This window comes from Microtus oregoni, unplaced genomic scaffold, assembly GCF_018167655.1.
Source record: "Microtus oregoni isolate MIOR12 unplaced genomic scaffold, Mior012 000024F_ref0000369, whole genome shotgun sequence".
NCBI classification, from domain to species: Eukaryota; Metazoa; Chordata; class Mammalia; order Rodentia; family Cricetidae; genus Microtus; species Microtus oregoni.
The window spans coordinates 30,688,566-30,810,461 of NW_024543083.1; the positions used below are offsets into that span (position 1 = coordinate 30,688,566).

Genomic DNA, 121,896 nt, shown 5'->3' on the forward strand with positions numbered 1-121,896 from the left:
TGTGTGTGTGTTTGTATTAACCTGACATGACCTGGGTAATCAATATGGACCTGATACCATCTGCTGAAAGGCTCAAGACTGGAACTGACTCTTCTTTGAGAAAGCAACAACTACAGCTTTAGCTCCTGCCTCAGAGACCATAGTATAAGCCATTCCAGCAGAGTTCTGACTTGCTTAGTCAGCCCCCACAGACATGTAATTATTTGCGATTTATATCTCCTAGAGGCTCTAAGAGATTAAACCAGGACCAAGATCTATACAATGCCAGGCGCAGGATATAAAAACAAAGCTGGACTGGAGTGATAAAATGTGAGTCAGGGAAAGATGTTGCTATTTTGTATTGGGTGGCCAGGAAAAGCTCACTGATAAGATGCTGTGGTTGACTGATTGTCTCCCTGGTGTAATTCTTCATCCCTCCATTATCCCAGCCTTTTACCATGTGACATTGTAAAACCTTTTACTAAACAGCAAGATAAATTTTCCCAGCCATTGACGAGGAGGAGAAAGATCTGTTTTCCCAGTCATCCCTACCTGACTTTGTTGTGAGTTTTTTTTTTCTTGATTATTGTTGTTTTTGCCAATAAGAAATTAAAAGATGAGCAGAAACTTGAGAAGGACCAGTCATACATCACATGCTGCTTGTTCTTTGGTCACAAAGATACAGCAGAGCTTACAAAAGCTTCAGAGCTATTAGCACTAATTATCCTAAGCATGGTCATAGATTAACCAAAAGGCACATGACTTTAGGACTCATGAGTCTGACCATCCCAGATAAACATGAAGAGCCCAGTTGAAAAGGAGACATTTAAGGAGCGAAGTGTGAACCACAAGCAAGTCTGGTTCAGATTGGGTGATGCTCATACATTACATGCATCGTTGTTGCTGGAATGCCCTGGTGTTTGCTATCTCTTGAAATTCAGTGTTACAGAAGCCATTCGTAACTGTGTGGTTTAAATTTTGAATAGACTTGATAGAGGCATAAAATAAGACTGGTAAAGCAACAGCATTCCAAACAACAAAAACAGCCCAGAGTAAATGCGCTAATGCAAGAGTCTGTTTGGAATGAGATGGATCAGTATATATACCTGTGTGACAGGATTACCAAGAGAAACATATCAGGAGAAAAGGCATGTCAAGTAGCAAATAGCCAAAATTATAAAGCTTTATAATATAAGGTAAGGCTTAGTGAGACAGGAAATTGATAGATGATTCTAAGCAAGTTTTTTTTCAGACCTGACTTCTAGTTTTAATTATAACACTCAGCTGTGGAATGGAGAATGGAAATATTGTGGTAGGGGTGTGAAATACCCTCTGCCTTTGGCTCATATGTTCAAATGTTTAGTCCCCACCCAGGTTGAAATAACTTTTGGGAAGATGGGACCATTAGAAGATGAGATATTATTGAAGGAGGAAACAAAAGCTAAAATGTGCAACCGAGAGCACTCTTTAAATATTTGTCCACTGAAGACAAACTCTAAAGATTCCTCTAGCAACAAATACTAACTGTTTGTGCTGCTGGCATTACAGACTGCCCTCAAAGAGACATTCACTCTTTGCCTGAAAACTTCCAAAGCTGAAAATGATGTTAGCTCTTTCAAAGACCCTCCGGACTGTACTCTGGGGGTGGCTATCAGAAGCATCCACCAAATCTGCTTCTTTGTTTGCCTGATGATTACTCATGATGAATATGTTAGTTCATTTGCTTTGCCAGTCAATGGGAAAATGTCTTATGTGGCCTCAGAGCTCTCTTTTAGAAGAAATACAAGGCAAGGCCTAAAGGCACAGGTGACCAGTATCATTATTGTCAAGTAGTGTGCTACACCAGCGATTCCAACTTATTGTGTGTGGGGGTGGGGGTGCGTGTGTGTGAACGCACGTGTGTTGCTGTTTATTATTATTTTGTATTGATTGTTTCTGTATTTGACAATTTCACACATCTATACGATGTATTCTGATTACTTCTTTCTATCTATCTATCATCTATCATCTATCTATCTATCATCTATCATCTATCTATCATCTATCTATCATCTATGTATCTCTATCTATCATCTATCTATCTCTATCTATCTATATATCATCTATCATCTATCTCTCTATCATCTATCTATCTCTATCTATCTATCATCTATCATCTATCTCTCTATCATCTATCTATCTCTATCTATCATCTACCATCTATCTATCATCTATCTATCTATCTATCATCTATCTATCATCTATCTATCTATCATCTATCTATCATCTATCTACCTATCATCTATCATCTATCTATCTATCATCTATCTATCTATCTATCATCTATCTATATATCATCTATCTATCATCTATCATCTATCTATCATCTATCTATCATCTATCTATCATCTATCTATCATCTATCTATCATCTATCTATCATCTATCTATCTATCTATCTATCATCTATCATCTATCTATCATCTATCTATCTATCATCTATCTATCATCTATCATCTATCTATCATCTATCTATTATCTATCTATCATCTATTTATCTATCATCTATCTATCATCTATCTATCTCTATCTCATTCTCATTGCTTTCACACTCTTATCAACCACTTTCTCCCTTCCAGTCCCTTTCCCAGATCCATACTTTTTCTTGAAATGGAGAATTCATTCCAGAATCCAAAATATGGGAACAGCTCAGTTTTGAATTTGGTGTGTCAACTTAATTTTACTACAAACCAAACGTTTTAAATATCTTAAAAATGGGCTTTCACCTTAGCGAACCATTTCTCAAATGAAGACATGATAAAGATTGTATGTGGCCAGGCTTTGTTTTGTTCTTGGTTTGGGCCTTTATATCTTAGACAGGATCCCTCACTAAGCCTGGTGCTCTCTCTGCTGGCAAGGCTGACTGGCAATAAGTTTTAAGAATATGCTGGTCTTACAATCCTCACACCCAGAACTGCCATGGTTTAGTCAGAGCATGTGGGTGAGAGGAACCCAAACTCAGGTCTTAAAACCCCATGGCGGGTACCTTTCCAGCTGAGATATCCTCTTAGTTACTTTTCTCTAACTATGATAAAACACCATAGCCAAGACAACTTATAAAAAGGTTTACGGCTTCTGAGAGTTAAAGTCTAACACCGTGGAGCAAAGGTAAGGGTGGCAGAAAAAAACAAACGATCACATTTAAAATCACAAGAAGGTAGCAGAAAGAACATCATGGCTGGAAGAAGGCTTTTGGAACCTCAAATACTTCCCCCAGTGACACCTTCTCCCAAAATATCACACCTCCAAATCCCTCTCAAACAGTCCCACCAACTGAGAGCCGAGTATGAAAGCAATGTGAGCCGCTGGAGGCCATTCTCATTCAAACCACCACAGCCATCTCTCTAGCCCACAAATCTTAAAAGTCCAATAGAAATAATTTCAACGTAAGGAAGTTTCCTCAAGGATCTTTTTCTTTGTTCTTAAATACTATGGTATACTAGTGTCCTGATACCAAAACTCAAGGAAAAACACCTCTCGGGTTTTAAATCATTCAATAGATCCAAAGTTATTGCAAAATGTTCTTAGGAGAAAACATTGCATAATTTCAGGGAAATCAAACTAACAAGGTCATCCAGACTGTGTGACTGAAGAATTCTTAGGGACATAAAATGTGAGTGAGTGAGTGAAAGTGTACCCAGGACTTACTTAGCAACATGGTGGCCACACAATACTAACTGGCATTAACTGAGAATAGGGAATCCATTGTGAAGTAAATGGGAAACATAATCACACAAGTTGTTGCTTTAATTATGCTTAATACTTGTACAAATAACAACCAAAAAGTTGATTTGTCTTTCAAAAAATGAAGCCCTATTGTGTTATATTGTGAAGGCTACTTGACATGGTTTCATCAAATATATTAGAGCTGCCACTCTGGCAGCAATTACTAACTTTTTTCCTCATGCTTAAAATCGCCAAACACTTCAATATTTGTTTACCAGTTCTCTAAAAATACCATTTATATTTAATTCTAGTAATAGGCCAACAGGCAACCTCATGGGACATCACTGTATTTTCTTACTTCAGTCTGTTACTTAGATATTTAAGAATACTTTACTCAAAGGCAAAACTTATTAGAATCACACTAATGTTACAATGCACATAGTAATAAGAAATTAGGAGGAATAAATTTATGTCAGACACTATCTTTGAATAGGTAGTGGATATAGTTATTTGCCTTAGTCATTTCAATTAGCTATTAGTTTAATAGAGTGCCCAGAAAGAATATTATTTTTAAAAGTAAATGTAGACTATCATCCTTTTATGAAGCATTAGGATAAATAACTTCTAAAAAGTATCACAGAAACAAGTATTTTCTAAAAATATCAGCTCAATCTCTTCTTTTCCCCTTCATAGCTTTTTTTTTTTTTTTGTATGGTTTTTCGAGACAGGGTTTCTCTGTGGTTTTGGAGCCTGTCCTGGAACTAGCTCTTGTAGACCAGGCTGGCCTCGAACTCACAGAGATCCGCCTGCCTCTGCCTCCCGAGTGCTGGGATTAAAGGCGTGCGCCACCACCGCCCGGCATTTCCCTTCATAGCTTTGAAGTTAAAGAATGACTTCATTGTTTCCTTTGCCACTACCCAGCTGTGATAGTAGTGATGTCCAAAGTGGATGATACAGAGGAAGCATAGCAGTGTTCAAATAACAATCTGTGGACAGTGAAATTCAGATTTTGAAAGTATTTTTATACATTATGAAACATTTTTATTCTTTTTTAATGTCTTCAATTATAAAAATTATCCATACCAATTGATAATACATAAATATGGTGGAAGTCTGTTTTCATTATAGAACATTGTGTAACCAAGTCCACCAGCCTAGCCTGTTGGAGACTGCTCCTTCAGGCTTCATATTTCTTTTTTCTATTGTTTTTATTGAGTTATACATTTTTTCTGCTCCCTCCCTTCCTCACCCTCTCCTTCTAACTTCTCCCATGACCCCCCAAATTTCTTAGCTATAGAATGAGGATATATAAACGCCTCTATCCATTTTTGTATCTGGTGATTTTTTTCCTGCAATTACCATAAAAATAGTTGATGTGTTAATAACTTACATTTTTAAGATATGGAATGATGTTTTCTTTGCAAAACTCTTTTACATCGAACCATTTAATCTTCCCCCTTTTCTATGAACTGATGAGACTTTTTCAACTTTTTGGAAAAGAACAGGAAGAACCTGCAGTTTTAGGAAGGGTTCCAAAGGTCATTCAACAAACAAAAGCATACTCTGTTCTGGAATGCAGATCATCGGACCAAATCAAGTTCACTGAAAATTTGTAAGACATCGAAAAAATATCATGGGAAAAAAAGTGTTTAAAATATTCAATATTCGTGTTCTCAATATTTTGATCTCCCTGGGAAATGAGTAGGAAAGCTTTCAAATGAAATTGCACTTGTCTCATCCTTCCTGAGATGCAGGCTATAATTCTGAGAAGAAGCTAATGATGGCTGAGAAAAGAAAGGGGAAATTAAGTGGAATAGGTAATAGAACATCTGTGTCTTGTCTACATATCTTGTAAAATTGAGAAACTAGTAGCTGACACTTACATTTCAAGGTAATGAGCATCGCATTGAATTTTACATCCTCATAAATGCCTTGCCTGTTTCCAACTTGTCTACCCGCATAATAGGCTATATTCTTTATGTAAAGACAGCATTACCACTAAACTGAAATATCCCAGCTCACAGAGTCTCTTTAGTGACTCAACGAAACAATATCCTGACTTTCGGCCTTTTCTTCTTCATCTCTGATCAATTCCTTGACCTTCAAAACATTAGTAATTGTTTGTCAGATTTTTTTTAACCACTAAATCCTAAAACTGAATTTATTAAGTATTTTAGTTAGCTGGAGTGATAATCTGTATGAAATGTAAGCAAAACAAACCAATTATACTTTAATTTTTTTGACAGTTTCACACATGAGTACTGTTTACATCATTCCCATATCTCCCTCTCCTCTTTGTATGGCTCCCACTGAATCTCAAACTCATAACCTCTTCTCATTGTCAACACACATACATATTAGTGTAGCGTCTATAATGCATCTATATAGTACACACATATACCTATATATGTGTAATATATGTAAGAACTTTGGGAGGGTCATGGGAGAAGTTAGAAGGAGAGGGTGAGGAAGGGAGGGAGCAGGAAAAAATGCCTAGCTCAATAAAAATATGTATGTAAAACCTGCTGAGTTAATTTAGTTTTACTTGCATGCATATGTGCTTAGCTTCCAAAGCTAAATACTTTGGAACTGATAACCTGTGGGGGAAAACAAATTATCTTAATGTCCTCATGTTATGACAAGTGGGTCATGCCACTTCTATAAGACTACGAACATTCATCCTAAAACTGTTAGGGTTAACTAATGCCTTGCAGTTTTATAGGCTCTATGCATATGACAGTGATTGAAGAACAACTTCTTATTCCCTAGAGCTTGCATTTTGCTGGGAAAGACAGATGTATAAATAAATCCATAGTTTCTCAAGTGTTAATAAGTGATATAATGTCTTAGTTAGGGTTTCTATTGTTGCAAGAAAACACCATGACCAAACAGCAAGTTGATATTATTTGGCTTACACTTCGACATCATAGTTTATCATCAAAGTCAGGACAGGAACTGACACAGAACAGGAACCTGGAGGTCAGAGGCTGATGCAGAGGTTATGGATGGGTGTTGCATATTAGTTTGCTTCCCATGGCTTGTTCAGCCTGCTTTCTTATAGAACCTAGGACCACTAGCCCAGGGATGGCACCACCAGCAATGGGCTGAGTCGTCCTACATCAATCACTAGTTAAGAAAATGTTACAGCTGGATCTTATGGAGACATTTTTTTTTTTTCAGTTTAGGTTCTCTCCTTTAAGATGAGTCTATCTTGAGTAAAACTGACATAAAACTAGGCAGGACAAATGTGAGGAAAAGCAAAATGAAATGAGAAACACGTTCAGTTGAAGAAGTTCTGGTCAATGACATTAGGCAAAATTATACGCAAAGGCCATGAGGTACATTGTTTAGCAGCCCCAAAGCATAGTACCAGGGCCCAAATAGGTGAAGATGTAGAGCAAAAAGGTGGATTAGCAAGGACCTGAGGCCAAACAGTATTCATCCTGCTGAGATAGAGCCTCGAAATGGAAATCTTCTTTGCAATGTAAAGCCATCATCTGACTTAACTCATAATAGGACTGTTCAGATTATGTGTGAATAACACAGAATGAAAAAGCAAGGTCAGAGGCAATGATTTTTTTTTTAAAAAGCAATTGCAAATGTCCCGGTGAGAATTCATGGTGAGCTGGCAAAGAGATACGGTGGTGGAAGTAATAAATGGTAGTCAGACTCTTTAAGGCATATGTCAAAGGAACAACTGCCAGAATTTCCTGGTAGTTTGGCAATGGGAAGTGAAGGGAGTCAAAAATAACTCAGAATGTTGGTGTGATGAACTAGAAGATGAATATGCCTTCAATAAGATGAAGGGAGAAAAGGTGTACCAGATTGGTGAAGTGGGTGAATGTGTAAATCAAGAGTCTCCTTCTGGATATGTTAAAGTTAGGAATCCTATTAACTATCAAGGTGATTGTCATGCAGAATGTTGGATGTGTGACACGTAAGTTCAGCAGAGAATGGAGCAGCAACATTGACTTTTGAAGAATGAGTTCACCCAAGAAGTGAAAATGGCTGGAGAAAATAATATGACAGTTAACTCCCAGTGAGTCCACAAATGTTGAGAAGGTTAAAAGAACTGGAAAGACATACAGAAAATGGTTAGTGAGGAAGATGGAAGACTGGGAGAAAGAATGTTCTAGCGACCAACCAAAAGAATAAATTGAGAAACTGCCTAAGATATGTAAAATGAAGTTTGAAGGTTAAGGTGAGGGAAACGGTAGGAAGTAAGAAGTAACAAAATGAGAAAACAAAAGCATCGACCACGGAAGTAGCAGTGCTCAAGTCTGACTATCTTACTGTGTTCCCTTGAGTGATGGAGGTGACAAGACCCTTGTTGAAGTCGGAGTTAATTCAAAGGAAAAGAAGAAAGAAAATTGAACACTTTAGTATATGAACACTTGCAAAAAGTTTTCATGCTAAAGGAGCTGAGAACTGGGGTAGTGATGGAATCATGGTATAATAAAATTACAGTAAAGGAAAGTGATTCATAGAGGAACAAGAAGAATCTGTTTCAGTGACATGATCCTGGAACAGACAGTAGCAGCTAGGGAACAATGCACGACAAAGGGCTGCCGTTGCTAAGATAACAGTCCAGTCATGGTGATAAGGAAGATAAAGTATGACAGGCAGGCATATGAAATGATAAGATCATGTGGACAGTCTCTTCTGATTGCATCAGGAAAGTGAGGAGCAAGATCATCAACTGAAACTCACTAAAGAGTCAGAGAGTTTGGAGAAAACAGTGCAATAATGGCTTAATATAATGGGGGGGGGGGATTAAGGACAATACACTTCCTGGAAACTCTGAGTACACTTGGGATTACTTGTCATTAATATTTTAAAATTTAGTTATGATCATATACTTACTTTCTCTGAGCATGGTCACCTCTTAAAGTATATAATAGTGTTCAGAGAACTTTGTGAGGTGACACACGCCTACAATTCAAGTACTAGAGGGTTGAGGCAGGAGGATTAAAAATTTAGTGCTAGCTTGAACTATTCAGCAAGACCACATTTCAAAAAGGGGCAATCAGAGAATAAAGTTTAGAAAGGGCTGAGTGGTTTTTAGGGGTTCATTCTGGACATAATAGGCTCAAATTACTCTAAGGACAAAAGTAGCTGGTGTCTTTGACATATAGCAAAATGAAAGGGGTGAGCAAAACAAGATGTGGAATTCAGAGAATGAGATAGTTGAAGTTAGGTGACAAGGGTGATGCAGATACCGATAATAAATCCTCAGCCAGGATCTTATTGGGTGTGGGTGATTGAGGAAGGGTGGAGAAACAGTTTTGGAGATCAAGACACTGAAAGTCCATTTCCCTTCTGTGGTCTAGGCCTGGCAGAGATGGGATGTCATCAGGAAAAGAAGTAATCAGTGGAATTCTTTTATTGTCCTACAAAATTCAATGCAAACCAGCTGAGAAACTGGTTTGTTGAGCTCTTCTCCTGTCATCTATTAGCAGATTCAAACACATGGAACCCTCTGGACATCTGGTATCTGTGACAATGGAAAAGAACTTATAATAAAATTAGAAAAATATACTATTTCTCAAGATATGTGAAAATTTCAATTTTTTTAAGATGGACAGTCAACTATAATCTTGGATTCATTCGATCCTCTTCATGTGTGCACAGTTGTCATAAAAAATGTTGGAAAAAATGTCAATTTCCCTCTATTTCCAAGTCATTTACTTACCTTAATTCTTTCAGAAAAAAAAAATGAAATGAAACTAAGTATTGCTTCTTCTCTTGAAGCTTTCATTCATGAAATCCCAAGAAGGGCAGGAAATAGAATGGGTGTCAAAATTTCATTCTACACTTTAGGTAATGAGCAAAAAGTTACTCCTGCACAACCCACTTCTCAGGGAACATAACCTAATAAAAGTCAAAACTAGGAGCACTTTGAGGGTCCTTCATTTCCTGCTATTGAGGCAAAATAACATTAACATATAATTTTAGCTATAATAGTATATCATTAACTCAGACACACTAAGAGATACAAATGAAATATTTCTCACAAATTTATTATTATAAATATCATAGAAAGATAAAATACATCTTGTCTCTGTCTTAGTTGCTTTAGATAAATTTTTCAAGTGAAATATATTAGCCATTTTAATTGAAGCTCCTTCTCTGTCAGATAGACACATACATAGTTAGATACATATAGACAGATCCATAGATAGATACATAAAGATAAATGGATAGAGAGATAAATATATAGCAGTATGTAAGTAGATAGATAGATACATACATACATATATACATACATACAGATGGATAGATAGATGATAGATAGATAGATAGATAGATACATACATACATACATACATACATACATGAAGGTGGATAGATAGATAGATAGATAGATAGATAGATAGATAGATAGATAGATGAGAGAGAGTAGTGTATGTATGACCAAATTGGATTTCCAGTCAGATTGGAGAATCAATCCTCTCTCATCAGCAATGTACCTTTACTGTGCTTATATAATCTTACCACAGTAAAATATATCTCATGGTTTTAATAGTACAGAACTTCACAAAGGAAGAAGAAGAGGAGAGCTAAGAGAAGAAAGCTAAGGAGAAACCAGATACACTGGGTGGGAAGTTATCAAACATTTGTCCGAGAGTGAAAGTGAAGTGTCTCCTGAAAGATCATGTTTGAACACTGAGTCCTCAGATGGTAACTGTGTTTGGGAACGTTGTAGAATTGTGGCTTAGCCAAAAGCAGTAGATTGCTAGGGTATGCGTTGAAAGTGAGTGGTATCTGCTGCTGAGTCACCCTGTAGCTTTTCTGTTTCCTGATCCCAAGATGGGAAGAGGGTCATGCCGCCAGCCATGTCTTCTAGCCACAGGATGGACTCTGTCTGAAACTGTGGGGCAAACTAAACTCTCTTCCTTCCAACTTTTTTTTTTTTGGTCAGGTATTTTGTTACAGCAATGAACAACAGTAACTAATTATTACAGATTCATTAGAATCATTAGAATATAGTGAGCATCATGGGAGAAAGCAAATACATCTGTTCATTTGAATAAGTCCAAAAGAAAGAAGGAGACAGTTAAGTTGAATACAGAACCAGTAAGAAGCAATGATCAGAAGTTGCATCCCTGCCCAAAACCTGACCCAGAGTCATTAACTCAAAGTGGAACATCTGTCAAGGTTTGACCTTGCTGGTATTTACATGGAGTTGAAGTTAGATACACCGAGATGTCACACTTGAATTAATTCCAGCCAAAGGAAGAAATACATTTGCAAAGGAAAAATTATGGGGATAAGATACTTAAGGACTTCTTTTGTATAACTCTTGGAAGATAATTGCAGAAACAAGTAGAGAATTTGATTCTGCAGCCTGGATTTCTCGTAAGAAAGACAAAGTAAGAGAATTTGAAAGCCCTAAAAATGTAATTATCTAGGCAATAACTAATTGTTCCAATGAGGCAGAAAAATGAGGGTAAACGAAGAAATAAATGAGTTCTATAAAGTGTTCTGAGTGAATTAAGATGGTAATAGATGAGCATAACAGCAGGGAGAATGAGCGCACCGCCAAGGACAGATGTGAAGGTGCTGGCACGGAGAAATCAGAAGCGCAGCATCCTTAAGTCAAGAAAATGGGAAAAGATGGCACTGTGTACGACAGATCATTTGAATGTTAACAGAAAATGGAAGGAAAAGAACTACCTATTGGGTTTCTATTTTTATTCATGTGCTGATTCAGACTCTAAAAAGTAATATAAATACATTGTTCAGTAATGACTATCAAAAATATAGTGAGAAAGGTGTTGAATAAGTGGATAATTTTTAATTGCCACTCTCAGGTCACTTACTATATGGAAAGAGGAACTATGCTTTTATATTAAGGAGTGGTCATGCCTTAACAAAAAGGTCAGCTCTGCATTGTTGCAGGTGAGGGAGGACAACTGGTATTATATAACTAATTATAAAGTAATATAACACTTTTCTACCAAAAATGTTTACTGTAAATTTACATAAGGCTTTAAATGTAAGCATCAATTAGCAGAAAGTGCTAGAGCTAGTGAAGTAATCTAACTCCAAATTTGGAATATTTTAAGTTAAATAAATTAACCATTTTTTCAGGAGTGGATGGGAGGGTGAGCTGGAGGGGGAGGTGTGGTGGAGGGGGAGGAGAACCTGTGGTTTGTATGTAAAATGAATTAAAAACTTAAAATAAAAGAAACTCTTTACCTTCCTCCAAAATCACTGTAATAAATTAATATTAAAGCATGGAGAAAATGTTCTAGATACAAAATAGAATAGCAATCAAAGCAACACAAGAGTTTAAATTGGATGCTGGTTCTGAAAGCCAATCTTAGATGCAAGGTGGCATTGTAAGAAGAGGTCATCCTGTCTAGAGAAGCAGCCAATCATCTGGAAAAAGCAGTCGAAAGTATTATTTGGCCATTTTTGCATCCTTATAGGACACACAATAACTAGGGGAGTTCTTGATGATGAGAGAAGCACCTGGCTTTGTTAAATGAGCCACATGTGCAACCCAGTTGCAATCCCCATTCTTTAGCTACCCTACAACTGAGGATGCAGCAGCTCCATGTCCCTCAAACAGGATGGGTGCTGAGAGCTTTGTTCTCCGAAAGTGTTGGATAATGTGAAACCTGCATGGCTGCTTGCCTTCATTTCAGCTCTACCAACAGTAGTGACACTAGAGGATTTAAAGACACAAAACTCCATTGCTCCCGTTTTAGAGCCAGTCCTTTCAGGAAATCTTTGTCAGATCTCTGACACTTGCATCTCACTGCTGGCTTGGGAGATGGAGCTGTGGAAGATGAGTTTGCACAGACAGCCAACACCCAGTCTACAAGAACATTACATGACACTGGTAAATTGGGTTTTATGCAGAGCTACTCAAGGAGCAAAGGGTCATGATGACACTGTCTCTCTCAATGCTTTCTAAAAGGTGGCAATGTGTATGATGTTGTGACGTGGACTTGAACCTGGAGAAACACCAGCTGATGTGCCATTTTCTGCCCTTTCTTCTCATGTGAGCTCAGCCAAGCTACTTACCCATGAAGAACCACATTCTTTGTCTTACTGTAGGTAATACTGTTACTTAAGGAGGTTCAAATCTATAGCTTCTCTTCAGTGTTATCTGGTTCACTAATGTGAGGTCTCATGTCAGGGAAAGATAGTATGTTCAGAGGTTTTCCAGCAAGGTTAGTCCTCTATGAGGACCCTTGTTACCATGACAATATTGGTCCAATCACTCATTGACCCCTTAAGACTGGTTCTTGGCTCATTTACCAATCCAGAGAAAAATGACTGCAGCTCTCAATAAAAATCAGCTGAATTCTTTCTTCAGCCACTTCGCTCCATTTTTAGCTATATCTTCTCTGCCTTACTATATTATCAAAAAATAATTCAGTTTTAAATATTTTCTTTATTAAAGCATGTACCCAGCATTGCTGTGGGATAATGATCTTGTAAAGATTTGTCGCTCCTATTGGTTTAGCAAAATGTTATTTGGCCAGTAGCCACGTAGGCGGAGTGACCAGACTACGAGAATTCTAGGAAAAGCCAAGGCTCTGTCTGCAGTCTCCACCCAGATGCAGAGGAAGAAAGCTAAAAATGCCGCATTGAAAAAATGTAACAAGGATGTTGAGCATTTCCTTAAGTGTCTTTCAGCCATTTTAGATTCCTCTGTTGAGAGTTCTCTGTTTATGTCTGTACTCCAATTTTTTATTGGATTATTTGTTCTTTTGATGACCAGTTTTTTGAGTTCTTTGTATATTTTGGAGATCATGCAAATCAAAACAACTCTGAGATTCCATCTTACAGCCATAAGAATGGCCAAGATCAAAAGCACTGATGACAACTTATGTTAGAAAGGTTGTGGGGTAAAGGGAACACTTCTGCTTTGCTGGTGAGAATGAAAGCTGGTACAGCCCATTTGGATGTCAGTATGGCGATTTCTCAGAGGAAACAACCTTCCTCAAGACCCAGTAATACCACTTTTGGGTATATACCTAAAGGATGTTCAATCGTGCCACAAGGACATGTGCTCAACTATGTTCATAGCAGCATTGTTTGTCATAGTCAGAAACTGGAAACAACCTAAAGGCCCCTTGATTGAAGAATGGATAAGGAAAATGTAGTACATTTACATAATGTAGTACTACGCAGCAGAAAAAAATAATGACATCTTGAATTTTGCAAGAAAATGGATGGAGCTAGACAACATCATTTTGAGTGAGGTAACCCAGACACTGAAAGACAACTATAACATGTACTCACTCATAAGTGGTTTTTAAACATAAAAATCAGCCTATAAATCACAATCCCAGGAAACTTACACAAGAATGAGGACACTAAGAGAGACATACATAGAGCTAAGCAACATGGGAAGTAGAAAAAGACAAGATCTCCTGAGTAAATTGGGAGCATGGGACCTTAGGGGAGAGTTAAAGGGGAGGGGAGAGGCAGGGAGGGGAGCAGAAAAAATGCAGAGCTCAATAAAAATTATTTTTTTTAAAAAAGGAACTAATAAAAGCTACCAAGCCACATTACTAAACATAGACCAGAATTATAGGTTAATTTAAGCTGTAAGAACTAGTTAATAATAAACTGTAGCTAATTGGCCAAACAGTTCATAATTAATGTAAGCTTCTGTGTGTTTCTTTGGGACTGGATGGCTGTGGGACCAGGCAAAATGAAACTCTGTCTATACAGCATCAACTCAGTTAATCAGAAACTGGATTTTCCAGCTGATTCTAGTATCCTTTCCACACATTCTCAGAGAGAAATCATAAAATTACCAACATCCGCAAAATCTCGGTGTTCTTTCTTACATTCCAGGTAAGTTTCATGAATACCTTAATTTTGGGATCTCAGAGCTCCTTAATTGAAATTCTATTGCCTGTGAGCTGTGACTTCTGGTTCAATATTCTTATCTTTCATGTGGTAAAGATCTTAGTGGTACGATTTACACGCACACAGATGATTCATCCACCTCCTGGGCACACTTCTTACTTTATTTTTTTTTTCCTGTGTCGCAATGTTCTTCACTGCCAGTATTGTATCATGCCATCTTCTGTGGAGCCTCCATCCATAATGCCATATCCTCAAATTATCCTACTCAAAAATAACCTCCTCTTTTAAATTATTATACAAACTTCATTCCCACAAAATTACTCTTAACTCTTCAATGACTTGAGTTTTCTTTTATTCAAGAGAGCAGTTACTGGTCTTCACTTTATTCTTTCCTCGATGTATAACCCATGGTTCTTTGTACACATAACCTTTAAATGAGCCAAAATCTTTGTATGTGGTCTAATAAGTACTTACTTATATTTTTCACCTAAATAAAGTATGTTTCTTTACTTACCAAACAACATTTACATTAAATTTAACAGACTCAAAAAAAAAAAACGGTCATTTGACTATAAGAACAAAGTTTTCTAAAGCTTAGTTACAACAAAACTTGGACTAGTGCATAGAAAATATAAGAATATTTAATTAAAAATAATTTTAACTATGCTTCTTTTTAACTTTAAAAGTTAGTGATAATTAGTATGTTTAACTATATATATAATCTAATACTTTCTGCTCTTGTAAATGAATAAAGAGCTTATCAGTTCTAAAAATGATGATATATACTTGGAGTCTTCAGTTTTAAGAACCTTTTTAGAAAAACTGAGTTCAAGGCCTGCCTAAGATCCATAGTAAAATACTGTCAATAAACAAATAATAAATTCAGACAAAAAACTAAAGAATTGGTCAGAATAATTACAAAACTAAAGCCAAAGTTGTTTTTAAGACATTATAGCGGATCTCTGTGAGTTCGAGACCAGCCTGGTCTACAGAGCTAGTTCCAGGAGAGGCTCCAAAGCCACAGAGAAACCCTGTCTCGAAAAAAAAAAAGACATTATAATAATATATCTTGATATTTGGATTACTAACAAGAGATTTTATAACAAAAATGTCAGACATGAAGTTCAATGCTTATCATGTATAAGAGTCACAATTTCACCCACCCCCCAAAATTACACAAAGTCCAGATGAACTACAATTTTGAAGCAAAAAAATGACAGCTTTTATCAATGTTTATTGAGCATTCCTCAGTATGAGTACAGAAAAATTATTAATGTTGGCATATTTGTACATAACATATATTATTTGTGTAAATTTATGGCATTAAGTGCTTTGTATGTGTATGTATGTGTGTCAGTAAAGAAAATATGTATGAAAAAAAAAACATTTTCCAAGGTAGGTTAACACCACTAGAAATTTAAATAAAGGACCAGAGCTCCCTTTTGAATAAAAGTTTCAGCAAATTAGATCATATGAATAAGCCTAATTTAAAGATTAGCAAAGATTAATAAGGCTCTGTTTTTGTTAAGTGCATAGAAACACTGGAGCCTATTAATATAAAAGGATTTGATAAATTATTTGAAACAGATTTCAGGATTAAAAGTCCTCAAGACTGCTAAATTTCACAAATGACTTAAAACAACATAGAATTTAACCTTTAAAGCTGAAATCACACCAGTTTTCAGCCCTGTTTTGATCGAGTATTTTACTTCTTAAATTAAATAACCAAACCTGAGAAGTGACTCCCTGTAGTTTCTGCTGCTGTTCATGTATGCTTAATGTAACCTGTTTTTGTGCTTCGGGGTTGACATAGGCTTACAACATCAGGAGGTGTAGACTGGGTATGTTTTAGCTATCCATAAACAATGTGAAATTACATATCTAGAGTCATTATTGATGGATTTGCTTTCATAGTGTTTATAAAGAAGTGACCGTGAGGGAAGATGGCATGTGGGCATCTTTCAGGATAACTCAGTGGACATCAGATTAGTCAATAAATAGCTCTGGCCTGTTTTCTCACATGTAAAAGTCACCCCCAATTTACACAGATTTAATGAGTTGTTACACTGTCAAGCATTGTGTGACATGTCTGTAATCTAAGAGAGATGACTGAGTGAGGCATGAGGAAGTCAAGTTCAGAGCCAGCTACATAGTGAGACCTTGTCTTTAAAATTGAAGACGTAAATGCTCGGCACATAGAAAGAGCTTTGATGACATAGACACAGTACACCAGAGTCACACACATGAGATTCTTGATTTATGTGCAGGGAAAAGTTCAGCTTAAAATGTCGTTTTGGCTATTAACTACTTGTGTGAATATGACGGTTAATCTTTGAGTCTCGTCTTCTCATTTACAAAATGAGACTGATCATACTGACCTATATTTCCCTTATGTTCTAATATGAGTCACTTGCCTAGAGTTACTTAAGAGTAACTGAAAACACTGAAAAAATTCTCATTTTGCAAAAAAAGTAAAATGATATTATTAAGATGATAATTAAGAAATTGCCTCAACTAGTTTTTTGTCACAGTTGTGACACAGTGTAACAAAGAAAAAAAATGCATCATGAGAACAGTATTCAACCCAACACTAGAATAAATTAACTGAGTTAATATGGTTGAGTTTACTTACTACATAATGCTGTCATGTATCATGTACTGTCTGTGTCATATATGTTTAATAGCATGTGTATATGGGTTACATACACAGATGTGCACATGTGTTTGAAGGCTAAAGGTTAACTTTGGGTGACTTTTTTGGACAGTCTTCCACCATAATTTTTGAGACAACGTCTCACAGACTCAGTTAAGCTACCTAGCCAATTCACTTCAGGGATCCTTATATCTTACTCTTCCTCCTTACAGGGCTTGTGTTTTGACATGCACAGCCATGGCCAGCTATGCATATGAGTGCTAAGAATGGCATCCAGGTGCTAATGCTGAAGAAGAAGAACCCTTACCAAGTGAGCCATCTCCTTGACCCCAGAGGACTCGATTTGATCCATTTCAGTAGTAAACCCCCATTGGTGTAAAAAAAAAAAAGTTAAAAATTATTCTATGACATGTCAAGATTTTTAAACCTCAGCATCCTTTGAATCAAAGCACGGTGTTTAAAAAAGAGTAGCATTGCACCAATCCTGCTGAAAAGTTCACGCTGTAAACATACCTTCGGGGAAATAGTTGGATCAGCTTCACATAGTTATACTAATCTGCAGAATCCCAGGCACAATTGTTGAATAAACAATTTAACGTTACATTAGACATAAGAGACAGGGGAGGTAATAGATACTTGGAAAGACTGTGAAGTTATTTTCACAATTACAACAACAAGAAGGAGTCTGAGATATGCAGAAAATGCAGATTCTGTATATAAGACCCAACTAAATTTAAAAATTTTTCCTAGTTGTGTGAGATGGTTAATTAATTTGGCCTTTTATCCTTACGTCTTTTGCTTGTCATGATACTTGTACTTATTCTCCAAAATGTACACATATTCTCCAAAATGTTTCAGGATGTGGACCTCAAGAATCCCAGTCTTATGCACTTTGAGCAAATCTACATAAAGAATGATGTGTAATTTTTATTACACTTTACAAATGTATATATTTGCCTGTGTACACTTGTTATGGCATGGGCACATGCATGTGGAGCTCAGAGGATTTGTGTGTCCCAGAAATGCCACCCAGATTGCCCGGCTTGGTGACAAGTATGTTTACGTGCTGAGCCAACTTACCAGCTAAATGTACTTCAGTACTGGAAAACAAAAATCCAACCAGTCACAAACATGGAGTTCACCCCCAAGACACAATAAGAATTTGAGCTTTCCAATAAAAGGAATCTGTGTATTAAAGAAAATAAATCAAAGACTAGAGAAACACAACATTCTCTGTAGCTACTAGATCAAAACAAATCCAAACTGGATTTCTCTTTTTATACAGTATACAGAGGTATGCCAAAAGTTGAGAAAATCATACAGATAGGTTTGACATTTGGGACAGAATATTGGTATTTCTAAATAACCAAGGTATAATGCAAATTTTAGCAGTATCCATACCTTATAAATTTTGCTTTCTTTACAATTAAGCATTCTTACCTTCTCCAAATGCATAATTTTATGTAATCTATGTAACTATACCTTATAACCTTATATATTACTATCATTGGTAATGAAGATTCTATTCTATACCCTGTGTTTCTCCAGCTTCATATTCACAAGAATTAAAAAATGGCAGCCCCTTCCCACTGTTTCTGCTTTCCAGATACATTAGATTGATGCCCATGCTCTAAAGGACCAAGTCTCCTGGATGTGTCCAGATGTTTCTCTCATGATGACTAATGTGCTACTAGCATCTACACCCAAAGTCCTAGGAGGCAGTCAAGAGGTAGTTGTTTCTTGGGTGGAGCACATATGGATGGAGCAAGTTAGAATACATTTACCATGGAGCATCCATACTTGCAATAAGGGCACTGTGATAAGGAAACAGTCAAGGGTTGGAAGGAAGAAAAGAACAAAGCTAGAAGCCAGCCCTTTCTTGTATTTTCACCCCCACCATTCCAAGCTCTCCCAACCTGTTGTGATTTCCTTTTTATAACTTATCAAGTCCAATTTGTGCTGCCCATACACCCATAGGTATAATGTCATTCAATGAAACATTATCCATCAACCAGAGGAGACAAAATAATGACCTCTCCTCCCCCAGAAGCCATCAACTGGAAACTGTTCCGCAGCCAGGGCTGTGGGCTTGTGAATCCCTCTTGACCTCATACCAGAATGTGGACTGGCTTGAACTGGTGTGGATCATATGAAGGCCTCAGTGGCGGTTTGACTCCTTGAATGTAGCAGTCCTATCATGTCCAGAAGCCATATTTTCACTCTGGCCCTCCCTGACCACTGCCTCACAATGTTTCTGCCTCTTTTCTGAGATGGTCCCGAGTCTTGGGAAACAGATGTGATACAGTGCTCCCATTTGTGACTGATCCCTCCAACTGGCATTTATTCTCTACATTTTGACCAATGTAAATGTCTGCATTCCTTGTTGTATACTGCACAAAGTAATGTTTTCTGATGATGTCTGAGAGCTGCACTCAACTATGGATCTAGAGATATGAACATATCTGGAGATATGATAGTTTAGAAAAATAAGATTAGTAGGTTCACTCCTGGGACCGATGAGCCCCCAACCATGGGTTCTTTGCCAGATTTACAATATCGAGCAGGCATTTCTCCTATAGAGTTGGTTTTAAATTGTTCAGAAAGAGATTGGTGGCCACCCACAACACTCATGGCCACTATTGTACCCATGGATCCTGCTATTCAGTCATTATTATAGTCATAAGGTTTGCAGTTGAGTAAGGCTATTGACTTACTTTCTCCCAACAACCTGCACAGCACTTTTCAGTATATGAAAGTTTGCCAGCAGGGGAAAAGCTTCCTGATCAATACAAACTTGACCTCTTCATGTCCTGTGATCAAAGTGTGTGGTATACTCAGCAATAGGGTCTTACCAAGTTGCCAATAGTCCGGTGGTATTAAACACAAATATGCAGCTCTAAGTCATAATGGACATAATCTGTTGCAAGGAAAATGGAACATTTCACTTAATTTGCTATTAGCTTGAGTTGCCATTAAGTATTTGGATATTTAGCCAATGTATTCTGGATCCTTCACATAGAGCTAATATCAAAGGCAAGCTCTCAAGAAATGCTTTACTCGCAGCTAAAGGAGAAGTTGCTGTCCCTTTGTCCTTAAAGGAACTGAGAAGGTAAATACTAAAGCAGTGATATAAGTGAGAATATGGTTGGGTACATTCTTTATGATGAATTTAACCATATAGTATATATAAATAAATGGCTTTGTTTTAGATATTTGTAACCCCTGACTAACATGAGATTGTTTCAAACTCTATTCTGCAGCACCACAATTCATATTTTGTAAGGTTTCTTTTAATTTTTTATTATATTTATTTAGTTAGTGTGTGCGTTGTGTGTGTGTGCACGCACTTACATGCGCACGTGCACATGTGACAGACAGAAACGTGTATACCACAGTGTGCCACAGTGTGGCTGTGGAGGTCAAAGGACAAATTTTAGAGTTAGTTCCTTGCGTAGATCATGTGGGTTCTGCGGAATTGAAATCAGGACATCAGACTTGTCAGCAACACCTTTACAAACTGAACTATCTTGCCAGCACAGTTTTCACACTGATTAGAAAAGAAAACTCTGCTATGCTGTGCCTTGTCCTAACAAGATCCACATGCAGAAATGAGAGAAGGTTAACAACAGCAAAACAGAAATGTTTGTGAAGGTCCAGGTTCCCAAGAAGAAAGGCTGCTTTGGTTTTATAGTACAGGGAACTTTTCATTTTATAATCAGTAGAAATGCTCGTTTGCCAGATCACAGTCTCAGAAATTTGATGTTAAACCCAGTAAACAGAGGGCCTGGCTATGTTTCCACACCAATAAGGAAAAGCCATTTGCCAGTGTAAACTTGGGCAGCATTGTTTTAAGGCAGCAGCTGCCTCTCTTATCAGAAATATGCAGGTCAAAGAAGAAAGTGGGGAGGTCTCAAGAACCCACCTCTGCTCAGCAAGCAAACATTCTCTCAGATTGGTTCCCGTGCTGAGGATGGACATTACGACTGCTAATAAATCTGAAGGGGTACTTCTGCTCTTTAAAGGGAGGAAAAGGAACTGTGTGGCTTTGTAAGAAAGGAAACTGCCAGTGAATCCAATCTACAGAGAAATCAATTTCACACGGCCATAATTCAAGGAAATGAGGCTGCATGTAATGACATGGAAATTCATTTTGCTCCTTAAAAATTTCAACTTTCTTCTTGGCTACGATTATTTTTGAAAACAGCTTGGATTTTTTTTCCTCATCACCCTCTGAGCGTTCTTGCTAAGCATGGGAACCTCTGAGACACAGGCTCAACCGTGACTCATTACTATTGTTTCCTTTAGCTTTTCTCATAGCCCATCCTGCATCGTTTCCCTTTTCTCAAGAACTAAAAAGAGCACAGAGGAAAAAAACCAATGTTTTAAAACACACTAAACATGTAGTGAGAAATAGTCTAGGTTCGCTAAATTTGCCTTTGCTTTCCCCCAGGAGTACATTTAAGAGTTTGCTCGGAAATCATTTTCAAATGCAAATTTCTCATGAAGCAGCATAGTTGGTAAATTTCTGCTTCTTCTATTTCTGAACAAGGGAAAGAGGGAAATTTTTTGTCATTTCTACTTTTGCTGAAAATAATGACTAAACAGTGGAAATGATAACAACTATATATTTTTAGAAATTCCCAGAACCTGAAAAATAGAAAACTCCATGTAACTTGGCTCTAGAAATTAAAACAGCTATGGCTTTAAGAGTGATCATTTTAAATGAACAAGCATGCTTAGAGTAAAGTTTCGAGTCAAGAAACATTTTCATAAACCTATTTAAGGAAGTTGAGAGTACAATGTGTTACTTGATGCAGTCAAACGGTACTGCATTCCAGTTCCCAGACCGAAGTCTCCAACAGAAGGACAGCATTGTGGATGGAGAACTATAGAGTGATATTGTGGAAGGAAGACTGAGGACTTTTTCAATATATAAACCTTACTGCGGACAATAAAAGCTGCAGAAAAGTCTCAGGCTTGGAAAGAAATCAATCATCTAATCTTATCTGTCAAGAGAGGAAGCCAAGTCTATGAGTACAGTAGTGTATCCAGGATCATGTCGAATGGCGTGATCTGGATGAACTGCCCAAGTTTTGGATTCCAAACCTGTAACTTGGTGTCATTGTCTTTAACATTACTTGCATCTCCATTAAGTAAAGTTTATTGCATAGCAAAGCCTTAGAATTAGCACCTTTGAAAAGATTAGTAATTGCACTTTTGCTTAAGGTGGAGAATATATAAAAAAAATGTATGTTTGATTGTTTTTGTTTGAGACAGGGTTTCTCTCTGCAGCCCTGTCTGACTCTAACTCAATTTGTAGACCAAGCTGGCCTTGAACTCACAGAAATATATCTACTTCTGCCTCCCAAGTGCCGGGATTAAAGGTGTGCATGGCCATAAATGTATATTTGTGTTACTCCTCCATTATTCTGTCACTGTTGTCATTTAGTGTAATATTGAAGATGCTGGAGATAGAAAAACTCACAATGATAAACTCATTAATCTTTTATGCATTTGTCAAAATTAATCAAACCTTCTGAAACTAGGTTGGTGTGGGAATTCCTTCTGTTTGTGTGTTGCTTTCATTGGTTAATGAATAAAGAAACTGCATTGGCCTTTGGATAGGGCAGAAGTTAGGTAGGTAGGAAAATAGAATTGAATGCTGAGAGAAAGAAAGCAGAGTCAGAGGAGAAGCCATGGATCCTCCACCTAAGACGGATGCCAGTTAGAGTTTTTCCTGGTAAGCCACTGCCACATGGCGATACGTAGATTAATAAAAATGGGTTAAATTAAGATAGCCGGGCAGTGGTGGCGCACGCCTTTAATCCCAGCACTCGGGAGGCAGAGGCAGGCGGATCTCTGTGAGTTCGAGACCAGCCTGGTCTACAGAGCTAGTTCCAGGACAGGCTCCAAAACCACAGAGAAACCCTGTCTCAAAAAACAACAAAATAATAATAATAATAATAATAATAATAATGGGTTAAATTAAGATGTAAGAATTAGCCAATAAGAAACTAGAGCTAATGGGACAAGCAATGATTTAATTAATACAGTTTCCATGTGGTTATTTCGGGGCTAAGCTAGCTGAGTGGCTTGGATGAACAAGCAGCCTCTCCTTGCAACATTAGGTTCGATTTTCTCTTATGTAAAATCATTATAAACTTCACATGAGTTGTAAGCTTGTGAAAATCAAGTTAGATGGTATAAATGAAAATTCCCAGCATGTCGTCTGCCACTAGGGAAATACAAACACACCACCTTAGATGAGAGCATGCTATCTAAAGTTCAGATGATGATATGACATTACAAAAACACCCAGACAAGTTGCTGCTAAACAAGCGTTTGTGTTGTGATAATGCGGAGAACAGTAAGGCAAGGACACTCAGGATAAGCCACAAAACAATGAATTCATAGGAAAACATGGGGTTTGAATTTGAAAAGAAATACAATTGGTTGAGTGGTTGATGGACTATGCAAGCCAAGATGGTCAAAGTGTGATTGAAAGGCAAAGGCTGGGAGGGAAGCCATGAATAAAACATCTTAGACCGAAGAGAAGCAGAGGAGACTTTCTGAAAGTATTAAAACATGGAACTGGACAAATAGAAGCCTCTCAGAGCCTTGAATGCCGGTGGGAGGGAGGTGCCTTTGTTATCGTAATGATATGCTCTAGATTTCAACGTAAGGAAATGGGGTAAAAGTGGGGATTTATAAACTAATAACATAGTAATAAAGGATATGATATATTATATTAGGGGGAAATATCTAAGAAGATAGAGAGAATAAGTAAAGGCAATTCTATTCATCTAAAAACAAGGAAAGAGAGGCCTGGAGTAAAGATTCTAAGATGGCTAACATGCATTTGTAAGTAGACAATTGCCAATGGCTGGGACTGTCATTGGCAGGCCTCCTAGGCCAAAGCAAATCTCCTGACACTCAGGCAAAGTACAAATCCAGGATTCTGCCCTTTCTGTGGACAGTTATAGACAAGGACCTAGGTCCCTCACTCAGCCCCAGCAACGTGCTCTGTGTGTCTAGCCTAGTGATCTCCCTTCTTAGAACTGTTCATCCAATTTTTGCTACCGAGGCCTTCCTACTTGAACAAAACCTTTAATACCTGCTTTTCCACGGACTAACAATGTAAACTTTTTACTCCTACCCTCCCCCTCTGGTTGATCCTCGCCTCCAGCCCTGGTTCCTTAACCTGAAAAAGCCTTGTCTTAGGGTTTTGATAACAGTGACGGAGATCCTGTGTATGTGTTAATACATGACCCTCACTCTGTGCCCTTTGGCAAGGAAATGCAGTGTTAGGGAGGTGGTGATTGCTCTATGTGTGTGTGTGCTAACTTAGCAAGCCATTCAAGGCCTGACCTCCATATCCAGTTAATGTGCTGTCCAAACTGACTGCTCAGACCACGGGCCCTTCAGGTCTCTCCTTCTCAGCTTGACTCTAGACAAGAGGCAGGGGAAACTTTAAAACACTGAACACAAAAGAGGCCAGGGTCCTGATCTTGTTTGAAATGAGCCTATCCTCTCAGTCCTCAGAAATATAAACTGTCTGTACAGAATGTTTGGAGGAAGAAACTTCTTAATATTTTAAAAACATGCTTCAAATTCTTTAAACAAAGATTATAACAGTGTTTCCATTTGAAATTCATATTCAACATGTTAAAAACCCATATTTCATATTGCAGCCTAACTTAGAGAAACTTTCATAGTATGAGAATTTGTCATGTTGATCCCTAAATTATTTTATATCAAATGCTGCTGAAAATTAATAATCTATGGGGATCTCAAAGCTCACCCAACCAGAAAATGACAGAATGCCTGTCAACTCCTTCAAAGTGAGGAGGTGGAACAATAAGAAAAGGGGCCTATGTTTTAACTTGCATTGTGTTCAACTTTAGCATATTCAAATTCATGCCAAAAGCAGTGCGTTTGTTTTGTCTTGCTTCGGTGCCCCATCACAGTTCTGACTTCTTATGGGAGTATCACTGCCTAGCAAGAGCCAACGAAGCTCATCAATCAGTGTGTTCAAATGCTGGCCGCTCATTAATGCTGATTCCACCCAGGGAACGTACACAGTCTCCTTCTCTGCTTTGCCCTTCCAGCAGGTCTCCTTGGACTATCATCACAGCTTAGACAGTGCCATGCCTCATCCATTGTGTTGCTCTCCGCCAAGGTTCCCACATACCCTAAAGACCTGGTAGCCATGCTCTAGGTCCCTTAGATTATGTGGTATACTGACACTTCTAAAGAAAACAAAGAGCCGAGCGGTGGTGGCGCACGCGTTTAATCCCAGCACTCGGGAGGCAGAGGCAGGCGGATCTCTGTGAGTTCTAGACCAGCCTGGTCTACAAGAGCTAGTTTTAGGACAGGAACCAAAAGCTACAGAGAAACCCTGTCTTGAAAATCCGAAAATAAGGTGAACCTAAAGAAGCTAAGTAAGAAGGTGAACCCAAGGAAAAACATATAGTTATCCTCTTGGCTAAGGGAAGTAGACCAAATTGCCGGGGAGAAAATGGGGATCTTGGGGGTGGGGTGGGATGGGAGTAAGGGGAGATGGGGAGAGAAAAGGTAGAAGGGAAGGAGGGGGGAATTGGGGAAACAGGAGGATTGGGATAAAGGAAGGTTGGACAGGGGAGCACGGAACCACAATTCTTAGTTAAGGGAGCCACTTTAGGGTGGGCAAGAGACTTGACCCTAGAGGGGCTCCCAAGTGCCCAAGATGAGGTTCCCAGTTAGTTCCTTGGGCAGCTGAGGATGGGGAACCTGAAATGACCCTATCCTAGAGCAATACTGACGAATATCTTGCATATCATCATAGAACCTTCATCTGGTGATGGATGGAGATAGAGACAGAGACCCACACTGGAGCACTGGACTGAGCTCCCAAGGTCCCAATGAGGAGCAGAAGGGGGGAGAACATGAGCAAAGAAGTCGGGACCACGAGGGGTGCACCCACCCACTGAGACAGTGGAGCTGAACTACTGGGAGCTCACCAAGGCCAGCTGGACTGTGACCGAAAAACCATGGGACAAAACCAGACTCTCTGAACATGGCGAACAATGAGGGCTGATGAGACACCAAGGACAATGGCAGGGGGTTTTGATCCTACTTAATGTGCTGGCTTTGTGGGAGCCTAGCAAGTTTGGATGTTCACCTTCCTAGATATGGACAGAGGGGGGAGGACCTAGGAATTACCACAGGGCAGGGAACCCAGACTGCTCTGTGGACTGGAGAGGGAGTGGGAGAGGAGTGGGGGGAGGGGGAGAAAGGTGGGAGGAGGGGGAGGGAAATGGGAGGCTGGGAGGAGGTGGAAACTTGTTTTTTGTTTATGTTTTTTTTCTCCTTTTCTCAATAAAAAAAAAAGAAAATCCAAAAATAAAAATAAAAAAAGTAAAGAAAACAAAGAGATGGGTGAGAGAACTGTTTTCATCTTTCATTCATAAATCCTGATGTACACATCAATAATACAACATTTGAGGTACTACCAATTCTGTGAGGAGGAGTTCTGGTATAAAGCAGTATTTAAACTCTCTTCTAAACTTTCCCATCATGTTAACTTTACTTGTGAGATTTTTCATAAAGTTACTAATAGCTCCCTGCTACATGGCTGTTTCTTCCCTAATTTTTCCTAGTTTTACATAATTTGCTTCTCATCATTTGAGTTTCCTGGTGAGTAACTACTGCTTGGTATAGAATCCTTCGATATGTAAAACGTAGGCAGATTCATCAAACATATCTCAATAGACTGAAGAGAAACATAGTTTTTATTTCATGTGCTTGCAAATGACCTGTAGCCAAGGAAGATCCTTGGAGGAATCTAGGAAGAGCCCTCTGAGAAGCAGTGCCAATGTGAATCCATCAGGCAGGGTCACTAGATAATAAGCAAGTCCTCTGCAGAAATGTTTCCTTTAATCAGGCAGGTTCTATAAACGTATCTGAAATGCAAGACTCGCGTAAAATCACAGAGAAATCATCTCCCCACAACAGTTCCGAAGTTTTAAGGGAATATTGGCAAAATTGTTTCTTTTTCATGAGCATAGGCAGAGAACATGGAAGGTAAACCCCTAATTGTTATTAAAGAGAGAAAGTGGGATTAAAATATATTTTGAGAAATATATAAGATTACATTGTCTTTTGCATTAGATACTAGATAGATAGATAGATAGATAGATAGATAGATAGATAGATTTATATGCACTAGTGGAACTAGAGAGATCGCTCAACCTTTAGGCTACGATTTATAACCAAAGAGAATAAAAGGCCATTTCCCATGGCTAGATATTACCCAAACTTACCTCCTAAATGTGAGGCTTGCTTTGCTCTAATATTTGGAAGTCCATTCTCATCTAGCACACTCTGTGACAGGGCCAAATGAAGGGAGGTGATGGGTATTTGCCATTGTGTTACCAGAACAATGGCAATATACCACAAGCCAGGTGATTTACTTTTTATTAACCTGTACAGTGAAATCATAACCTCACATTGACATCAAAGCTTTGTCTTCATGTTTTTAATGTAGAAACCAATTATTTTACCACAAATATAAATTTAAATTCCGTTTTCTAGTTTATTTCCTGGTTCTAAGGTTCAGAAAATGAGATGGAGATTAGCAGAAACTAACTGAGAAAATAAAAAATAAAAATCCATCATTGTTTGGATGTGAAATACCTTAAGTTCCTTGATAGGTTAATGGGAGACATTGTTGTTGTGACAGATTATTGTCATTTATTATAACTAAAGGTGATTTCTCCTCTGCTGGTCATAGGCAGGCAGAAATATATGTTCATGAGCTAAATTTTGGATTCTAAAGGGAATGGCTGCCATCTGCTGGACAGCGTGAGAAATGACAAGAAAGCAATTGAAGTAAAAAACGTGCACAACTTCAGAATACATCAGTGCTTACAACCTAAAACGTGACATTACCATCATTCCCCTGGGATTGAAAAGTAATGTCACGAAGTGAAGGAGCACAATGTGTAACTTTGCGTGGGGACATCATGTTCAATCCCATCACGAAAACTGGGCCAGGAGCAGTAACGCAGCCTCTATAAATAGTGCATGCCTGCTGCTCATGGCTTCTCCATGTCTCGCTGCTGACTTGTACCGTCTCAGGGTTCCTATCAGCTTGAGTCTTGCCAGGTCTCTGCAATCAATCAAATAGACTTTGCCAATCTACAGTCAAAGAGTTGGCCATTAGCAGGGTCAAAACCCAACCTATCCTCCACATGAAAAACAGTCCTACCACCAAGCATTGCATTTCCCTGTCATACGTTGAGCTTGTAAAGACATATTACATTTTAAAGTGACTTCCTAATGAGATAAGGAAATGGTTGCTCACTGAGAACCTACTGTCATTTTATTTGGATTACCGTCTAATTCCATAAAGTAGGCATTTAATTCCATCGTATAACGTGTTTCTCTCTTGTGATTTCGTTTTCCATTCAACAATGCAGCCGCTTGTTTATTAATTTGTTTCACATGAGAACTTTCTGTATTTCTCACACTTCTTTATCTGAAGTGATTGTCTCATATCACACCCAAGTCACTGTGACTACCAACATGTGCCCTGCTCTGACTAAACTCCATTTTCTTTGTGGGAAGCCCGAGTGTCAGATAAACATAGAGATCTGCCCGCATTCACAGAGTGTAAGCAGAACTCCCAATTCATTGTTCAGTTTGACTTGACTCCGTGGTCTGTGCTTTCTGTCACAAAAGCTACTGCAAGGGACACAGTCTTTTTTCCCTGTCACGTTAAAGGTATTTTATTAACACTTTTCACGATCACTTACTGAAAATCTTCCTCCTCACTCACAATCTCGCCCTGCTCTTGTTTTCCCTTTTAAAGTGGCAGTTAGGTTAAAGACCCCAGACGCTGAGAGAGAAGCCACAGAGATGCCAGTGACTCTGCCCTTTCTCAGTCTCTTCATTTGGATAGCAAAAGAAAATGGCCTCGGCTGTTTGGCCATGGCTGTTCTGCCATAACCTATTCAACAGCTGGGCATTCACCATTCATCATCATTGAAAGAAACTCTATTCACAAGGCAGTCAACTGGAAAGTCTGAACTCGATGATAGTCTGTTTTAGATCCACATCCATTCGCGTTCTCTTTCTTGATGAAACATGAGAAATGCTTTAGCTTTGGGCCACTTTATCTTCTCTTTTATAGTCTGAAAATGAAATCTGTGTTCTATCCAAAAGGTAAAATATCCATATTCTGAATTAAAAGCCCATTGTAAGTGCTAAAGAAAACCTATGAATTTAGAAAAAGTCATTTATATGCTCTTCAAAGAAAAAAGAAATCACCAACATAATACCCTTAAAATGCTAACAATGTTTAAATTTCAAACATTGTGAGTTTTGGTTACTATGTCTCTAAAATGGATAAAATGTATCCCAGGCATAGATTTGAGTATTAATCCAGGAGGAGAAAAAAGAACAGTTCTATGTTTTCTGTGATCAAATTTCTGTATTTAAAATATGGAGCAGAATGAATTTTGGGCTCAATGTCACCACCTAGTGGAAATAAGCCAGAAATGCTGTAGCTTCTCATTAAGTACATGGTCTGTGGAATTGCAGCTTTTCCCTGTGTCTTTCAGTAAGTAATACTGTGATTGAAGAGAAGAGAATGGTGAGAACACACTCAAAACAAGTGTTAACTTTCCACAATACTGATTTTTGTTAAATATAACTGATAATACTTACCCCAGATTTCAATCTGATTATAAAAAAAAAAAATGTAAAGTATCTAACCCTGATCTGTTGCTATCCAAATCCTTATAAGCCATTGACAAATGTTCTTTACTGGGTGTCTTAGTGAGGGTTTCTATTGCTGTGAAGAGACACCATGGTCACATAAACTATCATAAAGAAAAACATTTAACTGAGGTGAAAGGTTACAGTTCCAGAGACTTAGTCCATTATCATCACAGCGGGGAGCATAGAAGCCTGCAGGCAGACATGCTGCTGAAGAAAAGGGGTATCATGTTGATATGTAAGCAACAGGAAGTAAACTGCGTCCTGGGTGTGGCTTGAACATATATGAACCCTCAAAAGTTAAAACCTGCCTCCACAGTGACATACTTCCTTCAACAAGAGCACATCCCTCCAACAAAGCTACAGCTCCTAATGCTGCCACTCACTTTGGGGGACCTTTTTCTTTCAGAACATCCCACTAGAGTTGAAGTGAGCTGAATGGAATGTTACCATTCATTGAAAAAAAAACAGAAAAAGAAACTGAGCTGCAGAGTCAAACTGGCCTGGCACAGCCCCTTCATCTACTTTCACTTTTGGGGGAGATAGTGGGTTTCATCTCACTCATCAGAAACATAAAACATTACTTCATCTGTGGGACGTTTTGAGGGGCTAGATTTATCCATATGGATTACCCTTCCACTCAACGTTGAATTAGTGCTTTTGTATTCTTAGTCTACAGCACTTTGGCTTCTATTCTGCCCCTGTGCTTATTTTTAGTGTTCTCAATCAAAGGCCTATCATCTTCTTAACCTTCTGCCTCCATCCTTTCTTCTTCCAAATCTTTCTTTCGTTCCTTTTTCCTTCCTCTCTTTTATTTTTTAACTTATTTGCTGTATCTTAATGCAAATGGATTTTTGGTTTACATGTATATATATGCACCGCTTGTACACATGGTGCTTATGGAGGTCGAAAGAGGGTGTCATATTCCCTGCAACTGGAGTTACAGTTGTGAGTTATTACGTGGGTGTTAAGTCCTTGTAAAGCAATAAGTGCTCCTAACTGAGCCATCTTTCCATTGCTGTCCCTCTGTTTCTATTACTTCTGTTTCCTAAACTGCCCTGGAAACCCAATTGGTGTTGTGTTCACTTCTATACAAATCCAATATCCCTATTATACTATGCAAATGCCACTCATTGTACAGGAACTATCCTGAAAATTAATTCTGGGTGGTGGTAAAACCAAAATACAGTAGGGAGACTGCTAACTTTTTGATAACATGGCCCTAGGAAGAAACCCTTTTTGGAAACAGATGTTATTTATCCCTGATAAGCAACTGAAGTCAAGAAAAGAAGAAAGGAAGGAAGGAAGGAAGGAAGGAAGGAAGAAGAGGTTCCAAAAATGATTGAAAACATATAACTATGTACTGTTCATATTCTGTAGACAGTAAATATAATCCACCTGCTCAAAGATGACCTGAAAAACTCCACTACTTCATTTAACATACATCCTCTTCTCCCTCCTCTTTTCCTCCTCCTTCCCCCCTCCTCCTCCTCCTCTTCTTTTTCCCCCTCCTCCTCTTCTCCCTCCTGGTGTGGGAAGTCCTTCTGCCTATGTGTTGCTTTTATTGGTTAATAAAGAAACTGCTTTCAGCTAATGGCTTAACAGAAAAAGCTAGGTTGAAGGAGTAGGCAGAGTCAGAGCGAAGCCATGTAGCCATGACCTGGGACAGATGCATTGGAACTTTGCCGGTAAGCCACAGCCACATGGCAATACACAGATTAATAGAAATGGGTTAGTTTAGGATATAAGAGCTATCCAATAAGAAGCTAGAGATAATAGGCCAAGCAGGAATTTAATTAACACAGTTTCTGTGTGGTTGTTTAGAGTCTGAGTAGCGAAAAACAAACAAACAACTTCCCTCAACACCCTCCTCCTCTTCTTCCTTCTCTTCCTCCTCATCCTCTTCTTTCCCCTGATCCTCTTCTTCCTCCTCTGCTCTCTACTCCTCTTCCTCCTCCTCTCTCTCCTCTTCTTCCCAATCCTATTTTTCCCCTCCTCTTCTTCTTTTTCCTCTTCCTCCTCCTCCTTTTCTTTCTCCTGCTCTTCTCTCTCCTCTTCTTCCCCCTCCTCTTCCTCTTCATCTTACCTCCAGCAATTCCTCCTCCTGGATCAAATCCCTGGATGTTTGGACACAGATTGTCCAGGACAGAGGCTGAATTACAAAGATCAGTGCCTGGCTAAAATCTCTACTATGTATTGTGATTAAAAAGTAAATATTCTAGTAAGCTACTGAAATTTGGTGGTTATTTATATTTTCAAAATAACACAAACAATCCTGATAGGATGAAATAAATTTAAAATATATGGCAAAATTCATAGATACATTAATGCAATAAACAGAAACCATTTTTAGTATATTGAAAGCAAAGAAGTGGGAGTATTACTTAGTCCTCAGGGCTGTACAATTCCCATGGCCCCTGAGAGTGATTCATATTTTATGTGACAAGAGACTTTCTGACACACTGACTAAACAAAGGTCTGAGAATATTTAACTTCCCTTACATCAGCTTCTACATCTATAAAATCATGTAAATAATATCTCCACGAACCTAAAATTATTTTTTGTTTATTGATCAATGAAGCTTTTCTGATCATAAAATCTATGTCTACAGATAGAGTGGCAGAAAATAATCCCAATGTGAATGACTTGCAATGTATGAAATTATCTCTCTAGGGTAAAAGGAATATAAAGTGGGGGTAGAAATAAAAGGCAGCCTTCTCGGGAATTAATATGCAAAGGAATAGGATGCATTTAGTACATGTGCAAATAACCACACAGTGGACCTGCGAGATCTAGGCTCCATTGCGTTTAATACTTGACCAATTTAAGTCTGTTTCTTTTTCTCCTGGGATTGGGAAAATTGCTACCATTTGCAATGCCATCAAGGATCTGAAGCACGTGGAGATGGTGAAACTTATGATATAGTTTATACTATCACACTAATTAAATATTTGTATACCGGAGATATAGAACATTGAGTGTTGCTGTCAAAAATGAGTAATGGAATGACAATTTATCTCCCCCCAGCTTATAAACGTGATGTGTATTTTCCCCTTTGGATTTATCTAAATCATCAGTTACTTGAATTAACATCACAATCATCATTTTAGTGGGATGCTGTTGGATTATTCCACACTATAGGTTTTAGAGAAAGTTTTAGATTTCTATGGAATCAGTGAGTGACTTTCTCCTTCTTTCTCTTCTTTCTTGTCTTACCAATTACCACCTTTACAGGACCCCAAATCTTCATGATAACTCACCAGAAAGTTCCCCAAATGTTTAGCTCTGATCATGAAATAAATGGAGGTGAGCAAAAAGTAAAAAATAGAACAACACTTGATTACCTACTACATAACGGACCTTGTCGTAGAAAAATATCTGTGTCTCCAGAGCGCATCATGGTGGGAATTATTGTTGAACTATTAACATTGAAACTAAGAATAATTAATGCAGACTTAATAGATGCCAGCACAGTATTATCCACTGTCTTGAAGTAGTAAAGATTGATAAAAGGTTCATCACAAAGATATGGTAGAAGAACTAAAGAAACAATGTTTGGTTAAATTTGATATATGTGCATAACATTAATTTAGTATTAACCAAATAAATTATATGTGCTGAATCTTTCTGTGTCCCACCAGCCAGCTCCTAAACAATGCACAGAGATTTATTATTATAAAAGCTTGACCTTATCTTGTCCCATTAGATCTTATAACTTAAATTAACCTACTTATATTAACCTACATTTTGCCTTGTGGCTTTTTTTTTTACCTTACTTTCATCTTATACCTCCTATTTCGTCTCCATCTGCCTGGCGACTTCATCCCTTTTACTTCCAGAGTTCTCCTCCTCTTTCTTCCTCTCCTTGGAAATGCCACCTATACCCCCTGTCTAGCTATTGGCAGCTTTTTATTATACCAATCAGAACAGCTACTGTAGCACGAATCTAATTGGTCTTAATAATAAAAACCTGAAGTCAGATATAAGGGTAAATACTGAAAGATCAGAGAAGCAGAGCAGTCAGTCACTAGTTCTTATCTCTACTGAATCTTCAGACAGAATAGGCAATCCTTTCTCTAGGAATCCTCAGACTGAATGCTGTCTCTAACGAAACCTCTGGCTAAATGCTGAGCTCCTGTCTCCTCTTGCTTTATGTTACTCTCTCTGCCCAGTCATATCACTTCCCATCTCCACTTCTTTAGTGCTAGCATTAAAGGTGTGAATAAGAATCACTTGGACCTTTCTCTCTTTAAAATAATTCAGTCTTATGTAGCCAGGGAGGCCTTGAACTCAGAGATACATCTAGCTCTGTCTTCTGAGTGCTGGGATTAAAGATGGTGACACCACTGCTTGGCCTCTACGGCAAACTAGTATGGCTATCTCCACACTATGAACATCAGGCAAACTTCATTTGTTTAAGCACAAACAAAATATCACCACAAACTACATCTTCACACAGTTTACAAATATCCCACGACAATTATGCTAGTTTTTCATTGAAAAATCAGCAATTAAAAATATTTTCTTAGAAAAAAATCCTGTTCTGGCAACATTCTAAACAAATGATGTTTTGTTACTGTTGTGGTGACAAAACATCCCAACAAATAACCAGCTTACAGCCACCACTATACCAGCATAGTCCCTAAGCAGAGTAAAAGTATGTGGCCTTTACCCACAGATAAGTATGGTCCACACCTTCTAAAAAAAAATTCTTTTTGAAACAAATAGACCATTGCAGAGAACCACAATCACTAAAAATGCAGAATTGTAGAGCCCAGACCCAACTGATACATCTACAACTACAACAAAACTCCTGCACGTGCTGTGGAATAATCCTTCTGTATGCTGTGAATATGTATCACTCTCATTGGTAAATAAAAAAAAACTGGCCTATAGCAAGGCAAAATAAGGCTAGGAAAGAAAGCCAAACTAAAAATGTTGGGGGGAAGAAGAGCAGAGGCATAGAGTGGTGAACCAGCTGCCCAGGAAGCAAGACATGTTAGAGGACAGGTAAAGCCATGTGCCACAAGGTAATACATAGATTCATAAAAATGAGTTAACTCAAATGTAAGAGCTAGTTAGTAATAAGCCTGAGATATTGGCTGAGCATTCGCAATTAATATAACACTCTGAGTGTTTATTTAGAACCAGGCATTCAGGACAGGAAAACTCTGCCTGCATGCACTTAAGGCTCCAGAGCCATTGCTGAAGAAAAGGTGGAAAGGCTGTAAGAACCAGAGGAATAAGAAGTGTTCCTGTGAGAATGTTTTTCCTAGAAATGTCAAAGCACCTATTCCAATGAAGTCTCACCAACACGGCTGTCTAGATATGTCTTTAAAAAGGTTGACACAATAGACATGCTAACATGGACAGGCTGGGAGGGGAACAGGGCAGAGGGAGTGTTGCTTAGGAGGTTTCAATCCTAGAAAAAATTACAGTCAACTAAGAAAAAATGAGCAATAGTCCCCCTCAGGGAAAAGCTTGCAAATTGGTTAACCAATACCAAATGAATAATCTGAGCAGGTTGTATTTATATATCTCGGGAACTCACAAACACACACACACACACACACACACACACACACACACACACACACTACCATCACCACCATCATTACCACCACCAAAAAGAACAACAACAAAAACAAAAAGAGACTATGAAAACAAGGGCCAGGATGCATAGGAATTTGGAGGGAGGAAGGGAAAGGTGGAAATGATATAACTATATTGTAATCTCAAAAAAATTTTTTTCATTAAGAAAAATAAACCTAGAAGGGAAAGAGTTTTAGTTCTGCACACGGTTGCAGAGTACACAACCAAACGAAAGCCAGAGTGACAGAAACTTGCAACCACAAAGTCACACCACAGTCAGGAACAGAGAGAGACTGGGCATGCTTGTGTCTTTGCTTGGCTGATTGTGCTCGGCTCGTGTTCTCCACTCATACTTTTCAGGAGGCCTGCCTAGGCAATGGTACTACCTACAGTGGGATGAATCTACCCACATTTAAGACAATCCTCTGCTGATAGGCCCACAGCCCAACCCAATGTAGGCAAGCCCTCATTGAGACTCATTCAAAGCAATATTAGGTTTTGTCATAATCATCATAAGTGGGAACTCATAAATATCACTGACTTAAAATTCCTACAACTTCTCTGCAAGTTCTTTATTATTATATCATATATTGATCATAAATAAATTTCATGAAGTACATTTATAAATATTATTAATAATGTATTGATAATAATAATTTATTATTGATTTGTTAACAATAAAAATTTATTTCTATTACTATATAAACATTTTAATATATGATGTTATATATTATTATATATAATATAAAAGTAACCACAAATATTTTTAACTCCAAATTCAAAAGTCTCTATTTAGGGACTTATCCTAGAAAAATTATCATCATCATCACACACATACACAAATATTTATAAACTCATACCCACACTAATGTATTTTTAATATAATTTTTTTATCTCAAATTTAAATAATTGAATTATATCATATTGATTATCTATAAAATTTGACAGTATCTAAGGTCAAGAGGGTGCCAGTGGTCTGGGTTGCATTCAAGTGCCATACCGTCACTGGGGTCATGCTGATCTTGGTGTCCTGCGATGCCAGCTATGGCCCTGATGACATCTGGCCCCAGACCGCTATGAGGGATCATGTCTGGGTCGGTAGTCTGGGTCTACATTGATGTCTATGGCCTGTATTTCCACCAAAGACCACACGGATGCCCAGGATCTGTGCCACCACCTGTGTTCATGTTTGTGCCCGAGGGCCATGCTGCTTACCGAGGCCATACAGACCTGAGTGGCATGTGCTGCCAACAAGCACCACTGTGTTGTATGGGCAGAGTCACAGCCAGAGCCATGTCTAGGTCTGTGGCCCAGCTGCAACCAAGGTCTGCATTGATGTCTAGGTACCTGTGGCCATAGAGGGCTGTGCGGATGCCCAGGGTCTCGTCCACCACCTAGAGCCATATAAAGGGCCATGTGCACTGCCAGGGCCATAAATATCTAGGCAGCCTGCACTGCCATCTGACGCCATGATGTCGTCCAGGCCTGAGTTGCTTCCAAAGGCGGTGCCTGGGTCCGTGTCCCTACCATATCCCCAGTCTGTGTTAATGTCTGTGACTCTAGTTACCACAGCAGACAATGAGGATAGGGCTGCGGGGAGTTGATCCCGCCCCTTACTGGCTACAGCCCTAGGGAAGATTGGCCCTGACCCTCACCAACTGCAGCACTCGAGAGAGGGTTCTCTGAACCTTGCCTGGACAGCACAGTATAGCTAAACCCATTGGCGCGGGTGCAGGTTAGCCCTGAAGGCAGGAGAGTGGGAGAGCTAGCCCCGCTATCTATCTGTCAAGAGGTGGCATGGGCAAGGGAGAGATGCTCCCCTTGCCCATCACCCTCGCCCCTCACTCCATGCCACCTACTGCAGGTGGGAAATCTCGTCGTGAGTCACACGAGTGGGAGAGATGACCCTGACCTTCACTGGCTGCAGCACTCGGGAGAGTGGGCCCTTCACCTCTCTTGGGCAGCACACTAGAGCTGACCCTGTTGGCGAGGGCACAGGTGTGCAGGCCCTGAGGGCATGAGAGGAGAGCTGACTCAGCCCTATCCGTCTGCCCTGTGGTGGCATGGTGAGGAAAAGATGTTCACCCACACACACACCTTGCCACCTGCGGCAGTCAAGAGAGATGGTACTGCACCTTGCCTAGGCAAAACAGTAGAGTTGGCCCTGGTGCTGTGTACCCAAGGACGTGAGAACTGGACCAGGAGAACCGGCCCTGCTCCTTACCGCATGCTTCATTGGGTAAGCTAGCTGGGCCATCCCAGCTGCCTCCCAGGCCCAGAACCTGGTCAATGAGTTGGTGAACCCCAACATCCACCTGGTCTATGAACTACTCTATAATGTGAAGGGGGCTGACCTACAAATCCAAAGCTACGGGACTTCCGTGACACAAGGCAACAACTGGATATCCAAGAGGAGTTCCAGTGAGGGCAGACTATCAAGCGTGTAACAGAAGTCAGAGACATCAAACCAGACCAAGTAACGAGGCAGGGACTAAAGGATGTACACCATGTGACCCACTGTGTCACGCTACAGTTTCCATGCTGAGACTTTTTTCTTTTTTGTTTGTCTGTTTTTATTTTTTGTTTTTCTATTAAATTTTTTGCAAAGAGGGTAATGTTGCAAGAGCAGAGGGTGATGAATGGAATCAGGATACATGATGTGAAAATCACAAAGAATCAATTTTTAAAAATTAATGATACTGAAGATTATTTAACAGCATAGGAAAATGTTCAACATATAATAATTAAAACATATTATTATAATATACAATATGAATATCAGTGTTGTATGTATACATAATAAGATGCTATAGATTACAAACACATGTGATAATCTTGAGAGAGTTTTACTCAAGGTCAGTCCTTTGACTCCTAATTCCCAGAGTGCAGGGATGTTTAGCATGCTCTTATTTGTTTATTAGTTGTAGACTAGAGCTCATAAATTACAGGCATAGCTAAAAGAACTTCTTAATGATAGGAAATAGGTTGCATTTACTTTCAGAGCTCCATCCCATCCTCACCCTGATATATTGGCTGGAGTACTGCCAAACCACAGGTATAGCCATCTACCCAATAATGGCCCGTGCTTTTCATTTCAAGTTATTTATTATACTAAGTTTAGGCAAAACAAATGATGACTGAAGGGATACCTAGACAGCTTGTAGTTCTGGAGGAAGGGATAAAGAACAATATGCTTTTTCTTTAGACTGCAGAAAAAATTTCCAAATGTCACTATAAAACTGAATTGAGAATGATATTGATGTTTCTGCCATGGTTAGGATGCCACTACACTATGGTTATTTTGGAAACTCATCCCCATTTGTGCCACTCCTCTGTGACTGAGGTCTGAATCAGCTGCACACAAGCACTTTGGCTTCTTAGAATATATATCATTGCCCGCAGTGACTATTGGACACAGGAAATTGTGAGAATACGGTGTGAGTTTGCCATCTCTTCAAACCAGGCCTTGTGAGAGCAAGTGCTTGCATAGCTAATTCTGTTTCCTTGGCAATCTAACTGTTTGACAACACAATACCTATACACAGAATTATTCCAATATTCACCTTTTAAGGCATATTTTCTCCTAAAATAATGAAACTATCCCTGATAGAAGCACAAATATGCTCACCTTGTCCATGAACTGGGAAGTCAAAAGTCTCCTCAATTATCGCATTCATTGCTCGTTTTTCAGTTCAAGTCAAAGTAAGTGGAGGAAGTAAAAACAACTTCAGGAATAAGAATTTTCAAAAACAATAACAAAAAATGAAAACATAAAATAGTCAAATAGAAAAGACAAAATCAAATAAATTAGCAAAGACCAAGAGATTTAAAAAAAGTCACTATTACATATAATAAAGAATTTAAAGAAATAAAAAGTGTAGCAAATAATAAATAGCTGTGACTGAGAAGGAAAGTATTGATTCAATTCAGAGTTGAAGATTTGAAAACATTCCAAATGAGCTAAGACGAAACATGTGTGTAAGTAAATACATATAAACATATGTGTAGTCAGGCTTTCTTTGGACCACCAGCTCCCAAACAATGACATGGAGACTTCCTATTAATTATGGAAGCTTGATCTTAGCTTAGACATGTTACCAATTAGCTCTTAAAACTTAATCCATGAATATTAATCTACAGTCTGCCACAAGGCTCATTATCTCTCGTCCATCCTGTGTGTCTGACTCCCTCCACCTCTCGCTGGCAAATTTCCGCTGTTTTCTTCCCAGAGTTTCTATCTCTTCTCAGAACTCCTGCCTTTCTTCTCCTGTCTAGCTATTGGCCATTCAGCTCTTTATCAGGAGTACCTTGGCAGAGACATCTTTACCATGTACAAAAAGACTATCCCGACACTACATGTCTGAAAAAAGTTAGGATGATGAAAGAGAGTGATGCATAATACACATAACATATCAAATCAAAATTTGAAAATAATTTTTAGGTTACATAATAACCAATGAGTTTCACTATGGTATTTCATATACATGTATTATTATACTTTGCTCTTATTTTTCTGCACTGCTCTTTCTTGATTTATAATCCCTCTGACTAGCTCTTTTCTTTTCCCTAAAGTTTTCTCCCTCTCCTTTATTTTATCACGTGTTCTGCTAGCCCCTCTATTTCTCCTTCCTTAGCTTCTTCCTCTACACCCACCGCCATCTTTCTAGTCCTGTGACCTGCACACCCTCTCCTACCACCCCCACACTAGTAAACACACATTTACTCACACACACATTCATAGTTTTCTCAATAACCCAGACTCAGACAAATAACATATGTTTTCTTTTAGATGAAGAACTTAAAGTATGTTCTATTTGCCTGAGTCTGGCTTATTTCAATGAACACACTGATGTCCAGTCCCACCCACTTTTCTACAATTGCTGTGATTTCATTGATCCTTACAACTATGTCAAATTTCACTTTATGCATGTAGTATATGATGCTGATCCTTTCATCTATTGACAGACATGTAGGTTGTTTCCTTTTCACAGCTATTGTGAATGGTGAGGCAGTCAACACGGATGTGCTGGTATCTCTGCTATGTGCTGGAGTCCTTTGGGTATATACCCAGGAGGGGCATGGCTGGGCTGGTTGTAGCGTCATTTTCAGCTATTCCACACTGATTTTTACATTGGATGCATAAGTTTACATTCCCACCAGTAGTGATTTATATGATGCCCCTCTAGCTACATCTGTTGTTGATTTTCTTCACTGTAGCCATTCTGACTGGGTCGGGGTCGGCGTCTTGAAGTAATTTTGATCTGCAACCACCTGTTGGCTACAGATGCTGACTGCTTTATAAAGTACTCGTTGGACATTTGCATTACCCCTTTAGAAAAGTGTCTATTCAGACTCATGCCAAATTGAATATGGGAACAATCATGAAGCCTCAACCCTAAAGAATGCTGAGAGCAGGATAAATAGTCTTTCTCCACCCCGAAAACAAACTTACATACAATTAAGATTATATAGACTGAGCAGGTGAGTGCATATGTATATACACCTATTCATGTAACAACAACTAAGGAATAAAGATGCCATGAATTTGAAATAAGGAGGGAGATGTGGAATAAGTTGGAGGGATGAAAAAGGAGGGAGAAATTATTTGATTAAATCGGAATCTCAAAATGAAAGAAAAAAAGAAAGAAAATTATCTATTCAGTTTGTTAAGCCATTTATTGATTGTGTCTTTTAGTATTTAAATTTTGCAGTCCATTTTTACCCTGAGCATCTATGTTGGTAATCATGAAGTGTCTTATTTCGTGCTTGTCTTGAATTCCTCTATTATTTCCCCATCAATTTTAAAAGACAAATTTGCTGGATGGTAGTCAATTATTTTCAGGGCTTGAAATTTGTCACTCCAGAATTTCCTGGAGTTCTTGCTGCTGATGAGATGTTCAGTGTTATTTTGTTTTTTCTGCACTTGAAGATGAGTTGATATGTTTCTTTCCTAGCTTTGACTATTTTCTCTGGCTTTGTGTCTTTTGGCATCTTGATTATAATATGTCATAGAAGAATTCTCCCTTGGTAATGTCGTTTGAAGTTCAAAACACATCTTGCGTTTGAGTGTTTATTTCTTTCTCTGGGTTGATGAAATGTCTTTCTATAATTTCATTGAACAGATTATTTATGCCTCTTATGTCTATCTCAGGTCTTTCTGTCTTGGTGACTCTTAGATTTGGTCTTTTGGTTGTTCGATGAAATCCCAGAGATCTTGGCCCTTGTGCTCATGCATTTTCCCTTTATTGATGTCTGAGGTAGTATTTTGCCAGTCTTGTCCTCCACCCAGTATTCTTCCTTCTGCTCAGTTGACTGCATTTGTTTTGTTCTATTTGGACTTGATTCAAAATTTCAGCTTCCTTGCTGCCTTGTTTGTCCGTTTGCTCTGCTATCCATATTGTTGGGTTTTCCATTCATTTTGCTGACGTTTTCCTCTTCATTGTTGGCTTCTCTTACCATACCTTCAGTTGAATTCATTTCTTTGTCTGTATCCTCTTTCATGCCCTTCAACATTTTACCAGAAAACTTAAATTCATCTTGTTCTTTCTCTTTTACAGCATTTTTGAATTCAGTAGTTAGAGAGTTGTAATCTGGGCGTCCTGCTGTCTTGCTGTTTTACATGTCTTGGGTCTCCGTGCTGTGATTTTTCACATCTCTTGGGTGTTGTGAATCTGGCTTTTATTTAGTGACCTTCTTATTGAGCAGCCCAATCTGTGAGGCGCACAGCCCCAGGTGTCACTCGTAAGGAAAAACAAGCTGCAACTGGCACACTGGTTTTTCCTGTAGAACTGAGACAATAAATTCTCTTGTTGAAGCCACAAAGTCTGTTGATCTTTCTCATGGGTGCCCAACTAAGCTGTTGTCCAAGAATAGAAAGCATTTCTCTATTGAAAGAATGAAATTGCGTACAACATTTCAGCAACACTGAGTTGAGAAAAGTGCTGGAGTGCAGAGACAAATTGTATAGAAAGATGCTAAAATCTATCCATGTGCTCTCAATATAGATCAGGGAACCAAAGGCAAAATGTCTGCCTGGATTTTTCTCCTGGCTAGATGACAAAATCTTCTTCAAGCCAAGCATGATACTCACCATTCAGTGTGCCAGTCACCAACAATATGAATCTTTTAAAAGAAAGCTTGTCAGAGTTGTTAAATGTGGAGTATCAAGAAGCCCACATCTTAAAACCAGTTTCTTTACTCTGAATCTTATAAGAAGATCAAGAAGAGTAGAGATATTTGAAGAGATGATGGGATGTTTCTAGAATTCACCAAATTACTTCATGAATTCAGAAAACACAATTTAAACAAGAAAGAAAAGACCTTATGAATAGGTGTGGGAATAGGAGAATAAGACACTGATTAGACTCACAGATATATATAGCAAAATAAGATAATTATCAGACTAGCTGATGCATTCTTAGAAGCTAAAGCAGAAAGCAGACAATAGATACAGACAAAGAAAGTATCTTGAAAGTGCTGAGAGAAAATGCCAGCTAATCTAGTGTCAAATACTCAGTAATGCTTTTCAAAATTTTAGACAGATAAGATTGTGTGATTAAAAAAAGAATTCAGGTAATTAAATCCATCAATCCCTCACCAGGAAACATATCTGAAGTAGACTTTGAAGGGAGAAAATCAAAAAGAGGTAATGGTGAATGGATGAAATGGTAAATAAAAGGAAATCAAGCAGTGACAATGATATCCATCATGTATCAACAAACTAAAAATTCTAAAAATATATACTTAGCCACATATCAAAGTGGCAAAAATGATGGAAGAGCCAAACTGGCTGGAATCATTTAGGAACTTAGAATATGGACAGGGAACAAAAAGGAATAAAAGTTCCAGCTTGTGAAGCATATGTCCTGAATGCCTCTTATTCTTAAGCATTAATTTAAGAATCATTAATTCAAGAATCTGTTCCACCTGTGTGGTAACATATAAAGACTAACACTAAAAGTTTTAAATCAATGAATGAACACATAATAATAATAAGTAAACAAGTTTCTTAACTCTAAAGAAAATATGGAAGAAAAACTAAGCAAAAGAACATATTATATACAAAGCCCAGAGAGAGAGAGAGATGAAATATGTCCTTATATTGTAATAATCACTGATCATTTTTTTAAATTCAGCTTAATGTTACTTTTAAACAGACACTTGAGTCTCAAGAGATGGCTCAGTGTTTAAGAGCACTGGCTGTTCTTCCAGAGGGCAACTTACAACCATCTGTACCTCAAGTTCCAGGGGATCTGATGCCCTCATAGGGCCTCTGTGGGCTCTGCACACATGTGGTACACAGACCTAAATTCAGGCAAAACACCCATACATGAAAAATAATACAATCATTTAAAAAAATACCCAAAACCTATGAACAAGAAAAGAACAAAAGTTAAAAATGAAAGAAACCATAAAGCATAATGGCAACATGTCTTATCATCCTTTCTTACTATAGCATTTTCAATTTCAAATGGCTTCTCTCCTCATTGCTGTCATTTAAGGGGAAACAAGATCTCATGTAGCTCAGCTGCCCTACTGACTACTGACCTACAAGTTCTGATTCTCCTGCCTCTACCTTCTAAGTGCCAAAATTTCACATATGGGCAAACACTAAGCAGTCCCTCCAAACTATTCATTTAGGTTTTGTTAATTGTGTTTGTATGTGCTGTCTTAGTTACAGTTACTATTGCTGTTATGAAACACCATGACCAAAGCAACTTGGGGAGGAAAGGGTTTATTAGGCTGGGGGTTGTTCTTTAGCTATAATGATTGACTTATTCAAAAGGGCTATTACCAATAATTGGCTGGAGAGTGGTTGCCAGATCAGATGAGGTAAGGGAAAACATCTGAGGGTCACTTTGCCCCTTTTCCAGGGCTTAAGTAAAAACATCAGTAACTGAGTCAACACCTAAGTGTTATCATGCCCCTATTCAATAACTGAGTTCTTTTTGAAGAACATTCGCAAGGACTCAGGGAGATGATGGAAAGTTCCCAACATTTCAGTACGTGTGTGGACAATTGTTAGGTTCTTGGTTCCCAGGGAAGGGGGGCAGGGGGACATTACTGAGACTGAGAGTTGTCAGAAATGGCTTCAGAGTTCCACAATATCACTATTCATTATCAAAAGAACTTAGAAAAGTAACTAGAATAGGGCATGGAGCTAAAGACAGGAGCTGATGCAGAGGCCATACAGAGGTACTGTTTACTGGCTCACTCCCATGACTTGCTGGGCCTCCTTTCTAAAATAACAACAACAACAACAACAATAATAATAATAGGCCTACCAACCAAAGAAAGGTACCTCTACAATGAGCTGAGCCCTCCCCCATTAATCATCAATTAAGAAAACACCCTACAGGCTTGTCAGCAGCTGAATCTCATGGAGGCATTTTGTTAAATGTGGTACTCTCCTCTCAAATAAATTTAGCATGTGTCAAGTTGATGTAAAACTATCCAGCATATATAAATGATTAAAACTATACATGTTAGATGGGGTGTGCAGAAAGGAAGTGGAGAGGGAGGTAATAGAGTGGGGTGGAGAGAGGGAAGGTAGGGGAAGGGGAGCAGACAGAAAGGGACAGAGAGAAGAGGCATTGACTACATTGACTGGAAAGCAGGTTTTTGTTTCCACCAGTTGACACCACCAGAGGGCGCCAGAGGACAAGCTATTAAACAGCAAATGAGCATTTGCGGAGTCTGAAAAATCATAGAAAATCTCTTCAAACTTTGCACAGTATATCTGGTTTGTGTTAATTATTTCCAGTTCATCTAAGTCAATGGAATACAAGCCCAAGCCATAATGCCTGGGTACTTTGTTAAATAAAGGAATAAAATTTGAAACTAAGAAAACCAATTACATAACTCTATAGTCACTTTACATACTATACCAAATTAAAAATATATTTATAGAATAAATCATTCTTCTAAGACGCCCTGCTACTTTTGACATGAATTGAATATATTTGGCTCTTTCTCCTAAATTTTTTTTTTTTTGAGCTTGTGTTCTTGGGTACCTTGAGGTCATGAATTTCTTTTGTGAATTCTAGACACACTTGTTTCACCAGATGTTACCTAACCGCCAAATCTTTACAGCTAAGGCTGGAAGAAAGGAAAAAGGTATTGCAGTAGAGGTCAGAAGTACATGGAACTCTTCCCTGTCGCAGAGATCTGTCAGCGGCAGCTGTGCTGAGAAGCCTTGTACTTTGGGGTTGGACTATCACTCCCAGGCCTTTTTAAATCTGTATCCCTCCCCCCGCCCCACCCCCGTCCTACCTGTCCCTTAAATGTCCCAAGAATTGCCTCCTGTTCTGATTTTTGGTAGTCCTGTATTAAAGAGTTTTTTCCTCCTATCACTCTGAGTCCTCTTATTGTGAAATAAGTAAACACACACAGAGACACACACACACTTTATTAATCATGCCTGTGTATTTATTTTCATTGAAAGATCAGAGGACAGCTTGCATGAGTTAGTTCTTTCTTTCCACCATGTTTGTCCTGGGGATCCAACACGGGTCACCAGGCCTGGCAGCAAGTACCTTTAACCTGCTGAGCCATTTTGCCAGACCCACTGCTTCACTTAAAATAGGACTTAGAGTATTGTCAGCGGGTGTTCCCCAGACTAGGTAGTCCAGGTTTGGGTTGTCTAATTTGATGGGTTAAATAAGCCTATTAACCAGCAAAGCAGCAATGATTTTCACTTCTGAGCAAAGCAAAAGTACAGGCCAGACACATTTCAAGTCGTGAAAGGAACTTACTCAATAGGAGTGGGTTGCCATTTGGAGTTTTCTTTTTCTTCCTCTTTCTTTCTCTTCTTTTCCTTCCTTCTTTCTTTCTCCCTTCCTTCCTTTCCTTTCTCCTTTCTTACTTACTTTCGTTCTTTTCAGATTATAGTTACATCACGTCCTCTTCACTTTCCTTTCTCTAAATCCTCCCTCATACCACCCCTTTCTCTCTTTCAAATTCAATGGCTTCTTTTTTAATTGTTTTTATACACACACATGCACAAACTCTCTCTCTCTTTCTCTCTCTCTCTCTCTCTCTCTCTCTCTCTTTCTCTCACTCTCCTAAATACATATATACTGGAAACCCAGCAAAGTGGCCAGGCTAATAAAGTTCTTGGAGGAGAACCTAAAACAGTGGTTTTTCAATCTATGGGCCTTGACCCCTTAGGGACATACATTAGATATCCTGCATATTTATGATTCATAACAGTAGCGAAATTATAGTATGAAGTAATAATGAAATAATTCTATGGTTGGGGGTCACAACATGAGTTTGGTGGTTTGCAAGTAAATGACCTCCAAAGAGAGTGAAACTCTTAGGAGGTGTGGCCTTGTTCGAGAAGGTGTGGTCTTCTTGATGGAGGAAGTGTGTCACTGTGGAGGTGAGCTTCAAGATTGCATATATACTCAAGCCACACCCAGTGTTACAGACCATTTCCTGTTGCCTACAAGTCAAGATGTAAGAACACTCAGCTCCTTAGCTAGCACTATGTCTGCCTGCATGCTGGCTTGTTTCCCACCATGATGAACTGTAAGCAAGCCACCACAATAAAATGTTTTTCTTTATAAGAGTTGCGATGGTCATGGTATTTCTTCACAGTAACAGAAGCTGTGAGGAGCTTTATTAAAGGGTTGCAGCTTTTGGTTGAGAATCACTGACCCACAAACTCATCTTTACTAAACCAGCATAATCCCTAACCAAATTTTAAATCTGTTCCTAAACAAACAGGTAAATGTAATCATCACCCCTGATCAAGAAAACTCTTTATGGCAGGGTGGTGGTGGCACACGCCTTTAATCCCAGCACTTGGGAGGCAGAGGCAGGTGGATCTCTGAGTTCGAGGCCAGCCTGGCCTACAAGAGCTAGTTCCAGGACAGGAACCAAAAGCTACCAAGAAACTCTGTCTCGAAAATCCAAAAAAAAAAAACCTCTTTATAACAGGTGGGAACCATTTCAGAAAACTACAATCAATGAACATGCAAAGTTGTGAAGCCCAATCCCACCTGGTACACCTACAACTCTACTCCTGTAGCTAAGGCTCAGGGATCACTGCAGGAGAGGTTCTGAAAAACCATAATAGTCAGGTGAACAGGAAGTTTGCTGTGAGACTCTCCCCTAGAGATGTCAGAAGCTATACCCACAAAGCTTCAGCAACATGACTGCCTAGACATGACATGAACAAGGACACACCGGTAGAAATGCTAATGTCGGCAGGGGAAGATCAGGAGGCCTCAACTCTACACAAAGAACTAAAGACTATTAAGGAATGCTGAGATCTGAAGAAATAATCTTCCCCTAGGGCCTTCTTTTAGAGGCCCAGGAGAAAGGGAAGTTTCTCATTAAAGGGCCAAGGATGGGCAGCTTTTTGCTTTGATTGATAGGCTTGGGTTACACAAACTTTTGCTGACTCTGCATGTCCTTTTATCCATAATGCATGCATCTCCAATTCTGCACAGGCATAAGGTGGAAAATATGTGATTGTTCTCTAAATGTTCACTCAGAGGCTGCAGTTTGACTTACTATGCATGAGGCTTAAGCTCCAGGTTGGAACGCTGGTCTGTTGCCCTTTGATTATGTCTGTGCTCTAGGATGATTTTGATGATAAATGGATGGGGGGACTAACAATTGCTAGGGAGCTGTAAGTGGTGTAACTGCAAGCCTTTATTTAAAGAGGGGTGTGGATGCTGTTTAATGTAGGTGGGGCTTCAGGTTACTAAGTGAATAATTGGGAAAGGAGTAGGTGTAGAGCTTAAGCCAAGCAGAGGTTGCTAAGTTACCCCTGCTCTCACCGACACTGCATTATCCCTTTTCCTTTTTAGTTTTCTTTTTACACAAATCATGTCTCGATTTTGTGTGTGTGCTAGATGCCAACATTCCACAAGAATAAAACCCACCCCCAAACCTCATTGTAAACATTGTTCCTTCTCTACCAAGCAAGTGGTGCACTAAGCAGCACTTAGCAAGTATTTGTTGAATTAGTGAATCGCAATACTGCTATGACAAATCATGCAGCATGATTTTTTTTTCTTTTTGTCTACATGGTTTTATTATTTTATATTTAAAATAAGTATACTGACTTGCTGGGCCAGCCTCAGCAGAGAAGTATGTCTCAAATGTGGGATGTCTGGAAGGTAAAATGAGTCCATGAACACAAGCTTCTGGTGCAAGCTGACAGGCCATCAGCTACAGGGCAGCTTCTTCTTCTGCTGCTGCTTTTTCCTCCTCCTCCTCCTCATCTTCCCCCTCCTCCTCTTCCTCTTCTTCCTCCTCTTCCTCCTCTTTCTCCTCTTCTTCCTCATCTTCCTCCTCTTCCTCTTCCTCCTCTTCCTCCTCCTCCTCTTCCTCCTCCTCCTCTTCCTGTTCTTCCTCTTCTTCCTCATCTTCCTCCTCTTTCTCCTCTTCTTCCTCATCTTCCTCCTCTTCCTCTTCTTCCTCATCCTCCTCTTCCTCTTATTCCTCCTCCTCCTCTTCCTCCTCCTCCTCTTCCTCCTTCTCCTCTTCCTCCTCTTCCTCCTCCTCCTCTTCCTCTTCCTCCTCCTCCTCTTCCTCATCTTCCTCCTCCTCTTCCTCTTCCTCTTCCTCCTCCTCCTCTTCCTCCTCCTCCTCTTTTTCCTCCCCTTCCTCTTCCTTCCCCCCTTCCTCCTCCCCTTCCTCCTCCTCCTCCTCCTCTTCCTCCTCCCCTTCCTCTTCCTCCTCATTCTCTTCCTATTCCTCCTCTTCCTCTTCCTCTTCCTCCTTCTTCTGCCCTGATCTTCAAACCTCAGTCTTTTATTGTGAATTTTACACAAGGAAAATGATTCTTTTTTTCTTGCCACAGTACCTGGGCAAAGCAGTTCACAAGAAGTATAAAGATTCTTTGAAATCAATACATCATCATTTATTATAACATTTTCCCAGTTCCCAAGTCCCATGCCAGCCACTCTATTCTTAATTCTTAGCTGAGTTAATCAAAAAACAACTTCTGAGGCTTTCAGCTCAGAAGCTAACTGCTTGCAGTTTACAGAAGCATAGTTCAGTGGGTTCAGTGGGTTTTACTCCATTGTCATAAAAGACCCTACTGACCCCCCCTCAGAACCCACAGCTAGCATGCTCCCGTGAGAACATCCTGTTTGTTTGAAAGATTTTCAGGACCTGCAGCTAGCTGGCTCTCTTGAGAACATCCCGTTTGCTTAAGAAAACAGGATACCTGTAGTCAGCACATGTGCCAGACTTAGAATATTAGCAGTTTACAAAAGGAACAGTTGCCCCTATGAAAGACCCCAGCTTAGCTGCTGTAATGCCATTCTGCTAAACAGGATATCTGTAAAATAGAAACAGGATATCTGTTGCCATACATCTGTGCTGGGAGAGGAAAAACCATTCATGCCCCTCACCTCATTCCAACGGACCAATAACCACGCATCTGCTTCTGTAACCTGCTTTTGCCACCCTCTTTCCTATAAAAAAGACCTTCTCCCAGTCTGCAGGCGCGCAAGTCCTCCGAAAGACTTTGCCGCCCGCAGGTACCTGTGTTTACCTAATAAACCTCTTGCCGATTGCAGCCTGTGGTCCCAAAGGTCCTCTCCGAGGGTCTTTCAGTTGTACCCTTGCCACTGTTGTTCCTCACAATTCCAATTCCATAGGCAGGCAGCCCTAGATTCTTCAGAAACTTTATTCATCATAGCCAAGTTCTTTTCTGTTTCAGTATAATTCTTTTGCTGAGTTTTATAATCAGGCAAAGAACAATTTTTGCATTTTCCCCAAATTTCCTCCAATTCGAGGTTTTTCCCATAACCTGCCTTACAGCTTCAATGTTGCCCGCTCTATCAGATCATGAAGACTCAAAGTATTGTACAGCACATCCATATCTTGAGAAGCCACTGGTGTGGAAGGATAAAAAGAACATGAAGAACAAGTATACTCGTAGAGTTGCTATAACCCGAATAATCTGTAACATTGCCAAAAGCATATGCAGACACCATAGAAGCAGCCCTCTGGGCCTGAAGGTGGTAGGTGTTTTCTCCTTGACCCTCAAGTAACAGGCTCATTTAGCTGCCAATGGGTTTCCTGGAGGGAATTGCTTCCTTCATCCCAGGAACCCCACATTGGGGTGGGGGGCTGTGCTTTGCTGTCTATTTGGTTGATTTTCTCCAAGAACCAACTCTTTGTCTCATTGACTCTTTGTATTATTTTCTTTGTTTCTATTTTTCTGCTTTCAGCTCTCAAGTTGATTATTTTCTGCCATCTGGTCCTCCTGGGTATGTTTTCTTCCTTTTGTTCTAGAGTTTTCAGGTATTCTGTTAACTCACTGGAGTGGGATTTTTCCAACTTCTTTATGTAGGGGTTTAGTGCTATGAACTTTCCTGTTAACACTGCTTTCATTGTGTGGGACCTTCACCCCTTATTCTCAAAGGAATTTCCTAGCAAAATGTTTTTAAAATAGAACCCCAGACTTGCTTGTTCCCAGGAAGATAGTGGCCTTCCCCACTCCCACCCAAGAAATTATGCCTGGCCACCTGGTACAGGCTGATAAAGATGGCCTTGCTCTAAGAACAGGGAGATAGCTGACTTAGTAAGATGGGAGGGAGCAAAAGTCCTTGCACCATACCAAGGCAGCTTCAAAAAGCCTCTTTATAGTTATGCCTTTAAAAGTTTACCCCACAGAGGAGATACAACTCCACTCTCTAAGCCACTACAATGAGGATGGAGAAGAGTTCCAAACATGTTTGTATCATGATGATTAAACCTCGCTTATTACAGCCTGGGCCTCTCTGGTGGTCTCTCTCTGGGGGTCGTAATCTGGGCACAACACATTGTGTCTCATAAATTTTGGTATTATTCTTGGGTTTGGTCTTTTCATGGTATCCCATATTTCCTGGATATTTTGTGTTAAGTTTTTGTTAGATTTAACATTTTCGTTAACTTATAAGTTTATTTCTTCTATTGTTATCTTCAACACTTGAGATTCTTTCTTCCATATCTTGTGTTCTACTGTTTATGCTTGCATTTGTGGTTCCTGATCGTTTTCCCATATTTTCTATTTCCAGAATTCCCTTGGTTTGTTTTCTTTATTGTCTCTATTTCGGGATTCCAAGTCTTGAATTGTTTCTTTCACCTGTTCGATTGCTTTTTCTTGGTTTTCTTTAAGGGATTTGTTGATTTCTTCCAATTTTTTTTGTCTGTCTTTTTCTCCATTTCTTTGAAAGAGTTGTTCATTCCCTCTCTAAGGGCCTCAAACATTCTCCTAAAGTTTTTTTTAGGTCATTTTCTTCTGCTTTATCTGTATTGGACTGTTCAAGTCTTGCTGTTTTAGAGCCACTAGTTTTTGTTAGTGATATGTTGCTCTTTGTGGTGTTGAGTATGTTCTTACTTTGTCTACCTATCACTTCCTCTGACTGGTGTAGTTGGGGCTGTTTCTCTGGTGACCAAGCGATCTCCATGGGAGCAAGACCAAATTACCTCCAGGATTGTAGAGCAACCTCTTCCAAGAGTGCTGAGCGACCTCCAGGACTGCCAAGTGACCTCAGGGGTGACTGGAATTGTGGCTCCAACTCCAGTACAAGGAGGAACCATAGAGACTTGGATCCACTGACACCTGGAAAAGTGATTATTCCTTCCTTTTGAGACATCATGCTGCAAACATGAATGTCCTCTTTATTGTCACAGTTAGGATAAAAGTATCTTTATTTCATGGTACATTTTGTTATTCACATCAACTTTTGGTCTATCTCATTATTTGTTGTTTATCTCTGACCCTTCTAATGTCAGAAGACTAAAATGAGAATAAATTCTTCTAGTTTTTAGGATAGTTAGTAAATTTTATGGTTACACTAAGAAAGAATTTTTTTTTTTTTTGCCATGCTTACTTTTAACACTGAATGCACTCAACAATACTGGAAATCTCTTTACATGAACTCACAGCAATTCTGAAAGAAATGTATGGTCAACCTCATGTTTCTGAGGACAGGGCAGCAATCCTGGGGAGTAGAATTCAGAGTCTGGTGCCAACCCCAGCATTCGATTATTGACTTTGCACTAACCATTCCGGTGATCATGGACAAACAACTTGCCCATGTCTAATGAGAATAATGTCTGAGAATAGCACGAATGTGTGCAAGACCCTAAAGACCCCGACTCACTTGGCAAGAACCTGTGGACAGTTCACTGTATAATTCTGGGCATGACACCAGAACATGTATGCTACATGCTCTCCTTGCTTTCACTATGCTAGCCATACTGATGGCCTGAATGAGTCACAGTAAGACATGAAGTTTAACATTACATATTTGCCTAGCTGTTCTGGAAAGAATTATTTTAACCATAAGAATCTTTGAGAAATATCTAGGAACAGGGAATGAATCAGAATCATAGAAACCCACAGTTCCATTTTTTATAGCTGTGCCCAAACCCTAAGAAGTCAAAAGAGGGAAAGACATAAGCACACATAAGCACAAAGGATACACAGTGCCAACTATTAAGAGTAAGTTTCCATGTTATGTTGCCTAAAGGATAAATGGAAAAACTTGGTATCTCCCCAGAGGAGACGGAATAGTACAAAATGAAGAATAGATTGATCCAGCTTTGGATGGTGACTGTATCATAAAAATCCAGATGCTATCAGGTGTAAATGTTAACCACAAAAGACAAAACTGTCTCTTATTTTGCATAATACTATAACCACATGTGCTACAAACTGGGCACATTGTTCTACCTGTAGGTATGGCTAGTTGGAAAAGCTTGTTTGTAGTTTCGAAGACTGCTTATGCTTCTTCAGTATAAGAGATAAAGAACAGTAGTGATAAAGAACAAAAAGGTAATGGGTACAAGTGGGAGAGTTGGGAGACCCGAGGGGAAACATGCAGAGAACAAACTGATAATTATTGAAACCATTTTTAGAAAATTAGGAAGCAAGAACTGATTGTAAAACTGTTCATGCAAACCATTAAAACTGTACAAATAAAGACAGCCCAGGCTATCTTGGCACACTTGTTTGAAACCAGGTAGTTAGAGTCTCTTCTTGGAGCCAACTTCACACACCCATCACAGGTCATCAAACCCCTCTGGAATAGGCTTCCAGCACATGTCTACATCAGCTTTCATTTTTTTTAAAATAGTAATGATATTAGCATCACTTAAAGTACTGAATGAGTTAAATACATGCTATGCAATATATATTGCATATGTAGTTCAATAAGCATCAAAAAAGATTGGAAACTTTTATGTTAGCTAACTGCATATAATTTTCTCAGGTTCACATAGCTACCAAGGGATAGTACCAGAATTCAAATACAGGTATTTCTGATTTAAAGGCCCGTACATCTTCTTTTATATATTACAGCATGATATATGGTAAATAACTATGGCAGAAAATACCTTTAAAAAGTACTAATTAACTAAAAGTTGAAAATTCAAAACTAAAATTTTATTATGAAAATAGAAGTCATAATGAGATATAGTATTTTTTAATTTTAATTTATTTTTATTATTTTATTTTTTTAAAAGAAAACAAACTATCTCTTTTCATTTTACATACCAATCCCAGTTCCCACTCCTTCCCCTCCTCCCATTAACTCCAACTTCTTCCCCACCTCACCCCACTTCCACTCCTCAGAGAGGGTAAAGAGCATTGTTTTGGGGAAGGTCCAAGGCCCTCTCTGCTATACCTAGGCTGAGCATGGTATTTATCCAAAGAGAATGGGTTCCCAAAAAGCCAGTAAAAGCAGTAGGGATAAATCCTGGTGCCACTGCCAGTGGTCCCACAGTATGCCCCAGCCATACAACTGTCACACAATTCAGAGGGTCTAGTTTGGTCCTATGCTGGTTCCTTCCCTGTCTGACTGGAGTTACTGAGCTCCAATTAGCTCAGGTATACTGTTTCAGTGGATGTTTTCATCAAGATACAGTATATTAATATAAAACAAATCAATGTCAAACAATAGAAAATTAGCAAGTTGTCAAAGTAATACAAAGAAAAATGCATGAAAATTGTAATGGTTTAAATAAAATGCTGTGGATCCCCAAGGAGCGCAGTGGCAGAAACATTGCAGGTCTCCCAGTGATGGCAGTGGACAGTGGGCCATGAGAACTTGGCAGACCACGAAGGTGGTGATTCCCAAGCAGGCAGTCATTGGCAGGTGAGAGACCAAGACGAATAGGCATGCCATGCAGAGTGAGGTTGGATATTTATTTAATGGGTTATGGAAGGAAAGGGGGGGAAGTAAAGAAGGGGGAAGAGCAGAGAGAGGGAGAGAGAGAGAGAAAAACAGAGAGGGGAGAGGAGGGAAGAAGCCACAGCAGGAGCTACCTCTTTGGGAGATGGAGGAAAAGGAAGAGACTCAGGCTGGAAGCTGAAGATCAGCTTGCCTCTTAGGAAGGGGGAGGAAGTGGGTGTGGCTTGTCTGTTAAAGGGACAGGACAGACCATTGTATTTCCATCTTTTTTTTTCTTAATATTAAAAAGGCGTGAGGTTAGGCACAACAGGTTAAAGGAATTGAGGCAGCAGATTCTCAAGACTGTTCCTGTTTATTTGTTGGCATCATTTTCCAGGGGGAGGGGGTTGGCAACCTGAGAGACCTGGGTGCTGGTCACACACATTCTAGGGTAGCTGATCTCTGTTCCTGTCCAGTATTTGTGGAATGGAAATGCCTGGTGTCTCTTATACCTGTTTAAGTTATTGTCAGAACAGAGGACAAAGTTAAGCTTAGGGAAAAAAATTTAGGACTAGGGAATTGAGAGGGGGTATCTGACCTGTTTAAGGTGGATCCTTCAATTCGTCTCCTTGGAACTCACAAGAATTCTTTGGGTTTGGGAAAACAGAAGTTTCACACTGCAGCAGAATGATTGTGACAGATGTTTTTGCACAATGAAAAGTATTTTTAAGATTCTGAAAGGCAGCATGAGAGAAATTTGATAATTCATATTTGTCCTTACACCTTTATAACTTGCAGGTACACTCCTTAATAACTTGTATTTATATTTTGCTGAAATTTGTTTGGTGAGGTTGTTCTTTTAAACTGACAAAACCTCTCAGCTGTCAAACTGCCTCAGAGATCTTTGAGATGAATAAATTTTTACTTGAGTTGTTGATTTAAAAACAGCAGAGCACTTACTTAGTTGTCACCTAGAGCCCCTCCTCAGGGTCCTCTATAGTTGCTGAGGGTTGTATTTTTCTTTTGCTGTTTAGTGCAGGGCCTAACAGCTAGAATTCCTTTTCTACAGAAACAAACTCTGACATCCAGTCACTAACACAGAACAATGTCCACCAGTAGACAGGTAATGGCACCACCTACTCTGGGGCCACACAGACTCAAGGCTTTCCCTGAGGCCTTGCTGTTTTCAGAAGCTTTTTGCTTAAAACAAGGAAATTGCTTCAGAAGACCAGCAATGGCCTGAGGCATGGACCTTGGAGAAGCTGTGACTTCCTCCTGAGAATTCTACCTACCCTAGAGTGCTGTCAACTGTCCCAGGCTCCCGTGTGCTAGGTCTGTCTTCCCTTTTTGCAAAGTTGCTTGGTTAGCTTTCTGCTGACTCTTCTCATTGTACGACGATTTTCCAACTTTCCCTCATTTCCCCCGAAAACTTTAAATAAGATGCTGTATTTCTTAATAAATTGGCCTCACAAACAATACATCTTGTACAAAGCACTAGATTTCCTTTCTTCCTCTCTTCTCTTCACCTGGTCCTCCCTGTTAGAACCCTGTCACTGAAGAACGACCCACAGGGTCAGCTTCCCATGGATGGATTGTCAGGGATGACTCCTTATCACTGGATTACTACATAGCAGTGAATATTAACAAATTACAGGTTTGTATAAAAGACATAAATCAGTTATTTAAATTCAGTGCTCATTCAAAACATCAAAACCCCCAAATATATCTATAGTAAAGATCAACTTATATTCATAACCAAGTGAAAATAAACTTCATAACAAATACCTGATGAATCACAAGCTAAGAAACACTCTTCCCTTCTTTATACCTAATGCCAAATAATCTGCAGTATTTCCCTTGGGGAATTTATAACTGTGATTTATAACTGACTCTCAGTTATATGATATGCTTGAGCCAACAAATGAATAGCAATGATGCTAGTCACATTGGAAGTTCCACAATTTCCCACCAATTTTGTGTACTAGAAGAAACCTTTTTGTTTTCCAATCTAGTCTATGAAATGAAGACACATATTATTTTTCCTAAATCAGCCCCCCTTGATGCAAGAAACACGTTTTCATAGACGACCTTGACTCTTCTCCTTTTCAGAATGGCACCAAAACTGACAAATCTGATGCCATATGGGTAGCAAACACCTAAGCAACGCTGAACACTGAGTGAAAAAGTGAAATCAGGGTGGGGGAAAGGTGATGCAGAAAACTTGTGGAAACTGAGGCCAGCAGCAATGGTACTGTTCTAATTATTGGTTTAATCAGCAGCAATAGCAACTATTTAGAATTATTCACTAAATTACATGTTAATGGCTCATATATTTACTCTACCCCTCATAAGGTAAAGGTAAAATACATAAGAATTTATAATTGTTCGGATTTGTATGGAAATAATTATTTCTTTTTCTTGTTTCCTTCCTTCCTTCTTTCCTTCCTTCCTTTCCTTTTCTTAGGTTTTTCAAGACAGGGTTTCTCTGTGTCACAGCTCTGGCTGTCCTGGAACTCACTTTGCAGACCAGGCTGGCCTTGAACTCACTGAGATCCACCTGCCTCTGCCTCCAGAGTGCTGGGATTCACACTTTCTGGCTGGAAATAATTCTTTATCTGTCTACCATTTCACATTAAGCACTCATCACCAAAGCTAACTTAAAACAACTTATCTTGCCTAGGTGTCTGTGTTTGCATATGGTATGCATAAGTATAGTGCGTGTATAAGGATGTGTGAGTACAAGTAAGAAGAGAATGTTCAGCAGTTAGTTTTTGCCTCCCACCTTGAGGCAGGAACTGTCTTGTTCTGGGCCTCTGCACTGCACACTCTAGGTCTTCTGGTACACAAGCTTTAGAATGTTTCTCCCTTCCATACATACTCATCTCTATACAGCAGGAATAATTAATTAATGAATGCAAACCATTCTCTCTCTCTCTCTCTCTCTCTCTCTCTCTCTCTCTCTCTGTGTGTGTGTGTGTGTGTGTGTCTGTCTGTCTGTCTGTCTGTGTATGTTTTCCAAGGAACTAATCATGTGATTTGGCTTATACACTCAACATTTGTACAAGGTAAGCAATTTTCCTAGCCAGAACTCTAACTTTTTAGAAAGGAGAGACAGAGACATAGACATAGAATAGACATAGACGGGGGGGGGGGGGGGGGGGGGCTAATTCATTTAGCAATAGAAAATTTACTAGGAGATGTTTTGATATATTTTTACCAAAAACAAAACATGTGGGCAAACCACTATACTCAACCAGCCAACCAAATCAACAGTTTTCACATCTGCAGATCCACCTAAGTATGACAAAATGTTTGAAGTTCAACTGGTGCTGCTCTGTGCTGTGCAGTAAGGTCTCCAATGCCTGTGTCTGTTCAGAACATGTATAGATTCTCCTCACCCTTAAATAACATAAATTTTTACATAGCATTTACATTATTTTAGGCATCATAGGTAATCAAGAGATGACTTAAAAGTATAAGGAAGTCTACTTTTGTATTATATACAAACACTACACCATTTTACCTAAGGGAGTCAAGCAGTTTTGATTTGGGTGTCCTCATGAAGTCCTTAAGAATTAATCTCTCAAGGCTAACAAAGGTCAATTTGTAAAGAAAATTTACTAAACACACTTTCATTTCCTTGCCTTTTATTAAATCACACAGCAATAAGTATTTAACTAGCCTAAAAGAAAACAAAGAAACCAAGTCTCCATACAGAAAACTGGCAACCAGTAAGGGCTTTATATATACATATGTATATAGGTATTCATTTGCAAGCATGCACACACAAAGGCGCGACAAATATAAAATAACAAAGTCATGATTCGGCAAAACATTTGCTGGGATTGAGGCTAGCAAGGAAATCAACAGTGAGGAAGGTATATGCTCCGGTGCTGTGCTCCAGGAAGCCAATCTTACACTTCTTAAAGCTGTGGAGCCACAGAAGTGCTAGTATGTTCTTGGGAGTTCAGATTACCTACACACAGCTAAGTCACACTCCTACTTCTTCCAAGCCCAGACACCATCAACAATTACGCATGTAAGCTGTCAAACAACTCAGCAGACTTTGGCAAAGTATCTTTTATATATTTAAACTGAATCAAGTTATATAAAGAGCAACAAACACAGTGGGTCGAAACATAAGCTGGGGAGAGACAAATTAAAGTGCTACGACAAAACAGAAACAAACAAACAAAAACCCTATTTTCTTTTCCGACTCTGAATGTGGGAATAAGCTACAAAGCTCAGGTCAGTCACCATCAGATCAATCCTTAATGTTTGGACATCACACACCAAATGTGCGCACACACCCAAATTAAGAACAAAACAAACACACTCCTGACAACTGGTTCTTGCCGTTCCAGCTGGTGAACACCAAGTGGCAACATAATTAGGTATGCTAGTGGCCTCGACCTGTGGGTTGCAACCCTTCCACAGAGGTCACCTAAGACCAGCAAAAAACACAGATATTGCCGGGCGTTGGTGGTGCACGCCTTTATTCCCAGCACTCGGGAGGCAGAGGCAGGCGGATCTCTGTGAGTTCGAGGCCAGCCTGGTCTACAAGAGCTAGTTCCAGGACAGGAACCAAAGCTACGGAGAAACCCTGTCTCGAAAAAATAAAAAAAAAAAAAACAGATATTTACAATTCATAACAGTAGCACAAATTAGTTTTGGAGTGGCAATGAAAATGTTATGGCTCGGGTCACATCTGGAACTGTATTAAGGGTCACAACATTAGGGAGGTTGAGAGCAAGTGCACTAAGCAAAAGTTTGGCTCCTTACAAGTGTGCTTCTGAGAAGCAGCTGTCCAGCTGCAAACTATTTCCCACATGCCCCTTGCATCAATACTGGGCGGTGGAATTCATTTACCCCTAGAAGATGTTGATGGTATAACACTAGAGCAGGGCAATTTTTTTTTCTTATTTTTGAAACCTTACCCAATTAATTCAAATCCACGGGGTGAAAGAACGTTCAATCGTTAGGTGACAGTCCCCCAAACTATAAGGCACGAGCCCTTCCATCACACCTTGCTCAAGGATTCTTTAACAACCACAACAGCTACTACATGAGTAAAAGTCAATTCACTTAAGCTAGAGAAATATTGTTACTTTATATGGAGATTTGGGTTAGCTCGGGGCTTAACTGGGCTCTCCAATATTGATCAGAAAGCAACCATCAGATGGCAGTTCTGGGTTGTGTCTAGAAGGCAGTAGCAGCCACTGAAGCTTCTCCTGCTTCTCTAACCTAGCAGACACCCACTGGGAAGAGTCCTCGGGATCCAGTTAACACCAAGCTCAAGCTATTCCAGATCCACACTGCCCCGCAGAGTCCTCTCCTCACTACAGTAAGTCCCTTCCCATTCTTTGTATTAAGTCACTAGCTAGGAAAGTTGAAGCCATTCCAGGCCCACAAGAGGGAATGTGGATGAGGCACACGCATGAACTGTATTTTCTGTCCCAAATGTTTAATTTTAATCAGCACTTTTTTTGCCAACTCCAAAACGCCGACCTCCAAGTACCCACAAATAAGTGAAAGGCTCAGGGAGAGGCTTGAGGGTTCCCTTGAAGGTGGTGTCTGCATAAATTCATACTGAAGTACTGAAGGGGATCAGTACACATGAAGCAAGGGTAGCGAAAGCCGAGGTTTTGCTTTTGTTCTTTTCCAGGGAAAAGGCAGGAGGACAAAAGTGTGAAGCCAAACTTCTAAGGAGCAAAGAATGTTCGGGCATGAGGGGGTGCTCCTGGGGAAGGACAGAAACCCAGTCCCAAACCTCTTATTACCCAAAGGAGGACAAAAAGCTCATCGATTTTATTTTGATGGAACAATTTTGTTTGTCTAAGTTTGCTGATACGGGTTCCTTCTGAGAAACTCTTCTCTTGAGATATAAAATGGAGAATTTCCACACTTCAGTAGGTTCAGTGCTGTCGACTGGGCCAAGCCAGAGCTAATGCCCAAGCAAAGGTCACGACATACACCAGGCTTTCAAATAGCCGTGCAGTGGGCTTCACTTCTTCAGAGCTATACTTAAGAAGCAGTCTGAGTAGTTTGCTTTAGTCTGCTTCCTCGGTTCTTCCTGTCACAGCCACTCAGTGCTCTCACTGTGAAAACCCGGGAGAGAGCAGTGACAGAACTTGGGGCAACACCACCAGGTACCCCACTGGACAGTCCAACTGAGCTTGAAGACACAGGAATAGAAACCAGGAGAGAATCAAAAAAGCAGCATTCAAAAAGGGGACAATGAACAGACAGTTCCTGAGGCTGCATCAGACACAAGCACTGCGCCACCAATATTGATTGGGTTCTGCCTATCATCTGCCAGACCCTTTCCTGGGTTCTGGGCAGGATACAAGGGCAGATCTGACAGCATGCGCTCAAAGGACTTACAGTCTAATACAGGGGCACACAGCCCCCAGCACATCCTGAGTGTAACGAGCCTCCAAAGCCTGGCTGTACACGCCTTCCTAACACCTGATGTTCACTACAACTGGGTTTCCTTTCAGTTTAGCAGCTTCCCAAAAATACATATATATGGACATCTTTAAAATACATACTTTTACTCAGAAAAGAACTCATTTTATTAAAAAATGTTGAATATTTATTGTAATTAAGAAAATCTTCACATATATATTCAGCATTTTAATGGAATATTTTCTTGTGATTTTAACAAGAAAGTAAACAATTTCCCAAATCTATGGAATAACTTTTTTTAAAACATACATCTCTGAACCATCGGCAGTCTCATGGTAAAGTACACAGGCCTGCTACTGAAAGCGAGGGAAGCTTTTGAAATAGACAGATGTTTGCTTACAATCAAAGGTCACAGCTCCAAGGTCTCCTCTGTAGACCTATTACATGTTAATTCAAAGTATAACAAAGCAAAACCTCCTCTAGCCCCCAGCCAAAGCTTTAGATCCTTAAAGTCCATTTCTTCGCACGAAGAACTGACTAGCCAGACTGTTGAAGAACTGAAGATAACTACCAGAAAAGACATTCAAACCAACAAATGCTCCTATTACATTCTTAACAGTTTTTGATGTTGCCATTTTCCTTTTGGCATAAGGACAGCAAATGCCATGCATGGTCCTACAACACCAGAGGAAGCTGTTTCTAGGGGAGCCTGAAGGGGATATGCTGAGTGCTATATTTTATTCATTTTTAACCACAACCACCGTACTAAGTAGCTTGCAATTAACCTCTTTTCCAAGAATCAGCTATGGGCTCAGATTCTATCCATAGATTACCTTGGCTTGTTAAAATCTGAAGCACCAAGTCTCTTCGAGACCTGACGAGACTTCTCTGAAATAGAGACTGGAGATGCTCATCAAACACACAAAGTGTGTAAGGTCAGGACTGTCACAAACTAATAAAGCTGTGCAACACAAAACTGAGTTCCTGAGAAACAGGGCTAGAGGTGCACTGGGTCAGCAGTATCCTGGGCAGCTCCTTAGTCACATTGTACAAACTGGGCCTTCCTGGCTTTCCTTTACCAAACTCCTAAAATTGGGCTGTTCAAATGAATAGCAACCTTAGAAATCTTCAGTTCTAGTTTGTCTGTGCTGGACTAACAGATCCATTCACCACAAAACATAGTGAACAACTAGTGGAACAGAGGTAGGGCTTTAATCTACAGGCTTATGCATGGCTTCCTTAACCAGGACACACCCACATATTCTAAGCTTTGACACGTGTAGATTTTCCACAGCTAGTATATGCTCAATGTATAAAGCTCAACTTTACAGGTCTAAAATGTAACAGAAGCTCAGACCACTATGAACTATGTGATAATCTCTCCATCACCTCCCTGACTTCAGATGACTAACGTGATTTCCTGTTCATGAGCTGCTGAACAGCAAACACTTCAGATGTGTATCGTACGTAGTAAAGAATCATTTTTATAGACAAGGAAACAGACAGCCTGAAATGTTTAATGAAACTGCTAGTGCCAAATTCAGGCTGTACCTTTGACCTTTCTGATTTGAAAACCTCATGCACATGCGTTTGTAAGAACTGCACCACCACACACAAGAGCTGCTAAAACGAGTATCACCAAGCAACGATACACTTCAAATGAGGTAAACAGAACAAACACTAATTAATTCATGCTAGTGCTAGAAAACAGCTTGTTTTGGGTTACTGCTTGGATGTACCTATACTGCCTGTTTTTGGATTAAGAGTAGCCAATCTGCAACTGGTAACTGAGGGCGCTGATTGCTTCAAAAAAATATTTCATGTCAAATATAATTATATAGTTAGTTATATATAATGTATTTAATCTCTAAATTATTTTATAAACCTAGGTAGTTTTAATTTGGATAAAAATGAATAGTCACAGATAAAAATATCTCTGTGTGTAAAAATGAATATCCACAGATAAAAATATTACTGTGTGTGTTGCTGGCTATTGGAAAACTAGTTTCACACTCCATCACTTCTACAAGGAATGGGAAGTAACAAAAACTATAATCAAATTAGGTGAGTGGGATTACTGTGTAAACTGAGGTATAAGAGAACTCCACTGCTTGCTATTCAATTTGGGTGCAAGTCAGTAAATTTCTGGGTTTCAGTTTCTTCCCCTGCGAAGAGCTAACATTTGCAGTGTCCACCTCATTAGGACTACTCAAGACAACACTCAAACATGAGCAAATTCTGTAGATGGGAAAGCACATAATAAGAATTCTTACGATTCCAACTGTCAAAATATGGAGCTAATTACAGCAGCATGTTCAGTGGGACAAATCCAGTTCAGGAGGCAAACCATGCAAACATTTTCAGCTTTCAATAGCAAAGCTTAAAATTTATAGAGATATGCAAAGGAACATTCTGGAAGCACTAAAAGACACACATTATGGTTGAGTTGAGATTTTAAAATGAGCTTGCAAGATTTTACAGCATACAAAGAGGTTCTTGGTCTTTGTTTGAAGAAAGCTGCTAGTAACCTAAGGAAGACAAGCATTATGGGTATTTCTAAAACAAATGGAATACAATTTTACCACTGTGCTCTTTTGTAAACCAGACTTCAAAGAGCCACACTAATGTTCCCAATAATCTAACATATGCTAAAAGATAAAAGAGAGTGTTCAGGTGTAAGTCACAGTCATTGTCAACTTTGCATGAACACAAAACAAATAATTAAGAAATCTTCTGACTCTGTAGACAACTGGGAGTTTAACAGCCCTTTATGCTCATTTTATATTCAGTAAGACAATGCAAATAAAAGAAATATTCAAACCCCGCTTACATGGTCTTCCTCTGCAGCTGCCCCATTCTTAAACTACTCCTCTCTGGCGGTCTTCACTTTGTCAGCAAAGCTAAGCTTAAGCAACCCAGACCCTTTCACTTCAACTCTGTCTTTTGACGTTAGCCGTTCTTATCCCAAAACTGAAAGAAAAAGAAAACTATAACCAAAACAAATGAGGATACAGGAAAGATATGAGATGTAATTCATCACGTATAAAAATATGCTTCAAATTCACAATAATTTAGTAACTCTTTGTTATTTCATAGGTATCTGGAAATGGGACAGATACATGTCCTGATCCTGTCACGAGAGGTAGAATCCCAGCATTTGGTACAACATTCCAAGAGAGCGTCAAGGTGACATTCCTGTTGCCCCTACAAAAAGATGTAATAACAAAGGTTAGCAGAACAGTCATTTAATAAAAATACTTTCAATCAAGTACTATGGGGCCACATACTTAATTTATAACTAGCTATTTCTAATAGACAAAACAAAACAATTTCTTCATCCTATTTGTGATGTGGGAGTGTCATATATCAATCTGTTGATTTCATTGGTTAAGTAATAAACAAACTGCTTGGCTCATAGCTTTGAACATAGGTGGGTGGAGAAAACAGAACAGAATGCTGGGAGGAAGAGGAAGTGAGCTCAGAGACTCCACAGCTCTCCTCTCGGGAGCAGACGCCTCAGAGAGACGCCATGCTCCCAGCTTCCAGGCACACGCATGCGATGAAGCTCCGACCCAGGATGGACATAGGCTAGAATCTTCCCGGTAAGCGCACCTAGGGGCGCTACACAGATGATTAGAAATGGGATAAATTAATATGTGAGAATTAGCCTAGAAGAGGCTAGATAGAAATGGGCCAGGCAGTGATTAAATGAATACAGTTTGTGTGTTGTTATTTCGGGCATAAGCTAGCCAGGCAGCCGGGGTGCTGGGGACGCAGCCCCGCCGCCCTTATTACTACATATTTGAAATCTACAGACAGCATATAAAACACCAGCATTAACCCATAGGTAACCTAAATGGCCAACCTAAACTCACAGCTGCCACTAATTACCAACAAAAAGCTTAAATGAAGAAAACACAATGAAGAAAAAATGAGACTCATGCTAGAAATCTGAAGGTAATAATTTGAAATCTAATTTTGCTATTCTTTAGAGGCACAAACTCCAGCAGATCAAAATCTATCATGTTCAAAATTCTTTATTTGTAAGTTCAAAGGTGTGGCTAGGTCAAAATAGCTCTTTTCCTATACCCTTTCTTATAAATCATAAAAAGGTCAAAATGACCTGAGATCTTGACCATCAATCATTTGATTTCCTCTTTTTGTGAAGAGTATACTGAGCTTTGGGGAAAAAAAAAAATTCAGAGAAGCAAAACTAGAAACCTAGGTACCTGCCCTAGATCTCGCACATCACTTCCTCATGAGGCTGCCCTGACTTGAGCTAGAAAGTAGGCCTTTTAACTTGTCTGTGTGGATCCTTTCACTCATGAGAGAGCCTGAGTCCTACTCACCCGATAGGAAAGCTACCACACAGGTCAGTTTTCTGTCAACACACCATAAGATATAGTCATTTCAGAAGAAGGAAGCTCAATTGAGGAACCCCATCAGATTGGCAAGTAGGCAAGCTTGTGTGACATTTCATGACTGATGTGAAAGGATTGAGCCCACCACTGTCAATGATACCATCCCTGGGTACCAGCCCAGGTAGTCCTGGGGTGTATAAGCAGGCAAACTGACGAAACTAATAAGGAACATTCCTAAATGGTCTCTGCATCAGTTCTCGTCTTGGCTTCCCCTGATGAATTATAACATGTAAGCCAAATCAATCCTTTTTCTCCAAGTTGATCTGTTCATAGTGTTTTATCACAACTATAGCAAGCAAACTATAACAGCTATGGACTTTTATTGTGACTAGTGCATTTAGCAATAGTAGAGAAATGATTGCTAGGACACCAATTTGTATCTTTCCTTGGATTTTTAGCTAAGTTCAGAACACATCAACACTTCTCTCACTAGTCCCCCATCCCTAGCCCTATCTTCTTCCCTTCTTTCCTGTCTTCAGAGTTGAACCAGATCCTGTGCATGCCAAACAAGTGTCCTACCACTGAGCTACTTCCCCGGGTACAATAATATCTTTTCTTTAAAACAAATACAACTTCCTCTCACCAACCTTATTTAAAAATGTTAAAAATAGCATAGATTCACTCACTTGAGGCCGTTTCCATCATCAAAGAAAAAATACTTTGTCTTCATGTCTTTCAAAAGCAGCTTCGGATTATCACCTCTCAAAACGATCTTGTCCCAAAGGACGACTTGGTTCAGAGCCTACATCAAATTCAAAGTCACTTAGATAACTCAGCAGAAACATTATCACTTCAAATTCAAAATTTAAGTGTTTTAAATTTTGGACTTACTGAGGTAAACCAGAATTACATGTGCTCACCATATGAGTAACATTGATCCTTGTAATTTTTTTATACCCAAAAATAGTGTTTATGTACAGTAGTTACTCTTATTTTGAAGAACAGGGTTTTTTTTTTATTTTTTAAATGCAGAACTTTTATTCTGAAGGACAGCATTTCTGCTATCTTTAAAATATATTTTGTTGATTTAAAGTTCACTCACTCCAATATTCTCAATGCCCAATGAAATACCCGGAATAAGATATATACACCAAGTAATTAGCTGTAGTGCCAAAAATTACTACATAAAGCTGTTTAACATGATGCCAATACAGGCCAGTAAATATAATAGTAACAATAACAACAATAAATAATACAGGTCAAATAAAAAATAGACCCATCTTTAATCACAAATTACCTACCTACACTAATGAGAAACACAGAACTGCTTTGGCAAAAACAACATAGAAGCGATGTTTTGTTTATACGTATCTCAGTTTGATGTGCTAAACCACTGCCTACCTTCGGCCGTGGTTCTACCAGAGAAGCTAAGGCAATCAAACAATACTCTGCTGTTACACAGCATGTACTTCTTTCTGGATCCTATAATGCTAGAGAGCAAAGGCACACACAGTATCAACAGACTTCTGCAGGGGAGAGAGCTTTCTCATCACAGTCATCTCTCCGTAAGCTTGATTTGTTCTGTTGTTGTTTTTTTTTTTTTAAATAAGTATGCAGGTCAGATATTTTGAATATATAAAAATTGATATTCTCGGGCCAGTAAACAGACTCAGTGGGTCCAATCCCTGAATCCTTAAGGTAAGAATGAACTACTTTCTAACAGGTCACTTTTAAAATTATATTCTTTCACAAGAAATAATATTTAAAAAGAAATGATTACAATATACTTAGACAAATACTTACATTATTTTTTGTTGAATACTCTGCTGACAAATAAAGAAATAACTGCTTAACATTCCAATCAAATATATTCTCTAGATGTAAACAAATTAAGGACTCTAAGGATTGCAAAGCAGCACACAACTTTCAAAGAAATCTCAGTCTTAAAACATCCATAGCAACATGAACATTAAAAAAAAAATACAATAGGCAGTCCAGAAATATACCAAATCACCATTTTAAGATAAAAATACAGGATAATATATGGCAAGACCTAGCACATTTGAAAGGGTTGTGCGTCAGGACAGATTACCATTCTCCCTGTAAACATAACTAGCTGACATATTTATTAAAAAAAAAAAAAACACAAGAAACTGAAGTTTTGATTCTGTCTAAAGCGGACCCAGTCGTTACTACCCAAAGAAGCAACATGCGCATATGCACAGAGCTCAGGCAATTAACCAAGTCCAGCATTCTCTACAAGCTAATTTGGTTACAGGTCAGTATAAACCACGCTGCCTCAGTGTGTGGGGTTCTGTGGTAGGAGCGGAGAAACGCAACATGGCCCTGATCATCTCGGAGAGGGGTGCTCACTATAGAGAGGGGTACTCAATATAGAGATGGATACTCACGATATGAACTACAACACTGTGCCTCAACTGAGAAATGAACTAACACCGGGATTTTATTAAGTATTACATGCAATTACTAATTTTATCTGTGTATATACCTATTGGTAGTAATAGGCTTATTGTAATCTAGTTTTGAGGTACATCTATCACAAGCTATTGTTCAGAATTGAGGGGCCTGCAGCAGTCCCATACAAGGGAACAAACCCATTTTCAAGAATCAGGAGCACATTACGAAAATCTGAACACACTGTAAGATTGATGATGTATAAAAACAGTAGTCAAGAATTCCCTTGACTATCTGATCCTCAACCCTGCTCCTCCCTCTCTGGTGCTGGGATTATAGGCATGCCCCACCAACCCAGTTTACGCAGTGCTGGACAAGCCCTCTACCAAATGACTTACATCCCCAGAGGCTTACTGTAATTTCTAGATTATGAATTACTCCTTTCACCTATGTATAAACTCCTTCCTATATGAATTTTAAAAGTAGAATGAAAATGTAAACATAAAGCTTATCCTGAGATTTTTCTAATGACATCTCTATTTCCAAAAAATTGGGTACACTGAAAACTCCTATAACTAAATCCAATAATTTGTTTCATTAAAAAGTGCAAATGGTTTCAGAATGAACAGCAGGTATACCTGTCAATAACATGTTACAGTCAGATGCTTAATACAAGCAATCTCCATAACATAATAATAATAATAATAATAATAATAATACACTGCCAGGATTCTAACCTGTGGCCCTAAAGTTACCAAGATGATGAGCTGCTGAAGACAGAAGCTCGAGATAAAGGGGAAACAGGTCATCCTGGCTCACTTACTTCATGAAGATACGGAGTTTGGTTTTCTTGTTGTTGTTTGGTTTTTGAGACAGGGCTTCTCTATCAGCCCTGGCTGTCCTGGAACTCATTCTGTAGACCCGGCTGGCCTCAAACTCAAGATCTGCCTGCATCTGCCTCCCAAGAGCAAGGATTAAAGGCGTGTGCCACCACTGCCCAGCAGCTTATGGTTTTTTTTTTTTATTGTTTTCTATAATAAAAGACAGGGAATTATTTGGGACTGAAAATGGACTATATCTAGGCAGGATGATCTCTGGTGAAGTTTTTCTTCTTTAACCAAAATTATCTTTTATCTTTTCTTTCCTAGGTTCAAATTAATGTGTACATGACAAATTAAGAAATATTCACACTATTAACTTTTCATGAAGTGTGAACAAGGAAATCTCAACATTGTTTTACTGATGAAAGAACATAGCTGTGGTGGAGTCAATATTCATACTCACGCATCCTCAAACGCCCACACCTGCATCTCATTTCAAACCTACAGAAAAAGCAAGCCAACACTTTTGGTGAAGGATATCAGCAGTTATATCAAACGTGATGAATCCCAGGTCGCTTCTTTCTCGAGGGCCAGTGAAGTCTTCTACATTTTTTCTAAAAGTAAAGATAAAGGTTTCACCATCTCTTCAGGGCATCACACAAAATTTACACCACTTAAACCTGCAAGGGTTAGCAGTGTGCATCAGTAAAGTATAAACCTCACGAAGAAATGGGTTGGGTAAAAGAGAAACTGTAAGTGTAAAAGTAATTAAGTATTATAATTCAATATAAAATAAGGTACTCAGCTATTTCCATTTGCCTGAAGAGAACTTTTGAGAAAACTCAGCGGAAGATAAAACATAAAAAGAAAACACAAATACTTCATGGAGAGCAGGTAAGAAGAGTGAATTTGAGAGTTGTGAGCGGCCACAAGGTGACCTGGGAAAGAGCATCTGTTCATGAGAGCACAGCACATGGCAGAGCCACCTCGTACTCCCCACAACTATCCTAAATCCGTACAACAATCCTGCCAGTTACTTTCTTCACTAGCAACGAAAACTAACAAGCAGGAGAGCAAGAAACCTATTTAGGATCACATCAACGTTTAACTCGCTTCAAGTTCATCTATGCCCTCAGAGAACTGAAAGTAACGGTGGCGCTGGTATCTAAACCACACTTCTTTTCTTTCTTTTTTTTTTAATATATTTATTTATTCAGGATTTCTGCCTCCTCCCCACAACCACTTCCCATTTCCCTCCCCCTACCCCGATCACCTCCCTCATCTGCTCAAAGAGCAATCAGGGTTCCCTGACCTGTGGGAAGCCCAAGGACCGCCCACCTCTATCCAGGTCTAGTAAGGTGAGCATCCAAACTGCCTAGGCTCCCCCAAAGCCAGTACGTGCAGTAGGATCAAAAACCCACTGCGATTGTTCTTGAATATTAACCTTCATCAGGCGATGAAAGGAGACAGAGACAGAGACCCACATGGGAGCACCGGACAGAAATCTCAAGGTCCAAATCAGGAGCAGAAGGAGACGGAGCACGAGCAAGGAACTCAGGACCACGAGGGGTGCACCCACACACTGAGACAATGGGGATGTTCTATTGGGATCTCACCAAGGCCAGCTGGCCTGGGTCTGAAAAAGCATGGGATAAATCCGGACTAGCTGAACATAGCGGACAATGAGGACTACTGAGAACTCACACTTCTTTTCATCAACAACAGTACTGAATAAAATCAATACAGACTAAATGAGAAATCAAAAAAAAAAAGCAGCAGCTGCAGTAATCGAAGGGAGGGGACACTTGTGATTCTGACCAAAAATAAATAAACTAAAGGAAGGACAGGTTATAGAAGACAGCAAAGAGCAAACCAGAATTAAAAACACTTATTAATTACAGAAGTGAAAGAAAAAAAGAGGGGATGCTATAAATAAAACAGGCAGCACGGGGAGGGCAGTCACTCTGACATTCTATTTTTAGTGTCTCCAAACATTTATTCGGTTTGCTGGCTAAAAGAATGACAATTAAAGTAACAAGAAAGCACTGTATCCGAGGCTGGGGTGTTTAAACCGCCCGGTGCAGCCTGTCTAGATTCACATCCACACTTCAAGGCAGTGGCGGTGTGTCCAGATGGAGAAAGGCGCCCTAAAGGGACTGTCAAAAAAAACCAACTGTGTGGAGCCGGTGACACCAGAGCCACCCACTGAACCGCCTGAGCCTCGGGCTGGCAAGGGGTGACACCGGCGACCCCACGCGAGCTCGCAGGCGGGGACGCGCCTGGCGGAAGCGCGGGTGTGGGTGTGCTGGTGTGTTGCTCGCTCATTGGCCAGCGTGGGTGAGGGACGTGAAGAACAGGAAGAAAGGGCAGCGCCGACCCAGGCCACTCGGGAGCTGACCGCGCAGGGCTGGGGGTCCCAAGGCCACCGGGCCCCGTGGCCCCCGCGGTGGCGGAGCCTGCGGGAACAGATCCGGGCCGGCGCGCACACCCCAGCCCAGCCCCGGCAGCCCCGCCCGGCCGCACTCACAGCATGATCCGCGAGACGTGCAGCCGCACCGGGACGCTCCGGTCTTTGAAGGCGGTGGTGATGAAGCAGCCGAAGGTGAGCGCCGCCATCACGCTCAGCGAGAAGGCGAAGAGCGAGTTCGCGCGCGACAGCACGGTGTTCATCGTGACGCCCTTCCCTCAGGAGCCCTGCCGCCGACGCCCGTCCCCAGGCTCCGCTTCCCCGCCGCCCCGCTGCCGACCAGTCCCTCCCACCCGCGCACCCGGTGCGCACCTTCCGGGAGCGCGCGCCGCCGCCGCCCCGCCCCCTTTCCGGTGCTCGGCACCTTCCGGGAGCGTGCACGCTCCCTCACCCCTCCCGCTAGGACACACCCACCGCTCGGCCGTGCACGCGCTTGGGGGGGCGGTGCTCTCAGTCAGTCCGCCAATCAGCGGTAAGCACTGGGGTTGGCTTTTGCCACAGGAGTCCCGCCTCCTCCCGGGCTCACATCCTTGGTTCCTGAATCTGTAGAGCGTGCCTATTTACCAGTTGGCCTTCAGATGTGTTTTGGGGGACGGCCCCTCCTTAACTATACATGTGACATTCACTTTCAAAACGCGTGGTCCTAGTTCTTATCTATCAAAGCTGTCAAATTGCGACGTTTTTGTAAAGGAGAAAAAATTAAGTCATTCAGTGTGGAGGCACACAGACATGTGGCTTCTGACAACTCATGCCCCTAAATAGCAATAAGGAGCCCCAGCCTTGGTGGGCCATAGCTGTCGGCCACCCAGCCTTAGTGTAATTTCTCTTGCTCTGCTTTCAAAGGAGAATGGAAGTTCTGCTCACGTTATGTGTGTTCATACATACCACAATGTAAAAAATACTTTTTACTTATCCAAAATAGGTAAAGAACATGTAGACCATGAAAGGTGTCAATGAGAAGCTGATATTAGTTGAACTCCTTTTAGTCAATTTCATACAGCACATGGGCAGGATTTTTAAGAATTGCCTAGCACGTGACAGGAACAGTTCTAGGCTCTGAATGGAGAATGCCGCACGAATAAGCCCCGCCTCAAACAGAATAGGGCCAAGAAATGAAATCTGTAGTCTGAACTATAGTCTGAAAAGTGTTTACTCTGTTAAAACCTTGAATTTTGTACTCTCCCGGGTAACCACACTTTATTCAATAAAGCAAGGTTCTAATAAATGCTGTGTTCAAGTGACACACAAATGTGTACGGATCACTTTCTACCCCACTGGGGGTTATAATCGAGTAAAGTTATCAAAATCAGTGCTGCAGTCTAGATTATAAAAGCAGGTATGAATATTGAGAGGCCACATAGCGCTACAGACTTCAAATAAGAAGTTATATATGTGGTGAAGTGGAGCAAAACACTACATGCAAAAATGTTAAAACCATCCTACAGGCTTTCTTATATTATCACTGTAGAATAACATAGAGAAAGATGCCTGCTGGGACAGATGATGCGGGCCAAGATAAATGCCACACTGGACATAACTTCTGCATATAAGAGACCTCAAAGCCTGTGTCCTCAGTGACACTCTTCCTCCAATAAGGCCACACCTCCTAATAGTGCCATTCCTTGTAGGCCAAACTTTCAGATACATAAATCTACGGGGCCATATCTATTTAAACTATCACAACCAACAATACTTTCTTGTGTGGAGAGTGTATATTAGAGCCTGTACCAGAGCTGACTTAGTCCATAGTCATAGTAGGCATAGAGACTAAGTTTGGAGAATAGCTTGGGATGCACAAGAATGTTTTCATTTCTTTAATTTTTGAAGAATAAAAAGAAGAAACACATGTAACCCTGCTTGTATTTGTTTTCATACCAATGCAATCAGAGCATGTTATTTTGTTTTTAAAATATTTTGATTTTTTTTTTTAGGTCTTTAAATAATCCAAGAAAAAAACAGCCAGAACAGGAGCTTTGATTGGGGCATGTGTAGAAGCAGTTCTGCTGGCTCGGAGTCTAGAGTTCATGTTTGGTTTTGTTTCTGGAGTTGATCTCTCTATTCACATGATCTTAAAAGCAGTTTGACTGACTTCTGTTCTTTTACTTTCTTTGATAAAGGAAGTTTTATAAATAGAGCTTCCTACTGGAATCTTCAGTAGCAGAAAGATCTGTTTGGATTTACACAATAGCAATGGAATTTTTTCCCCATTATTTTTTCACTTCTTTTACAATGGGTTATCTTCTCTACAATTCAAATCCTTTATTAATAAACTGGTATTTTAACAGTTTGGTAGCATTTTAATTATTTTAATGATGGGAGCTCCTAGAGGCAGAAAAGATAAATATCCACCAAAATCATACTGCCACTCTGCTTAATGGTCTGTGAAAAAATTTAATTATGCTTGTCAGCTCTTCACCATGGTCCAGTTGGTTTTAAATTGCTCTGAACTAATTTAAGTTGGTATAAGCCACTAATGATCATTCTGTTGTGTCCGTAGGTTAGTGGCTGCTCTTCATGAAGCTAGAATGGCTCACGTAAGGTGCTCTCAGCAAACAGCCCTTGGGCAGTATCTTCCGGAGAAAGAGACAAGGTCATCAACAAGAGAGATATCACAGGACACAGGCTCTTGCTGTTGAACCTCTGAATTCATTTTCTTAGCTATGGATATCAACAGATATTACTATGTCAGGAATTGGAGCAGCATTTATTGGAAGCACAGATTTTAGGAGAATATCACAGTTACTTTTAAACAGTGCGCGGCAGCCAAGAGCTGATACTACTAGTAAATGCTACTAAGATTCTAAACTTAAAATCAAAACTACCTAAATTCTACATTTAAGTATACGAGAACTAATCTTTGTTGTCAATTTGACTACATCTTAAATCAACTAAAATCCAAGCCACTGGCCATTCTTGTGAGGGACTTTTGCCATTAGACCATTTGAACCCGAAAGGTCTACCTACATCTAGGTGATCCTTTCTGTGGTAATCAAGAAAATAAATGACATGAAAGAAGAAAATACTGCTTTTGGCTTCTTGCCCTCACTTTCCCTGAAAGTTCATCTATTTCTTAGCACTTCTTCTCTTCATGGTATTAGAACCGCTCCTTTTTAATTCCATGAGACTGAAGAGAAGCAGCCTCTAGGAATCCTCCAGGATTTCAGTGGCAGATTCCGACTCCTAAGATGTCTAGTCTCTGAATGGTTCTCAGTTTTTTCATCGTGAGATAGCCATTTTGGAACTAACTGGACCACATCCTGTAAGCCAGTCTTTTAAATGCCCATTTAATATTTACAATCACTCCATTCGTCTGTTTTTTTAGATGCTAATGCAGAACACAAGTTAAGGCTATACTCATAAAAACTCTGAATTCTGAATTTGTCTAACTTTTCCAAAGAGTCAAATATAAAAATACTCGAAGAATCTTAAAAATGTCAAAATGATCATCAACATCACAGCCAGGTTGCTAGTGCAATCTTCAGTTCCTGAGTTTATTGGAGTCGGTTTGTGAAACTTCATTTGTTGCTACCTCGTTAACCCCCATTTCTGTCAGATTGTGGAGTTCACACACAAAGCTGCAATAGAAACAGAAGGCTGAGCCAGGCGGTGGTGGCACACGCCTTTAATCCCAGCACTTGGGAAGCAGAGACGTGAGGTGTGACAATCTCTGTTAGTTTAAGGCCAGCCTGGTCCTACAAGAGCTAGTTCTAGGACAGGATCCAATCTACAAAGAAACCAAACCAAACAAACAAACAAATAAATGAACAGACAAAAAAACCAAGAGGCCGAGAGAGGAACTGGAAATGATGATGCTTAGCTGGATGGAAAGGAAAGAGCTCCAAGTAAGACCTAGAAATGTCTCAAGTGTGTTAGAATATTTTTTATAAATGTCCACCACAGCACTGTTCTCTCAAAGAGGAGTTTTTGGACTTTTCAGTAAATGAAAAATACCAAGGACACGGGACTGAAATTTGATGTTTTAAACAAGATTTATTTTCTGTGTATCTGTGTGTGTCTGCATGTGTATGTGTGCATTGTGTGATTGCCTAGTCTGCACAGAAGTCAGATCCCCTTGACCTGGAGTCACAGTGGTCCTGAGTTATCACGTGCATCCCAGAACCCAGCCTGGGTACTCTGTAATAGCAACGAGTGCGCTTAACTACTGAGCCATCTGTCCAGCTCCTGAAGCTGTACTCTTGATGCTCTCAAATTATAGTTATTCAAATGAAAACACACGTTGAGTTGCATTTGATGCCTCAAGTGAGTGAGAATTACAATCTCAATGAGACTTCAACTGTAATCAGTTCCTAAGAGTGTCTCTCACTGAGGCTGAGCAGAACAGGAAATTGGAAAAATTATTTTTGATGGAGGATTTTGGTTATTTGCTTTCCTTCTATAATTAATAACAACAAACAAACTCAATTTTGAATTCTAACTCCTTGTGTGCTAACATGTTAATGAATTTATTTCCATTTTTAAAGTAATTATGAAATCCAACAACAAATCAAAAATTCATAAAAACCAATGTACATTTTAATAGATTGTTATAATGTGATCATCCAAGTTCAGGGCACAGAGAGAGGCTTGCCTTTCCTGTCATACCTCATGCCTGTGGAAGCTAGTTACCAGCTCAAACAGGAAACAAAAGAATGCTTCTGCTGCCTAAGAATATGGCCTATTTTAGCTTCCTATGGGGTTTACTTAAGTGAAAGTATGCACTACATTTTCTATGTAGGCAGTCAGTTCCAAAACATGATGTTTGTGGAGGTCATACACGTGTAGCTGTGGTCATTAACTCATTGACTGGATTATGGTTGCAATGTTTAAGTTAGCTCATTGACTGGATTATGGTTGCAATGTTTAAGTTAACTCATTGACTGGATTATGGTTGAATGTTTAAGTTAACTCATTGACTGGATTATGGTTGAATGTTTAACAAAGCTCATGTTGCTGCCACCAATCTTCTTTTCATAACATTATCACATCATCAGGTAAGATTTGCCAGCACCGTAACTTTGCAAAGCCATAACTTAATGTCTTCAGTCAAAATATATGATACCAGAAGGAGAATGGCATCTTGAAACCCATAGTATCTTCTTTATTCCCGATATGTCCAGAGGGTTGCTTATCTTTGTCTCAGAGTCAAGGAAAACTAAAATAAATAAAAATATTCATGATGATGATATTTTTTTGAAGCTATAAATAGGTAGTCTTTCTTATCACCGAGAAAACAGTATGTGGTGGTTTAAATGAAGGTAGCCCCAAAGTCTTTTTTTTTTTTTTTTAATTTTTCAAGACAGGGTTTCTCCGTAGCTTTTTTGGTTCCTATCCTGGAACTAGCTCTTGTAGACCAGGCCTGCCTCTGCCTCCCGAGTGCTGGGATTAAAGGCATGCACCACTACCGCCCAAAATATTTATTTATTTATTTATTTATTATGTATACAATATTCTATCTGTGTGTATGCCCACACACCAGAAGAAGGCACTAGACCTCGTTGTGAGCCACCATGTGGTTGCTGGGAATTGAACTCAGAACCTTTGGAAGAGCAGGCAATGCTCTTAACCACTGAGCCATCTCTCCAGCCCCTGCCCCAAAGTCTTATATATTTACATATCTAGTCCCCAGCTGGTGAGTGTTTGAGAAGGATTAGGAGGTGTGACCTTGTTGGAGAAGGAGTGGACTTGTTGGAGGAGGTGTGACCTTGTTGGAAAAGGAGTGGACTTGTTGGAGGAGGTGTGTCATTAGGGGGTGGACTTTGAGGTTTCAATAGTTCACTCCAGGCCCAGATTTTCTCTCTCTCTTCACCTATTATATTATATAATTATATTATATTATATTAGATATAAAGCTCTCAGCTACTGGTCCACTACCACCTCTGTCTGCTTTCGACCCTAATAGGAATGGATTAAATCCCTGAAACTATAAGCCAGATCTCCATTAAATGCATTCTTTTGTAAGACTTGCTATGGTTATAGTGGGTCTTTATAACAATAGAATTTTAATTAAGAAATAGTATATCATTTGTTTTATGTTTAGCATTGCTTATGAGTTCTGTAAGAAATGGATACACCTTCCAACACTACAAGTAGGAAAATGAAGGACTTAAACTTTAGTCTTGACTTCCCCAGGTAAGATGTATAATTTAGAGAATAATCAGAGACTTAGTCTTTTCCACCTTATTAAACTTGATAAAGGAAAGATGAAGCCAGCTTATTTTCCCTGGAATAATCATGTAGAAGAATTAACTTTTACTTTGTTTTACCTAGGTGAGATGGGTTAAAGGAGAGACAATCAGGTATTTTGCACACCCTCACATGGCTGACATCATCCCTATTCCAGGTTTATTTTACTTACTTTCCAAATAGTAGCTGTTAATACTAATATTTACATTTATTCTTAAAGATTTATTCTTATTTATGTGTGTGCATGTGTGTGTGTGTGTGTGTGTGTGTGTGTGTGTGTGTATGCATGTGTTTGAGTGCCCACAGAGGCCAGAAGAGAGTGTCTGATGCCCCAGTATTGGACTTATAGGTGGTCGTTAGTCACCCAATGTGTGTTCTGTGACCTGAACTTGGGTCTGCTGCAAAAGCAGCAAGTTCACCTAACCACTGTGCTCTTTCTCCAGCTGTGTTAACATTTATAATGGACCTTTGACCATCTTCCTATTTTCAGTCCAGAAGTACCAGAGATCAGCGGATGCCAGTCAGAGGTTGATGGTGGTGGAGCACTGGAAGGTGATCCCTGATCCTCCACGGACTTGGTTTTGCTCATTTTCTATCACACTGGAACAAGGAAGGAGCGTGCAAAGAATACAGAGCTGACTGCAAATCACAGTGGAAAGGTGGCACACACTAGTGCTGTTCTTACTAAGTAATGAGTACTAGAGCCATAAATCCGACGACAATGTGTTTAAGCTATGATCCCCCCTCCAAATTCATAATTGATGCTAAAATTAAACTTAAAAGCATTCCAGGCAATCTTTCTGTTGCCAAGGAAACTACAACAGAATGCCAACTAGAATCATCCAAATATACCAATTTTAATAGCCAATTGATCACATTCTAGGTTAACTATGTATTTTATTTCAGGAAAAATAATAATTATTAGTTGATGTAACTGTCGAAGAATTCTGTTCCCATTTCCAGGCCTAGCATACTTGGAGGATGACCTAATCATGATGCTTCTCATGTAGTTCCATTCTTTGACCTTCAACACATGGGGTACGGAAAGGTTCCCCTATATGTAACGCCTTAAATACGTAATTAGCCAAAGTGTGACAATTAGAACAAATTCTTAATCGCAGAAGGTTCATTGAAGCCCGTTGGATTCAGGCCACTGAAGCACACACGTATTTAGCCCAAGGCTATTTATAGTGCACACATGGCACAGATGCACACTGCGATCGCCAGGTGTGGGAAGCAGAGGCCTGTGGGTAAACTACACAGTGACTGTTTCAGTGCTGACGTGTGAACACTAGCCTCAGAGGCATGGTCATGGCCATGGAATCCTTGTGCTCCTACTTCCAGATATGTAGCTTGCAAATTACCCCCCCCCCTGCTTTTTAAGCTTCTTCCTCCCAACTTCATAGCTTCTTTATAAAGACTCCCATAAATATATCAGGACATTTTGTTTACAAGTTGAAAAAACCCAAATTCAAATCTGATTTAATTAGCAGGGAGGACTTTAATATTTTATGTTACTATTAAATTCAAATTACTATTGCTGTTTTAGTTAAACCTATACCAAGATTCCCCAATGAAGATAATCTGATGCTTCCTATATTAATATTGATTCAGCTTCCCTTTTTATTGGCATGACCCACACACAAACCTTTCTATACTATTGAAGAGCTACTAGCAACTTTGCTTCTTCTGCAGAATAGAAGAAAAATTTTAACTCTTCAGAAATATTCTCAAAAACATCTTTTATTGGCCTTCTTTAGACAAATGTCCTTCGCTTGAGCCAAAAAATTAAGTGAAGGGAACCAAGTTGAGTGAGATATTATCCCTTAGAGAAATTCTGGACCTGTAAGCCAAAGAAGAAGTTGAAAAGCAAAATAAAGTATTTAGAAAAGTATTTAGCATAGATTACTTATTAATATATATTTATAATAAAGATATATATTTTAAACTTTTGAATATGCCTAGCTGCTAACTTTCAGTCATATTTTCTTGGGCCACACATAAAAGATGAGAACATGATGAACACAAGGAAAATTCTATTAGATCTAATCAAATTTGTGAGTTTGATATAACTCAAAGTTTTGATAGAATCTATTCTATGTTTCAGAGAAAACCAATGACTTTCACCTGGGGGCCTGGATGCAACCAAAATTAATAATAATCTTGTGGTAAAACATTTGTGTGAACTATCATAACAATAACAGATTATTGTTTTGGTTCATTATTCTGGTAATTGATCTAGAAACCCAACACATTTACTCCCAAGTCCCACAGTCAAACAAAGTAGAATGGTTCTCACCCAAACTTTACCCACCAAAAAATTTAAGTAACAAGTATTGTGTGAATTTTAATCCTAATTACGATATATCTTTTATCAATAGTTAATGGAAAAGAAGATGGGAAGATCTCTGGGGGGCTGGGGGAGGAGAAACTGTAGCCAGAATATATTATATGAAAACAAATCTGTTTTTCATAAAGAATTTAGTAAATTCAAAAAAGAATAAGTAATATAAACCTCGCACATTGGCATCCATAGCTCTTCTTTGAAAATGTTTGTTTATGACAGAGACATCACATCATAATGTCTATGACTTTAGAAAGAACTGTGACCAAGTGCCTTGACTTGCTTTTATAAAATGTCATCCTTATGAGAGCAACTTTGGGGTAAGGATAAGCAGGATTTACTAAATGAAGATAAGGCAAAATTCATTTACTAATTTCTTTTAAGAAGCTCCTGTATAGACATTTTTGTACTTATTTCAGACTCTTCTCCACTCTAAATATCTAAGTCTTCAGTATATTTATTTTTTTCTCATGAAGTTTCACAAAACTAAAAGAAAAAGCTTACATTCCAATGGTGTTTTAAGTGGTAACAGTGATGTACAATATCCCCAGTAAGAACTTGTGTGATTTCTTTTTCTTTCATTTTGTTTCAGCCATAACAAGCCTTCTTAGTTATGGGTAAACAGCAGTTTTCACTCACTGTTCTCCCCAGCGCCCCTGTTCTAGGACTGGAAAGATGCCTGGAATTAGTGGAGCTGGGCATTAGCAGCTCCTCAGTGTTTGAAATATGTTCTTGTAATTTTTCTTTTATTTTGGAACTCAGTATTGTAGATTCATTAAGAGCCTGTATATTTCTGCCAGAAAATAAAGGGACATAGTGTACTTTAAAACTAGTGAGTGCATATAAATGAGCTCATTATCACCTTAAGCAAAACAAGCCTGATTCAGAAGACAAATATTGTATGTTTTCTCTCATTTATAGATTCTGTGTCTTATGGTAAGGGGGAGGGAAGGAAGAAGAAAGAGAGGCTATAGAGACATAAATATGGTGAAAATACAAAATAGAATGACAAAGAAGACTTTGTCATTCTGAAAGCTCCAATTATATATGTCAAATTATTTTAATCTATTTCCCAGTTTTTGAGAATTTCACAGAAGAGTAACTGTGTTTACATCATTTCCACTTCATTCTTTTCCCTCCAACTCCTCCTGTACTCCCAATCACTCTCAAATTCATGATTTCTGAAATTATTGTTGTTGCATATGTGTATGTCTCCATGCGTCTGTATAAATATAGCCTTCTGCATCCACTTAGTGTTGTTCTTCCCATGTGTGTGTGGTTAGGCTGATCACTTAGGATTGCATACCATCAGGGGATTTGTCCTTGGAGAAGGCAGATTCCCTGTCTATAGGGGCCATTAATTACCTGTACCTCTTCATCTAAGGGGTGGGGCCTTATGAAATTTCACTGTCCACAAAGGAATGTCAGCTGGTGTTGTTACACAAGTCTTGTTTAGTTGGTCACATTATTAAGATTTCATGAGTACAGCTCCCCTGTTATATACAGAAGACATCAGGCTTTTAGAGTCTTTCTGCCCCCTCTCCTCCTTCACTGTTCATGAGCCTTAGGTGATGGGATTTTGTTGTGGGTGAACTTTTTAAAGTGGGGCATCCCACAGTCACTGATTCTCTACATTTTGACCAGTTGGGGATTTATGTGATGGTCTGGGTCTGTGACAAAAAGAAAGAAAGAAAGAAAGAAAGAAAGAAAGAAAGAAAGACTTTTGATGAAGGATGAAAACTACACTTTTCTGTGGCTAAAAGGACAAGTATTTGGAATTCAGTAAGTAATTACACTGATTTGGGAAGGTAGCCACAGTAAGTTCTCTCTAGGATCCATGACCTCACCAGCCACAGGGAGACAGCTAGGATAACAAAGAATAACGGGGTATGAGTTCTCTTTTGTTGAGAAGGCCTTAGTTCCAATTAGACTTCTGCTTCTGCTTACTCCTAAGACCTAAGTGCCACTACTGCGCCCTTGTGAGTGTCTTGTCCTGTTTGTCATTATGTGCTTATAGGCTGTGCAATGGGTAGGACTGTTGTTGTTTTTGCTCCGTTGGAAGCTTGCATAGCACCTTTGGATTCTATAGAAGCTGGTCCTCAGGGAGGAGGTTTCCAGGTCCCATCCAGTTCAAATCTTCCAAGTCCTGGGTCCAAAGGGCATGATGTTTTCAACAACTGGGTCTTACCTTTAAGTTCTTGGAGGCAACCAAGGGCGATGGTCAAATTCTTTATTGCTTTAGGGATCTCTTGGACTACTTTGAGGTTTCCCATGCCAGATACTAGTAGTCCGTGACCCTGGTGAGAGACAATGCGCATTCTGACCACAATTGACCAATTTCACTTAAAATGTGTGTGTGTGTGTGTGTGTGTGTGTGTGTGCGCGTGTGGGCATTTTTAAGTAAATAATATGATTTCCTATGGCTTTTTTTGGGGGGGGAGGGTTGAGACAGGGTTTCTCTGTGGTTTTGGAGCCTGTCCTGGAACTAGCTCTTGTAGACCAGGCTGGTCTCGAACTCACAAAGATCTGCCTGCCTCTGCCTCCCAAGTGCTGGGATTAAAGGTATGCGCCACCACTGCCCGGCTTCCCTATGGCTTTTAAAACATCCTTTTTGTACTTTATCCATTCTCCTTCCCTCGCTCTCTGTATTTCCCTTTCTTCTCTCCAGATAGAGCCCCCCTCCAAGTTTTTCTATTTTCTACTTTATAGTGCCTGTATCCTGCCATCTGCTTCTCTAGACTTAAATTCATGGGAGAAGGTGAGATGGAAATGATATGAAGTACTCATATATTAAATTCTCAAGAAACATACTAAAAGAAGAAACAGCAAAAATTTTCTTTGATTCAGAAAAAAGAGAAAGAAAATTCTAAGCCAAGAAAATGGATGTACAAATACTTTTCAAAGTCTTTTATATATTGCCAATCATTTAAGATGATGTTTTGGAGTCTTTTATATGGAAATTAGCATCTGATTTGTATTTCTCAGATCATTTACTACGTTATTTTATTAGGCCTTCAAATTAAGAAGCTAGCAGGTGGCAAGTTTTATTATGGGTGGGTGTTACCTTCATAAAACAAAGAGGTGAGAATGAACGAATTTATAAAAAAAACCTAAATTTGACATCTCCAAATAAAATTTTAAGTATCGTGTGGTAATGTGTTTCTACTAGCAAAGCAGGAGGGATTGAAGCCTGCTGGGCTGATGACTTCAGCCGTAGTGAATGGAAGTGTTTCTTAGCCCCCAGGAATCTAGGCTACCAAGTAGCTGCTGTGTGGGGATTATTTATAAGAGCATTTACTGGTAAGAGAAAGGGCCGAAACCTTAGACAGGAACTTAGATGTGACTAAGGCAGGTTTATTTCTGATTCCAGAGCACTGGAGGGGAAGTCACTCCATGACTCAGAGCATTGTGATGGGCCAGCTGTTCACAGGCTCCTCTCCAGCGTGTGCTCAGACCTCGCCACGCCAGCCAGAAGACTCACCAGAACATAATTCCGGTGAGTTCACACTCTTGACACAGTTTCCACATCAGGGGTAGAGAGGACCATGTGGTCACTCTGTCTTCAGTGCTTCAACAGTCGTGGGCGCTGTGTCCCAGATGGCACATGTATGCAACCGCCATGTCTCCGTTCTCTTAGGACTATTTGGTGAGAGTCAAGACTGTCTTGATAAGAGACACATTAAAATGACAAGTCACGCTTCTCAGTATGCCACATCACAGATATGATCCTTGCTTCTGCCAGAGCCGCTGTTGTTTGTTTATGTTTTGTTACTTTGAAACCTAACAGAATTAAGACATAATTTAAAACAAGCAGCCCCTAAATCTGGTGACATAAACATATATCACAATATTTTGTATTAGTTTCTTTTTTTTTTTACTCAAATGCTTATGTTAGCAAGGGAAAGTATTACTTCAAAAGAAAATTAAAGGAAATTGAACTTATGAAAACAAAGTCCCTGTTCATCATTTTTCTAAATAATTGATTCCATTTCTCTTTTAAATTATCATTTATTTTTGGAAATACATAAGACTGCTCATATATACATAAGATACACTTATATTTCATTCCCAAATTGATCTTAGTTATTCAAGAGTATAGGTCTAGAAAGTACATTTTAGGTTGATCATAACTAGACCTGTGACTAAGTTTAGTTGGTTTGCTTTTGCAGTTTTTTTTTGTGAAACAGTTATATTTGTTCAGTAATTATTTTGTGTATCACTCCCCCATCCCCAGGAAGCCTTCTCATTTCCTGCTGGAATTAGACATTTTGCTGCTTTGTCTTTTATTTGTCTAAGTTCTTCCATTTTGCCTCTGAAACTTTGCTGCCCTAATGGCAGGCACTGTTAGGTCTTGGGCTCAGCATATAGAAAACAGCCAATAGGTGTTTGAAAGTGTAACACTAACAGTTTAAGTCTATTAATAGATGACCGGATAGCCTAATTTATATAAAAACATAAACTATTGTGTAACAAAATCAATGTAATCATTTACTTCAATGGGTCCTCATTCAGATCCCATTTGTGGACTATCTGATGATTTAGTTCATGGCCAACAAATTTTAAACTCTTGAGTTAGAACAATTAATTTCTCTTCAGTATTATTACATAAACCATGTGCATAAAATACATAAAAATATTCAATTTTCTTTTTTAAGTTATTTATTTTTGTGAGTGCCTGCATGTGTGTGCACACGTACACACACACACACACACACACACACGCACGCACGCAAGCACGCACACACACACACCACAGCACATGCAAGCAGGTCAGAGAACAAATGAAAGTTAGTACCCTCCTTCCACTGTGTGGGTCTGAGTGGTGGAACTCAGGTCTCCAGGCTTGGTGCCAGGTGCCGTTTCTGAGCCCTGCCTCTGCCCTCCAGTTGTTCTTGATAATTAGATACCAAAAAAGGAAATCATCGGCATTATTTATTTCAATATTTGACTCCTACATCCAGGAACAGAAAGAGGGTGTATCATTTTATATGGAGAATGGAAAGTCAGGAGGCTTGCGAAACGTGATTTGGTTGCTTCCATGGAATATTGTCAGACCAATAGGAGCTGGCGAAGAACTTTTATGGACAGTATAAATAATTTGAGCCTTAGACATCATTACCAGTTGATATTTTCTTTCCTGAGGACCAGCTGTTCAAGAGTACCCCGGAACAGAGCCAGGCACAGTTGAGACTCGGCTGGGGCTTGGCACCGAGGCAGATTCCTCTGCAGCAATGTCGGTGTTAGAAGAAAGCCGGCCGTTTGCTCAACAGCTATCCAATGTCTATTTTACGATACTCTCCCTTTTCTGTTTTAAACTTTTTGTGAAAATCAGCCTTGCCATCCTTAGTCATTTCTACATCGTGAAAGGCAACCGAAAAGAGGCCGCCAGGATAGCAGCTGAATTTTATGGCGTAACCCAAGGACAAGGTACGTTTATGATCACAGGCTCCTGTTTCAAGTGGAGTTGAACTATCATTTGATCTTCAATCCAAGAAAACATCACAGGTTCTCTTTATGGGATGTTTTGAAGACTTTACTGGGAGGAAGTTCTTGTAACTTACTTTCATTGGCTTCATGAAAAAGATAGCTGTTTTTCAGTATAAGTGCTTGGGCAGTATGGGACTACAGCATTAAGTATAGATATCCTTGCCTAGTAATCATTTTAAAACATTACATATTTCATTTTCCACATTGTTGTTACAGAGAATAATGAAGAGATAACTAATTTGACTTCAATTGTCCTATAACGTTAAATTTAGCATTGTGATTTTTTAAAGGATATATTAAAGTCATATATAAAAGTGTCCAGTTGAGCCTGGTGGTACAATGTGTATTCCTAGCAACTCAGGTGGTGGAGGCAGGAGAATTGTAATCTCTGGGCCTTACTGGGCTTTAGTGAGTTCAAGTAGAGTCAAGATAGTGTACTGAGACCCTGTCTCACAAAGAGGACTGAACGGAAGACTGTGGATCGCTCAGTAGGAAAGCACACCCGATACATGAAAGGCCCTAGGCTCAAACCTCAGTACTGAACAATTCATTAAAGTAAAATGAAATAATTGGTATTAAACATAGAGGATTTCAGAATTGTTTATCGTACAATTTTATAACTTTATTGTGGAATAAAACCCAGACACTAGCATTTACGGACATATTTTCCTAAAGGGATTGATACTTCTTTGTTTGGATTGTGGAAATTGTTTACTACAAGGCAGGGTCATGAATAAGCAAATCTGATGTTTGTGCAGTCAGGCTCCTCAGTGCGTTTTAGAAGAAGATGAAATGAGATGAAATAAAAAAGTGGTACCACCACTCACAGATTTTCAATTTTATAAGACCATTCTATGCTAGTGGAGTAATATTCTAAATAGTAAAAATGATTCATGTGTTGGTTGGGAAAGTGACGTTTTAATTTCTTGTAATCTTCCAGTTTATTTCTGATTTGGAATTACCCAAGCCAATATTGTATATGTGTCCTGATACCCCCCAGACAATTTAAATATTCAAAGTAAAAACTTCCATCACACAATTAGAGAATACAGCATTTTTAAGAAAGAGCCTTTTAAGTTGTGTTGAAACTGATTTTCCTCTATATTTTAATTTTTTACGTGATTCACTTTAAAGTCCAAGCTACTGTCGGTGTGTGGGAATGTTGAATAAATGTGAGGAATCTTAAGTGGTTTGTGGAGTCACGACTGTCCCCTAAGGGGTGTAAACTGAGGACCTCATCTACAAACTCAGTGAGGAAAATGTGAGTGCCCAGAAGTTCTCATAGAGAAAATAAAACCTAGATGAAATAGGCCACAACCCATTCTCTACCAGCACTGATCCCGAATTAGCATTAAAAAGCAGTGTCTTTATTTTATGATCCATGGAAAATGGAAATGTCATTTATTAGATGGAGTATTTGAGTACTAAATGAAAACATAAAAATAGCTTTTAAAACCCAAGTCATATTTCTAGATGTTGCTAAGCAAATTATGAGATTATAAGGTGTTAAAAATGTATCTTTCTAGAAACCACATAGCTCGTTATTTCAGAGACAGACCTTATCTCCATTTCATAAGAACAATCGTACATAAAGCAGTGAAACATTTACTAAAAAGAAGAAAGATATTTCTGCCTTCACAAAGGTGGCAGAGCAGACCATGGAAACATCTTTCTGTGCATCTTGGCAAAGAAGAGAAGCAGGCATGCTCTGTTAGATCATAGTGTTCTCGTTCAGGCAATTCCTGGGCATATATGAGATGACTCTGGTGTTTTACTATCTTATTAGAGTTTTTTAAAAATACATTAGAATTGTAGGATTTTCCGCAGATAGTAGAAACACATCCCCTAAAAATACAAAGTACAAAGTTTTGAAAAGATTTACCACGTTTATAACATTTGCTGTCCTTAACAAAACTCCTTTTCAATAGCATGCAGTACTCTCTTTATATTTAACATCAGAATCTTTTCTTGTAATTCTTATTCAACCTGAGCATAATTGTGTCAAATTTTATTTTGACATTAGGAAAATAAATCAAACGCCTTGAAAAAAAATCTTATTCTCCTGTTAAAAGTATTTCTTGTCTAGAAAATATTATTTCTCTATTTTATATAGCTTTTTAAATTTTTAAATCTTAATATACTATTTAGGATTTGCGTATGTCTAATACTGACCACTCAGGTTTAATTATTGTTGTATAGTCAAGCAGTTTCCTCCTCCCTTGGTAAGACTGTCACTGTCATCCCACTTTGAATTAGGTTCCTCATTCCCACTTTCAGGGCTTAACCTGATTGCTCCCCAAAATTTCTGGAGTGCAGTCACCAAACCCATAAAGCAAGGCTGATATGTGTATTTCATGTCTTTCTCAACAATGGAGACCTTACTGACAACATGCTTCCCAAGAGGTATAGTACTTGAGTAGGAAACAAAAGACCCCCTTTGCTTCCCTAACTGCTATTCCAGGGCAGCTCATTGTGTTGGGCACTGGAGGCTAATTTGCTGTTTTCACTGCTGTTGTCATCACCTGGTAAACCCTGTGCAATCAAGCTTCAGATGAAGGTCTGATTACAAACCAGAAACTCCCACTACATGGTGGATAAGCCACCTTATGATGTTTCCTTCTTGATCCCTGAACAACTCCGGTAAACTTCATATCACTGCCTTTTCATCTCTGAAGACTTATTGACCCTTCATCACACCGAAGGGACTCATTCTTTGCTTAGCCTCTCTATCTTTAATATCATTGCTTCAGTTAAATACTCCAATTAGAGTGCCATTGTCTTTCATGGGATGACGTCAGTAATAAATTTTCACTCTACATTGAGGCTGACTGTGAAACAAAAGAATTGTGACTTATTTTCCTCTGTAATACTAAATGGTGAAGAAAAATATAATATTGAAGGGTATCTTAATATGATGAAATCATTCCAAGGCCCTAGAAAAAGACATTAAGTACCCATAGATATCTCAAGACGTGTCAAGAGCTCTCTCATATTAAGGGCAATATTTGTCAAGTTCAATCATAGACTTTAAGATTTACAGTAATTTTACCTTCAAGCAAATGAAGTCAGTTCTAAATATCTGTTTCTTGAGTCCCTGTGATAGCAAGATAATAAAGACGGAAAATGTGTTGTTTTTTGGCATGAGTACTTTTTACACGGACTGCTGAGCAAGGAATCACTTTCAGAAGCTAAAGAATTAGTGTGCCCTTTTCACACTCGGACTGCCACGGAGATATTTTCCCGCAGGACACAGATGTTTTCCTGATCTCAGGCATGACCAGAGGCATGGATTTCAGGATGCTCAAGGGAGAACAGCACTCAATAAAGATTGTGTGTGTGAACTCTACAAATAAAAGCTTAGGCCCAGATATGAAAGAATTTAAATATGAGACAAATAATTTTGACTGTTGAAGCTACTAGGAATCATGAGAGTTTGAGTATATATGAAGTTGGGGAGATAAAAGTGATGTAAATAAAAACAATTTATTATAGATTTATACACAGTAGTAATTGAAGTTGCACAGCAGGACATGTTTGCAATAAGTAGACCAGTTTGTATTTTGCCAGAAGATCATGAAATGGTACTTAAATTTATACTTGTGTTTGTGTCTCTGTGAAAATAGCACAGTGAAACACATTTTTGTATGTCAAATAAAATTTAGGGTTAAAATTATGGAGAGCTTTATTAGTTTGATAATGATTATATAACTGGAAAAGAAACAACAACAACAAGAAATAATACAAGAACAAATCGGTGAAGCCTTTGATGAACATTGGCATGAGGGCATTTATGACTTTAAGCTAAGTAGGTATCGAAGAATTATATATTAGCATGTCGATCAGAGTGGGAATTGACCAGCCACACAGATCAATATACATGTCATCATAAAGGGGACCCTTAGCTGCCTTGTGAATCTGGTAGGCCACCTAACTTCACTATGAAATGTCAAGAGAAATCAGGACATGGCAAAGCTGGAATCTGGTTCTCCTTTTGTGTTGTGTTTATTTAAAATATGAACCCTCTTCACTTATTTTTAAAACTCACCAGGTAGCTTTCTGATTATGATTTGGTCCCTGCTGTAACAACTGACTGGCTTTCCCTTCAGCGTTCTTTAGACTGAGATTTTTAAGACTTACTCCAAAATAGTGTGTCTATCTTTTGATATCAGTGTTCTTTATTTTGAGCTTTGAGGGTTGCAAACGCACCTTTGAAGTATTTGTTTGTTTCAAAATAGATTGGATTCATGAACAGAATATTTGGCTGTGGAAATTAACTCCAAGAAATGTGTCCCTGTGAGTCGGTGGGTTGACTTCTGAAAGTATCTGGTGACACTGAACCTCACAAGGAAGACTTTTGTAGTTGAGACTTAGGAACTTAAGATGCATGAAAATTTATGTCTGTGATTCTGATTTCACACATTTCTGAACTTACATTCGGCATCATGGTTACTGTCAAACATACATTTCTTGTCATATGTATAGTTGAGACTTGAAAGTAGTATATAATATAATATGCCACCTCCAGTCAAATATGAAAACAAGTTGCCATATTGAAGAATAGTACAACCAAGATATAAAAAGAAGCTAGATTTATATCTAACTATACATGGTTGTTTATTTCTTTCGTGGTGCTAGGACTGAAGCCAAAATGTCACAAAGGCTTGGCATGTGCTGTATAACTAAACTATACCCCAAGATACCTTCTATCTCTTACTCTATATCAAGAAGCCTTGCTGTGTTGATGTTTGCTTTAATAACTAAACTTAGTAGTAGCTTCCAGCAATATCAGAAATGCTATGCATTCTACCATTTCTGAAGAATAATGTTTTGTGTGCTACTGTTGGATTATTTATGAGATCAGTTGTCGTAGAAACACCACTTATGTCAACAATGAAAACCTTCAGGAGGCAGGTAGGATGAGGTCTTTAATGGTTTAAATTATATAAATGTGTAAAAACCACCGTGAACATATTTTCTGGACTTAGATGAAATAGCTCTCTATAGGAATAACTGAAATCAACAGATGTGCTCCTAAATGACAAAAGACATTACACGAAAAAGATGTTTTAAATTGTCCAAGCTCTGTTCTAATTTAGAATGCCAGAGCATCTTTTGTAGAAGAGGCTATTGTTCTCTGGTGACTCAAAAAAAAAATTGAGAACAAGGTTTCAAGCTTCATAGAAATGACTGTCAGATTTTAATATATTTATAATTTCTCCTGCTGGGTTTGTTGAGAAATGCATTAATTCTGGACTTAGAGAACATAACAACTCATGGTGTTTGACAGCATAAGTTTCCTTAGGAATAGATTTCTTAGGCACTTGTTCCCTTCTTCTGTTATAATTTTATCATTCTATATTTCCTTCTTACAAAGTCCACATTATTTATTTTCATTTGCCCAAAGTCAAAGGTACTGTATTTGGCATTAAAATACAATATACCAAAGCCCACAGTCTCTTGAATGTGTGTGGGTATTTTACAGAGTCAACCAATTGCTATGGGGGAATGAAAGGAGAGGACCCAGCCAGGAGTAGCCTTGTCTGGGACAGGTCAGTTTCAAGCTGTCCTAACAATATTCATGTTCTCTTTTCCAACTGTGCACGTTTCTTTCAGAATGTTTCAGAATGTCAAATTCTCCACTTCTGCTCCATATGTCTTGTCCATTTCTCAACTTGTCACATCTGAGTCATATATATCACACATTCAGCTTTACCCCAATCATTTCACTGTGTAACATTTTTATCTCTAAGAAAGGCACATGCTGGTGTTCTCAGCTTTCCTAGGCTTTTTGAAGAAATCTCATCGTCAGTCCATCAACTCCTAAAAATTTTCTTGTCTATGCAGGAAGTAAAGAAATAAAAATGAATTCTTAACTTGTTTCCTGTATTACTGTTTCTTTTAGAAATTGGTAAGATGTTCTTAAAATTGGCTATTTTTCTTATTTATTGACATAGTTAAGATAGTCCTCAGTCAACTCCAGGCCAACAAATATTGGATATCACTTTATTCCTGGCCCAGTGTTGTATGTTGCATACTCACATTATATATAATGAATATATAAATATATATATATAGTATACACAAAATACACATGGAATATATGCATAATACTTTTTAGACAGACTATTAAATTACAGCATGTATGTGGTACAATATTTTTTACTTATTTTTTAGTAAAAGGAGGCAATGTAATTGAGTCAAACGTTACACATGTAAAATAACCAAACAGCAAACAAGGCAGAATTCATAAAGTCCTAAAAGGAAAATGACCACATTTAGAATTCAATGAGGGGAAAAATATGGAGTTCACTCATAGAGATAGCATAATTTAAGGCAGCAAATACATGTTTACGAAGAAATATAAATAAGATCAAATTGCATGCAAAGAAAAAGAGGGCAAATTTAAAATTAGAAACATAAGAAGCATTGGTTTACTTTTACTGAAGTATGAATCTCAGAGCTAATGATAACTTGGTTGAGTAGATGATGCACCTTTTCTCAGATCCTGTATCCAAACACCACAGTTCTGCTCAGAACTTTCTAATGGCTTTACTGGATTAAGCATATGAAAGTGTCACGTCACGAGCCGGGCGGTGGTGGCGCATGCCTTTAATCCCAGCACTCGGGAAGCAGAGGCAGGCGGATCTCTGTGAGTTCGAGGCCAGCCTGGTCTACAAGAGCTAGTTCCAGGACAGGAACCAAAAAGCTACGGAGAAACCCTGTCTCGAAAATCCAAAAAAAAAAAAAAAAAAAAGTGTCACGAGCTTATAGGAGGAATAATTACCACCATATGTACTTTGTCAAGTCCTTGTTGTAATGATTCAGTGTGTCATGGTCTACATTGTATGAACTGAATATCAGAGAGGATGGATGGCCTCTTTGTTATAGGCTTAGCAATGCATGCCCTCACAGTGTTTCTTAGTCCTTGTTGAAATGAGTCCGTGTGTCATCGTATACATCGTATGAACTGTTGGAGAAAGTGGCTGGCCTCCTTGTTGTGGGCTTAGCAGGGCATGTCCTCACTGTGTCTCCATGAATGTTTAATGGATACTGGCAAAAACTAGTATACTAAGCACATTTCTATATTGAAGAAAGATTTTTTTCTCAATGACTCCCTTTGTCTACCAATAATGTGATCTGAAAGATAATTATTTAGAATGTCTTTTCCTCCAAATCCTCACTGAAGTGGAAGGAAAGGATGAAGGATATGTATTTATGTGTATGTATGTATATAAACATGTGTATGTATGTATATATGTAGGTAAGTGTGTATGTATGAGCTGTGAGGGACATTTGGCATTCTTCACCAGCACAGGGAACAATTCTTCTTTCCAGCCTTTCTTTGTTAATATTGCAAAATGAATCATGGGCTTCTAAACTGGGAATGGTCAGTTACTTCAGAGAGTGTTAATGAGTAAGCAAGTCTGCGTTAAACTTAGGGACAAATTGAATGCTGTATAACTTTTTGACCAGGGAAAACCCCATGAGTTTCTTTGAGAAAAAGTTTGAATGTCATTTTATTATATTTAAGGGAGTCTGGAAAAGGCTGAAAGACTAAGAAGCTTGGGTGGTGCGGGGAAGATAGGTTCTCATGGCCTCCTTTCGCTCTTTAGCTGGAACAAGTCTTTCTTCATGAGTCTTCCTAAGCTGGGCAGTAGAAAAGGTTTTTTTTTTCCCCCCAAAGAATAAGATAATATTTATAACTAAACCATCTCAGTTAGTAAGGTATTATTTAATAAACCATATGCCGCATTGTTTAACCTGACAAGCCTATATGACCAATCACCAAGCAGCCGTTCAACATTCTTCGCAGGGGATCAGAAAGAACAGTTAAGATTTAGGACCCTTCAGGAATGTGCATAACCGTGAAGTGGTATGAGGGCAGCTTTTCTCCAACAGGGCAGCTGAAATATCCATGGCACCGTTGCCTACAGAGTAAAATAGAAACCTTCAGAAATCCACAGACTCTTTCCAGAAGGCTTATCGTCTTAAACTCCGGGCAGAGAACAAACAAACTGAAATGTAACACCGAAATGCCACTCATGTTCTTAAATAGAAGCACTGGCTCCTGGGAGCTGTCAAGGGTGCTGCTTGAATCCGAGGGAAAATGGCAACAATTGAGCTTGATTCCCTGAAAACCTACTGTTCTCCATCCTAAGGTCAGAAAGTCCCTCATTACAGTGAGCCAGGGGAGACTGCCTGAGGGTGGGAGGAAGCCACCCAGCCATCTGAAAAGACTTCTTCACAGTATAATAGGGCTTCAATCATGAGTGCAGAAGTAAGAACGCCTCTGTGGCCCAACTCGGTACCAACTAAGCACATCCTTGACTGACCACTGATGAGAACTGAAAGCACTTATTTTTCTGAATTTTATCCTGTTAGTAGGAACATAATAACTTCCCTTCAAGTGAATGTAAAAAGGATTTTTTTAGAATTATGTGGTATGGCGAACGTGTGACCGGATTTGGAAGTTGTTCATTGTCCCTTAAACTTGATCCACAGTGGTAAATTTGGAAAATGAAGAAGTGTTAGTTGGTTTTGAGTTCAAATACACAGAAGATCATGAATAATGTCTTCCTAGTGACTCTTCTAGCATTTCAAGTCCAGGAGTTGATTCTTTAATCCCAGTACTTGGGAGGCAGAGGTAGGCAGATCTCTGTGAGTTCGAGGTCAGCCTGGTCTACAGAGTGAGCTCCAGGACAGAAAGAAAAACAAAACAAAACCATTGATTCTTCTTTCACCTTTATCATTCCCACTTTACACAATTGTGATGAAATAGCTCACTGATTAAGTTTTATGGCTTTTTTATAGTTAAAAAAGTCAACAAACAAGACCAATTTAGGTTATAAGAATCTCCTGAACTTCAAGTCCTACAACAATATTTGTATATCTAATTGTTCTGGTATTTCAAGAATATGGAAGATGGAAGAGTCTTTCAAGAAAGCTGAGAAAGTAGAATCCACTAAGATAGATTTTATCTTTAGAATTTCATTTATGAAGGTCAATTGGATTCAAAAATGGAATTAATTATTTAAAGGTCAATCATATTACTATTATAGAACCACAGAATTTAATTCTATAGAGTTAATATGAAATAAGTCTACAGAATCAAAAATGATATTTTCACTTTTAAGATATTTTTAAAAGACAAAATTGATATTCAGGTGAAAAAGAAAAGTATACTTAGTACATATCTACTTAACGTAAGACAACTACAACTCTTGTGAAGTAATTGAGTATAGAATAATTGTTAACAATATGATAGAGGACATTTCAAGACCATTGCTATTCTGAAGAAAGAAATTACAGCTTACTAGACAAGATGTCACTTAATCTTTGAAAGAACTGTTCATGGCACACAGGAAAAGCAGTGCCTTAGATATTGAAGAAAGTCAGTAAATATTTTTAGAATGAATAAAAGACCCTTAGAGAAAATGGGGATTAAAGTTGCATTGCGCATGGCTAAGTAAATGACAGAAAGAGATCTGTTACGGTTCTGGCTTACTTTAGTTGTGTCCTCCATGGAAAACAGCTTAGTATCTGCAGGTCTCAGTTTCTTCATCAGGAAACTAAAAATAACTACCTGGACCCCCATGGATCAGTGTAAATTTTACATGAGAGATATGTCGTCTAAAATGACCAAAACCACTTCCTACTATATCTGGCTTAGAGCTTATACTGTGTGAATGTTAGCTTTTTACCTAACATTGTTATTTTTAAAAAATGGTATACAACTTGCCATAATTTAGTAGTGAAACTGCTGATAGGGTATCCAATCCCAAGTGGTCAGCCCTAAACATACTTACATAATGATAGCGATAATTGGATCTAGTTTGTTGTTGTTGTTGTAGGGTATGTGTGTGTGTGTATCAATAGTTATTCTAGAAGAAGTCACAAATTTGAGAGATGGTCAAGACATAGAAGTAGCTATAGGGGAAAGGATGATTGAAATGATATAAACACCATATACTCATGAATGAAATTCCAAAAGAATTAAAAATTCAAAAAGAAAACACTTCAGAATTCTAATAAGAAACAATGTTGCCAAAAAGCATGTGATCGATCATGCCAGGCTGTGTCTAGTAAGTATGTCTTATATGCCAACTGTGTTAATTCATTAGGTAAATAATTTCAGAACCCAAGTGTTTGATTATTTTTGTCAGAGTTATACTAATTGGTGGGGGCCCTACAGTATTTAGTAAGTTGTTATATGTTCATTAAATTCCTAGAAGTAGAACAATTTCAATCAGGTTCTGCTGGCTGCTAACTTCTGCTACTACCAGCAGCTACTTCTATTCCAGTCCTTCATGCTTACAAAAGAAGCAGAGAGGGAGCAACAACAACAACAAAATCAAAGCTCAAATTTGCGATTCTCTGTCCCACCACTCTGCCTGCTCTCCCTGCTGGCCTCCAGCATACAGAAGGACAAGTATCAGAGAATCGGAATTATTCAGTCTACAAAACAAAACCGGCTAAAGACCCAAGCAAGATAAGCAGTGAATTTTATTTTAAAGATTACGGATATCCTTGTTTGATACTGTGATACCCTTCATGAATATCGGCCATCTTGAGCCATTACCTAGAACTGGAGCGAAGCAGTGAAAGTGGTTGGCTGGTAGACTGGACCTAAGCAGAACTCCATTTAGACAGCCTAGCTCACACGTGAAACTTTCCTCTATGCTCTGTCCATGTCAAAGGGATTTTCCTTCACAGAAATGCATTGAACAGAAATGATTCAGGTCTCTATTCTTAGAGCTGTATGGTTTGTGGTAACACCTTCCTCTACTTAAAAACCATTCTAGCTGTGGTTTTCTTCTTGCTGTCGTTGTTATCAGCCACCTGTTGAGATTTTGTTGACTTCATTATGCTAGAATTACTTTCATTTTTTTTGTGTGTTTTTTTGTATTGAATTGGCCAGACCAGAGACATGAGTATTAAGGTTTGTTAGCAGCATAACAAAGCAACCAGTTTTATTCTGTGAAGTTATCATGGGGCAGCCAGTATTGCGCCTGTTTGCAAATGCCACTAGTTAGTTCAGATATCCAGATCTACAGTTATTGATAATCCACCCAATCTCTCCCTTTTGAGCCATTTGTGTCCCCAGATCAGGCCTACAAAGAGTTTTATGTAGGACACCAGCTTCTGCTCCGTTGTCAAGGTTTCTGTCCTGCCCAGTTCCTGCCATTGTTAAGTCCCAAAGAAATCACACAGAGGTCTACATTAATCATAAGCTGATTGTTCTATTAGCTCAGGCTTCTTATTAACTCTTATAACTTATATTAACCCATAAATCGTATCTATGTTAGCCACATGGCTCGGTACCTTTTGCAGTGAGGCAGTCAGCAGTCACATCTTCCTTCTTCTGTGTCTGGGTAGGACTGCAGAGGAATGGGCTTTCCTCTTTCCCAGAATTCTCCTGTTCTCCTTTCCCCACCTCTACTTCCTGTCTGGTTTTCTTGCCTATACTTCCTGCCAGACTATTGGCCAATCAGCATTTATTTAAAACATAATTGACAAAACACAGAATTGTCCCACACTACTCCTCTTATCACTTGTCAAGAATATATTCCTAGACAGACATGGTTGCACACTTTTTCTGTAGGTTCGGCTTCATTTTTGCTTTCCTCCACTTCACATAAGCATTCATAACTATTAGTGAGGGCCACTGTAGTGACTCGAAGCCCAACATTGGGTACAAAGGTTTCTTAACCAGATTCTGCAAAGGTAGAACATATAATTGCATGGCATACCCCTCATACTGAGAGAGATCAAGCTAACAGAACTTTACTAAGGCCTCTAACAGTTGCTACAAGAAAAGTAAATTTAGGATAATATTACTTACGAATATATGGGAAATTTTTCAAGTATTCATGAATTAAATCCAGCATAATAAATGAGCTTCTTAAGAAATTTATTATGAACATTTTTTCTATTTTAAACAACATTCTGGTTGTAAATTGGAAAGAAAAATAATAATGTTTTGGTACATACAAACTTGCTTTTGTAAAGAGCACTGACAAACTTGTGAAATTTCTCAAGTAAATTATTTTGAAGCAAACCTCAGACATTCCAATTAATCAGTAGAGAATGAATGGATCAGATGATGGCCAGTGGGTAGGGTCAGTAACTATTTCAGTATTGACTTTTCCCATGTTGGCGATCAAACAAACATCCAGAGTCTTGAACGTGCAAAGCAAGAGCTTTCCAGTAAGCTTTATTCCTGCACTCATTGATAGGATTTTATAGCTTGACCTTAGGAGCAATGGAATTAGAAGTAAAATGTGGAGATGATCAAGGGAAATTCAGAAGTGGTGTACTGGCAAAATGAAGTCATGGATTGGATTATGCATACTTACACTTCAGTAAAAGCCTTGGGGTAGAGATAACCATGTTTATTAAGACATTGTCTGTGTAACATGTGAGAATGCATTTTTATTTATTTTTTTAAATATTTATTATTATGTATACAATATTCTGTCTCTGTGTGTGCCTGCAGGAGAGAAAAGGGCACTAGATCCCATTACAGATGGTTGTGAGCCACCATGTGGTTGCTGGGAATTGAACTCAGGACCTTTGGAAGAGCAGGCAATGCTCTTAACCTCTGAGCCATCTCTCCAGCCCCGAGAATGCATTTTTAAACACTTACCTTCCATCAATTCCCTATTGATCTTCAGTTCACCTAAGGGAATACTTAGATAACAGTACTCAAGTCACACCAGCAAACCCGCGGGAGACATTGTCCAGACTACATGTATTAAATATCCATGATCTTCTAGCACTTGTGAGCCAGTGACAGGAGGATTGGGAGACTTCTAGGCTTCAAATGTATCACAGCTTCAATTTACTTCAAAACCTGCTGCTTTTTTGGGACGTGGAAAGAAAGGAAAGAAATCCTGAGTTTGAGGTGATAGCATGGAGCTGTCATTCCAGCACTTCTGCTACAGAAGAATCCCGAGGGCAGCCTGGGCTGCACAAGACCCTATCTTGAAAGCAAAGATAACAAAAAATACAGAACACAGAATAATTCTTCATTCCTAGGTTTTTTTAATTTATTTATTTATTAAAGATTTCTGTCTCTTCCCTGCCACCGCCTTTCATTTCCCTCCCCCTCCCTCAATCAAGTCCCCCTCCCTCGTCAGCCCAAAGAGCAATCAGGGTTCCCTGCCCTGTGGGAAGTCCAAGGCCCACCCACCGTCTTTTCCACGTGGAAATGGCTCATCTTTGAAACGGTGTGTCTTACCCTGAGTGAAATGAGGTCATAACTGCCTGAAGGTGTGACTGAAGAGAAGGCTTTTCTTGTAGATCGAGGGAGGCAAACAGGAGAATCCTCAGCAGGGAGAAAAAGTAGTTTACTGTACCGGACCACGTAGGTGGGGGTGAAAAGAAGAAAACAGAGAGAGAGAGGAACAAGAGGATCAAGAAAGCAAAAAGAATCGAAAAAGGGAGAGCATGACCTGGCAGAAATGACAAGGTTATAGAAGAATGGGAAGCTGTGGGAAGGGAAGCTAGAAAGATTTTAGGATGGGGTGTGGGATAGGAGCTGAGGGAGACAAGATGCCAGTGGCCTCTGTAGCAGGTACTGGCCAAGAGCACCTAGAGGCCAGCATGTGCCTTGATATGCTAATATACACCACAGCCTTTAGTCAGGAGTTTCTTTTGGTTCTGACAACACCCTGCTTATGTTTCTTAAATTGTACCCAGTTTGTGATGTTTAAAAAGATGTAGCATGTCTTCTCAAAATTGTCTCCATACATACTGATGATAAAATGTCCTTTGCGTCTTGCTCTTAAGTGCTATTTTCTAGCTATACCGACCATCTTTCCCGGAAGTGGGTGACTTTTCCTATGCCCTTTCCTACCCACTCTGCTCTAGTCAAGAGGGAAACTATCAGGAAGCACAAGACTGTCAGCTGTACGTTTCACTGACGTGTAAAACAAATGCTAACTGTTAGATAACAATCCCTGTGGACCTCCTCTTTGGCTTGCCCTCAGGCTTCACCTACCCTCATTTATTTACTGGACCATCAGACTTAGCCTATCATGTTCACATAGAATAGAAAAAGAAGTAAAATGGAGCAAGAATGGGGGTCTGAAATATCTCCTAGAATTGTATGGACACATGGCCTTGTAAGCAAGCTCCCGCATGGCCTGTCGGGAGTGAGTGATGCTGCTCTGTAAGGAGGAACACTTGCCCCTGGGAGGTAAGGCCTCCTCAGGGGCTTTGTGATGCTATAAAGTGACAATCCTGCCTAGTTCTAGCCGACTCATCAGTAATTTGGATGGTTAAGTAAACATCTGTTATAGATGAGAATCGTACAGTTTAGAAAATGGAGTGAGGGCAAAGGGGCTGCTCAAAGGGAAATGGTGGCTGCCATGCAAGACTGACAAGTGGAGTGGCCCATGTGAGACATGCGCGCGTGCACACACACACACACACACACACACACACACACACACACATCCCATATAGACACAGCAATAATAAAGAGGGTATAAAATATCTTCCCAATAATGAAGGATTTAAAGAGCATATAAATTAAAGTGCCCCTGTAGAAGCAAACTTATAAATTGAGTTCTATGGGAAAGAAAAACTCTCAAGCCATTCTGTAATAAAATTGCTGTTTTTTCTTTGATAGAATACTGTGATTACAGTGAAAGTGGTAGAGACAGATGCTGAAATATTTATATATGAAATTATGAACTGAGATTTGCTGCCAAAATGTCCTAGAAGCCTTTTTCGAGTACAATGATGGTTATGTCGATGTATTTGCTCTATAAAACACTGGGGAAGGAACCGATCTAGACTTAAGCAGGGGCTTGCTTGTTTATCCTATCTTTTTCTGACCGTGGAAGAAAAACCTGTTCTGGATTCAAGTCCCATCATTGAGAAATATACTCTCAGAAATGCTAATCTTTGAATAATCATGGAGTCAACTAAATGCTGCCTCTGAGAAGCAATAATCTATGTGGACTGGTTATGCCAACTTAAGAAAAAAGGTTAAATGTGTGCCTTGACGTTAGATTTGTAACGTGGTCAGCAGATAGGCCTTCTTTCTATTTTTTTTTTAAGTTCATCTTTGCCTAATCATGTCATACATCCTTATATAGATTTCTGTCATACTTCTTCTCAGGTTTTAGCTTTCTGGCTTGTAGTGTCTAGAAGGAAGAATCTTTTTCCTCCATAAGAACTTCCATGTCTTAAGTGACTTCCAGTGCCTTTTTCTGAATCATTTCCAGTTTCATCATCTCACTGGGGACTAGTCACCACACCAACGATGCCTGTGTGTTTAGACACATTGGCACTAATGAAAATGGGAAGAAAATAAGATCCTTTCATATTCCAACACTATATTTCAGCCTTTATGAGTAGAAATTACTGGGTCAGCTCTGGTTCATAGTCTATTTTAGTTATTTTTTCTCTAAGATTTAATAAATTAGAGTCCATAATCTTCTATGGAAAATGATTTTTCTTAGTTTCCCTAGTGTTTTATCTGAGATTAGTCCTACTAATATCATAACTACTCATCATACCCTAATGATACCTTATATATACAACTTGACTTTTTGCATTTACGCTAGGAAAGATATTAGATTCTTCTATATAAGTAGAGTTAACAGTACATAGATAACCAACATCTAAAGGTATCTACTTCAAATATTTAATTTACTGTGCTTTATTTTAATGAAATAATGTAGCTAAGCAGAACATGTATAAAATGAGCATCTTCTATTCAATAGTTTATAGTTTTTTATTGAATGACCTATATCATATTTCTTAATCCATGAAATCACTTTTAAAAATCCCTTTCTTCTGAGTAATTTACAATATTAAAATGGAAAAAGTTTGCCTCAGTTTATCTGCAAATCAAAACATAACTCAGTTAAGTATACAGCTATGATCAAATCCAGTGTCTTCTTTTATAGACAGACAGCTAGATGGATGGGTATATATATATATATATATATATATATATATATATATATATATATAAAATATAATCGTATCACCCCTTTTTCTTTCCTCCAGCTCTCCCAGTTACTCTCACTCAAACTTAAACCCATAACCTTCCTGAAGTTAGTAATTTTTCTTTGACTATTATTGTCACACACATGTGTATATTTATGCATGTGTATGAACAAATATTATATAACCCGCTTGAGCCTGATTTTGTTGGTAATGTGTATGGACTTTCAAAGATGGTCCTCTGCATCGAATACCAAAAAGGATTCCCATTTCTGGTACAAGCTAATTCTCCTTTTCCCAGAAGTCATTAGTTACCTGTAGTTCCTCATCTAGGAGTGAGACCCTCTTATACCCTTTCCACATTCCCATGCCCATTGATATTGCCATTGTTGTGGTCCTACTCACATAGCCATTTATAGGAGAGATGGATTCACAGAAGACTTCCTGGTATTCTCGCTCTTACAGTCTTTCCTCCTTCTCTTTCATGATGTTGTCGGAGCCACAGATGCAAGAGCTGTGATGTAGTTGCATTCACTTGGGCTATACTTCCCTTGATTTGTTGATCTCTCCATTCGGTCCCATCGTGTTTCTCTGTAGTGGTCTCCACTGGCTGCAAAGTGAGACTTTTAAGAGGAGCAAGAACAAATTAATCTTTAGAAAACAGTACAGATTATGTTGGTTATTTTACCCCTTCGCTGTACTGGAAATTTGCATCACCCAAGACTTAGAAAAACTTCTGAGGTTTCCTTAAGTTTCGTATTTGTGTTACTCTTTAAGATGGCATGCCATTTAAAAGATGGGCCAGGGAAATAACATAGTGATTCAGACCTTGCTGTCATACTATACAACTTAGGTGGAGAGTCAGACATAGACAGTTTAATATAATACATCGTTATCTATGACTGTTTTAAGGACAAAATTGTTCCAGTATTTGAATCTTCCTGTATTTATTTTTTTTTACATTAACAAAAGCATGAAGCTGAAAAATCTCGAGCCTAAAACTGAAATTTCTTATAATTTTTTAAACAAAAAATATTATTTACTTTTATTGTAACAATTCATACTTTCTTAGTGAGTGTAAAACTATGCCACAAGGAGCCAGTGGTCAAGTATCATTGGCTCAAGTCAATACCAAACACTGAATAGGCCTTTCTAGTCTTTATTTCATCTGGGGAACGAGCCACCCATACCAATTGCCCTAGCTGAGCTGTCTCTGAGCGTAAGTTTTACTGGGAATATCTAGGTCTTGCAGTGGCAATATATGGTGCCTAAAACTCCCGTACTAACTTTTCTTTTATGTGTGCCATAAAAACTGAATCAAAGACTCTCAGAGACAGAAGAGTATGATGACACCTACCCAGCCAATGTTTTAGAAGGTGAGGAAGGGGTATAGATAGTTAGGTGACTTTTCCACGTCAGCGCTTGAGATAAGAAAGGCATGTTTTGGGGTATCCATTAGTGATTTATTTGATGTAAGTAGCAGCACTGTAACGTGGCAGCAGATGTCAACAGGTAAAGCATGGAAAATCACTTTATTAAATGATTCGTTTTCCTCCTCTTTGACTTATTACAGGGGGACAGAGCTCCAATTATTTCATTCCCTCTGTGGGCCAATAGCAGCTAGAGCCCTAAAGATGGCACTAAAGAAATGAAGGCAGATAATTAGCTCTGTCACCATTTTTCATCTGGACAGATCTCAATATGTAAATATCCTGTAATATGATGAGCAGCTCAGTTAATCCATGGAGTCCCTTCACAGTTTACTTGTTCTTCTTCCTCCACCGTGGACTGTTAACCCTGCTCAATCCTCCATGCTAGCAATAAACAAATAAACAACAGGCACATGTTTAGTTTTTTCCACTCATCTCTCCAACTTCTCCTTCCTTTACCTTTTAGGGTAAAAATATCAGCCGTACTTCAGTCGCCTACTGACGTCTTCTGGTTTAGAAATGACCGCTGAAAAAAAATCACAGTAGTGAGCTGTGCCTATGGGAATAAGAAGTCTGTGATTTTTCAATTCTAAACTTAGATACTCACAAAATTAAAACACAAGTTAGATACCAACGGATCCATATGCATATATAATGCTTATTTCTGATGATGCTGGGGTAAGGCCGAAGGAATCTTTGAGCCTGAGCCTTCTGACTATGAAGTTCTATCTAGCCTTCATCAGTGGGCAGTTTTACATTTTATCAGTAGGCAGTTTTACATTTGGTTGATGTGTATGTCACTGAAATAGGTTTCGACATTAAAGCAACAGCAAGTGATTTTAGTAGTATTTCACGATTTGCATCACTCAAACAGTTAAATATTTCTTGCTGCGGAGAGTCTCCGCTTTAAAAATAGAAAATGCCGCAGCCTTTCTGGCCCTTCCCCCACACTGCATCTACCAGCCCCTTTCCAAGTATTTCTGAATAGAGCTCAATGCTGAAGCTTTTCTCCAGGCAGCACACAGGAAACGTTGTGAAAGTCAGAAGGGAAGGAAAAAGTAGGTAGAGAGCCAGATGCTAATATTTCTTCTGGGGAAGAGCACTTGTATTCATGACACCTGCTTGTTACAGACAAACACACCAACCAAAGTATGTCTGCAGACATTGCTGTGGAAGGGAACGCCATTAAGCAAATCCTCCCGAAAAGAAAACTAGCAAATGTAGAGGAATGTTCTTCTAAGCGAAAAGCTAGCTGGGGTATTCTGACCAGTCAAGGTTAGTATAGCAGCCATTTGCAGTAAACTACATTGACCTAGTTTGGCAAATACTAACTTTAAACTGTGGGCGCTTTCCACAATGTGGATTCGGGAATGTATGACGTGGCAGAGGACTGCACAGCAGTTTCATCCCTTAGTGTGTTTGAAAATGCATCTGCCGAGTCTCCACTGTGATTGGATATTAAAGACAATGGCCAACTTTTAGATGCTGTGTTAATTCTCTTTGCATTTTAGCAGTGAACTCTACATTGGCATGGGAATGAAAACAGGCTATGATGCAGGAAAAGGCTGTTTAGAAACAATATGAATTTTAAATCATGTATTTTAGACCATAAGCTAGAAGGGTGATTTAATTAAGAAAATGAGTGCAAGGTCTTTGTTGAAATGTCCTTACATTTTGTGAATTTTAACGATAGAAAATTGTGTTAAGTATGAAGAAGATTGAACACAGTAGTTCAAAGAGCGGTTCTGGGAGGGAACTTTATGTTAAAAGCAGAAAATACCTTAGCAAATAACAGGACACCAATATAGTCCATAAAAGATTTAAATGCTGGAAATGTGGAATCAGAAACAAACTATCACCCCATCGTAACAATTATGTTTACTGTATAATAGGGTTTGAAGATTGTTATTTATAAATTATTCATTTTCAAATAAAGCAGTTATAAATCAGACACATATTTTTAAAAGATTGAAGCATGCAGTTGGATCGTTTCTCCTCACTACAAACACATCTTCTTACTTAAGATTATCAATGTGCTTAACAATAAAAAAGCCGAACAGCATGAGCACAGTTTGACTGCAAAGAAGACAGGCAGAAAGGCAAAAAAAAAAAAAAAAAAATGAGCTGTCACTTTAAAATATGAAAGCCTAATTCAGTGACCTACAAATTGTTTTTCTCTTGTGTGTTTATGATGCCCTGGGAATAGTAGTAACAGTTGTTGGAAAGTATCACCAAGTAGTTTCACGTGTCCCGCTAAGCCTTTGCGTCCACAGTGAATGCAGTGCTTTTGGAAGAAATAATGATCTTTTAGACTTTCGTTAAATGGAAAGAAAATTATCCCAGGGGTAGACCTTGAGACGTGACAATGATAGATGTGTGAGCCATGGCCAAAAAAGTGCCTGAATTCACCTAAATGAGTCTCTGGCATCTTAGTGCTGATAGAGGCTCCGGGGGAGGTTGAAAGTAAGCTACATAATTACATTCAGAATCTAATTATGATAATAACCTTTGACCTACTTTGACTATATTGAAATTATGGGAAATTCACTATATTTTGAAGGGAAAACAAGACTTAGCAAATTTCTACTTGATTAAGCTTCAGGATTTTCCAACACTGTTAATGAGTGTAAATAGGTCCAGTCCTGATGGAGGTCATTTGATGGTAAGGATTAAAATTTTAGGAATTTCCTGAACATAAAAGGAGGGATATTTACAAAGCTAAGTGAATCTGCTGATTTCCTAAATCTAGAAGCCATTTGAGGGCTAGCAAAATTATGGATAGGTTGAATTGTGATTTACCAATAGGGAGATTTTAAGGACTCCAAATTAAGAGTTCTATTGTGTTAGATTATCTATTTAAATATCTAAGTGGAAAAGTTGAATATTTAGCTGGACATGAATTCTCAAATTGAAAGGAAAGGACTGGTCTGGAGATAAACAACTGGGGTAGCCACCATGGGTAATGTTTGTACACAGAAAAATGGTTCAGAGGGTACAAGCTTGCCAACCTGAGTTTGCCTTAGAAACCCACATAGTAGAAAGAGAAATGCCTCCCACAAGATCTCTGATAGCCACCCTCATGTGCTGGCCTGCATCTACTTGTGACACACACACACATGTACAAATACAGGCACACATTAAATAATTAAATGTAACAATAAGTGTACTGATAATTAATTAGTTGATATGTGATAAGGTAAATAGTAATATATATGACTATCATAAGTGATTAATACCAAATAGTATTTATGTAAAATGCTACAGAATTATATTTTGTGACATGAAACAGTGACAGAATGACTAAATGAAACAAGTGGAGTCCTGGCATGGTAGGTTACTTCTGTAATCTCAGTCTACTGGAGGCTGAGGCAGGTTGATGGCCATGAGTTTGAGGCCAGCCGGAGCTACCTAATGAGTTCCAGTATGGCCTAGACGACAGAGGGATACACTATATAAAAACCTTGAAAACAGAACCCCTAATAGATTCAAGGCAGAGTGAATCATATGATTGCATCTCCATTTAAGCACTTGTTTACTTTTAAAAATTTATGAACAGGCCCGGCGGTGGTGGCACAGGCCTTTAATCCCAGCACTCGGGAGGCAGAGGCAGGCGAATCTCTGTGAGTTTGAGGTCAGCCTGATCTACAGATCAAGTTCCAGGATAGTCAGGGTGACACAGAGAAACCTTGTATTATTACTAGTTTTTCAATAATAATAGTAGTAATAATAATAAAGTTATTAAAGTAGATAAGTAGAATTGCCATTTACCAATAAGGGAGTTTTACGGGCTGCTTCAAATCAAGAATTCAATTAAGTTGAAATGCCTGTTTACTCATCTAAAGGAAGAGGTTGGATAGCAGCTGGGAATGAAGTGTAAAATTTAGAGAAAACTGAACTGGATAAAACAACTGGGATACCCAACCTGTGATATTTAAATAACCACGGGATGGGCAAAGATCTCAAGAGCTAGTGGACAGAAAGACACAGTCTGACATAGAGGGGAGGCAATGAAAAGAGAACATCTGAGCCACTAAGTTGATTCCTATCAAAGAAACACAGGAATGGTCAATGCGTATGAGGTTCTTGAACAACGAAGACTTAGCTTTAAGACTATGTTACTATGGCCACTTGCTAGTATGGGAATTCCGTTTAAACCAGTGGAGAAGGAAAACAAAAAGTAGCTGCTTTTTCGGGAAATGATGAGTTTGCTTTTAAAAATGTTTTGAGAAGTCAGAACGTTATCTGGATGAATGTTCCAATGTGGGTACTAAGATTTATTAGAGGAATCAGACTGACTTCTAGCTGTGGAGTTATTCGTTTATATACTCATGATGACTGTCCCGGTACTGTGACCATTCCTTACCTACTCATCTCATTTATGATGATAGATGAAAAAGGTTTGATGACATAGAGCTCCATAATCATAAATAAGTTATTCCTTCTTCTGTTCATTATATGTAGCTAATTTGTTTCTTGTAAGAGGCACTCACTGTGAGAACAATTAGGAGCCAGTATTCAAAACTGAAACACCACGAGAAAGCTATTTCTCTCTATATTTGCTAAGACATTTCCTGACATTTACTCATACATAATAAGAAAAAGGAACCAAAATGTCCATGGGTGACCAATGGAAACCACAGGAAGCTTCTAGTTTGCCTGATGTTAATCTCTTAATGTATTTATTTGTTTATAAGATCATTAACACCAAAAGCCTATGTTAATGTATAACATTAAATAATTTTTAAACATGTATCTTAAGTGCATGGTTGGTGAGAGTTTTTCATGCATGTATGTATGTGTAACATATGCTTGTCTGGTACCTGTGGAGATCAGAAGAGGGGGTTTTATATTCTGAGCCACAGTTATGGAAGCCTGTGAACCATCATGTGGGTGTCGGGAACCAAACCAGGTCTTCTGCAAGAACTAATGCGCTTAGCCACAGCACTATCTTACCAGCCCTCAAATAGAGTCACGGTTTCTATATGCACTTTTGGCTTTGATATTTTCTGTCATACTAATAATTTTAGTTTGTATTTTGACTTTTTTTTGCTTTTTGGGCTTTTTTCTTTGTTTTTTCTTTCTTTTTGTCTTTAAAGGGGGAATGGAGAAAACATGAAATTAGGTGGGTGGGTAGGTGGGAAGCATCTGGGAAGAGTTGGGAGAGCAGGGAAGGGGAATGACTATGATCAAAATATATTGTGTGAAAAAATTTTAATAAGAAGATCAAAGTATAACATTACTGTTTTGTAATGGCGTAAATGAATGCAAACAGATTGTAAAAATATATACAGCTTTAATGGGGAAATAGACTTACAGAACCACCGTTCCCACGGAGACCAGGAAAGCAGAAGCAAGCGCTGCAAGCATGCTTGCCAGATTTATAGGTAAACATTAGCCCAAGGCAAACACGCCCCCTAAGGGGTTGGACTTATCCCTACACTGTTTTGTTTTCAAATGAAATTTACTATTTCATTTCATTGGTTTTGTATGATATTATAAACAAGAATCATAAAAATGATCAGTAATGTTTTTCAATTCCAATGCTGATCAGACAGCTAGGAAGAAACCAGTAGGGTCTTTAATGATTTGTAATAATGGTCTAAAGATACATTGACCTGAAGTTGGTTGAGTATAATTATGTAACTTTCTTTGATTCTAATAAACTCAACAGCTGAATCTTAACTGTTTTCTGTGGAAATTTTATTGCTTATATGGTCAAATATTTTTTCCTCTGTGAAAAATTTCAGAAACTGGGAAAACACTTTACTTTTCTTTTAAAAAATGATATGCACCTAAAAGTTCTTGAGGAAAAAACATAAAAATATTAAATTTATGGAAGTTTTATTCAAACAGTCATCGCATTAGGCTAAGTTCTTTATTAATACTGACTTCAATCCCATTAGGAGTTGGAATTACCTTCCTTTTTGACGTTAAGAAAACGTTGTTTTCAGGTGCTGACTTCCAAAGGTCCCATAAGTTGTTATATATGTAGGCTTGATTTTGAAATCAAGAATTTCTCCTGGCAGCACCATTCATCTATAGGGGCAAATTGATATGATTAGATTATCTGCCTCAAACTAAGGCCTTCTTTTAGAAAAAATATTTAAAGTCATTTCTCTTGATTTGGGATACATTTAGAAGAAACTGATCAGTGAAGACACTGCAAACTTTATTCAGTTCCTTAAGATAAAGGGTGACATGCATTTTGTTTGTCTTATTTGCTTAGTTTTTCTAATTCTGTCCAACCCCATAAGCAGAGGCTGTCTTACAAGATAATGAATGGTTCATAGCGAACAATAAAAACTAATTAGAATAAGTTGCATCTTCATGTAATTCAGTGTATTCTTCTATAACCATGGAGAGTCCAGCTATGGCTGTGCTAATATTATTATAAGAAAAATTTCGTAGTGGTGATAGGAATAGAAAGATAAGGTCAGTCTCTGTTCTTGAAGACACTAGTTTTGACGGCACATTATTTCCATCTTACTAAACATGTCCTCAAGAATATCTGTTAATCTGGTTGTTTGTATATACAACAGAGCTCATTAAATGCCTGGTGACTTATTTGTAAACTTGTGAGAGAGGAACCAAAAAATCTTGGGCCTGGAGCCTACATGTTTAGGGGTGTATTTAAGTTCTTAAGTTACAGAGTTTTACAAAGGATTCTTGTCAGTTATGGTCCTAAACTTAAGTTGCCTTGGATTCATAGTGAATCTGCATCGATTGCAAAGAAAACAGTTGATTTAATATCTTATAACTAAGGGGAGTTATAAAATGCCTCAACATTTCCCATAAAAATGAAAAGGTCACATGAAAAATGCTACTGTTATTCTCATGATTATAATTTCTTGTTTGAGGTAAGTGTGGTGCAATTCATATTTGGGAAAATATTTTTTTTAAAAAAAAAAAAGCCAGAGTACCCAAACGCCCAAGTCCTCCATATCATTGCTAAGTCAGCTCTTCAGTGAGTCCAATTGTCACGATATTGATGGGGCTAAGAATTGGAACAGGCAAAGACTATCTAAATAACAACATGATGTCACCGTAGCCAGGGACAGAAGTAAAAGTAAAATGCTTTTGTTTTCAATACAGGATCCATGGTCTTAAGGATAAAAATAATTTAGGGTTACTATTTCTCAAAGAGGGCAATCAACTAGAAAAATAGAATTTTGAAGATAATTCGGATGTTCTAAACAACAAGTCATCATATTACAAGGATATTTCAGCTCCTTAAAATGGCTGAGCACAGCTAGTAAACGACAAGGGATTTTTTCTCATGCTGCTAAAAAAAGATGAGCCGAATTTACCTCAGCAGCGGCTGGCTTGAAGTGCCATGGGGAGACGGTGACTTAGGTATGGTATAGATCTTTACGAAACTGTGTATATATAGAGATACAGATATAGATATGAAATCATGAATTTTTTTGCTCTTGCAATGTGATATTTAAGAGCAGGCGCTTACCCTGTAATAATAAACCCGATGTCAGGGAACTAGTGCTATTTCTAAATATAGACAGTCACCCCTGCATAGCTCCAGACACTGTAGCAGTATGAATTTGATTAGCATGATGAAAGTTACATTTTGTAAAAAAATAAATTCCATACTGATAATTTATTTGGATGAGTAAGATAAACATTTTTCAAAGGATTTTCCCTTTGATCCTAGATACACAAAGTGTAAAAATTTTAAATACTACAAAATAGTTATATATTAAGTTATTTTTATCTTGTTTGATCTTGAAAAATAATATAAAGCATGTACATATGGAGAAGTATGATATTTAACATTGAATATATTTGAATAGATATTTGTATTGCTAAATTTCTGATACTAACAGAAAAAAGCAGGGATGGGTGAAGACATTTTGAAATAGAACAATTTGAAACAAATAATTTTTGTATAAGGCGATGTGTATATTTATAGATAATTTCTTTCATAGATTGAGTCCTTTGTTGATTAATTACTTGATGAATTCATGAAGAAAAAGTGTAATGCAGTTACTTATTGTTTTCAAGCTGGAACCAGCTGTTGTGAGCATCAGTACAGTCAATAAGGTGAACCCATCGTTAGAATGCAGAGAGCTTGCTGGAAGGACTGTGGAGGATCCCTCTGCTGTAAACCTTTTTAGCTTTGCTGATTCTTAAAGGCCTTCATGATGCTGGGAAGGTTTGGGCCTAAAATAAACTTCAAAGATAATTTTTCTAGGCCTTTGTCAATCTTATCATTCAGTTGTCTTACACAGCAACAGTTGTAAAATGTGTAGTCATAATGAAGTAGAATCACATTATTTAGTGTCTGTTGTTAGAATAAATAAAAAATGCTGAACTTTATTACATCATTAGTTAGGAACTAAAAAACTGACATTGTAAATATCATGATTGAATTCAATCATATATCTAAGCATTTTTGATTTGAGACTCAGTGATTCCCTACCTCTCTGTTGATGAAACTGAATGTAGTGACAATCTATTTTGAAAGGTAACATAATTTTCATATTTTCTTGCTTGAATATTCACAGTAAGAACTGATCTACATTTGAAGTGCTCAGGCATTTCATTTTGCATTAAATTTTCAGTGACAGAATAAACCAATGTGGATGATTTGTTAGGTATCACGTTTCACCCTGGAATATTGGTCACAGCACACATTACGGGGGTCAGAAGACAATTAGGGGGAGTTGGTTGTCCCCTTCAACCATCTGCGTTCCAGGGATCCAACTCAAGCTGACAAAGCACCCTTACCCCGATGGGCTCCTCATCAGCCCTTTCTTTCTTTTTGTGAAAGTTGTATGTGCCTGGGTGTGCGTTAGTGTGCGTGTATGTGGGTGCTCACACAGGTAAAGTGTTTAGACAGCAGGTAAAGGGCTTAGACTGGTGTCATTCACATAGTGCACTCTTTAATATTAACTGTGACCACTGTGATTTGCAGGTAAACAGGAGAGAAAAAAAGGCACTCTTGCCCCCTCTACCTTAGTATTTCCATTTTCAGTAAAATCCTCTTTTGTCTTTAGATGTAAAGATTTTGCTGTGTGGCCAGTGACCTCAACACTTTGTGTCAGGCTCGTGTGCTTACTTATTTTTCCTTGTCATGTGTACCCAGACTGTATTCAGTGGAATTATTTAGGTATCATTTACAGGGTTCTGGTCAGTTTGTGGAAAGATTATGATACACAGGTAGAATCAAGAGGACTTTTGAATTCTTTAAACGGGGGAAATAATGAAGTCATTTCTAAAATACAGCATTCTTCTGTACTTAAATCACTAATAATTTCATTATATAAATAAAGTTTAGATAGGAATTTCATAAAACGTGCATTGTTGACCAATATCCAACTGACTATATCAATTTATGAAGTAAAATTAATTGGTGGCCTTAAAATGTGTGTGTTTTTCTATCCTATGGATTTAATAAGGGAAGAGAATTAGATGGAAGATAGATATTAGTATTCATAGTTTTACTATTTTATGAATATTTTTAGTCAGTTTTGGTTTCGTTTCTTAAATTTTATTTAAATAAATGTTTTCTGGCACACATAGCCTCCTTATTTAATCACTTTAAATCCTATATTATTAACTTTAATATCCAGTAAATTAAACCAATATATACAGGACTGGGGCTGTTTTAACTGCAGGAATCATGGTGAACCAGTCCAGCACACTTTCTAACTGCTTGACTGACCCTGACCCTCAGAGAGAGAGAAAGAGAGAGAGAGAGAGAGAGAGAGAGAGAGAGAGAGAGAGAGAGAAGCAGTTGATGTGTCTCTTGAAGAGAGGGGGAGGAGAGCTCATGCACGAAGACCTCTTTTCCTAATGGGTGGGGTATAAGAAACACCTGAGAAGAGGAAATTGAGGGGCATGACATCTAGGTTGGAAGATAAGTGCCCTGGTTTACCCACACCTAATACACAAGCGTGATCTACCAGTGGGCCTTTGACAATATTGGCACCATTTCCAAAATAGTTGACTCTGTGTCCCCTTTGATAACACCTTTCTGGGACCTATCAAGGCTATGCCATGACTCAGACTTGGGGCTCACCTACTTGTCCTTCTTAAGCATTTTGAAGCTCATACACACCAGGACCAGGAGAATCTGAAGGCTGGGGTTAGGAGAGATAATAAGGCAGGCTCAGAGTGTGAAGCCGTGGGTTTGGCTCTTAACACTACTAAAAATCCAATAAGTACATCATTTGTGCTTATATACGAAAAAGCTTGTAGTTCAAACTTTGGACCTTTTGTGTGTCCCATACTTTTTGGTTGATTACTTAGTAGATAGTGTAAGTCTTCTGTAAGTCAATTCTAGGGCAAATACAGCCCTCTGCATTTACACATTCACTAGCGGGATACTTCAGCTAAGTTTTTTAAAGTTTTTTAAAATATGGGATCAGTCACTGGGTCACTTTGTTAAATGCTGGATGTGAATAATTTACATTGAACCTCATAGAGTTTATGTTGACCCACAGGATCTTGTCATTCGTTTTTACAGGCTCCTGGGCAGATCGATCACCACTCCATGAAGCTGCAAGCCAAGGTCGACTTCTTGCTCTGAGGACACTATTATCACAAGTAAACTATTACATTATACTTCAAAATAAGCTCCCTTCGAATGAGCACAGACCACTGTCAAAGCAAATCCCTTTGAAATAAACTTTCTTAAATGTTACTACTGCTCCTTCTTTATAACTTGTATCAGATAAGACATTAGTTTCTGTTTTACTTTTGAAATTCTTTCCTGAGTATTTTGTCATAATGCTATGTCTTCCTATTTCAAATTTCTCTTGTAGTATAGTTGAACAGTAATATGGATTTTAGAAATTAGTTATTGCATTTATGTGTTTCTTATTAAGCATTCTAAATATGTGTATTTTTATGTAGTATGTACAGCTAACTATAGACTTAGTTCAGTCACATGTCTCCAAAGGGGTAGGCAGACCAGATGTTTAAGCAGCATATTTTACATTGTGGTCTTTTATGAAATACCATGGTGAACTGCCTGTGAAGTCAGTAGAATGCTATTCCTATACTTCATCAGAGGGAGCAGAGAGAGAAAGCATAGATTCCTCCTGCAAACAGAAGTGGCTAAGCTTGAATCAGTGCATTACATATTATCAGCTTCCAGTCTGACTGTAATGTATACTCAGGGCATTAGTGATTCCCAGTGTCACAGAGAAAGGAATTTCTCAGATGGTTATGAGAAAGGAAGGTTTCTAACAACATAGTTGGAACAACACCGGACACTTGACGCAGCCACAGCCTACCCAAGTTTCAGTTTCTCACCTGTCACATGAAGATGTGTCCAAGGTGTTCCCTTGGAGTGTCCAGTCCTGTGACAGCCATGTGACTGTTTTACTCATCACTTCAGGGTGGAGGGAGGACCTGTGTAAAAAGGTCAGTGGTTTCAAAGGCTAATCCCCTAGAGAGGGTCACATAATGCTTTCAGAGGATGACAGTCCCAGTGTTTCCCAGTGTGTCTCCTCCCCACAGATGATGCCAACCCTGAGGAGGGAGAGGCTCCCGCAGCTCCCTCTCACATGCGTCCATCATTGGGTCACACTAGCATGTGGCCACATCTCCTCAAACAAGATCGGTTACTAGGAATTTGAAATCATGAAAACGTTAAGGACAGAGTTGATAAAAATTTGACTTTCTAGCAACAAGATACACTGAGATTGTCTATGCCTGTGCCTCCATGTGTTCCCCTGTGACAGTTTATGACACTCTATGCTAAGATCTTGCCTTGAAACTTCATATAAAGTTCTTAGTAAAATTAACAATAATAAACCATGAATTATTAATGATCTCCAGAAGGCAAAGAGTCTTACATCCTAATAATTTTATATGATTTAGTCTGATATTATCAGCTTAATTAGAGCACAATGCTTATTAAGATAGAGAATTAAATGAAATCTCATATTTTCCACTCACTGGGAACAGTAATAATTGCCATAAACGTATTATCCCATTTAACTCTCATGACCACCCTAAATTTAGAACTCAGAATATTTGTTCCAATTATCATGATTATTGTGAGTCATGCTTTAAACGCAAATCTAATTTTCAGGACAGAGTTCTCAACCTTACTGTATAACTCAATCATATCTATTAAATGAATAGCTATTTCATGACACATTCATAAATCAATTTACAAACATTTATTTTTTCAGTCTGGAATTGGCCATTGATTTTATGATTTTTATAAAAAGTCTTTAATTCTATAAAATAAAAAAATAGAGAACCAATACCCCACCAAAGATCTTAAGAAAATGAACTTTAAAGAAAATGTGCCAGAATCAATTAACAAAATACTTAGCATTATTAGGTAATGCTGCTATAATAATGGCAGTGTTTTTAAACCTCAATTGTGTCATTAAAGGGACACATTATAATGATTATGTGTTTACAGGCACAGTGTAGTAAAATGTGTATATAATGTATAATGACCAAACCAATGTAGCTAACTTTTCCATGTCATACATTTAAAATTTTACTAACACTTAATAATTGTGCATATTTATTGAATATAGTATGACATTCCAGCACATGTATTCACTGTTGCTGGGCAAAACAGAATAATTGATTTATAGTAGTTACTTTTCTCATTATTGACACCAACTGTCCTACAAGAAGTCACTGGAGGGGGGGAAGGGTTTGTTTGGACTCACGCTGTCACATAGGGGAGGCTGGTTGACTGGGGCTCCGGCAGGAGCGAGGCGACAGCTGGCCACACAATTTGTTATATTTTCACAAGGAAGAAGCAGAGCAGGCTGACAAGAAACAGTAGGAATATAACCATAAACTCATCCTGCACCAAAGTGGTTTACTTCAGTCAGTTAGACTTTTCCTCTTAAAAGCTCCAGGACAGAATTATAAGTAAAAATGAGATACAGGGTATTAAGTAGGCAGTTGACACAGAAAAATATCACAAAAAAAGCTTTAAAATGTTGACGTGAAGACAGAATAATGACTAGCTGAAATTAAAGGGCTCCAGAACATGGTCAGATGACATTTATAGTGACTTAACATGCATACTGTGCATAACTAGAGGAGGAGACTAAAGAGTTTCAACAGCTGACTCAGCTGCTACACTGATTAGATCCTTTAGTCTTTAAACAAGCTCCGTGACATTTACAGGGATGGCGGGATGACATTGTATACCTTCTTGTCTCACTCTAGGGTTATAATGTAAATGCAGTAACCATAGACCATGTCACCCCCCTCCACGAAGCTTGCCTGGGAGATCATGTGGCATGTGCAAGGACTCTTCTGGAAGCTGGAGCTAATGTAAGTACTAACACGAAGTTAAGAACTTCACATCTACTGACCAAGAGAACAAAAGTTCTCATTTTATTTTCCTTTCCTTCTTTCTTAGCAGTAAGTATTGAAGACACAAGAATACAAACAATGCCCTAGGACTGCCTCTGCCTTCTCAAGAAACCTGCGGAGGAATCCCAGTCATTGTGTAGAACAGTGCATTGATGATCTTTAGATTTTCTGTTTTTGTGAATCAAAATAACAACAGATGACCATCTGTATCTTGCATCTTTGCTTGTTTTCTGTACAAGTTTCAAAAAAACTTCTCAGAAATAATAGCTATGGTGCATACTTGTATTCCTGGATCTTTGGAGGCAGGGTAATGAGGAGTTATATAGTAAGTTGGATAAAACCATAGATCCTCTCAAAATACATACATACATACATAAGTACATACACATATACATACAAATCTCAGAATAAAATCGATACCACATTGAAATATCCACTAGTAAAGTGGCCTTATCATTTCCTTCGCTATTACTTGCTTCTTCCTTTTTTGACTTGTTGATTTTGTGTGACTTCTCTATTTGAATATTGACTTTTCAATGAACAGTAGCAGGGTGTCCATTCCTGTGACTGTTCTCGCACCTCATGTTGAAGGTGTAAAGCTTGTCTCATTGATGTCTATGAAGGAAATGCACGTTGTCGCATTTACAGTGCACACTTCCCAATTATCAAGTCATGTAGCTTTGAGCAATGCATCAACAAGTTCCTTAGTCCTGCATGATTCATGAATCATCTCGTTCTCCGATTCCGGGTTCTGTTTAGGCAAATGCAATCACGATAGACGGTGTAACTCCCTTGTTCAACGCATGCTCACAAGGCAGTGCAAGCTGTGCAGAACTTCTTTTGGAATATGGTGCCAAAGCCCAACTGGAGTCCTGTTTTCCATCCCCAACACATGAGGCTGCGAGTAAAGGTTAGTTATTGGGTTAAGTCAAAAAGGGAAACTATCCCCAGTTGTGCATACTCCTATGTGTATTTCAATGAATTATACGTCCCTGGAAAACATGAGGTGAGGTAAAAGCTCAAGAGAGAACATTAACAAAAAGTAAAGCTGTCTTTTATTGTGTTGGCAGGGCACCATGAATGTCTCGATATTCTGATGGCCTGGGGTATCGATGTTGACCAAGACATTCCTCACCTGGGAACTCCTCTGTATGTGGCTTGTATGTCACAGCAATTCCACTGCGTCTGGAAGCTTCTTTATGCTGGTACTTCTCCATTCTCTCCATGCTTGTAGATAATTGTTCGTCCAGCTAAGCTTCTTTTAAAAGTCTTATCTAATTGTGAAAATGTTCTTATTATAAACATTACCACTTCTGCATATATAATAATTAAAGAAACACATTTGATGAGAATACTTCAAGGCTCATAGATGAGTATACACTCTCTATGGGCTGCATCTGAGTCAGAATACCATTTGTTACATAACTGAGACGTTCCTTGTAATCAGTCATAAAAATAAGATTCTCCAGACTGAATATGATGTTGCTAAGTATGTAAAGAAATCTCACAAAATATTAGGGACTCTGAGGACCTGGATAACCTTATTGTCTACCATTGAAAAACCCATAGACTGTCCCAGACTTTGGACTTTTTGACCTGTTGTTTGAAAAAGCTTATGGCCTTCCCCACTAAGTTCCTCAAAGCTCAGTTTTTGCTCCTTGAGAAACAATCCTAACCCATTCAGAATTTGATGGTGTCTCCCACATTAAAGCTGGAAACTCTTTGGAGATGGTTTGTGCCCTGCCTCCCACCACCATCATCTATTTTCCCTAGCAGAGTTCCTCTCTGTCATGTACTAGGTACATAGGATATACATGAATGAGACCCTAGAGTTTTGTGCTATTTATTTTGTTTGTGACTAAAATATACTATTTACTTCTGGTATATTCAGACATATAATTTTAGCAACCCCTTGACACATTACTCATAGTGTCTTACCTGACCTATAGATGTCTTATGAGCAGGACGTCACATGCCCTATTTTATTCACATTGCACATAGAATTGTAAACATGAATTCTGTTAATATTGATAAATTATTTCCTAGAAAATTGATCATAAATTTGGTGTAACTAATACAATATACGTTTTATCACCCATCTTCAGTTTTTGAGAATTTTTTTCACCAAACACTTTAATGTATATTAAAGAACATTGGAAATTGTTGTAAGCAATCATTAATGGGTTGCTATTTTCAGGCTCCTTTCCTCTCATAAAGTTGATCATCCCAATGAAGTTTGTGATTTCTTTATGGAAATTTGGCCAACAGACATTTCTTGACTAGATACTTTATATTTGTTTAAGAATACCGAAAGCAGTTATATCTCCTGAAGGTTGAAAGCACAAAAGAGCTATGAATAAACTTATGTGAACTGATTCTTATGGGTATGGGTAATTTTACAAACTATCAGAAGGCTGACTCAGAAAGCACGTATGACTTTTGTTAGTAGACATTTCTTGGTTTCTAACCATTTATATACTAGACAATAATATTAATAAACTTTTATAGCATTAGCTATTACCTACTTATATCACCTGCAATCACTGAATGACCCTTATGTTCCAGACTTGGGCTAAGATGAATAACCAAGCAGTAGAAAATTTGTATATAAGCTTAAGTTTTTCAAGGAGAACATGTTCAAAAGTTTGAGGTTTTACGCAGATATCATTGAAGTGTTTTTCCACTACAGAGGTTTAGTCTTTATGAATTTACTGACTGAAAATTGGCAGGCTAATTTATATACATTTCACCTAAATCATTCACATGTTGATATTCATGAGTTCTCAAAGAAACCAACAAGTTTTCTTGCCTTAAATGAAAATAATGAAATCAATATTATTCCAAATAACTTTAAGAACTATTGTCTATGATAAAAGTATGTGTGTGCGACTGAACAATGCTTGTAGGCTGGTGAGATGGCTCACTGTGCAAGGACACTTGCCTTGCAAGTCTGATGATCTGAATTCAATCCCTGGAGACCATGTGAAGATGGAGGGAGAGAACTGACTCCTTGATGCTGTCCTGTGGCCAAAACATGCACCCTATGGATGGCATCCACACCTACACACACACATCTCAAGTGTGCGCGCGTGCACACACACATACCGTTATAATAAATAAGAACCTTTTCAAAATTAAAAGACTCTGTCTCCTGACATATTTCTAGATGTCAGAAAAAAATACCCAGAAAAGTATTTGAAAATAATATAACTAATGTGTATACCTCCATATCCAGAGGTAGCAAGTTTAAGATTTTATATAACAGCTCATCACCAATAAATATACTTTATGTACCCTTCCCCAAGTTGTCTGCCACTCTTTTACCTGCAAAGGTAACTACCCATGTAATAAGTGCTTTTCAGAGATCATTCCTGTCTACTTCCATACAGGTGCTGATGTCCACAAAGGCAAGTATTGGGACACGCCACTCCACGCTGCTGCTCAGCAGCCCAGTACTGAAATTGTGAACTTGCTGCTAGAATTTGGAGCAGACATCAATGCCAAGAACACAGAACTTCTGCGGCCAGTTGATATGGCGACATCTAACAGTGCTGTAGAGAGACTGCTTCTTCAACATGAAGGTAGGGAGAACATTTGGGAGTGTTTATAAATGTAAACATCTACTTCCCCCCAAACAGATGAAAGTGAAAGTGCCTTGTTACCATATGAAGTAGCAATGACATTAAAATTTCAAGTGTTTGTTGTAGGAACCAAAGAATTCAACTTGGGCTCTATGTTAGGAAAATATGACAATTTTAAGATTTTTATTGAATCTAAACTTTTATTTTCCTTTAGTAAAATATATTGAATTGGTATCAACAATAAATAATATGCCATTTTCTGATGCAATCTCTATTTACATGTACTATTTTTAAAAATATTTGAGCACATGGCATGGTGGCATAGGCCTTAATCCTATCACTCGGGAGGCAGAGACAGGCAGATCTCTGTTCATGTTTAAACAATAACAACAAACCTGAGAACTAAGTAACTGAGCCTTAGATCTAGCACAAAGCACACCAGCACATACTAGGCCAGTTCTCTACCAATGAGTCACATTTCCAAGCAGCTAAATCCCCCAGATCCCTTCTGGCTCCCCTATAACTTTTGGGGATTTGGTTGTTGTTTTTTTGGTATGGTTTTCTGTATCTTATGGTGGCCTTGAACTCACTAGATAGCTAAGGACAACCTTGAAAATTAATTCTCTGACTGTGCCTCACAAGTGCTAGGATTATAGACATGTGCCACCAAGCCTAGTTCGTGTAGTGCTGTGGAGCAAACCAGAACTCCATCTGTTCTAGGCAAGCAGTCTGCAACTGAGCTCCATCCCCAACCCATTCATGCCCCATTTTATAAGGCATGGTGCATGTTCTCTAGTGTATTGTAGATACATAATAAGGAAAGAGGTTTTTTTCCCTTTAAGACTTTTATCAAGAAACTTTTATAAACGTTAGTTCAGAATGTAACTTTAATTTAAAAGTTTGCCTTTGTGATCTATATCTTGGTTCTTGAGTTAGATCTCCTTTAAAGATAAGAATTTGTTCTAAAAATTCTGTGAAGCAAGAATTTTAATAATCTACAAGATAATTATGAATGTTACTATGTATTTGTATTTTGTATGTGTGAGTGTTTTGTCAGCTTGCATGCAAGTGCACTGCATGCCTGGTACCTGCAAAAGCCAGAAGAGAGTACCAGATCCCCTGGAGTGGGAGTTAAGGACTTTTGTCAACCATTGCATACTGTGGGTGCTGGGAAGTGAACTCAAGTCCTCTGTAGGAGGAGCAAGTGCTCTTAACTGCTGAGCGACCTCTCCAACAATTTGAAGACTGTTATGATTTAAAGAACATGTATGGTACATTCAGTCATGAGACATAGCTCAAGATCTCACAAATAAAGGCAATATAAATAATGAAAAACGTGTCATTAGCCAAATTAATTTACTGTTTTATGCTTTTATTTAATATAGCTTATCACATATAAAAATTCATTTTTTAATAACTATGTCGATGTCTTCTTGTAGCTACCCCAAGTTCTCTTTGCCAACTCTGTCGACTCTGTATCCGCAACTACATAGGAAGACAAAGGTTGCATCTTCTCTCCCAGCTCCAGTTACCAACGTTGCTGCAGAATTTCATACAGTATCGATAACACAGTAAATAGTTTTACATTCTTTGAAAATCAAAACTTTATATTTCATTTTCTTTTTAAAATATAGATTGATATGGGTGAAGGCAAGCATAGTTCACCTAAGTAAGCAGTGGAATCTCAACAGAGTTGCATTGAAGAATACTCACTAGTACTATTTATGAATTTTTGTGGTCTTTTGAACTATAATATGTTTAAAATATCTATACTATGTTAGCAATCTCAGTTTACCTTCTTGACTTAGGGGAATATGAATATTATTCATTTTATGTTTTTTATTATAGAGCAGAAAAATTACAGACTTTTACTAAATTTTTAATTCAATAATAAATTTCATACTGTGTTACATTTTGAAGAATCTGTAGTCTTCAAATAATGGGCTTACTGTAATTTCAGCTACTACATTGGTTATCTCTATATTTTTAATATTGACAAAAATTTTAGAGCAACTAATATGCTTTTTGAAATAAAGATGAATTATACACTTGCTGTTGTAATGATCAGTCTTTCCTCCTCTGTACAGAGCTCCAATTTGGTTTCATAGTCTTGTGGTAGACTAAGTGACAGAAGGACCTACAGTTAGTCCTGCCCACGCAACAGATGTGGGAGGTTCAACACCTGTGAGGGCTATTTATAGACCTTCTCAAGAGATGTTTCACAAGGTCTGACGTCAGTGCTTCCAGATGTTACTGTACTTTTCTGCTAGTTCAAAGACTGTCACAATAGCAGACTGAAGAAAACAGACCTTATGTCTCAGTGACGAAGTCATGAGTTACATTCATACAATGAATGAGTTCGGCGATAACTGTCCCAGAAGAGTGGGTACCAGGACTCCTTAACTCCGTAGGGTTTACACTTTAAGTGACTGGGTCACTCTCTTGATAAGTGAATCCCT

At 38.7% G+C, this 121,896-nt stretch overlaps 2 protein-coding genes across 5 annotated transcripts; one reads left to right on the top strand and one right to left on the bottom strand.

Moving 5' to 3' along the window:
* Nucleotides 1–61,229: 61,229 nt before the first annotated feature.
* On the bottom strand, nucleotides 61,230–71,432 carry Spcs3 (signal peptidase complex subunit 3). Its single transcript, XM_041673626.1, has 5 exons — nucleotides 71,190–71,432; nucleotides 69,203–69,276; nucleotides 67,230–67,306; nucleotides 66,113–66,228; nucleotides 61,230–64,269 (listed from the first exon to the last, which is right to left on the bottom strand). The coding sequence occupies exons 1-5, from the start codon at nucleotides 71,330–71,332 to the stop codon at nucleotides 64,137–64,139; spliced, it is 543 nt and encodes a 180-aa protein (XP_041529560.1). The 5' UTR covers nucleotides 71,333–71,432; the 3' UTR covers nucleotides 61,230–64,136.
* A 3,521-nt stretch (nucleotides 71,433–74,953) lies between these two features.
* On the top strand, nucleotides 74,954–121,478 carry Asb5 (ankyrin repeat and SOCS box containing 5). 4 transcript variants are annotated; one of them, XM_041673794.1, is made up of 10 exons: nucleotides 74,954–74,971; nucleotides 77,803–77,971; nucleotides 83,027–83,152; nucleotides 84,805–85,083; nucleotides 113,020–113,099; nucleotides 115,707–115,814; nucleotides 116,616–116,766; nucleotides 116,927–117,061; nucleotides 119,246–119,437; nucleotides 120,877–121,478. In XM_041673794.1, exons 3-10 carry the CDS (start codon nucleotides 83,050–83,052, stop codon nucleotides 121,002–121,004), a joined length of 1,176 nt encoding a protein of 391 aa, XP_041529728.1. In that variant the 5' UTR covers nucleotides 74,954–74,971; nucleotides 77,803–77,971; nucleotides 83,027–83,049; the 3' UTR covers nucleotides 121,005–121,478. The 4 variants fall into 4 exon arrangements, with proteins under 4 accessions (XP_041529728.1, XP_041529729.1, XP_041529730.1 ...); XM_041673795.1 differs by lacking the exons at nucleotides 74,954–74,971; nucleotides 77,803–77,971 and having other exon boundaries at nucleotides 83,072–83,152; nucleotides 84,618–85,083; XM_041673796.1 differs by lacking the exons at nucleotides 74,954–74,971; nucleotides 77,803–77,971; nucleotides 83,027–83,152; nucleotides 84,805–85,083 and adding an exon at nucleotides 103,688–103,811.
* The last annotated feature ends 418 nt before the right edge of the window (nucleotides 121,479–121,896 follow it).

Bases quoted from the DNA above. Each gene is read 5' to 3' on its own strand.
- Spcs3 (XM_041673626.1), bottom strand. From the start codon at position 71,332: ATGAACACCGTGCTGTCGCGCGCGAACTCGCTCTTCGCCTTCTCGCTG. The intron at 69,277-71,189 runs GTGAGTGCGGCC...CTTTACTTTTAG, and splicing joins CACGTCTCGCGGATCATGCT to AAAAAATGTAGAAGACTTCA. The intron at 67,307-69,202 runs ATATCCTTCACC...TAATTTGTTTAC, and splicing joins CACGTTTGATATAACTGCTG to ATCTAGAGAATATATTTGAT.
- Asb5 (XM_041673794.1), top strand. From the start codon at position 83,050: ATGACTCAGAGCATTGTGATGGGCCAGCTGTTCACAGGCTCCTCTCCA. The intron at 115,815-116,615 runs GTAAGTACTAAC...GGTTCTGTTTAG, and splicing joins TTCTGGAAGCTGGAGCTAAT to GCAAATGCAATCACGATAGA. The intron at 117,062-119,245 runs GTACTTCTCCAT...ACTTCCATACAG, and splicing joins CTGGAAGCTTCTTTATGCTG to GTGCTGATGTCCACAAAGGC.